The 118,032-nt window shown below is 33.3% G+C and overlaps 1 protein-coding gene across 4 annotated transcripts; it reads right to left on the bottom strand.

Annotated features, from left to right (window-relative positions):
• Positions 1-22,937: 22,937 nt before the first annotated feature.
• LOC132723989 (mitofusin-2-like) lies at positions 22,938-106,824 on the bottom strand. 4 transcript variants are annotated; one of them, XM_060708797.1, is made up of 18 exons: positions 106,691-106,824; positions 99,893-99,984; positions 97,998-98,171; positions 88,413-88,539; positions 87,015-87,180; positions 84,513-84,634; positions 80,562-80,670; positions 79,889-80,144; positions 72,331-72,398; positions 67,582-67,703; positions 60,118-60,244; positions 57,014-57,118; positions 52,872-52,974; positions 43,408-43,634; positions 37,855-37,998; positions 35,815-36,011; positions 30,844-30,978; positions 22,938-27,529 (listed from the first exon to the last, which is right to left on the bottom strand). In XM_060708797.1, the coding sequence occupies exons 2-18, from the start codon at positions 99,939-99,941 to the stop codon at positions 27,463-27,465; spliced, it is 2,298 nt and encodes a 765-aa protein (XP_060564780.1). In that variant the 5' UTR covers positions 99,942-99,984; positions 106,691-106,824; the 3' UTR covers positions 22,938-27,462. The 4 variants fall into 4 exon arrangements, with proteins under 4 accessions (XP_060564780.1, XP_060564777.1, XP_060564778.1 ...); XM_060708794.1 differs by lacking the exon at positions 52,872-52,974 and adding an exon at positions 48,804-48,906 and having other exon boundaries at positions 106,691-106,823; XM_060708795.1 differs by lacking the exon at positions 52,872-52,974 and adding an exon at positions 48,804-48,906 and having other exon boundaries at positions 106,686-106,737.
• Positions 106,825-118,032: the final 11,208 nt, after the last annotated feature.

The raw sequence follows: 118,032 nt of genomic DNA, 5'->3' as shown, positions 1-118,032 counted from the left end.
AATTTATATTATTAAAGACCCCTGAAAGAAAACCATTTATTCTAATTTAGGGTTTGTAACGCGCTAACTGTTGTTTAACACAGATGTAAATAATCATGGAGCTTACGTATAAGCATGTATATATATAAAGAATAAAACAATCATTAAAAAATCTTTTCGACCATTCGGGAATTTTTATTTTGCTTGAAAAACAGCTTAATACGCTACTGTCATTTGACCATCTTTACACGCAAGTGATTCTCCCCCTAGGAATTTTTCGGCGTTAGTGTACATATAAAAGGAAGTAACCGCTTCAAAAAAAGCGGACTACTTTCGGCCATTTGCAATTAACAGCATTAGAGTCTGAATTTCGCTACCATTATTGTGTTTGGTCTGACAACCCCAAACAAATAAAAATCAAGATTCTGCGTACACAGTTAATTATTTGTTATTGATTCTTAGCCTACAATTCTACAAAGCAGTCTAAGTTCATAATAGGATCAAAATGGACAACGCTGGCGAAAAAAAAAAATAAAATAATAAAAAAGATAATTAAAATAAAATAATAAGATTCAAATCCTGTGATAAATAATGCTCCCTTAAAATGTTTAAAATATACATCCTAAAAAAGGTTTGAGTTTTAATATTTTTCATTAAATTTGTTTACTCATTTATGTAACACTCTAGACAAAAATAATAAGTTTTCATTCATAACTTACACTGGCTGCCGGTACAGACCGGAATATCTAGCTCGAGGGTAAACTGTTTTCAAGGCGGTAACGAGGCTCTGTCGAGTTTCCGCTAAACAGTTACCAGAGAGCTAGATATTTCCGCCTGCACTGGCAGCCGGTGTTTGATTCTTTTTCTTGCATATTACATATCAATTATTTACAGAACAAAAATTACGAAAAAACCGATATTCTCATAACGCACCTTTTTTCTCAACTTCATTCATAACGGTTAAGTGACGTCATCCTAAGAACGCAATTCATTCATAAAAGGCTCGCGTCAATGAGCTGTTATTTAAAACACGCGACTTGTCTTACATGGGGGATGTAAGATAGAGTTTCCTAGCACCGGTGTAAACGGTAGATAATCCCTGTCTGGTTTCAAGGTTTCAAGGGTTTATTTGAATACGTCAGGGCCCATATGGGCATGTGACAACATAAAACAGTACATACAACAAAATAATACAAAATGGCAAATAATATGTAAAAACAAATCTACACAAATGGCAAATTATAAATGGTCATACAACTCCATGAGTAATAAAAATTACTGTAATAATTGACTGATAATGGAGGATGAGAGAGAAAAATCAAAAATCAAATTGCGAGAAAAAAACAAAGAGAAAATACATAATCTAATAAGCTAACATTATTTAAATAATAACATAATATTTTTGCAAAATATGGCAAGTTTCAAAAAGGATATCTTTATTACTATGGTTCATTAATTTTTCAAATTTTAAAGCACTTGGACGTTCATAGAAATATTTATCAAGATACAGCTTTCTTGTATTGACTAAATGTGAACATTCAAAAAGATAATGGAATTCGTCGCCTAAAGAGTTACTGGTACATAGGTTACAAGTTCTAAGTTCTCTTGGAATATCATCAAACTTCCTTTTTCAATAGGAAGTTTGTGATTCATACTTCTAAATTTAAAGAGAATTAAAGCTAAATTTCATAGGTAACTTGCTGAGGTATGGCTTCAAAAACAAAATCCTGTTTATAAATCCTGTAATTTAGACATTTTACTGGAATTATTAATTGTACTTCTCCAATTTTGCATAAAATGATCACGCAATCTTAAGTTGACAGTATTCTTGAATGAAGCAGGAGATTCCACATTTTTGATTTATCCAAAAATGCGACAATCCAAGATCATTTAAATTATTTCGAACAAAACAGACCCAATCTGATTTAATATTATTCAGAGTATATAAATTATGAGTTGTTCTATATAGAATGCTGACTATCTTATCATGTTTAGAATTAACTTTTTTTACCCCCAGTAATTGAGAACTCTACTTTTAATTTGTGTTGAAAGTGGGGTAATACCCAACTCCCCATAAATCATAGCATTTGGAGTACTCTGTTTCAACTGTAGAATTATCTTTAGGTATTTTAATTGAAATTTATCCACAACACTCACATCTTCAACACCCCAAAACTTCACACCCATACAACAAAATGGGTGCTATCAAACAAGTGTAATTGCATATCTATTGGTAAATTGAGTATCCTAGATTTCCTAATTACAGAAAACATGGCTTTACGGGCTTGATCAATAAGGAATGTTTTAGTTCTGCTGAATTTACCATTAAATGAAAATTGGACACCTAAATATGAGAAATGCTCAAACAATTTCAAGGACAGTCCCCTCATAGTGAAAGTTAGGCATATTACGCAAAACCTCTCTTGGGTTTTTCCAAAATATAATAACTTTGGTTTTATTTGTATTTACTTCAAGATTCCAAAGCTGCAGTAGTCAGACATAGCGTTTAATGCTAACTGAAGCTGCTGAGAGCTCTCTGACAATATTACAGTGTCATCCGCATACAATAGTAATACAGTTTAAGATAAACTTCCATTTCATCATCACTTAACATATATCATTTATATGTTCTTTTAGAAACTGCAAACCTTCATATTTATCAGACATAAAATTAGTTAGATCATTCAAGAAAGATCTAGAAAACAATATTGGAGATAAGTTTTCACCTTGTCTTACTCCAGTATGACTAGTGAAAAAATCTGAAATTGTATTATTCGAACTAACACATGACTTAGCTTTGTCATACATATTGTGTATTATTTTAAAGCGTTTCCCATCAATATTGTAACTTAATAATTTATGCCACATGGCAGTGCGATTTACAGAATCAAAGGCCTTGCGATAATCTACAAATGCACAATACAATTTTTTTCCATGTGCTAGATATACCTGCTTGTTCTTCACATAGAATGTTGTTTGATTCCAAGAAGTCATTTAACCTGTTATTAAGTACCGAAGTGAAAAGTTTTCCAAAGCAACTGAGTATTGTTATGCCCCTGTAATTATCCGGATCATTAACATCCCCTTTACTTTTATACAATGGTAAGATAACTCCCTTGCTCCACACATCCGGAAAGATACCAGAGTCTAATATAATGTTAAAAAATAGCGTAAGTACAGCCAGCAGATAATCAGGAGCATTTTTGAGATACTCATTAATAATATTATCAAATATAGATGGACTTTTATTATTCTTAAGCGCCTTTATAGCCTTATCTATTTCTTGCTCAGTAAATTGCGAATTCAGTGCCTCATTAAACATTGGTAAGTTGTTAACATTAAAAATATCTACGTCATTTTCATTTCTTAAAATATCTGCATTCAAATTACTGAAATGCTCATGGAAAACCTCATTAGTTATTTTATTTATTATCACTTTTTTATCAGAAGAATATTTATTTAATAAACTCCAATAAGATTTAGGATCACTATGCTTTAATCCTCTCAGTTTTTTTATGACATTGTCATTGAAACGGTTAAACTTTTTATTTAATTCTTTTTTATATCTTTTACTGATATGCAAGAAAAAGTTTTCTAGCACCGGTGTAAACGGTAGATAATCCTGTCTGATATGCAAGGAAAAAGCGAAGTTCAGGTTTAAAGTATACGTGTACCATGGATCACATATCAAATTCACAAAGCACATATAATTAAATTATCAGTGTGTGACTTTCATAAGTCATCATTATCAAAATGCTCTGTTATTCAACTTGCATATACAATTATAATCATTCAAATATAATATTCTCCATAAAGACCTGCTAAGAGATTGTCATAACATCTCCTTAATAGTATAATCTTCAAGACTGGCCGTTACAAATGGTTCTATTTAATTAGTCATGATGAAAGCAACTTGAACAAGAACCAGTGTAATATATTTCCTCTAAATTCAAAAGGAATTCATAAATTTGCACGCCATACGTTTTTAAAAGAAAAAAAACATGTATGTTAAGTCATCAGAATATGATTTTCTAATTGATATTTTTTCATATGATTTAATATTTACTGTGATTTTACTGTTATTGTACGAATAATGATTGATAAGAACGAGTTGTTACGCGTGATCTACGTGCATGTGTTAAATCAAATTGAAACTGTAAAAGTGTTACTTAATACTTATATAGAGTAGGTCATTTGAATGGTAAATAACAGCTTTATTTGTATTTACTTTTGTCTTTTTTCAGATTGTGATTTTTGAATCTTCAGCCGATTGCCAAAACATTGAAATAAATATGTTTAAACTAAAACATTTTTAATTTCTTTCTTATTTCTTTTAGAAGCACTTTGTTTGGCTATTCTTTATAATAGTTGTTGCAGCTGCCTGTATGATCTAGTATAATATCGGATCGCTGCTTACAAAAAAAAAATCAATTATAGAACCTCGTGAAAAACTGCATGTTTTCTCCAATGCTTATTTTATAACTGTTGATGTTAAAGACCCGTTTTGGGCGAAAGAGTTGCTTTAACGGTCAGTTCATTCCTTCAGGATTGTTCACATTTTTTTTTCAATTACGTAATGGATACAGTAAGAGGTTTTCTTCGAAAGTGTCTTCTTACAAACGTAGACAGTTTGCTAGGATAAACAACAAATTATTCGAGGCGAAGCCGTTGATAAATTGCTTTTCTAAGCAAACCGCCTTCTTCATGTCTGTAAAGACACTTTTGAAGAAAAAGGAACCGCGACTTATAAATACGACGATTTAGTGTAAAGAACAGATAAATTAATAAATACATTAACTGATAACTATATTTCAATCGGACAAAATGGACTTTCATTCATTAACAAACAATGTTAAATGGATGTATTCAAAAGAGAGTCATATTTACTAAACTTGATTATGTCGTTTTGCGTCAATTTATATGGATAAATGTTGTGGACACCAAGTTGTTAAGTTTTCTTTTTTACATTCTTAACACAATGGCCGTTGACGTTTTATATCTATTTTTCAGTGGTGGGGCGGGGGGTGGGGACAGCAAATGTCATATCATTGTTGTTTTATCCTGATAGAATAACAGACGGTTAACAAGCTTCATTTACATATAAATATGATAGAAAATACATGTTTACTGTAAATAAATTGTTTTTTGATCACTTTTATGGGAGAAATGTAAAATATTTGAAAGAATATCATGGAAAATGTATTAAAAATGACCTAAAAATTAAATTTGATATAAATTTTCATTTCCATGACAACACATTTCAATTTTTATTTCCATATTATACTTTTGTGCAAGAGTACAACTTCAACTCTTATCATTTTTGTCAATTTTAATGTTTATGGACACTTCTCCTATGGACGTATTATGATTTTAAACGGGTGGGGTATAATTAAATTCAGCTAAAATTTACATCTCTAAAATTGCGCCTATTTCTGATAATTTATTTTCCAATTTTTTGTACTTGTTGTGTTGTTGACTGACTTGTTTTTTCTGAAATACATATAATAGAAAGTGTGATGTTAGCAAATATTGAAATTTTTATCAGTTTTCATGGTTACCATGGTAACATTTTACAAAAAGATAACATTTTATAGAAATATATGAAGTCCCCACCACTTTTACCTTCAACAAACCACCAGGGCGGGTTTGATTTACCCTTGTCTGTCAACCTCCCGTTCTCCATGTTGTGTCGCATATAGCTCAAAACATATTTGACCTAGAGGAAATGGTATCTGACCTTGAGTCATGTAACTTTACAGGAATGTTAGTCAGCATATGTAGTTTGTGAACGTTTGGATTTATTCAGTATCTGTAGAGTAATTGTCCTTGACTTAGTAAAAAATTTGCAATTCTCAACTTGTGTCGCACGCAGCTTAAAAAAGTGTTTTGACCAAGAGTCATGAAACTTTACAGGAATGTTGGTCAGCATGATTGTGTAATTGTGCTTGTGGATGTATTCAGTTTTGTTAGAGTTTTGTTTCGCCCTTGACTTAGTAAAAGCTTGCAATTTCAACTTGTGTCGCACAAAGCTCAAAAAATATTTGACCTAGAGTCATGAACTCTCAGCAGTTATTGCCATTGACATAGTACAAATTGCATTTTTCAATTTGTGTTGAGCGTAGCTCAAAATGTATTTAACATAGAGTCATGAAACTAAATAGAAATGTTGCTCAGCATGTGTAGTAACTGTTGTGTGTACATTGTACCTGGGGGTTTGATTGTGGATTTATTCAATATTTTAAGAGAATAGCTAAATTGCCTGCTTGACCATTCATTATGTTGGTCTTATGTGTTTCCTGAGTGCTCAAGTTAGAATCAACCACATTAACATGATAAAATGATCACAACATCACTGTGAAGCTGTACACCCTGGGATTTGCATGTGGATTATTTTAGTTTTGTTAGTTTATTTGCCCTAATTTGTAATTTACAAGAATGTTGGTCAGCCATGTGTACGTATGCAACTTATTTCAGTATTTGTAAAGTTCTTGACCTTAACAAAGTAAAAGATTTTTGTTTTCAATGTGTGCCATGTGCACTCTCAAAAAATATTTGACATAGAGTCATGAGATTGACAAGGCAGTAGAGTGTGGGGGCACCCTAACAGGACACATTTTTTAGTTTTCGTTCTGATAATATATGTCCAGAATGTGTGAACCTTGCCACATATCATGTGGGTTATGATAAGAAACATATATTTGAAGTATATACATTTACAAATAAAGAGGATACACAAAAAACTTTTTCATGAAAATTCTACATTCAGGGAGGTAATTCTGAAAATTAAGGCGCTAGAGTTGTGAACCTTGTAAGGCGCTAGAGTTGTGAACCTTGTCACATATCATGTGGTTGATGATCAGGAACATATGAAATTTTTAAGTAGATACCTTAAGAAATAGAAAAGTTATGATGAAAAAGATTTTACTGAATAAAAACTTTAAATCACAAATCTAAACTCAATCACCAAATGCAGGGTGGATAGGGCAGCTCTCAACATACTCTGTATAGTCAAGCATAATCTCCATACTGCCATCTATCCATATTTTCAAGTTTCAGTATATTTTCAATTCTTTTCAGAGTTATCATAAATCCTATTATATTTGCCATATTTCAAGTCTATTAGTTGTAATAGCTACCAAATTGTTCAACATAGGAAAACTAATAGCAAGAGGGCCATCATGACACTAATATCACTCCTATGATTATAAATGCTCTTAACAACAAGGAACAAGTAATATTGTAAACAATAAATGAAAAGCAGATAAGAATTTAAATCTTAAACTGAATATTACAAAGTTCATTTTTATGTAACTGAAAATAGTGCACTTGTAAAAACATTACTCGATTGCAATTGCCAAGGGGAAACAATAGTTCCTAAGGAGTCACTGGTTGCTAATACAAAATCATTGTTTTCCTTGGAAGTCAGTATTGCTATGAAATTCAATAGTAGAATCATTGGTTGTTATGGAAAGTTAATATTTGCTATGAAGTAACTGGCTGCTTTGTAAAAAGTCAACATTTGCTATTAAATTTAATTTGTGCTCAGGTGAGCTAAAATATATATTTTATGGAAAAATCTAAGTTATTTTTCTGGAAATATTGGTGATAGCCACATATGTATGAAGTTTGGAGTAGACCCTTTTAAAACAAGAGCCATGTCAACATGGCCATCCCCCGTCAAATGTGTTTGCTCATTGTAAGAATGTATATGTAGTAGTGCAGAATAATTCAATTTTAAGAGGACTTTTGTAATGAGAACTGATGGCTGAAGTGATTACAGATTTGAAACCTATGTGAATACTGATGGCTGAAAATAACAAAGGGCAATAACTGAAAAATAATGCAGAGTAGGTTATCATTCTTGTGTGCTGCACCCTTCCTCAGTAAAATCTATCCACCTATGAAGTTTCAAGTTGATATCTCAAATACTATTGTTCTCTCTAGCCACACAAAAGAAAATAGCCACATAAAAGCATTACGGAATGAATGACATCAAAGAGAAAGAACAGTTACCTATTGTCCCTTTGGCCACATAATTACTGTCCTGTGAGTGCCGACGGACGGACAGACAGATGGACAAACAGACAAGGTGGCGACTATATGCTCTCCCTTCGGGGAGCATAATAACAAAGGGCAAATACTCAAAAATTATAAAAGGTATAGTTATCATTCTTACGTACAGCATTCGATCCTCCTCAATAAGATAAATCCACGTATGAAGTTTCATGATGACATCTCAAACACTTATTATGTTATGCTCCTCTCAGGTGAAAAATTAAGTATGAAAAATAACAAAGGGCAATAACTCAAAAATTATGAAAGGTAAAGTTATCATTCTTGTGCGCTGCAAACCTCCTGATTGAGATCTATCCACCTATGAAGTTTCATGTTAATATCTCAAAGACTTTTTTAGTTATGCTCTGGACAAATATTAAGTATGAAAAATAACATAGGGCAATAACTGAAAACCAATGCAGGGTAGGTTATCAGTCTTGTGCGATGCACTCCTCTTCAATGAGATCTATCCACCTATGAAGTTTCAAGTTGATACCTCTAACACTTTTGAAACAAGAGCCATGTCAACATGGCCACCCCCCGCCGAATGTGTTTGCTCATTAGAAGAATGTATATGTAGTAGAGCAGAATAATTCAACGTTAAGAGGTCTTTGGTAATGAAAACTGATGGCTGAAGTGATTACAGATTTGAAACCTATGTGAATACTGATGGCTGAAAATAACAAAGGGCAATAACTGAAAAATAATGCAGGGTAGGTTATCATTCTTGTGTGTTGCATCCCTCCTCAGTAAAATCTATCCACCTATGAAGTTTAAAGTTGATATCTCAAATACTTTTTGAGATAAGCTCTGCACAAAATAGTATGAAAAAGAACAATGGGCAATAACTCAAAAATTATAAAGGGAAGAGTTATCATTCTTGTGCACAGCATTCCTCCTCAATAAGATCTAACCACCTATGACATTTCATGTCGACATCTCAAACACTTTTGAGTTATGCTCCACTCTGGTGAAAAATTATGTATGAAAAGTAACAAAGGGCAATAACTCAAAAATTAGGAAAGGTAGAGTTATCATTCTTGTGCACTGCACTCCTCCTCAATGAGATCATCCACCTATGAAGTTTCAAGTTGATATCTCAAATACTTTTGAGATAAGCTCCGGACAAAATAGTATGAAAAAGAACAATGAAAAGAACAAAGTGCAATTACTCAAAAATTGTATAGGGAAGAGTTATCATTCTTGTGCACAGCATTCCTCCTCAATAAGATCTATCCAACTATGACATTTCATGTTGACATCTGAAACACTTTTGAGTTATGCTCCACTCAGGTGAAAAATTAAATATGAAAAATAACAAAGGGCAATCACTCAAAAATTATGAAAGGTAGAGTTATCATTCTTGTGCACTGCACACCTCCTGAGTGAGATCTATGCACCTATGAAGTTTCATGTTGATATATCAAAGTCTTTTTGAATTATGCTCCGGACAAAAATTAATTTTGAAAAACAACAAAGGGCAATAACTCAAAAATTATGCAAGGTAGAGTAATCATTCTTGTGCACTGCACTCCTCCTCAATGAGGACTATCCACCTATGAAGTTTCAAGTTGATACCTCAAATACTTTTAGAGATATGCTCCGGACAAAAATGTCGGACGGAAGGATGGAAGGAGACTATTTTTATATCCCCCGCCGCCTTTTCGGCGGGGAATAATAAGCTCCGGACAAAAAAAATGAAAAAGAACAAAGGGCAATAACTCAAAAATATATAGGGAAGAGTTATAATACTTGAGCACAACATTCCTCCTCAATAAGATCTATCCACGTATGATGTTTCATGTTGACATCTCAAACACTTTTTAAGTTATGCTCAACTCAGGTGAAAAATTAGGTATGAAAAATAGCAAGGAAAATAACTCAAAAATTATGAAAGATAGAGTTATCATTCTTGTGCACTGCACACCTCCAGTGTGAGATCTATCCACCTATGGAGTTTCATGTTGATATCTCAAAGGCTTTTTGAGTAATGCTCTGAACAAAAATTAATTTTGAACAAGAACGTGTTTGTTAAACACAAATGCCCCCGGCTCCGATTCAGTAGCAATATTTCAAATCAAAGGGCTGCAGCTCTATGGTATTTTCTGATCTTTGCAATCTAAATCATACTGACTATCTGTATGTACTTTCCTGTATAAGTTTATTTTTATATACTATTATTCATCTTACGCAGCGACAGCGTTTTGATTTTCTTCTATAACAGTTTGAGATTTACATATGGAATTTTGCATGAAAAAAATAGAATTGCCTCGACTAGAATTTGAACCATAGGCCTCTCACACCCTCAACGAGACCGCTTACCTCTGCACCACGGCGAAGTTATACATATGAACCTTGAATAAAAACGAATACATTATGTAATTCTAAATTGAGAATTTCCATTTCGTGTTTGTAATCCTTATTAATTTCGAGGTATTTTGTTCACGATAAACGTGTTGTTTAACACTGATGAAAATAATTTATCGAAAATCTTCTCGCCAAAACAGTCCGACATGTATATATTCCACTACTCGACAGTCAGATTTATTTGTGTACTACACTCTGGAGTATTCGGTAATCGGCATAGCTAAAAATAGCATTTTCATTGATTAAAATGATATTCATGATAATCCGAAGCTTTACGGAAATAGCCGAACATTTTTCATTGGGTAAAAAAGATATTCATCCGCGAAATTTGTGATTGTAACCTCATATTTCTATTGACTAATCTAAACTTTTAATGCACTGTAATTCGTTAAATGCCTACATTAAAAATTATTCTTTCTTTTAAATTGCTGGTTTTTAAGCAGTTTTGAGTGAGAACTACTTTGCGTTGTTAGGACTGTTAGGAAATTTTGTGTTAGACCGTGGATGTTAGCTATGTATTTACTGATCTTACGATCAGAAAATACAAAAATGTTCACCCATTCACTCAGTTATGGACAGAAACATTGCCAAAAAATTGTAAACACAAGTTATATAGCTTGACAGAGTCATGGCATTTTGTAATTGTGAAATATATAAGTTGCCAAGTCATTGCTATGACTTGTGAAGTGATAAATATTCAACTTTATCAAATATATATAAATGTAAGAAATCTATACTTGGCACCCTTGACCTTGACCCACTGACACCTATAGAATATCATGCAAGTTATCTTCCTACCAAATATGAAATACACAAGGCTGTATGGGCAAAAATGTTAAAATCTATTTTGAGCATTGATGACCTTAATCAAACTGACCCCTAACTCCATCCAAAGGAAGAATACCATGCAAGTTATCTTCCAACCAAATATGAAATAAATCTGTCAATAAATAAAGGCTGTATGGGCAAAAGTGTAAAAATCTATTTTTTGCACTTGTGACCTTGACCCAACTGACCCCTAACTCCATCCAAAGTAAGAATAACATGCAAGTTATCTTCCTACCAAATATGAAATATATCTGTCAATAAATAAAGGCTGTATGGGCAAAAATGTAAAAATCTATTTTTAGCACTAGTGACCTTTACACACTGATCCCTAACTCAATCAAAAGGAAGAATACCATGCAAGTTATCGTCCTACCAAATATGAAATATATCTGTCAATAAATAAAGGCTGTATGGGCAAAAGTGTAAAAATCTATTTTAGCACTGGTGACATTAACCGCTTGATCCCTACCCCAATCAAAAGGATGAATACCATGCAAGTTATCTTCCTACCAAATATGAAATATATCTGTCAATAAATAAAGGCTGTATAAGCAAAAGTGTAAAAATCTATTTTTAGCACTGGTGACCTTGACTCAACTGACCACTAACTCCATCAAAGTTTATGTTTCTATCAATTATAAATAACATCTGTCTATAGAATAAGGTGAATACACCTGTAAAAATCTATTTTTAACATTGGTGACCTTGACCCACTGATCCCTACCCCAGTCAAAAGGATGAATATACCATGCAAGTTATCTTCCTACCAAATATGCAATATATCTGTCAATAAATAAAGGCTGTATTAGCAAAAGTGTAAAAATCTATTTTTAGCACTGGTGACCTTGACCCAACTGACCACTAACTCCATCAAAGTTTATGTTCCTATCAATTATAAATGACATCTGTCTATAGAATATGGTTAATACAACTGTAAAAATGTATTTTTAACATTAGTGACCTTGACATTGGTGACATTGACCTTGACCCAAATGACCCCTTACTATACCCAAAGAAGAAGGACCCCCCTTGGCATGTTTGTATTAAACATGAAAGACATCAACCAAAAAATAAAGGCTGTATGAGCAAAAATGTTTAAATTTATTTTCTAAACCAGTGACCTTGACCCTAGAGACCACTTACTCTACAAAAAATTAGAGGACCATTAAAGGTATCCACCTACCAAATATGCAAGATATCATTAAATAAATTCAGCAATTAAGAGAAATTTACGATAAATCCAACTTGCCGGAATAGGTTAACCAGACAAGGCCCTATTTTCAAAGTGAAAAAGGGAAATAACTGGGAAATATGGATGACACAGTTATATAACTTGGCAATATCATGTACTTTGTATTGATAAGTAAGTGTGGAAATTATGAAGCCATTAGTATAGATAGAAATTAAGATATTTCCAACTTGCCGTTTTAGGTTAACCATTATTCATTTTCTAAGTGCTGAAAAGGGCAATAACTTGGTAAATATGGAAGCCCCGTTTTAGGTTAACCATTATTCATTTTCTAAGTGCTGAAAAGGGCAATAACTTGGTAAATATGGAAAGCATAGTTATGTAACTTGACCAGATCATGTACTTTGTATTGATTAGTAAGTGTGTAAACTAAGAAGCCATTGGTACTGGTAGAACTTAAGAAAAATCCAACTTGCCGTTCTAGGTTAACCTCGTACGGACAGACGGACGGACGGAAGGTTCAATTACTAAAAATAACAAAGGGCGATAACTCACAAATTATGCAGGGTAGAGTTATCATTCTTGTGCACTGCACTCTTCCTCAATGAGATCTATCCACCTATGAAGTTTCAAGTTGATACCTCAAATACTTTTTGAGACAAAAATGTTGGACGGAAGGACAGACAGATGAAGAATATTTCAATATTTCAGATAAAAAAACAAGAGCTGTGGGTAGGACAGCAACGCTTGACTATTCTTAGTGCTTGATAGTAAAAGAGTCTTGATAATGTGAAATTTTCTAAGTTAACAAAAAGGCAAAATTTTTATTTAAATTCATGTTACAGTTATAGGCTTTGGAGAGGATCCTATTATGCTCTCAAAGAAGACTATAAAATTTCAACTCGTTTCAGGCCCATTATGTCAATGGACTTTGAAAATATTTAAGGTATTACAAAACTTTAACGAAAATTCTATTTCAACTAGAAATGTGTCCATAGGACACGGGTGCCCCCACCGCGCCACTGTTCTGTCAATCTTATGACGCTAGGTCAAATATTTTTTGAAAACTAAAAATCTTTTACTAAGTAGAGGGCAAGAACTTTACAAATACTGAATAAATCAACAAGCAAACCCCAAGGTGCATAAGTACACATGCTGACCAACATTCTTGTAAACTTTCAGGCCTACAAGTGAAGTACTTTTTAAGCAGCATGAACAAGTTGTAAATTGCAAATTTATACTATTGTAAGTCAAGGGCAATAACTCTAACAAAACTGAAAAAAATCCACATGCAAAGTCCCAAGTGCATAGCTTCACAGTGATGTGAATCATTATTCCTGTAATTTAGTGATGTTGATCATTATTCCTGTAAAGTTGGTTGATTCTAACTCAAGCACACAAGGAACAACATAATAACATTACTAAGTCAAGGGAAATAACTCTACAAATACTGGATAAATCCACAAGCGAAACCCCAGGTGCACAATTACATATGCTGAGCAACCTTCCCGTAAGGTTTAATGACTCTATGTCAAATACTTTTTGAGTTACATGTGACACAAGTTGAATTTTACTAAGTCAAGGGCAATAACTCTAAAAATACTAAATAAATCCACACAAAATACCCAGGTGCACAACTACACATGCTGATCAACATTCCTGTTAAGTTTCATGACTCAAGGTCAAATACTTTTTTGAGTTACATGCGATACAAGTTGAAAACTGCAAAATTTTACTAAGTCAATGGCAATAACTCTAAAAATACTAAATAAATCCAGACGAAAATACCCAGGTGCACAACTACACATGCTGATCAACATTCCTGTAAAGTTTCATGACTCTAGGTCAAATACTTTTTGAGTTACATGCAACACAAGTTGAAAATTGCAAGGGCAATAACTCTATAAATAGTAAATAAATCCAGATGAAAATACCCAGGTGCACAACTACACATGCTGATCAACATTCCCGTAAAGTTTCATGACTCTAGGTCAAATACTTTTTGAGTTACATGTGACACAAGTTGAAAATTGCAAAATTTTACTAAGTCAAGGGCAATAACTCTAAAAATACTAAATAAATCTAGACGAAAATACTCCGGTGCACAACTACACATGCTGATCAACATTCCTGTAAAGTTTCATGACTCTAGGTCAAATACTTTTTGAGCTACGTGCAACACAAAATGATAATGGATGGACGGATGGACGGACAAGGGTAAATCTAAATCCCCCCAAGTCGATTTTCAGCTCATGTGACCTAATAATAAATAATAATAATAATAATATCTTTATTTAAAGAAGGTTACACATTAAGAACATACAATAACAATTATATATATCTTATTTCCAATGTGGCCTTCTGAAATAGAAAACAACAACAACAGGACATGCATAGGTAGAAAAATGAATGTATAATATGTAATTTTTAGAATAATACAACTCATATACTTTCGACAGACACTCAACAATTTGTTTAAACATATACGTATATTGCATCATTCGTTCGTTCATTCGTTCATATATTTATTCATTCATTCACTCACTCACTCATCATTCATATGAACATCAAGATTTGCTTTGTATTTTTCTTTAAAACATTTAAGGTTATTAACATTACGAATATTTAAAGGTATATTGTTCCAAATGTTCATGCCATAATAAGAAAATGTGTCTTTAATATAATTTGTTTTAGGTCTTGTCCATAATACAATATCTTTTCGTGACCTAGATCTTAAGTTATATATTTTGTTGTCGGATAAAGTCATCAGTTTTGTCATATAAGTCGGTGCCATGTTATTTAAAGTTTTAAAAACAAGCACCGCCGTGTGGTATTTACATCTGTCAAGGAACGGTAACCAATTAAGAGTTTCGAATAGATTTATTGACGGAGATCTTTGAGGTATGATTTTAGCAATTCGTTTTTGTAACTTACAAACATTATTTATGTAGTTTGTGTTTCCTTTACCCCATATAATACAACAATAGTCAATAATGGGCAATATATATGCATTGTAAAACAATAATTTCATATCAAAGTGCAAACAAGAAAAGCATTGATGCAAAGCATCAAAGGGCGTCCAAACAAGAAATGCAGCAGGTGCAGATGAACTAGTAGATATATGATGACAAGATATTCTTATAAACTGTTCAATGGTTCATTGGTTTTTACCAGAATTGTATATCACTTATGAATGAACGAACGAAAGACATTGTTCATTATTTATAACTTTGATTGGCATGCTAGAAATTAGAATATGACTTGTTATTTCTTTATGATCATGGTTATTAATAGCAACGGATATACATGTATACAATCATTTATAATCCATATGAGTATAACGCATAATCAACACCACACTTGTGTAATTGTCCCTTATTATGTTATCGCTATTAGCGAAGACCCCCACACTTAGTAACAATATGACACTAGTTATATTACCATGTTGATCATGTTGAGCATAAATGTTTATTATACACTAATTGTAATATATTTTTTTATAAAAAAAAATACAGATTTTATGAATATTGTTTTATTTTCATTTTTGTGTTTTATGCACTATCTTAATACTGAGTTTTTACGTTTACTATTATTTTAAGAATTCAATTGTCATAATGACCGACGATTATAAGTCAAAACTTAACTGGAAAAAGTCAGTAAATTATGGTTAATCTTTCAATATATAATAGTGTTAATTCTTAAACCATATACATGTACATTTGTATTTTTCTTTATCATTTTTTAAATTATCAATCAATTGAATAATTCATAAAATCTGATTTGTAACTTTGAATAATTCCTCGGCATCTTTACTAAACACGAAAAACAAATTAAATAAATTGTTTCAAAGTTGATAGTGTCATATTAATGCCATAAAAATGTACATTTTTCTCAAATTATTGTACACATTATTGTTTTTATCTCATATAGATAAAATAAAACATGCGATTTGTGTTGTTGGTTTTATTTTTCGAATTGTATGTTTATGTATAATAATAATAATCAATAAATTTGAGAGTTGATCAGTGTTTATTAATCATTGTAACCAAACTAAGTGACAAACATTTATTTTGAAAAAAGCTTATTTATCTGTAAAATATTAATAATTTGTTCTGTTCTGTAACGATATCAAACATCTACTCCAAAACCGGGAGAGACCGGACAATAAACGTGTGGTACTATTCGCCGGTCGACAAAATAGACCAGGAGAGACCGGGAATTACCGACAGGAGTACATCCCTCTATAAATAGATTTTCGGAATATTTAGGTCATCAACTCATCATTCTATTTACAGCTTTCGGAATAACATACCATAATTACCCACTGTGTACTACAAAATGATAAATAAAAATACCCCGAATAGCGCGATTTATTGACGGAAAAGGTTATTTAATTTGAAAATGTTTGCATTGCGAAATTCTCCAGTTCGCTATTCATTATACATATCGCGACTAATTAATAATCAAGCACCCTCATACCGATCGGAATGATCGGCTTTTATTATGAACAACTATAGAAGGCTCGAGAAGTTGCTGTCGCCCTTTCACAAAATCTGATTTCATTACATAAAAGGCGCCGCGCTTCGGCGCGGACGCCAAAAATACGATATTTTTGTCAATAAGGCAATTTTTCCGTTTTTTTAGTTTTTTACAAACATTGTCAATTTGCAAGTGCCATTTTAAGTTGTTATCTATGCAAATACCCAATACTTTTTGATCAGTTACATTTTCAAGAGCTATTTCATTTATCTTAAGAATTAATTTTCTCATAATATTTACTTTTTGTCTTGTTCCTATTAGACATTTCTATCTTAAACGGACTTCGTAAACGTACTTCTTAATACGGAATAATTAGGGGATTTTCTCAAAACATAAATGTTCGAAAATTAGATAAAATGAGCAGTACGCTAAAACTGTAATGCTGCGATTTCAACATATCAAAATATTAAAGATGGACAATACCAGTTTCTTAATTCATAGACTTTATTGTAGTGCTAATTCAACCAAAAACTAAAATGACATTAAGTTTTTAGTGTGTGAAAGCAGGGCTGAAGGTAAATGTCGTTATTGCTGTCACTGCTGACGCCAAGTTCACAGAGAAGTTTTGGATTTTTTTTTATGGTGGTGGGGGCTATACATATGCTATACCGGCTAACATTAAACCATAGGTCCTCAAAAGTTGCCGATTTTCTTACAATAATACCTTTGAGTAGGAAACCCTGTCCATTGCTATTATACGTGTGTCGTTATAATTGTTGTTATGTTAGACAACAATTGTGCTACTTTTTGCTGCAACACTGTACTGTTTGCATTGTATTTTGATTTTCAGAATGAACACTAGCAGGCTAAGGCTACTTTTAGCATCACTTCCTGCCTTAGTTCAATCCCCGAAATATACTTTAGAATATATCAGCCTAATAAGCCCTTGCTCGGTCATGTTTAGTTGCTGTAATGATGCCATCTCAAGACTCTGTACAAGATATTCGCAACCGTTTCAAATGATTCGATTATATATTCCGAAAGAAACCTTTTTTTCAAATTTTTTTAGAAAAGATTACAATTTCTATAATCTTACTTGAAACGCATCAGAAACATTAATAGATATGTTACATATCATACACATAGAAATTACAGTCGCCACAAACTGTCTCCAGTAAATATAATTTTATTGTTTGTGATCTGGATACATTGTTACCCAACCCTTAATTGTAACACTTGCTACCTTATTCAATGTGTGCAACGTGTATGTACATGTTGAAATTCGCACATTTATACGTGCATTCTACACAACATTTGTGAATTACATCACTCGGCCAATCATAGATCAATGGTTTATTCTAACACTATCGAAAAGAAAAATTTTCTATATACACAAAGAAGGCCAGAAGCGTGCATTATTCTACAACAATGCACTCGCCGTTTTTATTATCTCCCTGTGTATTTTCACATTGAGGGCGCCATTTTGTTTGAAAAATCTGATAAATAAAAAAAAAATTTTTTTTGTCGAATTTTGTTGTGAAAACTATCTTGAATGAAATAAAATGGTCTTACTAAGAAAATGAATCCGAACACCAATATCTTTAATTTAGTCTCCATCTTAAATGTGTTGATTGTTGATAGAAATACTATAACTAGCATATACATATCAAAACCGAATATATTACAGTTTTATTGATCTTTTCATAATTTATGTTTTGAGAAAATCCCCCAGTTTATTACTTATTACGAAGTCCGTTTACGAAGTCCGTTGAAGATAGAAAGGTCTATTACCATACATTTTGATTTATCTGGATTTAAGGCCATATTATTTATTTTGCACCATTTGTCAATGTTATTTAAATGATCTTGAAGTTTTATTTCTACTTTTGATATATTTTCTCCGGACTCATAAAGAGTAGAATCGTCTGCGTATAAATCAATTTTTATATCATTACCAATGAAAGCTATGTCATTTATGTATATTAGAAATAATAAAGGTCCTAATATTGAGCCTTGTGGAACACCGGAAATTATTTTCATTGTCTGAGATTGAAGATTACCTATCTTAACCAGTTGTATTCTGTTAGAAAGATATGACTTAACAAGAGCTGTCGGTAGGACAGCAACGCTCGACTATTCTTAGTGCTTGATTGTAAAAAATAATGCTTGATACAGTTACCTCCTCCTGTTTACAGGTTGGGGTAATGATGGTGAACAAGTGTGCAAAGTTTCAAGGCCATATGTCAATGGACTTTGAAAATATTTGAGGTATTACAAAAACTTTAACATAAATTCTAAGTCCAAAAAGGGGAATAATTCTGTCAAAATGCTTGATACAGTTACCTCCTCCTGTTTTACAGGTTGGGGTAATGATGGTGAACAAGTGTGCAAAGTTTCAAAAGCCATATGTCAATGGACTTTGAAAATATTTGAGGTATTACAAAAACTTTAGCATAAATTGTAAGTCGAAAAAAGGGGCATAATTCTGTCAAAATGATTGATACAGTTACCTCCTCCTGTTTACGGGTTAGGGTAATGATGGTGAACAAGTGTGCAAAGTTTCAAAGCCATAGGTCAATGGACTTTGAAAATATTTGAACTATTACAAAAACTTTAACGTAAATTCTAAGTCAAAACAGGGGCATAATTCTGTCAAAATGCTTGATACAGTTACCTCCTCCTGTTTACAGGTTGGGGTAATGATGGTGAACAAGTGTGCAAAGTTTCAAAGCCATATGTCAATGGACTTTGAAAATATTTGAACTATTACAAAAACTTTAACGTAAATTCTAAGTCAAAAAAGGGGCATAATTCTGTCAAAATGCTTGATACAGTTACCTCCTCCTGTTTACAGGTTGGGGTAATGATGGTGAACAAGTGTGCAAAGTTTCAAAGCCATATGTCGATGGACTTTGAAAATATTTAAACTATTACAAAAACTTTAACATAAGTGGTTACGCCGACGCCGACGCTCGGGGTACTACAATAGCTCTACTTATTCTTATCGAATAGTCGAGCTAAAAAACTTAACGGCATTTTCAGAAAAATGATTAAGTTTATGCAAAAGTATTTCATGGTCAACCAAATCAAAGGCTTTCTTTAAGTCTAAGAATACAGTCCCGATAATTTTTCCACTGTCAACATCTTTTAACCAAGTATCTATTAAACTAATGAGTGCAGTATTACATGAATGATTTTTACGAAATCCTGATTGTTTATTATGAATTATGTTCGGTTTTTTCAAAGAATGAGTGTATTTGTTTGGCAATATGGCGCTCAAATATTTTGGATATAGTTGACAAAATTGATATCATTGATAGTTATTTGCTTCATTCTTATCCCCCGATTTAAAAATAGGTACAACTCGAGCTCTTTTTAAATCATCTGGGAAAATATTAGATTTAATACTATTATTGATAATTGATGCAATTATTGGTGTAATATAATCTCCACAATATTTGATGATGTTTGGTCCAATTCCATCTAATCCTGTAGATTTTTTAATATTCAGTTTTTCAATAATAAGTTTTACTTCAAACGGTGTAATTAATTCAATATTAAATTCATGATATATTAGCTTTTGGTCTAAAGTTTCTTTCAATTTTGAAAAATTTGTATTTGAAAACTTTGTTTTATGTATGACATTCCAGATATTGACAAAATACTTGTTTAATTCATTTATAATATTTACAGTTCCGTAAATTTCTTTATTACCTGTCACTAGTCTGTCTGGCATTGTAATACAACCTTTTTTATTTAGATTTGAAACGTCCTTTAAATTTTTCCATAAAAATGCCGGATCTTTGTTATTTTTAATAGCATTGTTAAAGAAATCTCTTTTACTTTTTTAATCATTGATGTTATTTTATTTCTGAGCAATTTGTATTGTTCATTGTATTGTTTGCATGTTTCCCTACTTTATGATAGTAATTGCGTTCATGTATAAGATATTTTATCTCATCAGTTAACCATTCCGGGCGGTGTTCACGTTTGATACGTTTTTCTTTTATTGGTGCATGCTTTTTCAAGATAGTATTTAAAATGGAGTAAAATAAGCTAAGGGATTCATTCGGATTAATTATGTGCTCGACTAATTCAAGATCGGATAAAGCAAGTTTTTAAAACATCTATATTTAATCGAATTATGTTCATTAATCAATCGGGTACATGCTTTCGTTGATCTTGAAATACCTATCGGATAATGAGGTATCAGAAACAAACGATTCAATAATATATCTGCTACTGTTTGTATAAACATGATCTATAATTTTTTGGGTACGTTTTGTTATCCTAGTAGGATCTGTGATAAGTTGTTTCAAACCATATTTCGTTATCAAATCACCCCATTTTGTATTGTCATATTTTTTCTTTTTATTCATAAGATAAAAGTTTATATTGACATCTCCTAGAATATGATATTCTATATTTGATATATCTATTATACTTAGTTGTTTTTCATAATCATCAATCCAAGATTGATGTACATTTGGTGGGTGATATATAAAATTTAAAAGAAAAGGTTTGCAATTTGGGTAAATAATTTCCAACCAAACATATTCTAATTCGTCCGTTTCTATATCGTAACGGCGCCGATATGGCACCTTGTCAGCAATATATATTACAACTCCCCCGCCTTTGTGACAACTTTTATGGTCCTTTCTTTCGTGTGTGAAATTGTTAATATTTAATTCATCGTCTGTTGTATCATCACCAAGAAATGTCTCAGTAAAGCCGAAAATATCTGGCGAATTTAATTTGTTTAATAGATTGTATTTTATTTCGTCTATTTTAGGCATTAAGTGATTAACGTTAAGGTGTGCAATATGTAAACCTCGTTTTTCAAACTTAGAATTGAACAATTTATTATCTGGAAAATTTGATTTATGGAGCGTAACATTATTTAGTACTTTGCAATTATATTCATCATTTCCGTATTTATTGTATGGCACTGATTGTTTAAAAGTAACAATTTGATTACCAGATGCAATAGTGTCTATAAATTTTCGTTCTTTTACTATCAAATGATCAAATCGATAATTTTTCGCGTATTTAAACATGTGTAAAATATCAATTGTGGAATACAACATAAAATCGTAACATACATTATAAATTGATATATTAGTTTGAAAATCGCTATAAAGATCTTGTTTTAATATAGATTTATAAGTAGTTACCTCATTATGAATACAATTGTATGTTTCAAATTGTTGATTTTCAAAATTTGAGTGCCTGTCGGATATTTCCTAATTCCTATTTATTCTGACGCTATTCTGTCCATAATAACAATTTTCACTTTTGGGTCTTCTGTCATTCGCAAATACACTTCCGGTTCTGGTGTGGCGATCAGTATTATTAAGTGAAGTCTCACTCCATGAAGTTTGGTCATAGAACCTAGGTCTAAAAAAGTTGTGAACCTTTTCATGTCTGTTTAAATTATAGTGTCTGTATCTCGGACTGCCTGCACCTGAGTTTTCTTTTCCATTGTATCTCGGCCGCATTTCTCCATTAGCATGATTCAATTTCCTTTTTACGATGTATACGCACCGATTTATTGCTGCCACAAGTGTTTTGGATCCATATTTATTGTGATGTATCCCATCTCTAGCTAATAGTGCTTAATACCTACTTATGTATCAGACAGTAACCATTTATACAAGTTTGTTCTGGACCACCTAAGGTCCTGTATAGTTTGGTCATACATTCATCTAGTGGTTCTGGACCACCTAAGGTCCTGTATAGTTTGGTCATACATTCATCTAGTGGTTCTGGACCACCTAAGGTCCTGTATAGTTTGGTCATACATTCATCTAGTGGTTCTGGAGGAGATGTTATTTAGATGTTGTGGATAACAACAGACCATGGACACAATGCCATCACAAAAGCACAGGTGAGGTAAAATAACATGAAGGAAAATTCTAATTTCAAAGGGACTTCATTCTGGAGATACTGCTTCTAGAGTTATGAACCTAGTAATATATGATGTGGTTGATGATCAGGAACATATTATTAAAGTTAAAATAAGAAATAAAGAATAAAAATATTTTACTGAACAAATAACTTTATTCAGAAATTTTAGAAATTTGGATGTGGACACAGACACAAAGCCAGAATGAACAAATACATAGCTCCCCATATATTTTGAAGAGCTAACTATGATATGGCAAATAAAATTACCAAGCATTTGTATAAATAAGTGTTATAGTATGCATTCATTAGTGCAACAAGTACTTAAAAGATAAGAATCAGGTCTATGGAAGCACACAGACATTAAACATTCAATTATTATATACATGTACACATGAATGTATGTTTACATGTAAAATATATGTTGAATCATATCTTTAGACTATAGTTATAACATAAAATTATAATATTACAACAACTACATTTTATTCTCAAATGCTGAATTTCATTAAAAAAAATTTAAACATTGTCTTATGTTATACTTGTTATACAAGTGCAGTTTATAATAATTAAAGTGACATAATGCCCAATTACATGGTGGGTGTACAGTTCAAAAATGAAATTTTGCCCTAATTGTCTTCAATTTCATGTATAAACAATAATCCATGTGACTTGCAGAAATTTCCATAAATATCCTTCAGTACGTATCCTATATTTAATTGATAAAAAGAGCAGCCTTTAAATAAAGGCAGTTATATATTTTTAACATTTTTCATAATTTCAATTTTTGGTCAATGACCAATATATAAGTTAATCATTTTTTAAGATACAGCCAATTCAGTTTAACCCAACAACAAAAATGAGCATAATATCACTTTAAACAATGTTATCAACAACATGTTGAACAAGAGGGCCATGATGGCCCTGAAATCGCTCACCGGTATATAGGCCCCCAGGGCAGGACCAATTTTAACCCAAGGGCTTTTATTTGAACAAACTTGGTAGACAACCATTAGAAGATGTTTCATGATAAATATCTAAGCTCTAGCTCTTTGGGATTTTTAAAAGAAGATTTTTTAAGTTTTTACTATACACATATAGGAAAAAAGTATCAATTTTTGACCTTTAAGTGTGACCTTGATCTTAAGCCGGCAAAAAGGTGACATGGGTTCTGCACATAACCTTGTTGAGGTGAACATTTGCGCCAAGATTGAAAAAGATCTTTCAATTAGTATAGGACATACAGAGCAGACACAACATACTGTCTAATATTTGATTGTTTGACCTTCATTTGTGACCTTGACCTTGAGCTGACACATGGGCAACATGGGTTCTGCACATCCCCTTGTTGAGGTGAACATTTGAGTCAAGTTTGAAGAAAATCTTTGAATTAGTGTAAGACATACAGAGCGGACACGACATACTGTCTGATATTTGATTGTTTGATATTTGACCTTTAATTGTGACATTGACCTTGAGCTGACACATGGGCAACATGGGTTCTGCACATTCCCTTGTTGAGGTGAACATTTGAGCCAAGTTTAATGTAAATCTTTCCATTAGTGTAGGACTAACAGAGCGGACATGGCATACTGTCTAATATTTGATTGTTTGATATTTGACCTTCAATTGTGACCTTGACCTTGAGCTGACACATGGGCAACATGGGTTCTGCACATCCCCTTGTTGAGGTGAACATTTGAGCCAAGTTTGAAGAAAATCCTTCAATTGGTATAGGATTTTTAGAGCGGACACGAAAATGGAGACGGACCGACTGACCGACCAACGGACGCGACAAAGCGAATCCATTATAGCCCCCCCCCCCCACATTTTGTGGTGTTGGTATAATAAAGCAAGAAAATTAACAAAGGGCAAAAACTCAAAAAATAAGAAATGCAGAGTACCATTTCTTATGCACTGCACTTCTTCTTAATGAGACCTATTATCCTATGAAGTTTCATGTCCATAGCTTTTATACTTTAGGAGAAGTGGCCTGGACAAAAATTAAGTATGTAAATTAACAAAGTGCAATAACTCAAAAAATAAGAAATGCAGAGTACCAGTTCTTGCGCACTGCACTTCTTCCTAATGAGATCTATCATCCTATGTAGTTTCATGTTTATAGCTTTTATACTTAAGGAGAAATGGCAAGGGAAAAAAAAAGTATGAAAATTAACAAAGTGCAATAACTCAAAAAATAAGAAATGCAGAGTACGGGTTCTTGTGCACTGCACTTCTTCTTAATGAGATCTATCATCCTATGAAGTTTCATGTTTATAGCTTTTATACTTGAGGAGAAATGGCCTGGACAAAAAAAAGTATGAAAATTAACAAAGTGCAATAACTCAAAAAATAAGAAATGCAGAGTACTGGTTCTTGTGCACTGCACTTCTTCTTAATGAGATCTATCATCCTATGAAGTTTCAAGTCCATAGCTTTTTATACTTTAGGAGAAATGATCCCCCGGGCGGGGCCAATTTTGATCCTGGGGCATTTATTTGAACAAACTTGGTAGACACTGACTGACAATGTTTCATGCCGAAGATTTAAGCTCTTTAGATTTTTTAAAAGAAGATTTTTCTGCATGGAATTAAATTCTTAAAAATTTTTTAAGTTGAGTACCAAAAGTACATTCCTGGGAAGTTGGGATGAAACTGGCTGAGATGTCGTTTAAAGTAAAAGTTTACTGGAATGGAATAAGGGGCCATTTCTTTTGTTTTTTTCTTGTGTTAAATAGAGGCCGGATGGCCCCTTACTCCATTGTTACGGAATGAACTCTATTGTTCTCTTTTGTTCTGTTAACAGTTAGATAGCCCCATATCCCTATTCAGTAGTGCTGACGGACGCCGGACGAAAAGCGATCACAAAAGCTCACCATGTCACTTTGTGACAGGTGAGCTAAAAAGTAAATCCATTTTTAAATCATCTTTCAAATAGCATCATTTCACTGCTGTCACCCACTACAAACAAGAGCACCACCAAGGCGGGGTTATATACACTCGAATGTATATTTGTATGAGTAATCAAATTGGTAGAGACGCAATAAAGAAACTTATTTGAATTGTTTTATCTTAATTATCCCTTTGATACTATATGACCCCCAAGGTTGAGGCATTTTTAACCCTGATTCATGAAACATTTATAAAGGACTACTACATAACGCCATATGCCAAATATAGAGGCATAGTATTTGTCTATAAAAAGGTAAGATGTGTCTCGTGACAGGGCCAATTTTGACTTGAGGGTCATGATAAATATAACTTTTGTAGAAATCCACAAACTGATGCTATATATCTAAGCTTTGTAGTTTCACACCAGTTTCACACAATTAGACATAAATGTGTTTTCCTATTATCAAGTGACCACAGGGTAGGCCAATTTTGATCTCAGGGACATGATTAACATCAAAATTGCTATAAAACTATAAACTTCAATACTTGGCACAAATGTTGACTGGACCATTGCCTTTGTAACAACATGCTCAGTCTTAAATTTCCTGTTGCCATGGCAACAAGAAGACATCTCAACATGGCCAAAAATCACTATTTTGCGTAGATTTTTTTCCATCAAAATTGATTTCAAAGTGCTGCAACTTCTCAATGGATTCAGATAGAGTCAAAGGCTTTTAAGCGTTGGTTACACATTACCTTATGATTGACCTGGGGTCATTTTTAGCCTCTCACAAGTCCAAAATTTTCTTGGCGATGAGGGGGACTGCTGCCCCCCTTCCAAACCCCAAAAACAGAAGGAGGTACATTCCCCTTCTAGCAACCCCCTGATGCATCTTTTTTATGGGGGGCGGTGCCGAAAAAGTGATCACTTTTTTTATCAACATTTCTCCAACGAAAACATGTTTTTGGGGCCCAAACAGGACATTTTTTTCACTATATGAGGCCTAAAAGAGGGGGGTGGAGGGGAGGGGTCGAAAGTGTGTTGTTTCGCGTATATATGAGGTAAAGGGTTAAACTGAAATGTGTTTTCTCATACAAGCTATATTGACTAAGTGGCCCGAGTGGAGGAATCAACATCGACCCAAGGGGCATAATTAATATCTCTTTTGTTGAGGCCAACAAGGCAATGTTACATGTTCAATATCTAAAGTCTGTGCATTGCAGTTTCATCAAAACAAGAGTTGAATGTGTTTTCCTACAAAAAAAAAAAAATTGAACCAAGTTACCACCAGGGCACGGGCAAAACTGACCCAAGGATCATGATTAATACCACTTATTCTGTGGTCCACAAAGTGATGTTACATGCTAAATATCTGGGCATGGTGGTTTCTAAAAGTTAGTCTCAGATGTGTTCTTTTTATAAAAGTCTATATATAATCATGTGACCGCTATTATACCAAAGAGCATGATTCATGTTTTGTAAAGGTAAATAAAAATATTCAAGCTCTAGAGATTGTAGTTTCATACATTGAGAAGTCAAACCTGCGCTCTGCACAACTTTTCTTTATGGTTAACATTTCTGCCAAGTAGTTTCAATCCGTTCTATCAGTTCAAAAGATACAAATCATTCACAAAATCTGCTAACAGACTTTCAGACGCATAACATTATATGCCAACATTTTTCACTTGTATAATTAAATGTTTCATAAAACAAATTCATCTGTTCTACATTTAACATTTGAACTTGATCATTCCAATACTCTCATCACATTAAGTTACTGTTAAAAAAGATTCTTTGAATGTGTCAAGAGCTTTATCCAACCAGTCTGCCTTATTCCTGAAAAAATAATTTTAAAAAGTATAAAAATTCTTGGTGTAAAACTTCAATTTATACAAAACTGAAACTTTTTCATCAATTTCCAGGGTATTTTGACCAAAACAATAGCCTCTACAGTGTTAATATTAATAATAAAGATTTTTTTATTAGGGCAGTGTGACCTTGTTTTTGACTCCTGATGACCCATATTTCAACTTGACCTAGAAATCATCAAAGCAACATTTCTGGCCAATTTCTAGCATATCCGGTCCAAAACAGTTGCCACTAGTGTGTTAACAAGATTTTTTTATTTTTGGCTCCCGTGACCTAGTTTGTCATCGGAGATGGCCTATGTTTGAACACGTCCAAACAATTACTGAAACAAACATCTTGACCAAGTTTTGTGATGTGACAATTGAGGCAAATATAAAATGACCACTTGAGTATTTACAAACTAAATGTGGACAGACGACGGACACTCAATGATTTTCAGGTGAGCTTATAATAAAATGTTATAAATTTTGACCAACGTTAGTTTCTGGATGGCAACGGGAACAGGAACGTCTAGCAATAGTGCATTTTTTTTTTTTTATAAAATTGTTGAGCTAAATATATCATATGTTAGTCAATGATAACTGAGTGGCATCTATTGCAGAGTTACAGTTGACCCCAGTATTTTCCTACTATTCATGTAACTTTTGTAGAGGACCAATAGGCAATATAGCATGCCAAATATCTAAGCTCTAGGCATTACAGTTTGACAAGACGAGTATATTTTTAATTCTTGAGACCTACTTACACATCAGCAGTCTTCACGAAAAACTTTAAAAAGCAAAGGACATTCGGGCCAGTAAAATTTTTAATCTTACTTAATCTTACCTAGTGATTTTTAGCCGGACCAAATACATAGATAGATAATAAATTGATGGGTAAAGGAAAGCACTATATCATGTTTCCCTTGATAATTTTGAAAGAAGCATATTACTTCTTGTATTCTGGGCCATTATGTTGACAGCTTTGGAAAATCTATAAGGACCAAATGTTTAGGTATAACTGACTAGAAATAAACATTAACAATGCTGAATCATATTTTATGTAAAGTTTCACAAGTTCGTTTTCTCTCTCTCCTTTTTAGACATTTTGAAGACAAGTTGTATTGTGAGCAAAACAAAATAAAAGCTTAGATATTTTTTGATTCTATGAAAGATATCTAGAATTACGAAAATGCATAATTACTAAAGGTGATAAAAACATAACAGGTTTTGATAAAAGTAATTCTTACATAAATATGTAAGCCTACTAGGTCATAAATGTTTGTGTCCCTTTACTATTAATTGTAAACAATTTATTTAATACACAGCAAGTTTAATGGTGAAATAGTAATATATGACACAATTTGCTTCAAACAAATGACTTTCACTAATAACTCAATTATCACAAAATAGTAGCTAAATAAAGATCATGATAACAAATGGCTAAATTTTCGTAATTGTACGGTGCGGTACAGAAAATATCCAAGAAAAAATGGCGGCCTCCATTACTAAATACAATTTAGACTTCTCTCGCTGTGTTTTGTATATTAAGGACTGAAATTGGTGGGTTTTATTTGCAAAAAGGCAAAAGATCAATCTTTATAAGAACCCTGCCACATTATTTTGATGAATTTTTTCTTACAGTACTTTTTCATGACCAAAAATCTACTGGCCCGTCAGACCACCAACAGGCTGTCCAGCACCCTCTGACAAAAAATTAGGGCAAACTTTAGGGCAATTTTTAAGAAATTTGAGGGCTAAAATTAGGAATTTTAGGGTAAATAAAAGAAATTTTAGGGCTAAAATTTGGAATTTTATTACTAAATTATGGCCTCAAAAGACCATGATATGGGCTCAACTTTGCATATTTGACAAAAAAGTAACTCACAAATAATGCTCTAGTTCGGTTATAGCAAAGGTGTTACCAGTGTTCTATAGTCATAAATGAATACATGGATTCACTGGTCAACTGCCTTTAAAAAGAGCTGAAAAACTACATTAAAACATAGTCAAAGTTATAAGTATTCCTGAACAACCAATATTCAATTAGTTAAGCTATGATTAGCCAATAATAAATGGAAGGGGAAATTATGCTTTAAATTTATTTTAGCTATAAATGCATTTCTTTTCAACATTTATTCATTTTAAGGTTGGTACATTTTCAACAAGTCTTGATCTTTCTTAAAAAACAAAATAAACGATATGACCCACTCAAGTCATTCCTGGGAATATTTAAACTTAAATTTAAACAGCAGGGTATACACTTATGAAGAATTTGTTCAAGATAAATCAGGCTACTAAAATTTGTAGAAAATTTCACAACAGTGTCAGTTTTTTCAATGATTTTCAACAGTTTTTTTTTCCAATTTTAAAAAACTTACACTATAATTTATAACATATGTTCAGTACATGTTAATATGTACAAAAAGGGCAGCTGAAGGTGCCACTTCTTAGTACCCTAATTGGGTAGCAAAATGGTTAAAGCATCCAATCATTACTGCCAGTTTACCTTACCCACTTTATAATTAGCAAATATGGATTTTGCAAGCTGGTATCACTTACAAAAGATCTGTTCTACAGTCATCACTTGAAAGTAAGTTGATTATAAATTAAGATTTTATTAATAAGGACCCCTACATACAGTCTGATGAAATTTAGTGGTTCATCATGTAAATAGTTGCTTTAAATGCACCTAAGACTGTGGTAAATGGTAAAACTCTGTAGCCAATAAAAATGTAACAATTTTAAACAGGTGACTATTTTGATATAGTCAAAGTCGTACAATTTTCATTGTTCCATTTAAAACAAAAAGTTTCTTATTATTTTTCTGATAACATCTGACAGTCAAGTATAGCATTTCTGCAGGAGTTGAAGTAAATACAACATGTGACTTTATGCAATTTATCACAAAAGATAAAAAAATAGGAATTTAAGTGAAAAAATAGGGCATTTTTAGGAATTCCCTTTGAATTTTTCATTTTTTTAGGAATTTTAGCCAAAGTAAAAAAAATTAGGATTTTTTAGGAATTTTAGGGATGCTGGACAGCCTGCACCAACCTTGCAATAATCACCAGACCAATGCTAAATTTAGTGGCCTCGGGCCGGCGCTTATTTCGAAGACTGCATCAGACTGGAAATATTTAAGTTTTGTATAGGAAACTGTTATGATCATTCCTGTAAAATTTAGTCAAAATCAACCATGTGGTTATGGTGGTGTGGTGTTTGAAGAAATTTTGGATATTGATGGACAAATTACTATAAAAAAAGCTTGAAAGCAAATAAATGATTAAGTTTAATGTTTACCTATATGTTTTAGATTTTGAAGCTGTTATCCCAAGCTGGGATATTATAACATCTTTCTGTTTGATCTCATCTTCTAGTTTAGATTTTGTAATGTCTGCCTGATTACACAACCTGGCAAATGTTGATGTTAATTCCCTGAAAAAAAGAAGAAAACAACTTCTTCACTGACATTGAGGAATGGATCCATTTATAAAACTTTTGTGGGAAATATTCTTTAAAGACATTGTAGATTATGGTGCACATCATCCTTTGAGCCTTTTTTACTTAACACGTCTCTGTAAAATAAGTGACAGTAAGGGTGGGGCCATTACTAACCTAACTTTGGTAGAGGTTTACTAGGCAATGCTGCATGCCAAAATACCAAAGATGCATAATTTAAGAAATATTAAAAAAATTTGTCTGCTACAAAATGCTTAATGAGAAACACCTAAGCCCTAAGTGTTTGTAGTTTCACAAAAGAATACTTATATGTATTTCTTATACAAGTCTATATAAACTAAGTGACCCTGAGATAAGGCAAATTTTGACAAACAGACTTTAGTAGGAGACCACAAAATATTTGAAGGGAAAGGCAATGTTAGAAATAAGAATAAAAACTTGATATCAGAAATAGAATACTATTAATAGTAAATCTGCAAATTTTCTGCCTTCAAATAATAATATTTAATGCTTGATAACAAAATTTAAATCACAAATTTCTACAAATCAGTATGGGTGCTGCCATGTTTGTGTATTGGTCGTATAAAAACAGGTGCGTGTGATGTCATTACCCCACATCTTTAGATTTAAGATAAATAATTGCCGAATTGTTGCGAAATATAAAGATATTTTAAAGTATTGAACAGATAAATTAACTTTAACAGGAAGAAATTTTGTTGATTCAAAATGCGTTATCAATATAAAAAAATAAAGAAACAAATAAAAAAATCAACGGTCTACTTGAGCACCAGTGGCACCACTCCTGTTACTCAAAACAATGCTATGTTCATAAAAGTCTCATCTTAATGTATTTCAACAATATTTCACAGATTTAATAAATACATGTGTTATTATTTAACAAAGTTTCAGAATCAAATAATGCAATTAAATAAACAAAGGCTCCAGCGAATAATTGGCTGTGAACAGTGATAATTATCATTATTATTATCATCATCATAAAAATCCTACTTAAATTTGTTCTTAATAGTAATTTAATTTTTGCAGTTTGATTCTGAATTTCAAAATTAGTATTTTAAGACAATACTTTTTACTTGAGAAAAAGGTGTGAATATAGATTATAATTGAAGTACACATTTCAACAATATAAGCCACTCTTTTGGAAAGTAAATTGTAAACAGGTCTGTCGATCAGAGGTCAACGTATGTTGCTGCATGGTATATATTTACATCATAATCAATGGATTTTATAATAATGTTTCTTAAAACTGTTTCATATATTTTTGACAAAAGTTATGCATAAGATATATATTATTGGATTTAGTTGAGATTATACGCTGAAAAAAGAAACATGACCGGGGACGTACCCGATTCACACATACAAAGAACAGCTTGTCTAGCGAAAATTAAGACTTAGTACAAAATAAAAGGATTTATCATCAATTTAAAGAAGTTTCTCTGTCATTTTACTTACAGTACCCAAATTAAATTGACCAAATAAATTAAATGGTTTATCTTTGAAAATTAAGCAGTCATTGCTTAAATCATGTGGTCAGTGATCATCGGGCAAATGTTAATTAATGTTGAGGCGAATTCAATAAATTAATTAAAGCATTTTAGTTCAATACGATGTTTTCATTAACTTTGTTGATTTAAAAAAAAACTTGAATTGAAGATAGTGATAATTATTAAGTTAACGTAACAACCATCCATTATCGGAGAAAAAATTCAATTTGACAAAGCATCCATTTTATGTCTGAAACATGCAATAATTTCAATATCGGTATCTACATTATACTTCTTATTTATACTGTTGTCAGCGCATTTTTGTAAAATCATTTTAATACATGCATGTATGTGAATATAACATACGTAATTAGATTAATAAGTATATTTCTGTTGTACATCTTCTGTGTAATACGTCATAATCTCGGTCTTGTCTGTTTCACATGAACTTATTTCTCAAGTAAAAAGTATTGTCTTAAAATACTAATTTCTCAGTTATACGGTTGATTTCAACAGAAAAACTATCATGGTACGTCTTTTTAAATGATAAATATTTATATAAGACAGACATTAATCTATCTGTTCCTATTCCTTTAAGCCCTATGCATTGTGATTTCTAAAGAGGCCTTTTAAGATATTTTTATAAATTAAGTGGCTCCAAGGGAGGACTAATTTTGATCCCATGGCCATGATTTATATAACTTTTGTAAAGGTCCACCTTGCAATACTACGTACCAAATATCAAAACTCTGGGCATCGAGTTTTAAAACGCATTCTTCTATATAAGCCTATGTAAACTTAGTGACCCCTAGAACTAGGTCATTTTTGACCCCAGGGATATGATTTAAAAATAAAGGCTGTATAAGCAAAACTGTAAAAAAAATAATTTTTTTACACTAGTTGCCTTGACCTTGACCCTAGTGACCCCTAACCCCACAAAAAATAATAGGAACATTAAAGGCATCCATCCACAAAATATGACAGACATCAATAATTAAATGAAGTTATTAGGAGAAATGTAAGAAGAATCCAACTTGCCAAAATAGGTAAACCATACCAGGCCACATTTCAAAGTGATAAAAAAGGGAAATAACCAGGAAAAATGGATGGCACAGTTATATCACTTGGCATTATCATAGACTTTGTATTGATAAGAAAGTGTGGAAATTATGAAGCCATAAAAACCGATAGAACTATATATATAACCAACTTGCCAGTTTAGTTAACCATATGTGCTGAGAAGGGCACATATAAAATAGCCATATAAAGATGTTATGGTAGAAATGACATCAAAGATAAAGTACAGTTACATCTATTGTTCCCCTAGCCGATGTAAGCTCGGATGGACAGACAGACAGTTGAATTACTCTATGCCCAGGAGCATAAACACAATTCTTTTCCCCGAAAAAGAACTTTTACTTCATGTCTAGAGAGGTCTGCTCTCCTGTAAGAAAGTAATTCTAAGGGTAGGTCTGCTTCTTATTTGAAGAGTTCTTCTTATATAAGAAGAGGTCCACTTTCCAGTAACAAAGCAAGTCTCAGAAAATATCCCTTTCCAGTTGTGCTGCAAATCTAAGAAGTGAAGCAAGTCCATAAGGGCAACAATTCTAGCAAGTCCAAAAGCGCAGCAAGTTTAGTAGCACAAAAAGTCCAAAAGCCCAGCGAGTTTTATAACACAGAAAGTTTAGTAGTGCAGAAAGTTTAGAAGTGCAGCAAGTCCAAAAGCGCAGCAAGTTTAGTAGCGAGAAAGTCCAAAAGCGCAGCAACTTTAGTAGCGCAGGAAGTCCAAAAGTGCAGCAAATTACGCAGTGCAGAAAGTTTAGTAGTACCGAAAGTTTGGAAGTGCAATAAGTCCAAAAGCTCAGCAAGTTTAATAACACAAAAGTTCAGTAGTGCAGAAAGTTTATAAGTGTAGCAAGACAAAATGCCCAGCAAGCTTAGTAGCGCAGAAAGTTAAGTAGTGCAGCAAGTCCAAAAGTGCAGCAAATTAAGTAGCATTAAAAGTCCAAAAGCCCAGCAAGTTTAATAACACAGAAAGTTTAGAAGTGCAGCAATTCCAGTAGTGCAGCAAGTCCAAAAGTGCAAGAAGTGCATTAGTTCCTTTTCAAAGTTAATGAGAACTAGAACTATCGCTGAATGCGATTCATACCCCCACCAATGTCCATGACAGAATATGACTTGGAAAGGTGGTTAAGGGAATAACTTTAGTGGCACAAATACATATAGCATAATTATGTCAAAATGTAATTAAGAGTGGAAAAACTTTGCATACTAAAAGGGGCATAACTTGTGTCATAATTAAATGGATTGTAAAATTTTCGTCATCTGAGCTTGCTTGTAACCATTCATATAAATTTTAAGTTTCAAGTAAATATCTGTTCTGGTTTAAGAAATATTATAGTAAATAAATTTAAAGACATAAAAATGGACTTAACTTTGTCAAAATACAATACAAAGTTATCCCCCACCCCCCAACTTTTTTTAGTTATGAAACTTGACCTGCATATTTTATTTGCGGCACTGCATTTATATTTGAAGTTTCAAATGATTATCTGTTCTAGTTTTAGAAATATTCAAGTACATGTTAAAATATAAGAACATTTTCCAAGTCATTTTTTGACCTTCAATTGTGGCCTTGACCTTAAGCCAGCACAAAGGTAACATGGGTTCTGCACATTGCCCAGTTGGGGTGAACATTTGAGTCAAGTTTGAAGAAAATTCTTCCATAAGAATAGGATTCATAGAGCGGACACGACATATTGTCTAATATTTTATTGTATGTAAATTTGAAGACTTAAAAAGGGGTATAACTTTGTTAAAATGCAATACAGAGTTATTAAACTTGACCTGCATATCTTAATTGTGACACTTCATATATATTTTAAGTTTCAAGCAAATACCTTTTCTAGATTCAGAAGTATTCAAATACATGTTAAAATTTAAGAATATTTTCTAAGTCAATTTTTGACCTTCAAGTATGACCTTGACCTTAAGCCGGCAAAAGGGTAGCATGGGTTCTGCACATGACCTTGTTAAGGTGAACATTTGAGCCAAGTTTGAAGAAAATCCTTCAATTTGTATAGGATTTATAGAGCGGACATGATAATGGAGATGGACAGACGGACTGACGCAACAAAGCGAATCCATTATAGCCCCCCCCCCACACACACACATTTTGTGGTGGGGATATAATTAATGTTAGGACCCACACAGACTGACCCACAAAGACTAACATTTGACAATGTCTACTAGACAATGTTTCATGCTTAATACCTAAACTTTATTTGTAGTTTTAGAGAAATGAACTTACTGCTGAACTTGGTGACTACAGTTAGAACTGGTGAGGTCCACTATGAGTCTCAGTTTACTGCTAGCATAGTCAACATACTGTGATTTGAATGCCCTTTCCTTAGCTTTGTTAGTCCAAGTTAAGCGTTCATAGCAATATACAGCTGTATACATTCCTCCTACAACAGCTAGGACCTTCCATCCAACTGCTTTATATATCTGTAAAAAATATATATATATATATAGATTATGACTTAGTAATTAACAATTATGATCCCAAACACACTTCACAATCAGCTATAACTCAGTCAAAATACATGCCAAGGTAAACGTTATAGATATAGTTATCAACAATTATGAAGCTTCAAAAGAATACCATATGTACTCTGAAGTTTGATCTTGTATCCATGCCAAAAAAACATGAGTTATAAGCCTAGTACAGTGATCTCTCATTGGTATCTTGTGAAGTAAAATAAAAGCTATTAATACACTTGTTTCTATATATAGCCCTCTGGGTCATTGTTCATTTTGCGGGCCAATTATCACCTTCCGGACCTACTGTGCCGTATATTAATCTCTTAATATTCTAAATGATGATAAGGGATGAAGAAGACTACAAAAACTAAATCTAAGAGCTACATCTCCCCAGGAAGGTATCTTGGAATAATTAAGCTAAAAGAGATTTGTTAAGGATGTTTACCTTACATTGTATTTATTCTGACAGGTTTTAGAATTCCAAGAGACCAAATGGAGACTACACTAATTAATAGTCCTCTCCAAACAAAGGGAAATAACTGAAATATTCGGATTGCACAGTTATTTAACTTGACAATATCATATACTTTGCATTGGTAAGACTTGGTAGGTGTGGAAATTATGAAGCCATTAGTATAGAAAGAACTTAAGATATATCCAACTTGCTGGTTTAGGTTAACCATATCCATTTTCAAAGTGCTTAAAAGGGCAGAAATCTAGAAATGTGTCCATAGAAAACTTCCCAAAAAAATGTCCCAACTTCATTTGCTATGATATCTCACTGCAATATGTACATACTTATGCATATTTTATAACATGAAGCTTCATCATCAAATTGTCAGCATTTTGTAATTGGAGCATTTTTGGGGGAATTATGGCCTTTCGATTTCACATGTATAATAAATATTAAGATGAATATTAATTTGTATCTTATGCTAATTGTACTAAATGATAAGATACTAATTGCACTTAATTAAATGCATTTAACTACAAACAACAAATTTATTTTATTCATAATACTAATCTATTCATTAGATTATAGAAGTTTATTATGTTGCTTGGTCACTTTGTTTGATTTGTACATTTACTAGTTTATTATTTACTATTTTGGGACTTTGACCTAACTCTGCACTAATGTGTAGCATGATGAGACAGTGTTATGGGCAAGACCGTGACCCTTAGCTCAGAGGTCAATGTTAGACTAAGAGATCAAAGGTCAGCAGTTACAAAATCTTGTTCAGCCAATAACTTTCATGCATTATGGAGTTTTGAAATCACTTAGAGCACAAGTGTAGCATGATGGGACGATTTGTCATGCACAAGAGGCCCAAGGTCAGCAGGTAGATTTCTTGTTCAGCCCATAACTCTGTCATGCATCTAGGGATTTTAAAAAATTTGGCACAAATTTTAAACATGATCAGACGGTGTGATGTGCATAATAAATTTTAAGGCACAGCTACACTCTGATGGTCATTTGGCTGCTTTCAAGCTTTACTGGTGGCAGAAGACTTCTGACAGGTGCCCCACAATGCATTATTTCAGGCTCAAGCAGGCACCTGTATAGAACCAAGCTTGATAGCTTCTTCACTAGGAAGAGTCCCTGTTGGGATCAGAACCAACAACAGCGAGGGGCAAGTGATTTGAATTGATGACCTTAACCAATGGACAACAGAAGCTCGTAGATTTCTAATGAGTTATGAAATACATGATTTGAATGTTTTAAAATTCAATACCATCTATTAAAGATCAAATTTATGAACATATTACTAAAATTGCATATACTCATGTTAATATTTTATATACATACCACTCCTCCAATAACAAGTACTGCTATTGCTGATCTCTGACCTATATTTTTACCAACTGTGAGCAATGCAAATAAGGCATCATTATCTTGCTGGGGTGGAAAATTACGTGGTTCCTGAGGTGTCATTGGTATGCTCCGTGGTATCTAAAACAATCACAAATAAAAAAAATTAAAGGTAAAATGCTAAGTCAAAGTCAAGTTTAACAAGAAGTTCAAAATGGCATCTATTGCTCAATTGAGTAAATCCAAAAAAACAAAAAACAAGAATCTATGTTTGAAAAACAGATATGCACCTAGCATTGATTCTTGTCAGTAAAATTTTGTCAAACAGAATTGGCCTTCCTCACTTATGTTTACTTAATCTATAAAGACTTATATTGGAAAATACTTAAGTCTTCTTTTGTGAAACTACAATGACCAAGGGTTAATTGTCCACCATGTAGCAAGCAATGCCTTAGGTACATAAGTGTATAGGTGATTCCTGTAGGGTCAAAAACGGTGTGTAAGCACCAGGTTCTGAGAAACATCTGGATATATTGCTTACTTTCATTTGGAGTGATAAAATAGAGTGATCAAATAAAGTTTGTTTCCCAAAAAAGTAATTATATTGAGGGGTTGTTTGTTTGATTGGGTTTTACGTCACACCAACACAGTATAGGTCATTTGGCGACGTTCCAGCTTTACTGATGGAGGAAGACCTCAGGTGCCCTTCTGTGAATTATTTCAGGCACAAACGGCACCTAAGGGGTTGCATTGACAGATTATTCCCTACATGTTGCAGCTACTTTGTAGCATGTTGTAGGTACTGTGTTGCATGAGATGCAAAAGCATTAACAGGCCAAAACACTTTCTTCTAACTTGGCCAAAATCTAAACCAGAAACCTGTCGAGCAAGCGCAAGAACTTAAGGTATCATCAATCATGTAAAGTTTCAGATTGCACAAGGACAGCTAAATCCCCTTCAGCAGCTGACATGAATGTGTACTTCTTGACCTTTAACAGACCATGACCTTAATGCATGTACATTGTATTTATGCTTAAGATAATAATGTTAGATGTAAATTTATTATGTACAAAATATAGAATAAAATATTATTTAACTATGACCTTGATGTTGTGCCATGCATATCATAAGGACATTTGCTAATCACAAAAGTCTGTTTCAGTTCAAAATGACCAATTATCTTCCATATTTAGAAGGTAGTTACCTTTCTAGATTCTCTTGTTTTGTTTGAATTATAGGTCAAGGTCTTGGTAACCATGTGTTATTTTAAACTTCATATATAGACAAGTTTCTTAAATATTTGATTTTGACCTTTGCCCTAGAGACCCAAAAAATAATTGGGGTCATCTACTGGTAGTTATGATCAATCAGTATGTGGAATATGAAGACTTTGTGATAAATAGTCTCCAAGATAATGAGCAGAAACCATTCTGACATTTAAGGATCCTGTGACCTTTGACCTAGTGACCCAAAATCAAAAGGGGTAGGTAATCTACTAGTGATGACCAATCATGTGAAATATGAAGACTTTGTGTGTGATAAACAGTTTCTAAGATAATGAGTGGAAACCTTTCGAACATTTAAGGATCCTGTGACCTTGACCTTTGACCTAGTTACCACAAAACAATAAGGGTCATCTACTAGTTATGACCAATCAGTATGGGAAATATGAAGACTTTGTGATAACTAGTATTTAAGATAATAAGCAGAAACCATGTGGTCTACAAACGGACAGACCGACCAACCTACTGATTGACATTAGCATCTTCAAAGGGCCCGGGGGGGCATAAAAATGCTGTGATTACTCACCTGATTATAAAAGTTTTTAAGGACAAATAATATTGTAAACCATCAATTTAAAGCAGCATGCCTCCAGATTTATGCTAATGTTCAAGAAAATTTTGAAAATGTATTTGAAAGGAAAATACTGTGAAAAGACCAAAGAAAATAATTCACACATTGCAAACGGCACTTATAATCCATGTAAAATTACCAAAAAGAGGTCAAAATATACATAAATACCTCTTACTAACGCAGTAGAATTATAGTGATTGATACTGCAAAATCAGTCATAAATCACAGAACACATGTGAATAATTAATAAAATATTGAATCTTTTTACTTTTCTTAAGATCTTAATACATTTTTCTAAAGTTTAAATTTTTTGAAATATTTTGGCTCATCTGGAGGCATGCAGCTTTAAAGCAGATATAAAGTCTAAATCTTAAATTTAAAAGGTTCATATTTGCTCTTAAAATATTGATGTAGAAATGTTACTGGTTGCTATTGGTAAGAGAGATCAAGAGTTACTACAGAAGTCACTGGTTACTGTACAAAATTAATATTTTCTGTGGAAGTCATTGCTTGCTATGAAGATTCACTTCTATGAAGTTTGCTATTGATGTCACTGTTAACTGTGTAAAATCATTGTTTGCTACGAAAGTCACTCGTTGCTATAGAAATTTACTGAAAAAAGGCAACAATATGCTCATCTCCTCTCGGTATTGATGGTTTCCATAAAGTTCAATTGAATTCCTGCTAGTAGTTGCAGAGAAATAGCATGGAAACGATTATTGCTATATATGCATACTGCATAACTAATCAAGGGCCATAACTCTGTGTTTAAGGGTCCGACCGAACAAGGCAACCTAATATGCACATTTCATCTTGGTATAGATGGTTCCCATAAAGTTTCATAGAAATTAAGCCAGTAGTTGCAAAGTTGCACGGAAACGATTATTGCTATATATGCATACTGCATAACTAATCAAGGGCCATAACTCTGTGTTTAAGGGTCCGACCGAACAAGGCAACCTAATATGCACATTTCATCTTGGTATAGATGGTTCCCATAAAGTTTCATAGAAATTAAGCCAGTAGTTGCAAAGTTGCACGGAAACGATTATTACTCTATATGCATACTGCATAACTAATCAAGGTCCATAACTCTGTGCTGAAGGGTCGGACCGTAACAAGGCTAAGATATATGCATCTCCTCTTAGTATTGATGGTTCTCATAAAGTTTTGTTGCATTATATATAGCCATATAAGAATTTGTAACAGATTTACCAACGTCCCCCTGCCTAAGGGAAGTTTTACATGAATCACTAAATTGTGCAATTGAAAAAAATTGAAGTAAAGATCTGGACTTTTAGTGCAAAATCTTGATCAATGCTAGACAATGAATAAATTGATTAAACAAGAGGGCCAAGATGGCCCTAGATTGCTCCCCTGACCCATCAACCACATCTGAGCAATGTCTGCATCCTGACCAAGTTTGATGACAAATGAGTCAAAAATGTGACCTCTAGTGTCTTAACAAGGTTTTTCCTTATTTAGGCAGTGTGACCTAGCTTTTGACCCCAGGTGATCCATATTCAAACTTGACCTTGAAGTCATCATAACAACCTGATCAATATCCAGGATATTTGGATCAACACAACAGCAACTGGAGTGTTAACAAAGATTTTTTCTATTTTTAGTACCTGTAACCTAGTTTTTGACCAGAGATGACCCATATTCAAACTTGACCTAGAAATCATCAAAACAACCTTCCTGACAAATTTCCAAATATTTGGATAAAAATTGCAGCCACTAGAGTGTTAACAATATTTTTGTATTACTACCTCCTGTGACCTAGTTTTTGACTGAAGATGACCCATATTCAAACTTGACCTAGAAATCATCAAAACAACCTTCCTGAATAATTTCAAGGATATTTGGATAAAAACTGCAGCCTCCAGAGTGTTACAAGCTTTTTCTTTTTTAGCTTGTGACCTAGTTTTTGACCCAATATGACCCATCTTCGAACTTGACCTAGAAATTAGAAATCAACCTTCCTGAACAAATTCCAGAATATTTGGATCAAAACTGCAGCCACTAGAGTGTTAACAATCTTTTTCTATTTTTAGCTCCTGTGACCTAGTTTTTGACCCAATATGACCCATCTTCGAACTTGACCTGTATTTTACTGAGACAAACATTCTGACATAATTTGATGATAATTCAATCAAAACTGTGACTGCTAGAGAGTTAACAACGCAATTGTTGACAATGAATGACGCACAATGACGGATGTAGCCCCATCACTATACCTCACCTTGACCACTTTTTGGTCAGGTGAGCTAATAAAAAATCCCTACAACAGACCATGTTAAGTTTTGACCCCAGAATGTAATCTTGACCTTGAAGGTAGGTGTCTGGTATTGGGCATGACACATCATCCCAATATTGTGAACATTTGTGTCAAGTAATTTCAAAATCCTACCATGTTAAGCTTTGACCTGTCATCTTCAAGTGTGACCTTGACCTTTGCATCTAGGTGTTGAGCACAACACATCGTCTCATTATTGTGAACATTTGTGCAAAGTATTTTCAAAATCCATTGATGGATGAGAAAGTTATGGACTGGACACAATATACATCCTCCAATAGACAATAATGACCTTTAATCACCAAGTTTGACTTTGACCTTAGAGGTAGGGATGTCATGCAGGACACATCATCTTATTTTAATAAAAGTTAGTGTCAAGTAATTTCAAATCCCTTTCATGAATGGCTTAGTTATGGATTGGACATACAGACAAACAGAGGGACAGAGCCTATATCTATATCCCTTTTTTTTCCAAGTAGACAGGGGATAATAAATGTCAACCTGGATATACTGGTCACCTGTCTATAGTGGTCATTTAAGCTCAGTCCCCTTGTTGACCACTAAAGGCAGGTTACTCTGGAAAATCTATGACCCCCCTGGAGCTGGGCTAATTTTGACCCAAGCACTGTAAATCTGAAATTTTTTTGTAGATGTACACTAGACAAAATATCATGCATAAAAAGTGACCCCTGTTCGAACTTATCCGAGCAATTACCTAGACAAGCATCCTGACCAAGTTGGATGATAATTGAGTAAAAAATGTGACCACTAGAGTGTTAACAAGGTTTTTCCATATTTGGGCGGTGTGACCTAGTTTTTCATCCGAGATGACCCAAATGCGAACTTGACCTAGAAATCATCAAAATAAACTTTCAGACCAATTTACAGGATATTTTGATCAAAACAGTAGCAACTAGAGTGTTAATAAGATTTTTTTATTTTTAGCTCCCGTGACCTAGTTTTTCATTTGAGATGGTCCATGTTCGAACTCATCCGAGCTATCACCTAGACAAGCATCCTGTCAAAGTTTGATGATGATTGAGGCAAAAATGTGACCGCTGGAGTGTTCACGATAAGTATGGACGAACGACAGACGACGGACATTCAACGTTCCTAAAAGCTCACCCTGAGCTAGCTCAGGTGAGCTAAAAAGTCGTTGAAAAAAAGTTGATGATGGATACACTGGAGGATGCTTGACAAATTGTGATCACAAAAGCATCTTAAGCACAATGTAAAGCTTATAATGACCAACAACATTACTGTTACAATAGGTTGAATTATTTCTTTGAAAAAGTTGTGCTTATTAAAGAAAAGGTGCTTATGAACTGCTTTATTAACATCTTTACTTCTTTATTTTAATTTCAAAAAGACAAATGAAAAGAAAGATTAACACTTACAGCATCATAGTGATATGGCTGCCTTGCAATACCAAACTTATTACTTCCCATCAGTTTACGAAAGAGATTCATTGGTCCTAGAGTAAAATGGAAGGAGATATCTTCCTGGAACTCTGAACAGAGATTACGGCAGTCAAGTCTGTAAGCAATTTCAAATTCATCTCTTTTAGGAAGCACAGTATGAACCTGTTGCTGGGCCTCCTCTGGTAACAATGCTGACAATCTCTCTAAAAGGAAAGTTACATCATAACACATTATTGAAGCAATTTCAAAGCAATACCAGCTACAAGAAACATGGCAATGCCACGAAACCCAGTTGTCAATTAACCCATTGTAGAAAGATATGTTGTAGTTGAAATACATGTACAAGCAAAATACAATATAACTATGCGCAATGTAAATCAAAAATAATAAATTTTCGATTTTTAGAAACACTAACCTTGACCCTAGGGGGCCCAAAAGCCATCCCAAGTGAGGTCTTAATAAAAATTTGATTTACATCAAATTTCATAAAAATATCTTATTTCAAACCGGACACTGACTTTTTATTTTTAGTAACAGTGACCTTAAACTTGACCTTACCAGGCCCAAAAGCAATCAAAAGAAAGATGTTTACATAAGCTTGCTATGCACAGTTTAATTGAAATATTTCATTGCATACTCTAGTTATTGACTGGAACGGGTTCACTATTTTTAGCAACAGGCTTGACTCTACAGGACTCAAAAGCATGCAGATGAGCTGGCAGGCGTGCAACATTAACTAGAAAGATTCTGTTCAATAACTATATAAAGTTTGGTTAAATGTTGTAGTTATTTCATGGAAAAAAAAATAAATGGCCATAATTAGGTAAACAATTATCCAATAACAAAACCCCGACAAAATGCATCAGGGCACTTGATGACAAAGCTTCTGTGAAAGTTTGGTCAAAATCCCTTGAGAAATGTAGGAGGGGTTGTTCACATAAGACATTGTTCACAATATATTCTATATAAGAAAAAAACAAAGGGTCATATTTAGGTAAAAAATAATCCGATCACAAAACTCGGACAATAAGCACCAGGGCACTTGATGACAAAGCTCCTGTGAAAGTTTAATTAAAATCCCTTGAGAATTGTAGGTGTTGTGCACATAAGAAATTGTCCACTATATATTCTAAGGAAAAATAAGAATCTGTCTGTTAAACACAAATTCACACGACTTAGATTCTTGTCAGTAACAATATTTCAATCAAGAGGGCCAAAATGGCCCTAAATCGCTCAACTGACCCATCTAACTCATCCGAGCAATTACCTAGACAAGCATCCTGACCAAGTTTCATGACAGGTGAGTCAAAAATATGACCACTATCTAGAGTATTAACAAGGATTTTCCAGTGTGATCTAATTTTTGAACCCAGGTGACCCATATTCAAACTTGACCTACAAATCAACAAAACAAACTTTCTGACTAATTTCCAGGATATTTGGATCAAAACAGAAGCCACAATTGTTAACAAAATTTTTCTATTTTCAGCTCCTGTGACCTAGTTTTTCATCCAAGATGACCCATGTTCAAACTCATCCGAGACATTATCTAGACAAGCATCCTGACCAAGTTTGATGATAATTGAGTCAAAAATGTGACCACTAGAGGTTTTTCCATATTTAGGCGGTGTGAACTAGTTTTTGAACCCAGGTGACACATATTCGAACTTGACCTAGAAATTATCAAAACAAACTTTCAGACCAATTTCCAGGATATTTGGATCATAACAGTAGCCACTAGAGTGTTAACAAGATTTTTCTATTTTTAGCTCCTGTGACCTAGTTTTTTACCGAAGATGACCCATATTAAACTTGTCCTAGAAAGCATCAAAACAACCTTCCTGACCAATTTCCAGAATATTTTCATTAAAACTGCAGCCACTAGTGTGTTAACAAGATTTTTTTTATTTTTAGCTCCTGTGACCTCATTTTTGACCGGATTACCCATATTCAAACATGACCTAGAAATTATCAAAGCAACCTTCCTGATCAATTTCCAGGATATTTGGATCAAAACTGCAGCCACTAGAGTGTTAACAAGATATTTCTATTTTTAGCTCCTGTGACCTAGTTTTTGACCTGAGATAACCAATTTTATGTCAGTAGCTTGACCTCTGAAAGCTGGACAAGATTTTTCTATTTATAGCTCTGGCGGCCATTAAGTGTGGCGAAGCAGAACATGCCAGCCATATGCACAATAAGAGATGGTACTGATCACTCCTGGGAAGTTTGGTTGAAATCCCACCAGTTGTTTGACCTGTGAAAGCCTGACAAGATAATTCTATTTTAAACTGTGGCGCACATTTTTTGCAGCAAAGCAGAAAATGCCTGCAATATATATGCACAACTAGGGATGGCACTGATAACTCCTGTGAAGTTTGGTTTAAATCCCACTAGAAGTTTGACCTGTGATAGCAGGACTAAATTTTTCTACAGCGGGACAAGATTTTTCTATTTTTAGCTCTGGTGGCCATTTTGTGCAGCGAGGCAGAACTTGCGGGTGATGCGCATAACAAGGGATGGTACTGATCACTCCTGTAAGGTTTGGTTAAAATCCCACCAGTAGTTAACCTGTGAAGGCCTGACAAGATTTTTCTATTTTTTAGCTCTGGTGGCCATTTTGTGAAGCAAAGCAGAACATGCCTGTGATGTGCACATCTAGGCATGGTACTTATCACTCCAGTTAAGTTTGGTTGAAATCGCACCAGTAGTTTGACCTGTGAAAGCTGAACAAGATTTTTCAATTTTTAACTCTGGCGCCATTTTGTGCAGCAAAAGAAATGTGCTGCGATATGGTTGAAATCCCACCAGCAGTTTAACCTGTGAAAGCCGGACAAGATTTTTCTATTTTTAGCTCTGGAGGCCATTTTGTGCAGAATAGGGGAACATGCTGGCGATGTGCACAACTAGGAATGGTACTGATTACTCCTGTAAAGTTTGGTTGAAATCCCACCAGTAGTTTGACCTGTGAAGGCCCGGTAAGCTTAATGCAGACGGATGGACAACTGGATGGACAGACAGACGGTGAGGGCAAAAACAATACTCCCAAAATTTTGGGAGACATAACAAAAATTTTTGAAGACAAAATAATTTGATATTGGCATTAAAGGTCTAGGTCATACAAAATACTTAAGCAAATAGGTTTTCTCACCTGTGTTATTTTGCCCAAGTATAAATGACATTTGCAAATAAACAACAAAGTAATGATAATCTAATCTGAATTCCAAATTTGACCTTGATGGTCAAGGTCATTTACAACACATGTAAATTTAAAGGTCATGGTTAAATATGAATGACTTAACATGGCTGTTATATTATAAGTGCTTTTTTTGTCTAAGTAAAAATTAAACCCAAACATAAAAAAAGAAATGGCCAATTGTAGAAAAATTTACTAATTTGACCTTTAGTATTAAGAACAGAATAAGGTCAAAGTCAAATTCAAACAAATCTTTTCCAATGTCTTTAGCCAAAGATTATTGTGTTAAGGTATGAAGATGATCTATTGATTTCCGACAATATTATAGCCATTTATTGCAAAATATTGTGAAATTTACAATAGTTTGACCTTCAAGGTCAAGATCATTTATAATGTTTTGAACATATTGTCTTTAAGGTAGTTGTGCTCAAATAAAAAAGATAGTCCATTTATAAATAACAAAGTAATAGCAAATTAAGGTACAGTCGAGACTGCCTAAGCGACCCCCTGATTTAAACGACTCCCTGTCTTATCCGACCTTGTTTCAGTACTCCCAACGTATTTTCCTATATAAATGGTCTGAATTAAACGACTCCCTGTCATATGTGACAAGCAACCCTAATTGTCTGGTCCCAATGCAATGTTTTGTCTGATTTAAACGACTTTCACACCTTTTAATTATCCGTTAATCAGATAAAGATTACCTATTATAACACCCAGAGGGCCAAATTAATTAAGTCCAATTATAATCCAGCACTGTAGCAAACAAAGTCTACACACCTCTATCTCAAATACACAGTATACATGCAGGTACCAAGTGACGTAGCGTTGGTTCATGGAAATCATGATGCAATCATGTGTGTGTAATGTTCTACCTGAGTAAACTGGGTTAAGACTTGTGTTCAAAAAAGATTTTTCTTTTTAATTATAGAGTGCCCATGGGAGATTTTTTAGGCAGCATTTTTTTAAATTTACCTTTCTATGGCTGCATAATTAATACGGAAAAAATATTGATACCAAACCAGAAAAAAACTTGGGATATGGATATGTTTACAGTAAAGATCCTGTAACACAATTTTTTCACGGTTTTATTTCATAAATATGATGCTCAAATTAAGATTTGTCAATATTGTAAGTTCAAATAAGCATAATTTAGAAAGATATCACCCAATTTAACATTTCATGTAAATAAAGGCCATTAAAGGGAGGTAATTAGAACTTTATTTTCTATAAATTCTAAGTCAAATTTTCCGATAAGAAATCAGTGCATGTAGTTTATTGATTTAATAAAATGTGCACAAATATTTGCAATAAACATTTTACATATTCTTTGATGTTTGAAAATGGTTTTATTTGCATAATTATATCCGTATATATTTTTTTGTAAGATACGTGATCACAGTAACAATATCAATGTTCTTTAAGTCACATTGGTACATAGACAGATAGATGATATTGAGACTGTATTTAGAGACTCCCTGTCATATGCGACCTTTTTCTGAAGGTCCCTTGGAAAGTCACATATGACAGTCTCGACTGTATTTTCCAAAGGATTGTTTTGTCCAAGTATAAAGACAATCCAAACATAAATAACAAAGCTGTAGCATATTTTAGTAAAAATCAAGCAAAATTCAAACATTTAACCTTATGGTTGAGGTCATTTATGAGTCAATGACAAATTTAGCCTGATTTGCAAACAATATACTTGTGTGACAAATATTTAATGATTGTTTTTTAAAGGTTACGCACAGGATTCACTATCAAAATTTTATTCCATTTCATTGCTATTTTTCTTATCTGTGATATGACAAACACCATATTTAATTTCCTGCTATGTCCTTGATATTTGAAATCTGAGCTTGTATGATCATAATGAGCCAATATGAAAATTCAATCATAAATATTTTGTTATGTGGTGGTTAGTTTATGGAAGTTTATTTTAGTTCTAATTGTGTTGGAAGCTGTAAGCTTATTGAAACACTCTTGAATCTGTTCCTGGAACCAACCAATACTAAGCTATGAATGTAAAGTTTCTTGCTCAAGGAAACAATGGCTTGAACCTACGGGGTCAGCAAGCGTGGTGGGGGTTTACTCTAACCTTATTATGTCAATACCTATAAGGTAAAGACAATTGTACTTTACAGAAATTTACTGCTGCATTTCAAAAGATAGTTACCAGTCATTTCCCTTTGTGTTATTTCTAATGCTGACATTAGTGTCGCAGAGCATTTAGCTTGTACATTCCTACCAAGACCCTGTTCTATGTGTACATGCAGCTCCTGACAAAAATAAAAACAACAAAAAGGAACATCAACTCATTAACAAAGCACACAATGAAGCATGATATATTGACCAATCAAAGCCAATCAAAAATAGGTAAACCATTAGTGAAAGACTAGGTAGGTAATAATAAAACTAAAACAACATCACTATGATACAACAAAATGGTAAAATAATGTCAGCAAAGCAGCAACCTAAAATGAATGAGAGATCAATATATTATTAGTAAATGGAGCAATAACTACCACCAAATACATCATATTGTGGGAAGGTTTAATCGTAAATGATATTATAACCTCAAATAGAACATTTTTGGACATTCTGTAACAAAACAAGCCTGCACTTGTGAATAAGGGGGCAATAATGGCCTGGAATTGCTCATCTTTATGGTAATGGTCAATTAAAGGTCAAAGTCATATCAGAATAAATTGTCATATGTGGTCTTTTGTCCAAGAATTATTAAATCTGTAAGTAAATAACAATGTTATGACAAAATAGACAAATTTCAATAATTTGACCTTGATGATCAATGTAAATTTAAGGTCAAGGATTTATTTGAATTATTCAACATACTGATTTTGTTATAAGGGTTCTTTTGTCTAAGTATAAATCAAATCCAGAAATAAACTAGAACTGTGTCCAAAGGACACGGATGCCCCCACTGACAACATATATATGCTATATAGTGTAAAAATCAACAAAGGGTCATAATTCTGTTAAATTTGGTCGCAGCAAAATCTGCCATCCGGTTTAAGAGGAGTTGCGTTCACAAGATTTCGGGCTGTACGGACAGACGTACGGACGGATGGACAAGTGCAACGATATATGCTCCCCACTTTGTGGGGGCATAATAACATCTTAAGGTTATGGCCAATTGTAGCAAAATTCATTTATTTGACCATCAATGTCAAGGTCAAGTAAAGTTAAAGTTACAGCCAATTATAGCAAAAATCAAACAAAATGCAAACATCCAACCTTAAAGGCTGAAATCATTTATGAGAAAAGGTCAAATTCAGTCTGGTTTACTTGATGCTTTTTCACTCACAGATCAAAGTGTTCTTGTGTCTTAGTATGAAGACAATTAAGAAATTAAAAATTAAAAGCCAGGTGGAGGCAACACTACTTTTTTTCACTTTTCTAAAAGCAAAAATTTAATTTAATATGTATATTTAGTCACACCTGTTGTTTTATCTAAGTTTGAATCATTTCCATATATGAAGACAGGACAAAACCTTCTAAAAGTTTGAACTGAAAGAATTTAATTAATTTGATGATTCAGGTCACTTAGAGGTCAAGGTCACATCTAAATTATTCAAAATGTTTATTTGGTAGTATGTTTTGTTATAAACTATATGCCAAATTCAATTACCTGATATTGATGGTCATTTAAAGGACAAGGTCATTTCTAAGCTATTCAACATCTCTGTTTGGTCACAAGTATTGTTTTGTCCACTTATTAATCAAATCAATAAATAAATAACAAAATTATGACAACTTAACCAAAATTCAATAATTTGACCTTAACAGTCTAGGTCAATTGAAGCAAAAGGTCAAAGTCAGTTCAACCTTTTAGAAGGTCTTGTCCAAAAGGTTGTTTTGTCCAAGTATAAAGATAATTCATTGTTTAATCCAAGTTACAGTCAATTAAAGCAACAAGAAGGCCATGATGGTCTGAAATCGCTCACCTGGTTATAGGCCCCTGGGCCAATTTTAAACCAGGGGCTTTTATTTGAACAAACTCAGTAGACACCCATTAGAAGATGTTTTATGATAAATATCTAAGCTCTAGCTCTTTGGGGTATAATAAGAGTTTTAAAGTTTTAACTATATACATATAGGGAAAAACAATGACCCCCCCCTCAGAGGGGCCAATTTTGACCCCAGGGCTTTTATTTGAACAAACTTGGTAGACACTCACTAGAAGATATTTCATGCTTAGTATCTAAACTCTAGCTCTTTGGGTTTTTTATAAGAAGATTTTTTAAGTTTTTACTATACACATATAAGGAAAATCAATGACCCCTGGGGCGGGGCCAATTTTAACCCAAGGGCCCTTATTTGAACAAACTTGGTAGAAACCCATTAGAAGATGTTTCATGCTAAATATCTTAGCTCTAGCTCTTTGGGGTTTTTAAAAGAAGATTTTTTAAGTTTTTACTATATACATATAGGGAAATAGGGACAATGACCCCCTGGGGCGGGGCCAATTTTAACCCTAGGGCTTTTATTTGAACAAACTTGGTACACACCTACTTGAAGATGTTTCATGCTTAATATCTAAGCTCTAGCTATTTGGATTTTTTTTAAAGAAGATTTTTTAAGTTTTCATTATATACATATAGGGAAAACAATGACACCCTTGGGCGAGGCCAATTTTGACCCTAAGGCTTTTATTTGAACAAACTTGGAAGACACCCACCAGAAGATGTTTCAAAAATCTAAGCTATAGCTATTTGAATTTTTTAAAAGAAGATTTTTTAAGTTTTTACTATATACAAATAAGGAAAATCAATTACCCCCCCCCCCCCCCCCCAGCCAAATTTGACCAAGGGCTTTTATTTGAACAGACTTGGGAGATTCTGACCTAGATGATATTTCATGCCAAATATTTAAGCTCTAGCTCTTTCGGTTTTTTTTAAAGAAGATTTGTTTAAGTTTTTTCTTTGAGATGCCATGGCAACCAGAGTTCTGCATAGAATTAAATTCTTTGAACAATTTTAAAAGTTCACTTCCAAAGAAACATTCCTTTGAAGTTAGGATGAAATTGGCTTTGCCGTTTATGAGGAGATGTCATTTAAAGTAAAGTTTACAGACGGACGCCGGACGAAAAGCAATCACAAAAGCTCACCATGTCACTTTGTGACAGGTGAGCTAAAAACACAAAATGGTAAACATATTTACAGTACACACACACTATCGATATAGCTTTACACCTGGACAACTACACAGATCTGAAAGTGGGCCTGTTGACACATTGTAAATTAAGAAAGTAGCATTGATAACGTCAGATTGTAGGCAAGATCAAAGGTGTCAACTGAAAGCAGGATCTGGGGAAATTTTGGGAGGAAAATTAGAGAGAGCTTGCGGTGTAGATCAAAGGTATCATGGGTTGACAGGGTGATGATGTGTTTGTGGATTTTTTTACACTGTTTGAAGAGATTTCTTTTTTTTTAATCTTTTTTTTTTTATCTTTATTAAAAATGTTACGCTCCCGGGGGCGTTAAATCGGGATTTTACAGTAAGTCCAGAGCAATCACTCTACAAATATTGAATAAATCCACAGTGACAATGATACCCACAGATGCACAACTATATATTTTGATCAACATTGCTGTGAAGTTTCACGACTCTGTTGTGCCCCAAACTACCATTATTATAACTTTAGTAAAGGATCACCTAAGGACCATTTTTGTTATGTCTAATCAAAATCCATGTCTTAGGAGATGTTGCTTAAAGAAATTAAGGATAGCAACAAACAACAGAAAAACATGCTATCACAAAAAGTTTGTGCTCATGGGAGCGAAAAAATTTCTTTAAACAAATAATGTGCTTGACTTACTGTATAAGTGGATATTTTCATGTGTTGAAAAGTTAGTGAATCTAAAATTCCAGACATTTCGTGAAAGAAAATTTTAGCGAATCATGCAAGGGTAGAAAGAAATGACAGGTTGATTGATATCTAAGCTAAATGAAACTTTTTTTCGTCAATTACCAAAATTCACCAATATTTCCACATTACTAATCTAACCACTTATACAGTAAGTTTATTGAGATAATCTATCATTTAAACACTGTTTTAGCATTAAAATACTGTTATGACACATACTTGTAGTCATCATTTCATAACCTAGCTCCAAAATACTGGTTTATAATTAGTTGACTTCTTTAAATTAAGTTGCTACACAGTGTTTATGTTATGATATACTATAATTATACAAGTTATGAAATTGGACATGTGATGTACCAATCATATAGTCATCTGTCTGGTCCTTATGTCTACGAATTTCACCAGAGCAACGACCAACCAAGTTCCGGCATATACACTGCTCTAAATACAAATGCAATTCCTGTAACAAACATTGAAAATACATACAAACAATGCAGTAACATATATATTTTATATACCTGTAAATAGTTTTCTATATTTAATGCATGTATAACATGCACAATTATGATAGGACAAACAAAGACTGTTGTATGCCCCTTTCTAAGCAGGGTAAAGTAGATGAACTATGACCTTTGCATCAAAGGCATGCAAAGTGTTATAAGATTTTAAAATAAACAAATACTTTTTCATGTACTCAGAATTATGACCAAACATAACCATCGATGTGCATCTTTGACATTCAAGTATAACCTTCACCTTTCTTAATGAGACACAAAAGTATGCCTAGTGATTTCAAAATCCATTCATGAATGACAGAATTGATTATAAACCTTAAAAGTTCTACTTTTGCCTTGATCTTTAACATTACAAATTGTTTTCAAGTACCATTAATTAAAATCAAATAATAACAAAATCTGTTACTGAATGACAAAAAGATATGGACTGGACATGACTATCAATGCACTATCATATCATGATTTTTCACATTCAAGTATGAACTTGACCTTTGGGCTGCTGAACTAAATTTTGTTCAGTACATGTCATCTTTATAAGCAGCATATTTATGCACATTTATGTTACATTCCATCCATGCATAACAAAGCTATACACAAAAGATGACCATCTATTCAGAGTCATCACATCTGACATACAAGTGTGACCTTGACATTTGAACTGGAGACCTGACCCTATATGAGACATATCATCATCCTGTATAACACATTAATGTCCAATCAATTAAACATCCAGCTAGGAATGACAGAATTGTTGACTGGACACAACCTTAAATGCACTTTTATTAAAATTCAAATCAATAGTTTTTAATCTAAGTGTGACCTTGACCTTTCAGCTAGAGACCTAATACATGTGTGCAACTCATCATTATTATGTCCAACACATTTATGTATAATAAATTTTTAATCCATCCTGGAATTAAAGAATTGTTGACCAGACAGGAACATCAGTGTACTTTTATAAAAATTCATACCAGGATTTTTGATCTACTAGTGTTACATTGACTTTTGAGTTGGAAACCTGATACTTATGTCCTACACATCATCAGTATTTTTAAATCCATCCAGGAATGACAGAATTGTTGATTGGATCGAACATCAGTGCACTTTTATAACAAGAGCTGTCAATAGGACAGAATGCTCGACTATTCTCAGTGCATGTTAATGTAATAAAGAGCCTTGATAATGTAAGAATTAACAAAGAGGAAGATTTCATTCATACAAAATAATGTACATGACATAATAACGAGTCTAAGATATTGACCAAAGAATTTTGTTCACAAAAGGGCTTATTTCATTCAAAATCCATGCCAGAGTTATGATTCTTGGACAGTGACCATGAATTGTAATTCAAAAAGCATGAATTAAGTTACAAGTGAATATAATCAGTAGTTTTATGAAATATTAATGTTGCAAGCAAAACTTAATCAAAAATTTTCTTAATTCACAAAAGGTCAATTCAGTCAAAATCCATGTTAGAGTTATGGACCTTGGATAGTGACCTCAAATTATGATTCCAAAGTTTCATGTGAATACTTTCAATAATTATAAAGGTGATTGGATTGGTGCACCAAAAACTTAAACTAAGTTAAAAAGAGGAAATATTCAGAGAGTTATGGGCCTTTGATAGTAACCTTCAAATATGATCCCAGAAACATGTATAAAATTTTCAAATGAATATCTTTAATTGTTTAGAAGATTTGATGTTACATGCAAAACTTAAACCAAGTATTTCAAAGAAGTTCAAAAAGGGCCATAATTCAGTCAAAATCCATGTCAGTTAGTTTATACTAATTTCTTTTAGATCAATTGTGCTGGAAGCTATAAGCTTATTGAAAAACTCTTGAATCTGTTCCTTGAACCAACCAATACTTAGCAATGAGTGTAGTTTCTTGCTCACAGAAACAATGGCTTGCCTCATATGGGTTTGAATCCATACAGCCAGCAATCCTTAGATAAAAAGTCTGGCATGTTAACCACTTGGCTATGCCACCACTCAAACACACTATTTTATAAAACAAGAGGGTCATGATGGCCCTGAAATCGCTCACCTGTATATAGAAACTCTCCATGACAAGGAAAAAGTAATATTGTAAACTATAAACAAAAGCAGATATAAAATGTAAATCCTATAATTATATCACAAAGTTCATATTTGTAACTGAAATAGTGCATTTGTAAAAACTTAATATATACATGTAAAGAAATCAATGACCCTCCACCCGGGACGGGGCCAATTTTAACCCCAGGGCTTTTATTTGAACAAACTTAGTAGACACCCATTAGAAGATGTTTTATGCTAAATATCTAAGCTCTAGCTCTTTGTTTTGTTTTTTTAAAGAAGATTTTTCAAGTCTTTACTATATACATACACTGTAGCCTCGATAACTCGCTCTTCATTATAACGCTAATCTCAGTATAGCGCTCATAGACCGGCTCCCAAAAAAAAAAAAAAATTTTTTTTAAGTAGACTTGGATTTATAGCGCGCTATAACGCTTGCTCAATTTGACAGTCAAGTACAATAAACAATTGTTATAAGGACATTTATGAGCGCAAAAGGTGTGAAAAACATGTACAGGTAAGCGTTTATCCGCTCTTTTGTTGTTTTACCTGTCTTCAAATTGTTTCCAAAATCTCAAATTCATATCATAACTGTGACATTGGCAACCGGTGGTGAGTATAAATAAACTAAAATTCACACACATATCTTTGACATGTAAACCTCGCTGAATTAAATAACCCACAAGCCCAAAATCAATTTAAAATCCTGCAATGTAAATAGAGCGGCCATGACAGGAAGTAATTGGCGTTTGATTTACTAGGGGACACAACTAAAGCTGGACTGTAAATTACAGTGTTATTTACAGTCCAGCTTTAGTTGTGTCCCCTAGTTAATCAAACGTCATTACAGTAATGGCTGTTTACACTACATTCATGATTTATAATTTTCTTTCCAAAGTTTTTCGTTTCTTTTAAATATAATTAGTATTATTTGTGAATATAATATATGTTTACATCATTGAATGGTTTTAGAAAAAGACAATGTCGATATTCATTGAGTAAGTAAAAAACATCAGCGTTATATTTATACATGTGGTGGGTGGGGTAATGCGGTAATTTCGCAATGAGCATTCTAATGAGAGCCTCGTTAGAACGCGGTGTTGAGACATTGGACCCCAACATGAGCGTTTTAATGAGGCTGAAGTGTATAGGGAAAACAACGATCCCCCAGGCAGGGCCAATTTTAACCCCATGGCCCTTATTTGAACAAACTTGGTAGACACCCATAAGAAGATGTTTCATGATAAATATCTAAGCTCCAGCTCTTTGGGTTTATTAAAAGAAGATTTTTTAAGTTTTAACTTTATACATATATGGAAAAACAATGACTCCCTGGGGCGAGGCCAAGTTTGACCCCAGGGCTTTTATTTGAACACACTTGGTTGATACTCACTAGAAATGCTTCATGCCAAATATCTAAGCAATAGCTCTTTGGGTTTTTTAAAAGAAGATTTTTTTAAATTTTTACTATATACATATATGGAAAAACATTGACCCTCTGGGGCCGGGCCAATTTTGACCCCAGGTCTTTTACTTAATCAAACAAGGTAGACATTCACTAGAAGATGTTTCATGACAAATATCTAAGCTCTAGCTCTTTTGGCTTTTCCAAAAAGATTTTTTAAGTTTTTTCTTTTGGTTGCCATGGCAACCAGGGTTCTGCATGGAATAAAATTCTTTGAACAATTTTTAAAGGTCACAACCAAAAGGAACATTCCGGTGAAGTTTGAATGAAATTGGCTCAGCAGTTTATGAGGAGATGTCATTTAAAGTAAAAGTTTAAGGATGCCGGACTAAAAGCGATTACAAAAGCTCACCATGTTACTCTGTGACAGGTGAGCTAAAAAAATAATTTCATGATGTGAATGGGGGCAATTTTCACTTAAACTTATGTTAAGATTGATATTATATGTTAAACAAATTACCTTTTTATAAATATTGAGTGAAGTTTGATCTGAATGAAAAGGTCTTTCAAACTCATCAACAAGTATAGCTAGTCTTTTTATCTCATCATTTAGAGTGCTAGCAACCTGAAATATAAATATTTTTGCAAGTTGCAATGCAAAGAAGTTGCAAAACATATAAGCCCATGTATACACGATTATAACATAATAGAAAAGTAACTGCACAAAACAAATGATACACACGAGGGATGTCCAGAATATACACAGACTTCAAAATTGTCTGATGTACACAAATAAAATGTGGAAGTTGGTGATTAAAACATTTTACTGCTGTACAAACCACTACATACCAGTTTCTACTGTTATTGTAAAACTTAACAAGATTATATAGAGGATATTTGTTTAGTTCAGTGTACAGGCTGTCCAGCACCTTCCGACATAAAATTAGGGCAAATTTTAGGGCAATATTTTAGAAATTTTAGGGCTAAAATTAGGAATTTTAGGGTACGTAACAGAAATTTTAGGGCTAAAATTTGGAATTTTATAACTAAACTATGGCCCCAAAAGACCACGATGTGGGCTAACCTTTGCATATTTGATACAAAAGTAACTCACAAATAATGCTCTAGTTTAGTAAGAGCAAAGGTGTCTACCAGTGTGGACTCACTGGTCAACTGCCTCCCCTGCGGAAATGGTCATAGTCAAACCATGTTCAAACCATATTTGAAATAAGGTTTTTCAATGGCTGAACATGTCAAAATAACATGTTCTACCTATGTTTTGGGAATGTTATAACCATGAGTGTCTAAAAGGAATTCTTATACAGTGAAATTCATGCACAATGCAGCTTTTGAATATGGACAAATGAAATTTTTGTACAAGTAGGAAGTAAAAAGGCATTAGCCTTAGTACAGTCATTTGAATAAATGGGAAGCATCTATAATCAACACACAGAATTGCACATCAAAAAAGTTCATCACACAGACCATTCAATTGCAGTTTATCTAGATCATATAATTGCAAAATGTGTGTACACGGTTAGAATTAATTTTGCAAAGTCTATGTTAACACATTTAGTACTTTACAATGTTGTTTTGAAATTATGCAAATTTAAATAAAAAGAGTTGTGAGTAAACAAATTGTACATTAATTTTTGATAACTATTTATACATGTTTTTAATTAAGATTGTGTTACAACAGCTTCATAATGATCATTTTCAAATATGATATGATATAAATGGACCACTTCAGCCATTTGGAAAAAAAGAACAAACATAAAATTCAAGATATCTGGAGTTGGCAAAACGGTATCAAAATATTCCAGAATAAGTCGACCTCTTATGGATATGATTTAAGTTTTAGGACCATGATATGGTAGTGTTTTTGCTGTTAACTGACAACATGATTATAAACAACTGCTTTGATTATGAAATAGTACTGTTACGGATATAGTCAAAGTAACTTTTAGTTGGGAACGAAACCATTTCAATGTCACCAATTTTGAGTTTGCAAATCATGGCAAAATCATTTTTGACCACGTTCAAAACATGGTCCACTTTATGTTCAAGATCATTTTTCGCAGTGTTACAAGTTATAAGTATGTTTATAACAAAAGATAATTTTTTTTAGGAATTTCAGTGAAAATATAGGGCATTTTTAGGAATTCCTTTTGAATTTTTCACTTTTTTAGGAATTTTAGCCAAAGTGAAAAAAATTAGGATTTTTTAGGAATTTTAGGGACGCTGGACAGCCTGAGTGTAAGATCGAAATATATTTCACCAAGTGAGCACTAAAAAGGTATATTTCACGAGTGGGCGCAGCCACGAGTGAAATATGAACTTTTGGTGTTCAGGAGGTGAAATTTATTTCTATCTTACACTAAACTTAACAGATATTCTTTTTATTATATGCAAAATAATGTTTTAACGACATTTTAACGTAATGCTAAATGAAAAGTGCACCAAATAATAATACAACGTGACGTCATTTACGACATCACGCAGTATGTTGGTTTCCAGTACTGTTCACGCTGGTATTTCACTGAAACAACATAACAGGCTTAAATTCAAAACAGTGAAAATTATCAAATTGATAATTTCACAGTTTCAAACAGTGAAATAACAAGTTTTTTATTTCACTGATATATTTCTATAAACTAATGAAAAGCATGTAATAAATTACTGTTCAGACTGTTTCCTTAGAACAGATGTCATAATATTAACAACTTTAAATATGGAGCCTTTAGAATTCCTTTGCTTATTTGAATAACAACAGTCTAAAGCCATGACATTACTAAATGATGATGTTTCATATCCCATATTTTTCTCAGTAGGAAGGCATATTGTTTACATTCACTAGCACTGTTGTATAACACACAAATTTGGGTCCTAAGTCTCAAACCCCAATATAAACAGCGTTCTGATATATAACCCTGACTTTGATCTTGTAGGTAGAAATTCATGGTATAACCCAACCAACAACAGTGACATTTTATTGGTTCAAAAGATACAGGGCGGACATGAAACTTTGAAATTCATACATTATGACTAAGTGTGATCCTCACCTGAGCAAGGTCAAAGCCGTGCTCTTCTTCTCATTATGGTTTCTGCCAATTAGTTTTAATTTCCTGCCATTGGTTCAAAAGATCAAAAATCGAACACAAAACAACCAGGTGTAAAACAATATGTGCCAAAAAAAATTCAGGCGTGTAAAAATAGCAACATAATATTTTGAGAACATTTTACTCTGATTACCTTCATTCAATTTACAGAGATATTCAATGTTACATCTCTTAAAAGAATTGACCCTTACATTATGTAAACAACATAACTTTATTGTTCATTAATTTCATAAAAATTGTAAAAAGCTGTTATAGTAATACATGTCTATACAAGAAACCATTTAAGATATGCAAACTAGCATTATCTCTATATTCAGATCTTTAGGTTAGCAATATAGTAACATTAGTCAGGAAGCCAATTTTAACTCCCACTGGATGAAGACAGTTGTTCATAGCTATTTGTATAAAGATAATCTTACCAATATTTCTAATGTGACTGCTGTTTTCAAGTGTCACTTTAAGTTGAGACATATTAAAGGAGAATTTATGTTAATTTTATGCCTACCTTTCTCTCAATATCTTCTACTATGCTTTTTATTTTATCTTTGATCTCTGCAGTAAGTAACATTAGTTGCTTTTCCATGTAGTCTAGCTCATCTGCCATTTCTCTACGTGTCTTCTTGGTATCACCCCTGTTTGAAATTAAACCAACAACGTGTTTAGTAAACACAAATGTCCACTGCTCAGATTATTGTCAGAAACAAAATTTTCAATAAGAGCACAACAAAACCAGGGCAATAAACTATGTTTAAAAAATAAAAAATAATTTTTCAACAAGGGGAAAAAACCCAATCAAAAAATTGACTAAATGACCTCTAGGGTGGGGGTATTTTTTACTATTGGTGCAGAATTCATAATTTTTTTTAAAGAAGTCTAGTAGGCAATGCTATGTGCCAAATATAGCAGCTCTGAGAATTATAGTATATATTATATATCCACAAAAAGATATTTTCCGAAACATAAGTCTAAAGAAAGTGACTTAAGTATCAGGGCCAATTTTGACCTTAGGGTCATGACTAATAAAACAAGTCCCCTCGTACATCAAAGACACGAATGATTTTTTGCTAAAACTTAATAACTTAGGAAAAATACCCCCTGATTCAATATTAGTAACTATTGACGTAAGCGCCCTATACACATCTATCCCTCACCACGAAGGTATTAAAGCTCTAAAGATAGCCTTAGACCAACGCCCAACACAAGAACCAAGAACTTGGATCATTCTTAGACTTATGCTTTTTGTACTGAAAAAAACTGGTTTTAAATTCAATGATAAATTTTATGAACAGATATCAGGTACTACAATGGGTACGAAATGCGCGCCAAGTTACGCCATACTATTTATTGTCCTACCTAGAAACAAGATTTCCTCGCAACCCAAAAATATAAACCATTGGAATGGTGGCGGTTCATTGACGACATTTTTATGATATGGGCCCACCCTCGACAGGAATTGTATTCCTTCCTGGAGGCTATAAACAGCTTTCACAAGTCAATCAAGTTCACTTACGAAGTCGACACAGAAACGGCTCACTTTTTGGATGTTACAATCACAAAAGACTCTAACGGGTACTTAAACACAACGGTATACACGAAACCCACCGACGCTCACCTTTACCTCCATTATTCATCATATCATCCAGATCACCAGAAAAATAGCATACCGTACAGCCAAGCTGTCAGGATTAGACGCATCTGCAGCGACCAAATAGCATATGAAGAATGCACAAGGAAACTGGAAACCAACCTAAACAGCCAGAGGATATCCGTTACAGTTAATTAAAAAAAGCTATCAAAAAGGCCTCTGCACTAAATCGAGACGAGCTACTTCTTCGTCAAAACAAACCTATTATAAGAAAAACAATTCCATTCACGTACACATTTAATCCTAAAAATCCACCAGTTAGCAAATTGATAAACACGCTCAAAAATATTCTATACGAAAACGATACGACTAAATTTATTAAAGATACAGCAATTTTAGCAGTCCAAAGACGGACAACTAATATAAAATCGATTCTTGTTAGATCAGCATTACAGGTACCCTCAAAAATCAGCGGCAGCTACCCGTGCGGCGAAAAATGTTACGCATGCCCATTTATGGCCAAATGTAAGGAATTCAAAAGCTCGCAAACGAATAAAACCTACGAGATCAAAGGCAACTATACTTGCAAAAGTACGAGTATTATATATTTAATTACATGTAAGAAATGCAATATTCAATATGTAGGTCAATCTGGTAACTCATTTAGAGACAGGCTCTATGGACATTCAGCTGATATATGCGCTAAAAAACAACGTGAAAAACCGGTTTCCCGCCACTTTTTGACGCACGACGTCACGAACATGAACATCGTCATAATACAAACAACAACAAAAAACACGAACGTCGGACTTAGAACTGAAGAAGTTTGGATACGTCTTTTGAAAACCAAACAACCAGAAGGTTTAAATATCATTCAGTAAATCAAATATGGAAGTATATACAGCTAGAAAAGCTACGACAGATGACATAAATGCGGAAATCAATGAAGAGCCAGCAGTATGGGACAGAATATCACGTAAGAAACAGAAGAGAACAAGTACAGCCAACTTCATGAGATTATGTGACATATGTGGATATATCTCAACAACATCCTCCATGTTTTACAAACACAAGAAGAAACATGATCAAACTGAAAAAGAAAGAACAGAATACGAGTGTAGTTGGTGCCTAAAAACATTTTCCAGTAAATCCAACCTCAAACGGCATGCAAGAAAATCGATGCATATGACGGAAGTGGAGCTACAACAACCAAAGAGAGCAAATAGAACACCAAAACCAACAGTGGAGAAGTATGATCCGAAATTGAATTATAAAGTGACCCCTAGATTTAGGATCATTGAAGGAAAGAATCCAAGAACAGAAACAAAACAACCCAAACAAGAAGACGTTGAGGACTGTAAAATCCAGGTACTAGACCTTATTACACCCATAGTTTCACCAAATAAAACTCTCCATGATACAACTCTCTGTAGAGACGAATATGGACAAAATAGCGAAAGCAACGAACTAATCATTAACATTGGCAACATCTACGGAATTTTTCAGAAGATCGACAAATGCACGTGTAAACTGTTTTATCAATAAACTAACCAAGGACTTGGCACAGTGCCAATTACCAGAACCTTCATGTTACTATATATAGTAACATACGTCATTTACATATCCGATCATTTTGTATACTTTAGCTATATATTTTCAATGTAAAATTGTCCTGAAGAAGGTCTATAGTAAGACCGAAACCGGTAGACCATCATTAAAAGCAGTTAAACCTACCCTGGTGTTGGTCGTTTTGCATCTCCTATATCCCGCTTTTTCTGTGTTTTAATACATCGGAGTTGCACGCATTCCGTTGGGGATCCGCCCACACCGGGTTACCGAAGAGTCATCAAGAGCAGTGTTGGTAGACTTATAGTCATCCACCTACTACCCCGTATCCAGTAGTGGATCCACTGCAACAGGCATCTTTGAGCCCTTGGAGAGGGAATCCTGCCAACAAATGAATCTCGACCGCAGTGAGGACGAAACGTACGTAGAGACATCTGCATTAACACCGTCAGCCTCCTTGACAACACTTCCGGTAATTGCGGTACAGACTAATTCAAACCCAAAGAAACGGAAAATTGAATCCGATCAACCACGGAAAATAGAAGAAACGAATATCACGAGATTTAAAGTACTCAAAAAACTACACATACAAAATACACGTACTCAACACCACATTGAATATCTACAAAAGTGTATTGATAACAAATCAACCCCTAAATCCTTACGCGTTAATCTTACCCCACAAGTACCGGTAATCAACTCCAAATTACACATTGAGTGGGAAGAAGCTCATTTAGAATTTGGCCAAAAATTGTGCAAAATCCTTCTTCAATACTGGCAAAATAGACAGAACTCCCTCTTAGAAGAAATTTCAAGCATTGATAACGATTTAAAGAGCATAACTAGTCAAGAACAAATCGACATAATAACGGATATTATATCTGGAATCAAACTAAGCGTAGAAAAAGAAATTTCAACTAAGAATATATCACCACAAAATAGAAATCCCAACACAAAGAATGCCCAATAGAAGATTTAGACCTAAGGCTAAGCACAATCAACAAAAACTATTAAGCAACTGCAACAAATGGGTAATTAATCTTTCAAATATAACTCTTACGCTGCATGAAAAATCAATATTATGTAAAGGTTTATCATTTTGCCCAACACCAGCATTGTATGACCAAATTGAGTTTGAAAAGAATACACTACTTTTCAACAGGCGAGTTCGATTGGCACATTTTTTTCAAGATCAACCTGACAACAACCAGATAACTTCTCCCTTCAAAGAAAGCTCAGGATGGACACCACCATCAGGCAAATCTCCGAACCTAGACGCATTCCTTATGGCCCTTACAGTAAAATTATCAAAATGGAAACAGAAAAACAAGACGGCATCCAATACCAAGCTTGAGGAATGGCAAGCTTTAAAATCGTTAAGGAGCAACCCCAAGATAGTCATAAAACCCGCTGACAAGGGTGGTGCCATTGTCATTCTCAACAAATCTGATTATATAAATGAAGGTTTAAAACAACTAGGAAACGCATCATTTTATCGCGAAATACTCAATGACATCACATACAAGAGTACACAGGAAATAAACAATTTCTTAAACTACCTCAAGAAACATCACCTTTTACCAGATGAACACGTAAAATACATGCAACCTAAACATCCTCAGACCCCCATATTTTATATGCTCCCCAAAATACATAAAAAAGATAACCCCGGGAGACCAATAGTCTCAGCATGCGAAGGCCCTACTGAAAAAATCTCTTCATACATTGATCACTTTATCAAACCATTAGCCCAACAAGTCCCCTCGTACATCAAAGACACGAATGATTTTTTGCTAAAACTTAATAACTTAGGAAAAATACCCCCTGATTCAATATTAGTAACTATTGACGTAAGCGCCCTATACACATCTATCCCTCACCACGAAGGTATTAAAGCTCTAAAGATAGCCTTAGACCAACGCCCAACACAAGAACCAAGAACTTGGATCATTCTTAGACTTATGCTTTTTGTACTGAAAAAAACTGGTTTTAAATTCAATGATAAATTTTATGAACAGATATCAGGTACTACAATGGGTACGAAATGCGCGCCAAGTTACGCCATACTATTTATGTCCTACCTAGAAACAAGATTTCTCGCAACCCAAAAATATAAACCATTGGAATGGTGGCGGTTCATTGACGACATTTTTATGATATGGGCCCACCCTCGACAGGAATTGTATTCCTTCCTGGAGGCTATAAACAGCTTTCACAAGTCAATCAAGTTCACTTACGAAGTCGACACAGAAACGGCTCACTTTTTGGATGTTACAATCACAAAAGACTCTAACGGGTACTTAAACACAACGGTATACACGAAACCCACCGACGCTCACCTTTACCTCCATTATTCATCATATCATCCAGATCACCAGAAAAATAGCATACCGTACAGCCAAGCTGTCAGGATTAGACGCATCTGCAGCGACCAAATAGCATATGAAGAATGCACAAGGAAACTGGAAACCAACCTAACAGCCAGAGGATATCCGTTACAGTTAATTAAAAAAGCTATCAAAAAGGCCTCTGCACTAAATCGAGACGAGCTACTTCTTCGTCAAAACAAACCTATTATAAGAAAAACAATTCCATTCACGTACACATTTAATCCTAAAAATCCACCAGTTAGCAAATTGATAAACACGCTCAAAAATATTCTATACGAAAACGATACGACTAAATTTATTAAAGATACAGCAATTTTAGCAGTCCAAAGACGGACAACTAATATAAAATCGATTCTTGTTAGATCAGCATTACAGGTACCCTCAAAAATCAGCGGCAGCTACCCGTGCGGCGAAAAATGTTACGCATGCCCATTTATGGCCAAATGTAAGGAATTCAAAAGCTCGCAAACGAATAAAACCTACGAGATCAAAGGCAACTATACTTGCAAAAGTACGAGTATTATATATTTAATTACATGTAAGAAATGCAATATTCAATATGTAGGTCAATCTGGTAACTCATTTAGAGACAGGCTCTATGGACATTCAGCTGATATATGCGCTAAAAACAACGTGAAACCGGTTTCCCGCCACTTTTTGACGCACGACGTCACGAACATGAACATCGTCATAATACAAACAACAACAAAAAACACGAACGTCAGACTTAGAACTGAAGAAGTTTGGATACGTCTTTTGAAAACCAAACAACCAGAAGGTTTAAATATCATTCAGTAAATCAAATATGGAAGTATATACAGCTAGAAAAGCTACGACAGATGACATAAATGCGGAAATCAATGAAGAGCCAGCAGTATGGGACAGAATATCACGTAAGAAACAAAAGAGGACAAGTACAGCCAACTTCATGAGACTATGTGACATATGTGGATATATCTCGACAACATCCTCCATGTTTTACAAACACAAGAAGAAACATGATCAAACTGAAAAAGAAAAAACAGAATACGAGTGTAGTTGGTGCCTAAAAACATTTTCCAGTAAATCCAACCTCAAACGGCATGCAAGAAAATCGATGCATATGACGGAAGTGGAGCTACAACAACCAAAGAGAACAAATAGAACACCAAAACCAACAGTGGAGAAGTATGATCCGGAATTGAATTATAAAGTGACCCCTAGATTTAGGATCATTGAAGGAAAGAATCCAAGAACAGAAACAAAACAACCCAAACAAGAAGACGTTGAGAACTGTAAAATCCAGGTACTAGACCTTATTACACCCATAGTTTCACCAAATAAAACTCTCCATGATACAACTCTCTGTAGAGACGAATATGGACAAAATAGCGAAAGCAACGAACTAATCATTAACATTGGCAACATCTACGGAATTTTTCAGAAGAACGACAAATGCACGTGTAAACTGTTTTATCAATAAACTAACCAAGGACCTGGCACAGTGCCAATTACCAGAACGTTCATGTTACTATATATAGTAACATACGTCATTTACATATCCGATCATTTTGTGTACTTTAGCTATATATTTTCAATGTAAAATTGTCCTGAAGAAGGTCTATAGTAAGACCGAAACCGGTAGACCATCATTAAAAGCAGTTAAACCTACCCTGGTGTTGGTCGTTTTGCATCTCCTATATCCCGCTTTTTCTGTGTAATAAAACTTTTGTAGAAACTACAAATTGATGCTGCATGCCAAATATCAATAAGACTTAAATGTGTTTTCCAAAATAAGTTCATATAAATTAAGTGGCCCCAGGGCTGGCCAATATTTGTAGAGATTCACAACGTTATGCTACATTCTAAATATCTAAACTCTGGGCATTATAGTTTCATACAATAGGATTTAAATGTTTTATTTCTACATAAGTATATATAAATTAAGTTGTCCCCAGGTCAGTCCAAATATTGACTCACAGGGCATGATTCATATTAGTTCTGTGGTGGTCCACAAGGCCAATTTTGATTTATATCAATTTTGTAGAGGTCAACAAGGCAATGCTACATAACAAATATTTAAACTCTAAGCATTGCAGTTTCACTCAATAAGACTTAATTGTATTTTCTCATACTAGACTTAGACGGACGGACATTCCAATTCAATGGACTAAGGGGCCATTTCTTTTGTTATTTTCTTTTGTTTAATAGAGGGCCATGGCCCCTTATTCTATTGTAACGGAATAAACTCTATTGTTCTCTTTTGTTCTGTTTACAGTTTGATGGCTCCCTACTTTTCTTTAATAGCACAGACAGACGGAGGTTGTTCCTATAATCCCCTTTTTGCTACGCGGAAGGGGATTAATTAGTCAAGCTAAAAACCAGACAAGGAAGCTGTTGTAAGTAGGGAACCTCTCCATATACTTTAAATAGTCATGCTAAATCTTACATTTGTTCCTGACTTTTCTTTAATAAATCTTCCATCAGTTTTCTTAAATCTGTTATAATACTTTTTCCTCTGTTTGTATGCTGCTCAAACTTGGTACGCACTGCAGACTTAGATATACACTCCTGTAATAAATTGTAATAATTTGATTTTAATATACCATTTTTTAAGATCATTTCTATAACACATCAAAGTTAAGGAATGACCATCTTAATGCATTACCTTTGCTATAGGCTAGAACTACTGTTTAATATATTGAAACTTATGGCCATTGGTTTGAACCCCTGAAGGCTCAACTTTTTTTTTCTTCTAACATAATATATGTATCTCTCATATCCCTTTTGGGAAAAAAAAAAGTTTTAAATTTTAATTATTTACCTAATATAGGTATTCACTGGCTAAAAAATGCTAAATTTAGTACCTGTGATTTTCAAAGTGCAATAAAATCAAAACAGACAGTAAAAGTATCTAATATTTTACAAGATCAACCAATATACTTTTGAGAAAATTTAAGGAAACTCATTTTAGGGATTTCTTAATTAGGTTCTCTAAGTAGGAAACACGTGTTAAAAATGGGTATCGGTAGGGTAACATTTTTATACATATTTCAAAAAATGGGTGGGGTAGGGTAACATTTTTATACATATTTCAAACAAGAGGGCCATGATGGCCCTGAGGTCGCTCACCTGTATATAGCCCCCCCCCACCCCCGGGCCAATTTTTACCCAAGGGCTTTTATTTGTTTATTTGAACAGACTTGGAAGACACCCATAAGAAGATGTTTCATGCTAAACATCTAAGTTCTAACTCATTGGCTTTGTTAAAAGAAGATTCTTAAAGTTTTTACTGTACACATATAGTTAAAAACAATGACACCCCTGGGGCAGGGCCAGTTTTGACCCCCAGGCGTTTATTTTAACAAACTTTGTGGATATTTACTTAAAGATGTTTCATGCTTAATATCTAAACTCTAGCTATTTGGGTTTTTCCAAAGAAGATTTTTAAGTTTTTACTATACACATATAAGGAAAATCAATGACCCCCCCCCCCGGGCGGGGCCAGTTTTGACCCCAGGGCTTTTATTTGAACATACTTGGTAGACACCCTTTAGAACATGTTTCATGCTTAATATCTTAGCTCTAGCTCTTTTAGTTCTTTAAAAGAAGATTTTTAAGTTTTTACTATATGCATATAGGGAAAATCAATGACCCCCTGGGGCGGGGCCAATTTTGACCCCAGGGCTTTTATTTGAAGAAACTTGGTAGACATTCACTAGAAGATGTTTCATGCCAAATATCTAAGCTCTAGCTCTTATGGTTCTTTAAAAGAAGATTTTTTAAGTTTTTACTATATGCATATAGGGAAAATCAATGACCCCCAGGGGCGGGGCCAATTTTGACCCCAGGAATTTTATTTGAACAAACTTGGTAGACACCCATTATAACATGTTTCATGCTAAATATCTTAGCTCTAGCTCTTTGGGTTCTTTAAAAGAAGATTTTTTAAGTTTTTACTATATGCATATAGGGAAAATCAATGACCCCCCCCGGGCGGGGCCAATTTTGACCCCAGGGCTTTTATTTGAACAAACTTTGTAGACACTCATTAGAAGATGTTTCATGCTAAATATCTTAGCTCTAGCTCTTTGGGTTCTTTAATAGAAGATTTTTTAAGTTTTTACTATATGCATATAGGGAAAATCTATGACCCCCTGGGGCAGGGTCAATTTTGACCCCAGGGCTTTTATTTGAACCAACTTGGTAGACATTCACTAGAAGATGCTTCATGCTAAATATCTAAGCTCTAGCTCTTATGGTTCTTTAAAAGAAGATTTTTAAGTTTTTACTATATGCATATAGGGAAAATCAATGACCCCCTGGGGCGGGGCCAATTTTGACCCCAGGGCTTTTATTTGAAGAAACTTGGTAGACATTCACTAGAAGATGTTTCATGCCAAATATCTAAGCTCTAGCTCTTATGGTTCTTTAAAAGAAGATTTTTTAAGTTTTTACTATATGCATATAGGGAAAATCAATGACCCCCAGGGGCGGGGCCAATTTTGACCCCAGGGATTTTATTTGAACAAACTTGGTAGACACCCATTATAACATGTTTCATGCTAAATATCTTAGCTCTAGCTCTTTGGGTTCTTTAAAAGAAGATTTTTTAAGTTTTTACTATATGCATATAGGGAAAATCAATGACCCCCCCAGGCGGGGCCAATTTTGACCCCAGGGCTTTTATTTGAACAAACTTGGTAGACACTTACTAGAAGATGTTTCATGCCAAATATCTAAGCTCTAGCTCTTATGGTTTTTTAAAAGAAGATATTTAAAGTTTTTTCTTTTGGTTGCCATGGCAACCAGAGTTCTGCATGGAATTAAATTCTTTGAACAATTTTTAAAGGTGACCACCAAAGGAACATTCCTGTGAAGTTTGGATGAAATTGGCTCAGTGGTTTATGAGGAGATGTCATTTAAAGCAAAAGTTTACGGACGGACGGACGGACGCCGGACGAAAAGCGATCACAAAAGCTCACCCTGTCACTTTGTGACAGGTGAGCTAAAAATGGGTGGGGTAGGGTAACATTTATATACATATTTCATAAACTTTGAGTAGAAACAATCATTTTGTTTATGTGGATTGTTAGCTGAATGTTACATTTTGTTTCTTACCAAAAATTAATGGGGAAAACATATTTCATAAGGATGATATTGTAGAATATTTGAAGGTTCCTTATTTCTGTAAAAGTGCCCTTCTAACAGCCAAGATTAAATTCAGAAAAGTGGCAATAACTTGTTTCTGTATGATAAAGTTTGTTTAAATTTTGCATACAAGTGTCCTTTAAAGTATATAGTGCCCGTTAGGGTCGTCATACCTTAAAGATCCTGTAACTCAATTTTTTTTATGGTTTTATATCATAAATCTGATGCTCAAATGAAGATTTATCAATATTGTAAGTTCAAAAAAGCATAAGTTGTAAAAATTTACATTTTACTTTTCATGTAAATAAAGGGGAGTAATTAGAAATCTATATACGATAAAGTCTAAGTCAAATTTTTCAATAAGAAATCAATGCGGATAAATATTTGCAGTACATATTAAACATATTCTTGGATGTTTGGAAATTTTTAAATGTTTTAATAGAATAATTATTTACATATATAAAATATTCAAGTGTTGTTACATCCTTAATTACAACATACAAGATTTTGTCACAGGATTGACAAATACCCCTATGCCGTGTTGAGACAAGATTCTATTAACTTTTTTTAAAGATCAATTTTTACTATGTGCATATAGGAGAAACCCATGACCCCCAGGGCAAGGCAAATTTTGACCGCAGGGACGTAACTTGAACAATCTTGGTACAGATTTATTACATTTTGTTTCATGCAAAACTTCTTAGCTCTAGTTGTTGGGCTATCAGAGAGCATAGAGAAAAGTGATAACTGTTCTTTGAATTTGGTGAATACAGAATGAAACTCTAAACCAAATGCTTTGTCTAGCACAACTCATTGAACTCAGCCAAATATCATTCAACAGGAAAACACATCTCATATGCACAAGGACTTGAGATGTCGAACATTTCTGTAAAGTGTCATTCAAATTAGCAAACAGGACGTTTCGGCCCCAAACCAAATCGGCCCCTTTGCAAAAATCGGCCCCTAGACGTTTCGGCCCTTTTCCGCGAGACGTTTTGGCCCTTTTTTATTACAGTTTTATTCAAGTATAAAAGGAATTTTTATACTTAAAATCCTTAAAATTGTGGTATATTGATTGATGGCACACAAACAATTATGACATTTTAATTTTTAATTGATAATCCATTATAGATCTATCAATAGCTATTTAGATAAATGATTTTTTCAAGGTGTAACAATAAATATACCTTAATAAAGACACTTAATATTTAATTGACAAATGCAAAAACTTTTTGATTAACAAAATTAATCACAAATATACTTCAAAAATCATTATCTTTTGATCTCTTTTAATAATTTAGCTAACACTTTAGATATATGTTTTTTTTCAAGGTTTAACAAATTAGTTATTTATAGCGTATTGCTTATAAGCCGATCGTGATATCAAAGATTTTTTTTAACTTTTGATTTGATATAATTTCTTGATAATATATGCTCTGATTGAAAATCTATCACTTATTGTAGAAACTGTTTGTTTTTTATATACAAAAATGTTTGTTTACATAGTATTGTTTGTTTTATGTTATAATTTTTTAACTGTTATTCGTTGTATTGTATTGCTAAAAGTCGTCACTTACTATTAAATTAATAGTTGTTGATAATAAATGTTTGTATTGTTCTGTGTCTTGCTTTTTAATCGTTCAAGTTAAAAAAATAAAAATATTTAGGGGCCATAACTCAAAATCATTGAATTGGAAAATGCCGACTATATGCACAACTAGACTTGGTACAAATCATTCCTGTAAAGTTTGGATGGAATTGCACTAGGAGTTTTTGAGGTGTAGAAGGAGACTTCATCAAAATTAATAGCAAATGAAGGTTTGTAATTGACAGACAGACCGATCAACAGACGACGGGGAAATGATCCCTATGTCACCACTACTTTGTAGCACAAAAATCATACTGTTACATACTTGGCATGTGAGAAAACTATTTTCTGTTCAGTAAAATTACTTTTATAAGCTAAGTTTATGATGCCCAAAAATGGATTTATATATTATGTAAACATGATTAGGCAAATACATAACTACAGTTTAAAATGAAGTACCTCAAATACTCTTTCAAAATTTGCAAATGTGAATAACCTCTCTTGAAAGCCTTCTTGCATGACACCAGCTGAAATAAATTATGAGTTATTGACAATACATACCATCATTGTTTTAAGACACAAGCTAAAATAAATTACAACAACATCTTCAGTGAAGACAGCATGGTCAACCAATCAAATAGTATACTGGTCAATGTAAAGGAAGACAAGAGTGCCATTATGGCCCTTTATAACTCACCTGAGTAGAAATGAACATGACTGCATTATTAAGACATTGGTAAAAACATCAATTTTACAAATTTCAGTGTGCAGGGGTTGGTGTGTTAAAAGAACAAACTTGTTGAATTGATACATTTCATATTATTAATAAGTAATAGACTAAATACTAAGTACTGGTTGGAGACCACCAAAACCGGACAACCATCAAACCCGGACGACCCCAAAAATGCTTAATTTAGTTTTTTTCTTTGTTCAGTGGTTTTCGATCTATCAGTCACTTTATTATCAGCATGCATGTTTCTTCTATGATTAATAAAATTTATTTCAACTTACGTAAATGGTAATATTTTATTGTATATTTCAAGAATGTTAATGCTGAAAATTGGGGCATCAAGAGTACAATACCTGACCTCATTTACCATCTATAATCATTTGCAGAGTAAACAAAAGAATATCCAAAACTTCAGCATTTGCTGCTGATACATTGTAACATTATGTTAAAAATAAAAAAATAAAACATCCAAGCTTTTATCTAAATTAAATCAAGTTGTTTACATAACCGTCCGGACACATGGTACTGTAGCGTGGACAATTTAGGTAATTTTGATACCCTCGACGACAGGCCTCAGATGTAAGTGTCAATATAATCAGAAATAAACAAAATAGTTTGTTAGTTAGGAGAAGAACCTAGCTGTACTTTGTCAAATTTTCAGGTCTCTAGGTAAGAAATTATGAAATCTGTATAGAAAAATGTTCAAAAAGTGTCCGGTTGATGGTCCCCAACCAGTATATTTACACTGAACAAAACTTTTAGATGGTGACTAGAATTTTAAAAAGTTTTTATTTTTAGCTCCGGCAGCAATCTATTAGCAAACCTGAACTATTTGAGAAATTTTAAGAACCATTTCTGTATACAGTTAAAACTGTCTTAAGCAGCCAGCCAAGGGATGCAGTCATTTTGGCTGCTTAAGACAGGTGGCTGCTGAATGGAGGGTCCAGTTTTTATCCAAATAAATTATTGATTTCTTTGTAAAATAAATCTAATTTAAGTATAAATAAACCAGTCTGATTCATCATCATCAGTTTTTAACCATTTACAAACGTATGCCATCAAATTGACCAAATAAACTCAGTTCTTATGATATCACTGGTTCTATGATATCACGATAATTACATTTTCTGCCACTGCTAGTAAAAGCAACACATATAGATGCTACTATTTATACAACTGTTGCACTAAATTGCATAGCATCTGCAAATAAATTTAATCTTGTGTACAATGAATGCATTTGTAGTAAGAAAACCAATATAACAAGAACCAATTGAACCGGGTGATGCTCCCCGAGAAGGTTTTGGACACAGGAAAGTATAAAAAAATAACAAAGGGCAAAAACTCCAAAATTAGGTAAGGCAGAGTTATGGTTTTTTTTGCACTACACTTCTATACAATGAGCTCTAATTATCTATAAAGTTTCGTGATGATATCTCTTATAGTTTCAGAGTTATGTCCAGGGTAAAATTCAAAGAGTAACAAGGAACATCGCAATGCGATGCAACCAGGTTTTCAGCAAAATATTTCACAGAAGCTTTGTCATGAAGGGGCATTTGTTTTTAATTGAATTTTTAGGAGGAATTATGGCTTTTTTAATATTCCTCAAACAAAAATGATTGAGAAATTTTATTTTGTCTATTCGCCTTTTTCCCCCAAATGTTTTAGAAAGGTAAACAGTACTTTATTTTTGCTTAATTTTTGAAGTTGCGCACTGTAGAAATTGTTCACTATATATTCTGTATAAGGAAAAAATATACAAAGGGCCATAATTCGGTCAAATATTATCCAATCACAAAACCCCGACAATATGTGCCAGGCACTTGATAACAAAGCTTCTAAGAAAGTTTGGTCAAAATCCGTTGAGAAATGTAGGAGGAGTTGCGCACAGAAGAAATTGTTCACTATATATTCTGTATAAGGAAACAAGATTGCATTTGAGAAAAATGCTATGCCACCGCATTAATACAACACTAAATAGTAGTGTAGGAACATATTTTTTTTGTTTCTATACAATTATTGAAGATTGTCAAAATGCATAGATCCCTGACCTATCTAATTCTTATTATCAGATTAGTGATTAAATCTATTGTTAATCAAATAAAAGATCAGAGCAGGAATATATCAATGCACTTGAGTCTAGTGAATTTGGTGGTGAAGGTCATATTTCACACAGCCTAAATTTCATGACTACATCAAAGGACAACACAGTAAGACACTTTGTCAAAATCTAGGTAAGCTGATATCAAAAGTCCACTTTACATCTTAATCTGTGCACATGGTTCAAATTTCATAGCTGTAGATCAAAGCACAAGAAAGTAGGTCACATTATCAAAATCTAGGTCACCTGATATCAAAGTTCAATTTTACAACTAAAACTATGCACATGATCAAAATTTCATTGCTGTACATCAAAGGACAAGAAAGTAGGTCACTGTCCCCTTGGTCAAGGCAAAATTTTGACCCAAGGGTTTAATTCAAAACAATCTTGATACAGGTCCACCAAACAACATTTCAAGTCAAATATCTAAGCTGAAGCTTTCTCCAATTCAGAAAACATTTGTTTATATTTTCTGTTTTTACTATGTGTACATAATGAGAATCATGCCCCCGGGCAGGGCCAGTTTTGACACCAGGGGAAAAATTTGAATAACTTTGGTAGAGGACCTATAGATGATATTATATAGCAAACATGAAAGCTCTATGCCTTGTACCTTCAGACAAAAATGTTTTTTATTTTTTTACTAGATGTCCATAATGTAAATCAATGACCCCCGGGGCAGAACCAATTTTGACCCCAGGGCTAAAATTTGAACAATCGTGGTAGAGGTTCACTTCGCAAAGTCTCATGCCATATATTTAAACTCTAGCCTTTATCAATTCAGAGAAGAAGATTTTTCAAGTTTTTACTTAATACATATAAGGAAATCTAGCGCCTCTGGGGCAGGGCAATTTCAACACTAGGGGCATAATTAAAACAACTTAATAGAGGACCCAAAGATGATATAATATACCAAATATCAAAGCTTTAAGCCTTGTACCTTCAGATAAGAAGATTTTTTAATTTTTTACTCTATGTTCATAGTGAAAATCAATGACCCCTAGGGGTGGGGCCAATTTTGACCCCAGGGCTATAATTTAAACAATCTTGCTAGAGCTTCACTACACAATGTTTCATGCAAAATATCTTACCTCTAGCATTTGTCAATTACTAGAAGATTTTTTTTAAAGTTTTTACTGTAAGTTTTTACTATATACATATAAGGATAACCAATGACCCCCGGGGCGGGGTCGATTTTGACCCCAGGGCTATAATTTGAACAATCTGGGTAGAGGTCTACCAGACAATGCCTTATGCAAAATATCTAAGCTCTAGGCCTTTTGGGTCCTTATAAGAAGATATTTTAAGTTTTAACTATATGTACATATAGTGAAAATCAATGACCCCTGGGGCGGGGCCGATTTTGACCCCCGGGCTATAATTTGAACAATCTTGGTAAGGGTCTACCAGACAATGCCTTATGCAAAATATCTAAGCTCTAGCCTTTATTTTAAGTTTTTACTATATGTACATACAGTGAAAATCAATGACCCCCGGGGCGGGGCCCATTTTGACCCCAGGGCTATAATTTGAACAATCTGGGTAGAGGTTTACCAGACAATGCCTTATGCATAATATCTAAGCTCTAGGCCTTTTGGGTCTTTACAAGAAGGTATTTTTAGTTTTTACTATATGTACATATAGTGGAAATCAATGACCCCTGGGGCGGGGCCGATTTTGACCCCAGGGCTATAATTTGAACAATCTTGGTAGAGGTCTACCAGACAATGCCTTATGCAAAATATCTAAGCTCTAGGCCTTTTGGGTCTTTACAAGAAGATTTTTTAAATTTATTCTTATAATTCCTTTTGGTTGCCATGGCAACCAGATTTCTGCATGGAATGAAATTCTTTGAACAACTTTGGAAGCCCTTCACCTAAGGATCAATCCTGCCAAGTTTGGTTGAAATTGGACTAGTGGTTTTTCACAAGAAGATTTTTTAAGTTCACTATATAATCTATATAACACACACACACACAAACAAACACACACACACACAGGTGAATCGCTATATGCCACCGCATCGCAGATGCTGCGGTGGCATAAAAATATACAAAGGGCCATAATTCGGTCAAATATTATCCAATCACAAAACCCCGACAATATGTGCCAGGCACTTGATAACAAAGCTTCTAAGAAAGTTTGGTCAAAATCCGTTGAGAAATGTAGGAGGAGTTGCGCACAGAAGAAATTGTTCACTATATATTCTATATAAGGAAAAAAAACAAAGGGCCATAATTAGGTCAAATATATACCAATTGCAAAACCCTGGCAATATGTGTCAGGGCACTTGATGACAAAGCTTCTGAGAAAGTTTGGTCAAAATCTGTTGAGAAATGTAGGAGGAGTTGCGCACAGAAGAAATTGTTCACTATATATTCTATATAAGGAAAAAAAACAAAGGGCCATAATTAGGTCAAATATACACCAATTGCAAAACCCTGGCGATATGTGTCAGGGCACTTGATGACAAAGCTTCTGTGAAAGTTTGGTCAAAATCTGTTGAGAAATGTAGGAGGAGTTGCGCACAGAAGAAATTGTTCACTATATATTTTATATAAGGAAAAAAAACAAAGGGTCATAATTAGGTCAAATATTATCTAATCGCAAAACCCCGACAATATGCGCCAGGGCACTTGATGACAAAGCTTCTGTGAAAGTTTGGTCAAAATCCGTTGAGAAATGTAGGAGGAGTTGCGCACAGAAGAAATTGTTTACGCCCGCCCGCCCGTCCGCCCGTCCGCCCGCCCGCCGACATACCTCAATCTAATAACCAGTTTTTTCCTTCGGAAAACCTGGTTAAAAATGAACAAAGGGCAATAACTCCAAAATTAGACAAGGCTGTGTTTAGGTTCTTTAGCATTGCAGTTCTATCCAATGAGATCTATCTACCTACAAAGTTTCATGTTGATATCTCTAATGGTTTTAGAGTTATGTTCCGGACAAAAGTCATAAAGTAAAAATAAGCAAAGGGCAATAACTTCAAAATAAGGCAAGGCAGAGTTATGGTTCTTAAGCACTGCACTTCTACCCAATGCAACCTATCTACCTACAAAGTTTCATGTTGATATCTGTTATAATTTTAGAGTAAAGTCCCGGACAAAGTTCAGTGTCAAAATGAACATAGGGCAATAACTCCATAATTAGGCAAGACAGAGTTATGGTTCTTTAACAATGCACTTCTACTCAATGAGATCTATCTACCTACAAATTTTCATGTTGATATCTCTTAAACTTTTAGAGTTATGTCCAGGACAAGTTCAAAGTGTAAAAAATAAACAAAGGCCAATAATTCAAAAATTAGGCATGCAGAGTTACTGTTCTTGTGCACTTCAAACCTATTCAATGAGATCTATCTATCTGCAAAGTTTCATGTTGATACCTCTTATAGTTTTAGAGTTATGTCCCAGACAAAGTTCAAAGTGTAAAAATATACAAAGGGCAATAATTATAAAATTAGGCAAGGCAGAGTTACGGTTCTTGTGCACTGCATGCCTACTCAATTAGATCTGTCTACCTACAAAGTTTCATGTTGATACCTCTTGAAGTTTCAAAGTTTTGTCCCAGACAAGAAAAGCGTTCGTACAAAGCCAGAGGTACATGTGTGACTTTGAGAACAATAGGTAACAGTAAATTCTCTTTGATCTTGTTCATAATGTTTAACTTATGTGTCTTTTTTAAGTCTTGTGTGACTAAAAATGGCTAGCAAGAGGGCCAAGATGGCCTTAGATCGCTCACCTGACCCATCGAACTCATCCAAACAATTACCTAAACAAGCATTCTGACCACGTTTCATGACAGGCGAGTCAAAAATGTGACCACTAGAGTGTTAACAAGGATTACCCATATTTGAGCAGTGTGACCTAGATTTTGACCCCAGGTGACCCATATTCAAACTTTTGTACACTTTTTGCACTTCCTCATGCTAATCTCTATCACTGTGTACAGTTTGAGTCAAATTGCTTCAATATTTCTCAAGTTATTCTTTGAACAAGCATTTTTAAATATTATGAAGGGAGATAATTCAAAAACTAAGTAAATGTAAAGTTATGGTTCTTGATATTGCACTTCCTATTTCAGGTCTTTACAACTGTATTTAGTTCAAATAGATATCATTGATAGTTTGGAAATAAAACTCAAGACAAGCAGTTTTAACTTAAGGGAGGTAATATAAAAAATAAAGTAAGGTAGAATAAAGATTCTTGGACATTGCACTTCCTCCCAATGCTACTATCACTGTGTGAAGTTTAAATAGAATTGCTACTCTTTAATAGGATATCTTTTGTACAACAAAGTACCAACTAAATGTCATATCTTGTCATAAAGTAACAGTAATTGTTTAAAATTTATGAGTTCTTTTTGTATGGCTGGTTAAACGTTTAACAAGGTTATTAGGTTTCCATTTAAACGGTTAGCATTTTTTCTAACCTTCACACCCCTACCCTACAGAAATGTTACAGAAGTGCACATAAGTGTACAAAAGGCATTATAAGTTTTATGTTCATATGCGTATTATATGATGCCAAAATATTGAACATTTGAGTGTTTTCTTAATACTGATATACAGAAATATATTTATATCATAATTGATTATTTTTTCATAGTTTTGTCTTTTTTTCTACTACAGACAATCTTTAATTAGACAAGCAATGTTAAAATTGTTGCTCTTGTCAAAAAGGGCAAATATGAATATGTGATGGACCTCACCAGAAAACTATTTACATGCATGTCATAGAACAATTGATTCAACCTGTTTACTTAAATTTTCAACTTGCAAAACCCATCATTCCCTGAAATGGTTATTTTAAGCTTGTGACGCACCTACATCAAGTACATCCCAAATGCAGTGCTCTGAAATTCTCGCTCATTCAAATAAGATCATGAGTCACTTTCCTTACTTTTAGGGAACTCAGTGAACTACCTTTGTAATACTCCCAGAAAATTGAAACAAATGTTAAGACACATTGACCATGTATATTTTTGAGAATTATATCCAGCTGTACCTGTTATTTTTCAGTCATTGAAGCAAAATTTCTATATAAATGGCGATAATTCTATGTGTATTATTTACAGGCTTGACTTTTCAGTTTTATCACTTTAATTCAGAATGTGACACAGACATAAATGCCCAGTGAGCAGGATAGCTCTCCCTTTTACATAAATAAATAATAATCAAGTTAACAACTTACTTGGTGTTGGTGTTCCACTCTCTTTCAGTCTTGCTGCTAAAGCCTCCCGAGAGGAAACAAAGAATACTCTCTCAAGTCCCTCTTTATGGTCCATCAAGGATAATTCCTCACACAAAAACTCTAGGTTACGATCTAAATGTTGCTGTTTTACTTCATCAACATCATCTTCAAATGCAGATATATCCCAGCGATTTTGCAGAATAAATAAATTTGGCTTCGACAATTTTGCACTGACTTTGTGAAAAAAATTCTTTTCCTGTTTAATATAAAACGAAACATGTTGTTGGAAACAAACAAAGGGCCCCAAGCAGGGCTCAATGAATGAACAATGTCCTTATTATTTGTTTCTTAACAATAATCAATAGGAAAACATTTTTTATAACAATGGTACTATAGATTAAGGAATACAGACTGGTTACAACACAGAAGGCAAACAGTCAGACAGATCAGAGACAGCCAGGCAGGATAACAGACAGAAAGAAAACAGACAGTCATGCAGAAGGAAAAAGGACAGAAGGAAAACAGACAAAAGGACAGAAGAAAATTAGACAAAAGAAAATCAGACAGAAAGAAAACAGACAGAAGGATAAAAGAAAGATGGCAGACAGCAAGACAGAAGGACAGCAGTCAGAAATAGGGTGTAAGATATGATCACTACTATAAATCTACTCACCGTCTGCATCAAAGTAGATTCAGCATTAGAGACAAGAACAAAAACATCAGCATCAAGACAGAACTTGTCAATCCAAAGATCTAAATCTGGAGTTACATCAATCCCAGGGCTGTAAGAAAAGAACAAAAGCAAGAGCTGTCAGTAAAACAGTGTACTTGGCTATTCTCAGTGCTTGATAGTAAATAATGAAGGAATAACAAACAAAAACAAGAATGTGTTTTGTTCAACACAAATGCACAAGGCTCAGATTCTTGTCAGTAACTATATTTCAACAAGAGCACCGCTAGGCGGAGCATTATATGCCCGAAAGTGTTTTTTTTTATAGTAAGGATGAAGCATTTGTAAGACATAGGAATTCGCTGTTCATCCTATAAAATTTTACAGCTGTAGGTTGATTAATACTTAAGTTATTAATAATGACCTTAACCTTTGACCATGTGACCCCAAAATCAATAGGGGTCTTCTACCTTATATGGACAATCATCCTAAGAAGTTTGAATATTGTGGGCCAATTGGAACTTTAATTATGCTCTAGAAACTGTTTTCAGTATTATGGTAAAAGTGACTTTGACCTTGTGACCCCAAAATCAATAGGGGTCTTCTACCCAATATGGACAATCATTCTATGAAGTTTGAATATTGTGGGCCAAATGGAACTTACCTTATGCTTAGGAAACTGTTTTTGGTTTTAAGGTAATTGTAACCTTGACCTTTGACCTAGTGACCCCAAAATCAATAGGGGTCTTTTGCCCAATATGGACAATCATCCTATGAAGTTTGAATATTGTGGGCCAAATGGAACTTAAGTTATGCTCCAGAAACTGTTTTCAGTTTTAAGGATATAGTGACCTTGACCCTTGACCTTTTGACCCCAAAATCAATAGGGGTCTTCTACCCAATATGGACAATCATCCTATGAAGTTTAAACACTGTGGGCCAAATGGAACTTAAGTTATGCTCCGGAAACTGTTTCCAGTATCAAGGTAATAGTGACCTTGACCTTTGACCTTGTGACCCCAAAATCAATAGGGGTGTTCTACCCAATATGGACAATCATCCTATGAAGTTTGAACATTGTGGGTCAATTGTAACTTCAGTTATGCTCCGGAAACTGTTTTCAGTTTTAAGGTCATAGTGACTTTGACCTTTTGACCCCAAAATCAATAGGGGTCTTCTACCAAATATGGACAATCATCCTATGAAGTTTGAACATTGTGGGTCAATTGGAACTTAAGTTATGCTCCGGAAACTGTTTTCAGTATCAAGGAAATAGTAACTTTGACTTTGACATTGTGACCCCAAAATCAATACGGGTCTTTTACCCAATATGGACAATCATCCTATGAAGTTTGAACATTGTGGGTCGAATGGAACTTAAGTTATGCTCCAGAAACTGTTTTCAGTTTTAAGGTCATAGTGGCCTTGACCTTTGACCTTTTGACCCCAAAATCAATAGGGGTCTTCTACCTAATATGGACAATCATCCTATGAAGTTTGAACATTGTGGGTCAATTGGAACTTAAGTTATGCTCCGGAAACTGTTTTCAGTTTTAAGGTCATAGTGACCTTGACCTTTGACCTTTTGACCCCAAAATCAATAGGGGTCTTCTACCCAATATGGGCAATCATCCTATGAAGTTTGAACATTGTGGGCCAAATGGAACTTAAGTTATGCTCCGGAAACCAAATTGTTAACCGACGGACGTACGGACGGACAGACAGACGGACGCCAGGGGGTATAACATAATATGCCCTTTCGGGCATATAAAAAATGTTTACCCATTCACTCAGTTATGGAAAAAAAAAATAAAATAATTGTAAACACAGTTAATAACTTGATAGAGTCATGGCATTTTGTAAGTGTGAAAAATATAAGTTGGCAAGTCATTGCTATGACTTATGATAAGTTGAAAAATATTCAACTTTATCAAATATATATGAAAGCAAGACTTTACGTTGAACCCAGTTAACTCAATCCAAAGAATGCAAGTTATCATTCTTTCAAATATGAAAAACATCAGTCAAAAATAAAGGCTGTTTAAGCAAATGTGTAGAAATCTATTATTGGCACCCTTGACCACTAACATCTAACTCAACCAAAACGAAGAATACCATGCAAGTTATCTTCCTACCAAATATGAAAGACAACTGTCCATAGATAAAGGCTATTTTTAGCAATAATGACCTTGACCAAACTGACCCCTAACTCTATCCAAAGAAAGAAGACCAAGTTATCTTGCTACCAGATATAAAATGCATTTGTTAATAAATAAAGGCTATAAGGGCTAAAGTGTAAAAAAATTCTATTTTTAGCACCAGTGACCTTGACACACTGACCCTTACCTCAATCAGAAGGAAGAATACCATGCAAGTTATTTTCCTATCAAATATAAAAGACATCTGTCCATAAATAACATTGCATGAACAAATGTGAAAAAGTCAAGGGCCATAACCCTACAAATACTAAAAACATCCACACGAAAATACCAGGGTGCACAACTACACATGCTGAGCAACATTCCTGTAAAGTTTCATGACTCTAGGTCAAACACTTTTTAAGCTTAGTGCGACACAAGTTGAATTGCAAATTTTTACTAAGTCAAGGGCAATAACATCCACAAGAAAATACTCAGGAGCACAACTTCACATACTGAGGAACATTCCTGTAAAGTTTCATGACTCTAGGTCAAATACTTTTTAAGCTACGTGCGACACAAAATGAGAACAGACGGACCAGGATAAATCTGAATGCCCCCCCCCCCATAGTGGGGGGCACAAAAAGTCAAAATATATTTTTGACCTTGACCCAAATGACCCCTAACTAAACCCAAAGGAAGAGGACCACTGTTAGCAGTTTGTATTAAACATGAATGACATCAACTAAAAAATAGGCTGTATGAACAAAATGTTTAAATTTGTTTTTTTACACCAGTGAGCTTGGCCCTAGAGACCCCTTACTCAATGAAAAATAAGAGGACCATTTAAGGTATCCACCAACCCAATATGAAAGATATCATTAAATAAATGAAGTAATTAGGAGAAATTAAGATACATCCAACTTGCCAGAAAAGGTTAACCATACAAGGCCCTATTTTTAAAGTGATATATAACTTGACAATATCATGTACTTTGTATTGATAAGTAAGGGTGGAAATTATGAAGCCATTAGTATAGATAGAACTTAAGATATATCCAACTTGCCATTTTATGTTAACCAAATATTCATTTTCTAAGTGATGAAAAGGGCAATAACTTGGTAAAAATGAAAGCCATAGTACAGATTATGTACTTTGTGTTGTTTAGTTAATGTGTAAAGTATGAAGCCATTGGTATAGGTAGAACTTGAGAAAAATCCAACTTGCCATTTTAGGTTAACCTTGTATGGACAAACGGACAGACAGACGGACGGTTCAATTACTATATGCCTGGGGCATAAAAATTTGATAGCCATTGCCTTTTACATGCCTATTGTAAGAGAATAGAATAAACATATGTTTAACTATATTGAGGGGTAAAGTTATTTCCCTGACATCATTTGGTTATTTCAAGTGATGTGTCAAATGTTATATGATGTATTATCATTGTTTTATACCATGAACATATTGGGTGATAATGCACACAACAACACTGTCTCTTTAATAGATGAAGGGTAAGAAGCATATTAGAATGTAAGATATGTTTTTTAATGTCAACAAAACAGATGCAATTAATATAATGTGTATTACTGTTATTTACACTTCGAATCAGACTAAAGGGAAATACTGAATGTTGGGCAGACTGAAACAAGGTCAGGTAAGACAGTTATCAACTTCAGGGGGTTGCTCTGGCAGATCAGAGTGTATGTTGTATTCTGATCATAAAGAGTATCAATTGGATTTATTTCTAAAAATTCTACAACACTCATGAATATTCTTGTTCATATTATACATTAAATCAAGAATATATATATACCTGTCTACTAGTACAACATCCTCCCTCAGCAATCGACATTTGTTTTTTGGCCATAATATTCTGATCAATGAATTTTCCTTCAATTTGACATTGCTCAGAGCACTGGCCAACTGTTTGATTGACTGAAATTTTGACAAACATGAAAACATTAATACTATCATTCAATAAATGCACCATTTGTGGATAAACACTTACCTTTATTTCAAGATTACACAAAAATTAATTTGATGCAGAAATCATTGTCATTGTCATAGCTGAGTTTTATAAAGTTTCATGTTGATACAGTATGTTGTATTGATGATGGTCTGGCGAAAAATAAAAGATTAACAAGAATCTGCACATCTGTCAATGTATTCAATGCATATAAGTCAATCAAGGCTGTAAGAGCAATTTTTGCACCAGTGACTCAATACTTCACCCAAAGTTGGGGAACAACCCAAGGTGGGGGCATTCATTGCCAAGAGGTTAAGGTCACTGACTTCAAACCACTATCCTGTCATCACTGTGGGTTTGAATCCAGACAGGGACTTGGGATTCTTTCATGTGAGGAAGCTATCCAGCTATATAACGGATCATCAGTGGTCTTAAGGTCTTCTTCCACCAATAAAAACAAGAGGGCCATTATGGCCCTGAAATCGCTCACCTGTATATAGGCCCTTGGGGCGGGGCTAATTTAACCCAGGGGCTTTTTCTAACCAACTTGGTAGACACCCATTTGAAGATGTTTCATGATAAATATCTCAGCTCTAGCTCTTTGGGGTTTTTAAAAGAAGATTTTTAATGTTTTTACTATAGACATAAAGGAAACTCAGACCCCCCGGGGCGGGACAAATTTAACCCTGGGGCTTTTATTTGAACAAATTTGGTAGACAAAGAAGATGTTTCATGAAAAATTTCTAAGCTCTAGCTCTATGGGTTATTTAAAAGAAGATTTTTTAAGTTTTTGCTGTAGACATATAAGGAAAATCAGTACCCCCAGGGCGGGGTCAATTTTGATCCCAGGGTTTTTATTTTAATAAACATGGTAGACACTCACCAGAATATGTTTCATGCTTAATATCTTAGCCCTAACTCTTTGGGGTTTTTAAAAGAAGATCTTTTAATTTTTTACTATATACATATAAGGAAAATCAATGACCCCCTGGGGTGGGCTAATTTTGACCCCAGGGCTCTTATTTGAACAAACTTGATAGACATTCACTAGAATATGTTTCATGCCAAATATTTAAGCTCTAGCTCTTTCGGTTTTTCAAAAAAAAGATATTTAAAGTTTTTACTATATACCGGTACATATCAGGAAAATCAATGACCCCCAGGGCGGGGCCAATTTTGACCCCAGGGATTTTATTTGAACAAACTTGGTAGACACTCATCAGACAATGTTTCATGCCAAATATTTTAGCTCTAGCTCTTTCACTTTTTGAAAAGAAGATTTTTAAGTTTTTACTATATACAAATAAGGAAAAGCAATGACCCTCGGGCGGGGCTAATTTTGACCCCTGGGATTTTATTTGAACAAACTTGGTAGACACTTATCAGACAATGTTTCATGCCAAATATTTTAGCTCTAGCTTTTTTGGTTTTTTTAAAGAAGATTTGTTAAGTTTTTACTATATACAAATAAGGAAAAGCAATGACCCCCTGGGGCGGGGCCAATTTTGACCCGAGGGCTTTTATTTGAACAAACTTGATAGACACTCACAAGAATATATATAGTATAACTTCTCGCGTGTTAACCCCTCACCCACAGACTTTATTGAAAAAAAATTTAAAGTACCTCCCTTTATTTTCATGAAATGTAAGTTTGGTAATATCTTTACAAATAATGCTTTTTGGAACTTTAAATCTTCATTTGAGCATCATATTTATGATATAAAACCATAAAAAATTTGAGTTACAGGATCTTTAAACAGACATCCCTGAAGCAATATAGAAGTTATAGAAAAAATAAGGAAAATTTACAGAAAGATAATTCAGAAAATATTGATGCTAGAGTTATGAACCATGTCATATATTTATTAAATGGGAGTTGATATTAAATTTAAATTTATAGCAAATCCTTTGAAAAATAAAGAAGTTAAAGCAAAATTAACAATTTCTTATAAATTTATAAAAAAAAAATCCAAGTTCAAGGGGAGAATAATTCTGAAAATATTCATGCTAAAATTATGAATATTGTCACACATGATAAAGAAAGCAAAAAATATTTCACTGCACCAAAACTTTAATCTGAAATCTGGATGTGTAAATGGACATTGATGCCGGGTGAGTAGGACAGCTCTCCATATACATTTGTACTTTGTATAGTCAAGCTAAAAATGGTCTCTTGGAATTAAAATTGTGGAATTCTGCAAATCTGTGGATAATTGGCAGCACTGTTGAAGTGAATAGCTTTGATAATTCCAGAGAAAATAGTCCAAATCAGCATCTAACAACCACATCAACAAGAGGCTCCATTTTTTTTTCTTCAAAAGGTAGTGATTTAAACAAGATTAAACATACCTGTACACTTTTTGGTTTATCTGGCTCTTCCTCAGTAAGGAGGTAACCCTCATGAGAATCTGAACCCTCCACTTGCAGGAAACAGTTAGTTGTATGTCCTATTCCTGTTGGCAATATTTTTTCACGCAGCATAGCATTTATTGTTGTACTTTTCCCATTTGATGTTCTATAAAATGATAAAATTGTTGGATATCACCATAATGCCAATTTTAGTTAACTCCTGTTAATTTGAAAAGTAATCACTAAGGTGATAACACATTCATATTTCAGCAGTTAAAGATTTATGCTATCAACAAACAGTATATGTTTCACTTTGTATCTAAAGGTGTCCATATCAATAGGAGGGTGAGCAAGGTCATTTATGAGTGAAGGTCAAGGTCTGTCTGTTTAATTTGAAGGTCTATCCTAAAATATTGTTGCGTTCAAGTTTGAAGACAATCCATTCAAAAATAATAAAGTTATAGCACTAATAGCAAAATCAGCAAAAATCAAGAAAAATTTAGACATTAGACCTTGAAGGTCAAGGTCATTTATAAATAACGGTCAAGGTTAGTCTGGTCTTCTTGAAGGGTTTGTCCCAAGGATTTATGTGGCCTGTTATGTATACAACATATTACATGTATATAATTTATATCTGACCAGTTGGTATTTCCAATATTATCATTGTTCTATTTTAAGAACATAAACTACATGTATGTACTAGAACTTTCTTAACTGTTGTAGAAAACTCATGCATTATATTTAGATAGAAATTTCCGAAATGATCTTTATTGTTGAAGTTGCTAGATTATGATTTCTGTAGAAAATGGAAGTCTATTCTAGAAACTTCTTAGCTTAATATATATAGGAGAAATTTTTCTTTCGTATGACCTTTTAAGTCATCAGTGATCTTTTAAGTCATCAGTTACCTTTTTAGTCATCAATATATTTAGAGTATTTTTCAACTTGGATATTAAGTGATTTATTGGAGCTTGGATTATTTTAAAATAGTTAAAATTATTCTTGTGGATTTTATTGTGGGAATTTATTCTAAAGTGTTCTTGGATTTTACTTGGATTTAAGTGTGCTATTCAAAAAAGGATCATTCCAGGGTCAGACTAGACATTTAAGATTTCATTTTTATTTGGATTTCAGGTATTTGTAAACGTAATTTGTTATTTTATTTTTCTTTGATAATTTTTCTGTAATAAATTTGTTATTGTTACAAGTTTGTTGCTGGCTTTTCTTTCTCGTTACGCCTGGCTCGTAACAGGCCAAGTATGAAGACAATACACTACAAACTTAAAAGGTTATGATCAATGTTAAAGTTTGGGTGATGGCAACCAGAACCCCGACATGACTGTAACAACCTCTATTTTTTCCTTCGAAGAAAAGTCAAGCTACTAAAACCAGACATACCTTCCAAAGAAGACAACTTTCATATGATCCCTGGATAACACCTCCATTATACTGCAGACCCTTTCTCTACACTGTTTTACATGTTCCTGGCACTGCACACCTTCCAAATACCTAGATGTTTCTATACCTGTAATACAAATAATGGAATATTGTTGACTTGAATACTAATACAACATTAAAACAAGACCTGTCTGTGGACAGAGAGCTCCACTTTTCTTTGCTGGATAGTAAACATAGAAAAGGGGACATAGCTCTGCAGACAGGCTAATCAGACTTACTTGTCCTTGACAATCAACAAATATTTCAAGTTTGAAGTAAAAACCATCAACAGTTTTTGAGAAAAAGGCAAAAAGTCTGAGTAAAACAAGGAAAATAATAAAACAAAAAGGCTTTAAGGATTATCTCTCTCCTACAAATGCATTTAAAATTTTATAGTAAAAAATAAATCTTTAGTTTAAAGAAAAGTTTGATACTTTTGAAATATGTACCTTAACAAAAAAGTTAACCAAGATATTCAGTCAGAAGGGAGCATAACTAAAAAAAAGTTATTTGCCCTTTACATTCCAATTAAAAAACTGAAAAAGTATTCCAAGTCCCATAATTTTGGAGAAATTGACCTAAGAAGGAAAACAATAATGCATAAAGTATTTGTAAAAACCACATTAATACATTAATAAATAGTAGGTACAGAAATATATTTGTTTTGTTTCTATACAATCAAACTTTGCCATAATGCAGTAGTGTCTAGTTAATTTTGAGTCAAGGTCATAATTATTTGAAAGACAAAGTGCAGATGTGTCTAATGTTCAAATACAAAGGCCATAATAACAAGATATGTTTGTAAAACATGTATGCCCCCTATCGGCAGCCAATTTGTCATGATTGTGATCAGGTTATTATGCATGACTTCTGACCCAGTGAACAAGCAATTAATAAGGGTTATCTAGTATCTACTGGTCATGACTAGTCACAAGGTAATAATTATTGTGACCCCATAGGTTGTGTGCAGCAATTTAAGTTATTAAAAATCTTACCAAATAATATATACATAAATTTTATGAATCACATAGGCCTCATTAATGACAGCCAAGTTGTAATATTACATAAGACCTTCAAATGTGTATACCAAAAGCACATAAAAATATCAACCAAGGCAACTTGAGTTGTTGAGTTATTGGTTAGAAACGGTCATTAAGTACAAGGTCACTATGACATTGACCCCTTGACCCCAAAATCAATAGGGGTCATCTACTGGTCATGACCAATCATCATACCAAGTTTGAAGTTCCTACGCCTAAGGGTTCTTTAGTTATTGACCGGAAACTGTTTTTACCTAAAAGGTAAATGTGACCCTTGACCTTTGACCCCTTGACCCCAAAATCAATAGGGGTCATCTGCTGGTCATGACCAATCATCATACCAAGTTTGAAGTACCTAGGCCTAAGCCTTTTTTGTTATTGATCTGAAACTGTTTTTACCTAAAAGGTCAATGTGACCTTGACCTTTGACCCCAAAATCAATAGGGGTCATATGCTGGTCATGACCAATCACCATACCAAGTTTGAAGTTCCTAGGCCTAAGCGTTCTTTAGTTATTGATCGGAAACCGTTTTTACCTACAAGGTCAATGTGACCTTGACCTTTGACCCCTTGACCCCAAAATCAATAGGGGTCATCTGCTGGTCATGCCCAATCACCATACCGAGTTTGAAGTTCCTAGGCCTAAGCGTTCTTTAGTTATTGATCGAAAAACCGTTTTAACATACAAGGTCAATGTGACCTTGACCTTTGACCCCTTGACCCCAAAATCAATAGGGGTCATCTACTGGTCATGACCAATCACCATACCAAGTTTGAAGTTCCTAGGCCTAAGGGTTCTTTAGTTATCACTCGGAAACCATTTGGTCTACGGACCGACGGACCGACAAGTGCAAAGCAATATACCCCCTCTTCTTCGAAGTGGGGGCATAATTATTGATTTAAAAATAAAAGTATTCTAGGTACTGTATTTACTGTATTATACAGCTGTAATACAGTTACTGTTATATTTCTTTAATATTATATTTTCAATTAAGCATTACTTATTTCTGAAAACATAAACAAGAGGACCATGATAGCCCATATATTGCTCACCTGAATATAAATACTCAATGACAATAACAAATAATATTGTTAACTACAAACAAAAGCAAATATAAAATATAAATCTTATGATATCACAAAGTTCATATTTGTAACAGAAATAGTGCATGTGTAAAAACATTACTGGTTGCTATTCCTAAGGGAAAACAATACTGCAAAATCATTATTATTTGTGGAGCACTAATTTTCATGTGTTGGTCAATCAACAAATTTAGGATCCAACCAAATTTTATCCAAATAATTATGTCTTACAATGTCCTATTTCTGATCTTGAGTCTATATACACGTATTACAAACATGCATCAGCGTATTTTCAGCTGATTATTGTGTTATGAAGGTATACGGATAATCAGGTAAGAAACAATTTAAATCAATAAATAGTTCTTACATTTACAATATTTAAAAAACTTGATACTTCAATTTGTAAGTGTGTAACGGTAAGATATATCGTAACCGTTTTCCACATAGTATTATTCACAATATGACAAAACACCCTTATTGTACGGCATGGTTCGTCTTTTTAAACAATTTTCAAGGCAAGTAATTATTTCAGTAAAAACTGCAGAAGATGAAAATAAATCTGCTTTAGTTAGTTTTAAGTCCAAAATATGGAAGCATTTCTGATTTCAGGTGGAAAAAAGGCTGGAATAAGTTTTCTTTTATGTGCTGGTTTTGTTTTTCTGACATCTTGTTCTTTTTTAGGGGTTAAGTAAGAACTCAGCATTGGCTGAAATGGCCTTTTTGGAAACTATTTTTTGGCCAGTTGAAATTTGTGAAAAAATACTAGATCTAAACTGGACACTTTTGCAAATAAAACTAAATTAAAAATAAATATTGTGTAGAGTTAAGGCTGCCGCTATTTTTGATATTTTCAACACTGCTCCACACTGTCTACAGAAATTTAATTGTTGGTAGATAAATAGGACCATTTTTTATTATGTGTGATAATTGAATAAAGTAAGGTAATTTTTTTTGGCCAGCTTATAATATTGATCATGACTTGTGTTCAGCAAACTGTGTCAATGATAACTAAATAACTAATGACATTTACCATTATCAATGATTTATGTATCCAAATAGTTATCACCTTACATAATATTATGACCTTTTTATTAAACATGTGATGTTACTTGTCCATGCATATTTAATGGTAACTTTTCATTCTAGATATTTTTTCACAGTATTAGAAAATCATAATGCTATAATCAAAATGTCCATAAAAAACTAAAAACATTGGTCAGGTCATTGACTATATAAGACCATACTGCATTATTTAATGAAAAGGACTGACATTTGATTAATACTTGGTAGTTAATATTGTGGAAATGATGGTACTATTGTTGTTTCAACTTTAAATTAACTTTAATTATTACAAACTATTACTTTGTGAAGTTATAAAGTTATGAAGTTATAATAATTGTCATAGACAATTTCCCTTAGACAAAATATATTGTGATATGTATTGTATCATGGACCCTGTACTTCGATAGGTTTTGTATTGTGAGGTGAGCATATCATTACACCTTATCTGAATTCGCTCTCACAAATGTTGGAAAACAATGTTGCATCCACATATAGACATAACAGGGACTACTTGTGTGCTACTTTGTTTTTTTTAGCCAGAACACTTAACTTAATCAAGTAAATATGAGGATGAAAATATATTGGCGTTCTTTTTAATCAAACAAATATACATGTAGTTGTAAAAATCTCTGTCATTTCTTTATCCTATTAAAGAAAAACTTGTATCTTGATAGAGATGAAATGGTAGAGGTACCATGTATCAGTAACTAATTACTTGTGCCGTTCTGTATACATGTATATCAGATAAACACCTTTATTTACAAATAAAACTAGAAACAACACATAACAAGTTTCAAACTTTAATATTTCCCTATGAATTATCATGTAAGTATTCAGTATTACTATCACATAATAATCATACAGTTAAACATTTAACATATAAACCAATAATCAGAACATTGCACATGAGTCACAACTATGTACTTTAATTTCAAATATCTGGACATTAAGAAGCACGTTTGTTTTCATTATTGCTTTGTTTCACAGTCCAACATTTCTAAAATTTTAATATTTCAATATGAATTATCATTTAAATAAGTGAAAATACATGATGTATACACATATAAACTGATCATCAAAACATTAAATGTGAGTCATAACTGTTTGTACTTTTGTTTTCTTAATTGGTTTGTTAAATTCACAGTCCAACCTTTCTAAAACCCGCCTTTATAAGATCTGGACACAACGTCATCTTATTGTGTGTTGATAGGCACAATTTTGAGTGTCACCATCCAAAGATCAACATTCACAACTGCCATTGGATAGCACATGTTAGAAGTTCAATCAAATGAGGACTCTGGTATGCTTTAAATACCTCAAACAGAGCGATTGCATACTGGTCACATTAAGAAATGGTAATGTATCCTGGATGTTGTTTACATATAGCATGATCACTTTTTCTACATAACATGGCATAATGTCTTCCTTACTCCAGTGCGATTCTGTGAACCTAATATCCCAGTCATTTGAAAATCGAACATCTTTAGGGGGACATCAGCAGACCTGCCAGCGTAATTCACTTGACGCGGTAAAAATGTACCATCTTTAGGAGCAGCAATAAAGACAGTGATCTGGCGCTTGTTTTCAAGACCAGCTACGGTGACCTGGGTAGAGCCATGTCCCTCCATTGTCCATTCACACACAGGAACTATCTGGCATTCTGTCCGGTCCCAGTTGATAAAAAGAGAATCTGGCACTTTGTGTTCTCTCACAATCTTGTTGACCTCACCCATGAATTCCTCCTAAATTAGCCTTAAAATCATTAGTTGAAGATTGGTAGCCCTGTTTCCCTTCCTTTTCACATTACCCATGCCTCTAATATCCAGCCTGAGAATTTTTCCTCATGATTCCCTTTGCTGCTACACAGGTCTGACATTTACAACACCATCCTTTAACCAAACCAGCCTGATGTACCTCTGTACTGCTTCGTCATGCTCGCTCAAAGTGGTTGGTGCCCCCAGTGGAGATTTTGCAAGAGTTGGTGAATCAGCCCCTATCTTTTTCTTTAATTTAACATACAGATCACGCATGCTACATTTCTCTGACCTTCCGACCCAGTTTAGTGGTAAAGCCCGTTATCAATGGCATACAGTGCAATCTTTGCCCGTGTTTCCTCAGAATAATTACCATATTCACCACATGTTCTCTTCCTAGATTCAAGTAGAATGATTTCTATGGCGTCATTGGCAGTCTGAAGTTTAGAACCAAAATAATTTTGATTATGAATGCAATTTGATGATGAATGCGCAATATATTAAAAATAATATTAAATTAAAACAGAAGAAAATATATAAATAATCAATATTCAGATTAAAATTAAATTGTTTATACACGATTTAAGCATGGACTGATATTTATATCACAGAAAACAAATATATTTGAATATTTTGATTGAAAAATACAAAATTTATTTTCTTTTCACAAGCTGTTTTGTAAACTAATAACTGACAACAATGTTCATCAAATGTACTTTTAATTATTTCTTTTCGTAAGTCTATAATTCAGACAATTATCAACATCATTTTTTAACAATTAAAAAAACACACACAAAAACGAGGTGTTTTAAATTTTATGTTCTTTGTAAATAATCAGTATATTATAAGCATTTTTATTATAAATATTTTGTAATGAATGCAAAATTAATATTATAGTATCTTGATTCTACAAAGTAGGGAAGAAATTGTGAAAATATTCAGAACATGCTTACTGTTTGTTTAAAATTTGTCATGAGTAAAACATGTAAAATCAGCCCTTAACATTCAACACCAAGTTAATTACTAAGTATAGAATTTTTCAACATGACAAAACAATGGTGCATTTTGTGTAATTAATTTAATTTAAATGAGTAAATACCTGAATAGCAATAGCGTCTGAAGCTGTTAAAGCTTCAACAGGCTCTGGAAGTCCTGCAACACTCAGAGAATGTGTTTGAACCATGCCCGGTGCTTAACCATTGTGTAAGTGTTATGTTTTAGTAACAGTAACTTACATGTAATATCAATAATTTAAACAATCTGTTTGTTTTGAATACTTTGAAGAAAGTAATTTATGAAAAAATTATGTGTTTTTATATTAACAACAAGCAATTATCATAGTATTGCAAGCAATCCATAAGTCCCCTACCGGTTAGAACCCCAGCAACATTCTGATGGGCCATTGGCCATTCAATTTTACCAGTGAATGAATGACATGAATGAACTTAAATCTTTTGAGTTCTAAGTTTGTTTATATCACAGTAATGTGTTAAGTTTCCCTGCCTAGTAAGGAAATTATGTTTATACAACCTTGTCATATTATTACGATGTGGGATTTTAAAGTAAATCCTATAAGGAATGAAGAAGTTGGAGTGAAAAATACCAATTTCTCAAAAAAAAATCTAAGTTCAAGGGGGACAAATTCTGGAAATAGTCTTGCTAGAGTATTTAACCTTCTCAAAAATGTTGAGTGATAATAAGAAACATATATATGAAGTTGGAAGTAGATACATTAGGAAATAAAGAAGTTATTTAAAAAAGACAACATTTTTTTTCATAGTTCAAGGGAGGTAATACTGATAATTTTTGTGCTAGAATTGTAAACCTTGTCACATATGATGTGGTTGATGACCAGAAACTTATATTTAAAGTTTGAAGTAAACACCTTAAGAAATAAAGAACTTAAAGTGAAAATCCTGAAAAATTTAAATCAGAAATCTTGAAATTCAGACTATTTGTTGCCATAGCAACCAGAATTTTCAACATAGGAAGAAAAGAAAAAGATGTGCATAATCTCCAGACTGCCATCTACCCATATTTCAAGTTTCATAAAAATATTTTCAGTACTTTTTGCGTTAATGCGGGATCCAGTTTTGTGGACGGACGGACTGACGGACGGAAGTTCTCACAGGACAGTAATTATGCGGCTACTCTATTGTTCTCTCTATTGTTCTTTTTAGCCACGCAAAAGAAAATAGCCACATAAAAGCATTACGGAATGAATGACATCAAAGAGAAAGAACAGTTACCTATTGTCCCTCTAGCCACATAATTACTCTCCTGTGAGTGCGGACGGACAGACAGACAGACGGAGGGTAAACCTAAAGTCCCCTCCGGTTAAACCAGTAGGGGACTAATTATAAGGGACCCTGTGCATTAATTGGCGCCGATAAAAGTTCTCAGTTTGCTCTAATTACTTGTCAATCTTATTGACATGTAAATTATCTTTTGTATAAAGGGGGGCGTGTTATGGACACCACAGGGGGCACTCCTAATTAGCCACATAATAAACGGAGTATCTAGTAGTGGAAATATGCACATCAATCGTAAATTGACACCCATATTGCCTGATGTAAGATTTCCATGTGCAAGGAAATATTGTTTTTAGAAAATGAAAATCAATGAATTTAAGAATTCACGAAAATGCCCTTTTTAATAAAACCAAGAAATTTTGTGGCCAAGAATTTAAGTGAATTTACAGTAGTTACTAAAGAAGTCACTGGTTGCTATACAAAATCTAGTTTCCTAGGAAGTCACTACCTGCCATGAAATTCAATGGTAGATTCACTCGTTGCTATGGAAAGCTAATGTTTACTATGGAAGTCACTAATTACTAATTACTATGGGTGTGATCTGTTCATCTGTATGTCACATGTGTTCTGCGCCTTGATTGGTCACTACCCCCCCCCCCCCTTTTTACCCACTCTACAACCCTCCTACCTCTCCAGAACAATGTAAACTGCATCATTTTCTCTTTTGGAACATGTTTAAATATTTGATATATATGCTTTAAATTCAATTTCCTTCATTTCCTGCAAAAAAAATATACAATGATACATATATATTTAGTAAATGGTATGCTACTTGCCGCACTTTTTTCAGCACTCATCTTAATGTGTACTCCGTAACTCCAACATTTTTTCACCAAACTTCACTATTAAGTATCAAATAGTAGGTTATTGATTACAATGATTTCAAATTATAAGAAAATATGTAATCTCAAAGTCACCGCAAGTATAAGTCGACAGTGATGTGACCACTGGGTTTTTGTGAATATTACCTTATGAGAAAGAGGATATAAGAAAAGATGCTAACAATTATTTTTGAAATAGCTAAATACTTGATTTATTTACATTATGTCGTTACTTTCGGCAGCCTTAGATTATGCTTGTACGGTCCGCTTTCTTACATATTTATTTGAGAAAATTGCGGAATTTACAACTTGATGATCTCATTTAACTTACTGATGACTTTAGATAATACCAATCAGATGGTAATATTTTTGACTTCAAATTTCTTTCAAAATCTGTTCAACGATTAATTTTATCAAACTGCAGCAAAGACAATTTGATTTGGTTCACTTCATTAAAAGAGTACTGTGAAACACTGCAGGGCGTAAGTCTATTGTGTACTGTCAAAGTCTCCCAGCATTATCTAATGTAATGGTACCTGACTAACAGCTTAGGGTGTATCATTTCTTGTCTTTAATTGGCTAATTGGCAAGTGAAAAATATCAGCGTTTTTTTTTTAAGCACTATATGAATTGTAAGCGCATCAGATTTTCTATTCTGAAATAAAAGTAGATTGGTGCCGATGTACTAAAAGCGTCTGGGGAACTTCCTGCATACAACAATGTCCTTATTATGTGATCAAATCAACTCATAAATATCTCTGAAAAAGCAAACATCTCTCTTACTAGAGGTCATGACCTTTAGACTCACACCCAGCTATTGAATCTTTTTTTTTTAAATTGTATAACATGTACACATGTTCATTAGTAACATGTACACAATCATGTTCATAAGACATGCCAATATGAGTTGTTTTCCTTTTAGTTATTTAACTAAGATTGAAGAAAAGCCATGACCTCCTAGGAAGGGCCAATTTTGACCCAAAAGCTATAGTTTGAATAATATTAATAGAGGATCACTAGACAATGTTTCATGCTAAATATCTGAGCTCTAGCCTTTGTAGTTTTGAAGAAGAAGATTTTTTAAAATTTAACTATATGAGAAAAACAAATTTCCCTTGGGACGGGCCAATTTTGACGCCAAAGACTTGTACAAGTTTCAGGAGAATACCTACAGTAGTTTTTTATAAAAATTTACCAAGAATTTTCTTTAAGCTAAAAAAAAGTCCATAATTCTGTCAAAAACCATGCTACATTTGTTTGCCTTGGACAGTGGCAAGTAAAGTTACAAGTAAATATCATAAGTGGTTGATAAGATATGATAATGCATGCAAAACTTTAACAGGTTGAGTACAGTAACCAGTACTTTGAAAATGGAAGTTATTTGGTTTTAAAGGTGTGAAGTTGAATGGGAAAGGATTCAATAGTGCAACATGAACAACTAACTTAAAATCATTAAAACTTTTTCATGTCTTACCTTCTACAAATGTTTCTGCTTCACTCAGAAAATCAAGTACATCTTTGTATATTTCATTTATATTCTTCTTTGCTTGGCCAAACAGTTTGAGTGGTGATGAGGGTGACATTCTACCATTCCCATTACGTCCATTACCCATACTTCTATGTCCAGAAACACCAGCATCTCCAGAACCTTAATTAAAATACATAATATAATCTTAGCTTGGCTTCTAACCAAATATTCTTATTCAAAATATTTGTCGCTATTCATATATGAATGGCTGCAATCAGCAATCAAAGGAATGTTTCTGGTCATCAATATAGAAGTCAGAAGATTGTCTTAGAACATTCTATGAAGCTCAGCCTAATTTCTATTTGAAGTCTTTTCAGTCATGATCAGGTGGCCCTGTATTGTTCACCTTACTTTATAATGATATAGACATGATAACAAGGGACAGATAATTTTGATCTAACTATCAAATAACTAGAGATTATCAAAGTATTGCAAGCATTATATACAAAGTCTCCTACCGGTTAGAATCCCACAAGAATAAGTAACATCCCTAATAAATGGGTCCAAATTTAATATACAAATGTATTGCACATTTCTTGTTGAGTATTTCCAAGTTACTTTAATCCTATCACACATAGAACTGTACTGTTTATGTGAATGAATGTTAATCTTAATTAGTAGAAAGAACAAGACTTCACCCAAAGTGATGATGCCACCTAAAAAGGATTCTTAAGCAGCATGCGTATTATGTAAGAAAAGCAGAAATCAAAAAATCTTAATTGCCAATATTGTCTATTGAATAATTGTTACCCGTAAACTCTAATTGTGATAAAGTGAACTTCAAAATGGCAGTGTGACCTTGACTTTTGAGGTAGGTACATGATCATTGGATGCACACATCGTCTTGATGTGGTAGACATTTATGCCAAGTTATTCTAAAATCCTATGATGCATGACAAAGTTACAGCCCAGACACGATTGTGTGTACCTATTAATTCTAATTGTGTTAATGTGAAACTTCAAAATGTTAGTGTGACCTTGACCTTTGAGGTAGGGACGTAATTCTTGAACGCGACACAATGTCTTGATGTGGTCGACATTTATGCCTAATTATTTTAAAATCATTCGATGCATGACAAAGTTATAGTCCAGACACGAGTGTGTGTACCATTTTATCTTATTGCGATAATGAAAAACTTCAAAATGATAGTGTGACCTTGACCTTTGAGGTAGGGACGTGGTTCTTGGATGCGACACATCGTCTTGATGTAGTAGACATTTGTGCAAAGTCATTTCAAAATCCCTCCATGTATGACAAAGTTACAGCCCAGACACGAATGAAGTGGGGACGCACAGACGGACGGACGAACACACAGACGGTGCGATTTTAATATGTCTCCCTTCGGAGGCATAAAAAGAAGAAAGAAAAAAAAGTTGCCCCTTCTGGGGTTTGAACCCACGCCCCTTTCAGTTCAATGCAGTTGACAGTGATTCAAGCCTATTTGAATACTCTTCAAGGTGGAGGTAATGCATTAGGGGTGGTCTACCTTAATAGCTTTGATAGTTTTATAATCATCCTACACTGCAACCCCCTGAAAGCTATCAGCATTTTAGTTTCTGAGAAGAGTTTTAAGAGATGTCATTTTTAAAGTCATAAGATGTACTTATGTATCTGTGACTCAGTGGTACCAATTATACAACCTTGGTTGAGGGCCACCACACTATTATACAACCTTGGTTGAGGGCCACCATACATATTATACAACATTGGTTGAGGGCCACCACACTATTATACAACCTTGGTTGAGGGCCACCACACTATCATTCCTGTAAAGTTTGGTTCCGATGTCCTCTCAAATGTGGCAGTTAAACAGAATAAAAGAATATTATTGATTGTTTACCTCTTGGGTCTGGGGTATCCATTGTCTGGTAATTAAACACTCCTGACATTCTCTAGTTTACAATTTAACTTCACTGAACATCTTTGTCATACCTATAAATATAAACAAGAGCTGTTTGATAGACTATTTCCAGTGCTATGTTGTATGATAGTAAAATAAGAGCCTGGATAATGTAAGAATTAATTTTTGGATCATCTAATAGACTCAGTCTGCAGACCACTAAAACTCTGCAGTGACATCATTTATGACTGGTGTGCAACAATCTCTATGTTACCAAATACTAAGAAGACAAAAGCAATGACAATCTCACCATCAAATTTTGTTTACAACACAATTAAATCAAGCAATCAAAACATTTTGAAAATGCAGACAAATGACATTGAAATTACTAAAACAAATTGGAATTTAGATTATAAATTATCATGGAATTGTCAAATAGAATGTCTCATTAAACAAGAGCCGTGAGTGCCAGAGGAGACATCCAAGCTAGACTAATTAAATACTGGACACAGTAAAGGAGACAAACCTACGAAAAAATATCAATTACGATATAAATATATTTCTGAATCAGTATCAAGAAAGCATATCTTTGCACCACATAATATGCATGTTACCATGTCAATAAAAGTTAAAAGGACACCCCTGAATCAATAAAGAAGTTACAGAAAAATAATGAAAATGCACCACATAATATGCATGTTACCATGTCAATAAAAGTTAAAAGGACACCCCTGAATCAATAAAGATGTTACAGAAAAATAATGAAAATTCTAAGTTTTACGGGAAGATTATTTGGAAAATATTGACGTTAGGAGTTATGAAATATTATATATAATTGTAAACATAGTCAGGATGGGAAAAATAAATACAATTCTTATACAGTTTTCTGAGTTTATAACAAGTTTTTCTGCAACAACAGTGTTTAGTGACTTAATAATATTGGATTTAAATACGTACAAACTTGTAAGTTTGGATACCAATGACGTTTTAAGATATTTATTGAATTTGAACTTTGGCAGTTTTAAAACCTTAATTATACTACATGGAGGTCAAGACCGAAGCGACAACATTGGTTGGATTCCAACTTTTAAATATACTGAAACAAAAAAGAAACTTTCTCCAAGTTTGAATGTAGATATGTTAGTACAGTTTTTCAATCCTTTTGAAACTCGATTTTTACGTTGAATAAACATATCGGGCTTTTATACGGGGATTAGCTGACCGATTTTGCAAACAAAACGAGTTTTACAAGCTCCTACATGTATATAAGTGTGTACATCTAAGTGGTACCCTTGAACAACTTGCACATACTCTCGAAAGTTTCTTTTTTGTTTCAGTTCAGTATATATATATACATATATATATATAGACACAAACACACACACATACACATTTAAAACATATATATTTAAAGTTTGAAGATGATCCATTAATACATGTAAGAAGAGTAAAATAAATTTTTTTAAGGAAAATAATACCGGTAAGTTAAAAATCTGTGATGTGTCATATGATGTGGTTGATGATAAGGAACATATATTTGAAGTCGAAAACCAATTTTTGTACATTCATTGTTTACTCAAATGATTCAAGCTGTATATAATCAGGGTTTTCATATTTGAAAATCAGTTTCTATCGAGCAACTCTTTCCAATTCAATGCCAAAATTATTTTGTGATAAGTTAAAGTACAATTTGAAGTGTCCAAGTTTTGCATTAATTTTTTGAATAGCTATAAATTAAGGTAAATTAAGGAAGCAATTATAAGTGATCAAATGTGTCAGCCTGGTTCTGTCGGCGCTCCGGGCTAAATTGTCCTCTAGGTGATGAAATGTTTTATCAAAACAACATTTTTTGAGTGATAAGCACAAAGGAATCGACTAATTTCTTGCATTGTTATTCGGTGTTTGTGAGAAATACACTGCACGAATTTTGGAAACGAAATTTAATAGGTACCATACATATTAATAAAAATACACGCGGTTAGCATCGTAGTAAGTGTTTCCAAATGTTTTGTTTAAATTCAATGATAGCGATAGGTAGATACATGTATATTTATATACATTTATATCTAAATAAACACAAACTTTTTTGTGCAAAGAGTTCCACCCATTATGTTCTCTTCAAAGAGGATGTATGCGGACAATGTCTGATTTCTCAATTTGTTCTGTCCCGGTTATAACGAGGAACCACGCGAAGTCCCAACGATCTCGTTGTAATCCAGAGTGCACTGTACTACTGCTTTATCAAAATGACAACGCTTGCATTTCCTTCGTATATTTTTTTGACAAAATGCCAAACCATCTTTATTAAAGTAAATATAGCCCAGGGTTCTAAGATATCAAGGTACTAAAAGTTTATTAGAAAATATTCAAATATAAATATCAAATTAAATTTATATGAATGAGATTTTTCTTCTATCTAATAAGTGCACCTTTTCCAGAACTGTTTGTCAAAAATTATTTCAAAAGATCCAATTAAAATGACATTTTTTAAACAATTTCCAATGTCTGCCAATTTGGGTAACTTCAGAGAAGGTTACTATGGACTTGGTATCACGGAATTCCCCCAAAATGCAAGTATGGAAGGATAGATGGGTCAAAATGACTAACTAATGTACAAGTTAAGTTGTGAAAAACTTCGTACAGTTATTAAACTTGCTTTAAAATCCAAACTATAAGAACAGACGATATGTCAGTATATGACTTACCCTAAAATTCCTATTAAACGCCCCCAAGGCCAAACATTTTCCAAAAGGGGGACTATTATTACAACACAGCTTTTCCAAAATCCAAAAATCACTGTAAATACATTTAGTGTTAGCAAGTGTTGGTAGCAACATTAAAAAGTGTTAAGGTTTTAAAGCTCATATTATACATATTTGTGTTTAATTTTACTATAAAATAAAATGGATTCTGAATGATTTGAATAAAATTATGGCTTTTATTATGAGTTAAGCACTGATGAGTAGATTGTTTTCCTTATATCAAAAGGCCTAGGGGGTCTTTATTAGGTGAGGGGCCTTTATTAGGAATTTTACGGTATGTGATTATAAAATATTCTAATTGACTGTGTAAAAACAATTAAAGAAAATAGTAGTCAAATATGAAGATTTTATAAATAATTTTCTTGCCATGAATACATTCATTATTAACAAAATTAAATTTATTCAAATTATTGACAGAAGAAAATGAATTTAGTGTGCCAGTTATAAAAATATCAGCATCATCGTGTGTTGCTTTAACTTAGCAGTCACAGAAAATGTTAATACTGTGTTATCAAAGAATCTGTGATATCATAGGAACCCTGTATACAAGGAGAAATGCAAGTTCTTGGTTAAAATCCCCATTTTAAAGACACAAAATAACATATGCATTTTTGACTTTTATCAGTTTTTATATAATTTAGAAAGTGCTGTTAGGCTAGGCAATACAGTGTGTCCTGGCTAGCATAAATATATAACTTACGTAATTATTTCAACAGATAAATGCACTATTTCAGAAATAAATCTTATTTTCGTAGCCGCGATCTTATTTTCGCGAAAATAGCTTATTTTGCATGTAAATTTTGCATGTAAAGGGAGTTGATAAAGCAGTGACAGAGTTTCTGTAGCCCGTATATTTGCAGGTATTTTTTGCCGGAGGGACGAAATATGTTGTTTTGGGTCTCGGACCACTATGGATTTTTAGCTTTTGCGGAATGAATTGGAATTTTTTAAACTGCCTGACTATTGCACATGGGATGATTTCATTACAGATTTGCAATGTTATGACATATATGTTCTTAACTAAATGTATTTTCGTTTTCCAGGTTGTGTAGTTTGGGATCAGATTTATCAGACATATTGATTGTAGGACATTGACGGCAGAAACTTGAAATTTAGTGTGGAGTGCTACCTAAACATACATACATGTATACTCGAACCCCATGATACCGGTGACTCCACGGTTCCGGTATATTCACAAATCTCGTGATATTATTGTCAACGCCACCTACCGAGTGTTTATATTGACATGCTCCCAGTAAAATTGGCTATTTCAAAGTTTTTAAACATTTTCATGAGTTTTTGAAGGAAATATTTCACATATCCTATATAATTCACCTTATTTTTATTTTACTATCCTATTTCTCCATTGCATAAATTGGTCTCTCTACAAAACACTTTTTTTTCCAAAAAAGTAAAAAATGACAGGTGCTGACGTCATTCAACCTCCATTACATGTCACTTGACCTTTTGACATCATTTTTTGCGGGAAAAAATTAATCTATGGAAAGCCATTAGTGCATATAAAATAGTTTGTGAAAATTAAAGTCAGTTTCATTCAGTCTTTTAAGGGAGCCTGTGTAAAGTGCCATATTGATATTTAGTCTTCATCATATAGAAATAAAATTGATTCAATGATATAAAAGGACCAGAAAATCACAACAACACTCAGGGCCTTTTTACCCTCTATTATAGGGGCCGGTATAGGGCTGCTTCCCCAAAGAAAATTTCTTTAAAATCATGCAGTTTTCCCCAAATATTGAATTTACATCAAGTTTTTTCTTCCCCTTTTGCAAATATACCATGTAATTTTTCCCCAAAATTAAGGGCTGGGCTGCTTCCCCAACTTGTGAAAAAATGCCCTGAACACTAAAATTAAGTGACTCCACGGTTCGGGTATATTCACAAATCTCGTGATATTATTGTCAACGCCACCTACCGAGTGTTTATATTGACATGCTCCCAGTAAATTGAGTAATATTGGCTATTTCAAAGTTTTTAAACATTTTCATGAGTTTTTGAAGGAAATATTTCACATATCCTATATAATTCACCTTATTTTTATTTTACTATCCTATTTCTCCATTGCATAAATTGGTCTCTCTACAAAACACTTTTTTTTCCAAAAAAGTAAAAAATGACAGGTGCTGACGTCATTCAACCTCCATTACATGTCACTTGACCTTTTGACATCATTTTTGGCGGGAAAAAATTAATCTATGGAAAGCCATTAGTGCATATAAAATAGTTTGTGAAAATTAAAGTCAGTTTCATTCAGTCTTTTAAGGGAGCCTGTGTAAAGTGCCATATTGATATTTAATCTTCATCATATAGAAATAAAATTGATTCAATGATATAAAAGGACCAGAAAATCACAACAACACTAAAATTAAGTGAAGGGAATTTTTGAATCCAGCCACATGGTATAATATACACCTGTAATTGGGAGGAAAAGGTTCTAAAACAGAGATCCCTTGGGAGTCATAAAAGATGAACAGTAAATTATTGAAACACACGTTTTTATGTTGTTTTAAAGTATTTTTTTTTCAGATTCTGATATGAATACAAGAATGCTAAAATGATATATTTGCTATTAAAACTGCAATGGCTTTCCATATAAATAACATTTTAACCAGTGCACCGGTAGCATGAAGTGGGCAGCACGAAATACCCAAATATACCCAAATACACCCAAATATGCCTAAATATACCCAAATATTGCCCAATTATTCTTAAAATAAATGTTTTATCCTAAAAAAAGAGCTGTTTTATCATGAATACAATATACATTTTCACTAAGATATAATCAACCATACCCAAATATACATTTCCCTATCATTGTGTTTTGAACCAAAATACAGTCTATATGTACACCATTAAAGCTATTTTTTTAAATAACATGGACACTTGTATATGATATGAAATTTCAACAAAATTACACCTTAAAAATGTAAGTGTAGACAACAAATATCATATCATAAGATAAGCAAATGTCACAACTTTATTTTCTTACAACATCGTAACTGTCCATTTCAACGGAATGAATGAAAATTATAGCAGGCTAAGTCATATTATATTTAATAAATATTTATTTATTTCTTATTATAATCTATATTTTATACAAACAAAAATAAATATTGCTATATTTGGGTATATTTGGGTATATTTGGGTATTTCGTGCCGCCGCATGAAGTCTGTTTAACTACGTCATACAAAATGGTCGACCATTGTTTACATTCGCAATGAGCGAGAATTTCAGAGTAACAGATCTCTGTAATGTATTTTTAAGAGGATTACATGTTAATGAAGTTGTTTATTCCTTCTTTTTTTTCAAGTCAGTAAAATTTTATCTGAAAAATACCTTGTATAAAATATGTACACCGGTATCGTGGAGACCCGGGCTACAAGGATTGGCACCTTAAACTGTTAAAAGAAAAAAGGGCAATAAAAAATGCGAAACTCGATTATACTATCGGCAGACAATCGATTGTGGTGTTCCGATTATCGATAGTAATTGTTTAGTCCGATAGGCGATACCCAACACCATTTTTAATTTTAACGACACACTAAATAATCATAGGCACTTGGTTTTCGGGATAAAATAACCCTTTGAGAGGTTTGTAGAACTCAAATATAAATTTATTATAATTGAATGTTACAATTTTTTTAACGTAGATGTCTCTTTTCTAAAACAGTCATTTTTCCGATATTACTAAATGTTTTTTTAGTAATATCGGAAAAATGACGGTTTTAGGAAAGAGACATCTACGTTAAAAAAATCATTACATTCAATCAAATTTGAGTTCTACAAACCTCTAAAAGGCTTTTTATCCCGAAACCCAGTGCCTATGGAAATAATCGAATTCGAAAATTATTCGAAGGTCATACAAGCCTGGTACAGTTTATCGGCAATGCATTAGATGTAAACGGGTAACACACCTAAAAGAACGTCTATTGTTCCGTTTAGAATACTATTTTATCAAATGACTTTACGATACAGAGCATATTAAACATTATAAAGAAAAAAAAAATACCGTGCCTCGCAATAACAATCGCAACTTCTCGGGTTAGGCCAAGTATTCCGAATGTAGGGGGTCTCCTCTCGATATTTCCCGGTCTCTCCCGGTCTATTTCGACCGCCGTCAATAGGTACCTGACAGATGCACTCCCAGTTTGCCTTCCCCTTCTTATTTGCGGTGGCTACTAAATATGTATGCAAGTCGATTTTTGTGATAATAAAATTTTGATACACAGGAGGTCAATGAGACCATTATATGCATCATGGACGAAAATAAAATAGGTGATGAGCTTGACTGACTGATAAGATTATGCAACTCGGACTGATACCTGACACATATTTTTCGTATGCATGACCGACATGCACGAGCATTCTTTTCAGACAATATGAAGTTGGCTCATATGACTGTGTGTGTACCACACTTGCAAAAATTTATATATGTATATAATTATGCACATAAAACAATCTTCAAACATCGAAGAATATGTAAAATGTGTACTGCAAATATTTGTGCACATTATATTTAATCAATAAATCATATGCATTCATTTTTTATTGGAAAATTTGACTTAGAATTTATAGAAAATAAATTTCTAATTACCTCCCTTTATTTACATGAAATGTTAAATTCGTAAATATCTTTATAAATAATGCTTATTGGAACTTACAATATTGACAAATCTTAATTTGAGCATCATATTTATGAAATAATACCATGAAAAAATTGTGTTACAGGATCTTTAAACATGCATGATTTTTACATGCATTACAGTATATCTTTTTTTTTATATCTATCTGTTTACCGACCCGCTGTCTCATCTTTTAGGGAAAATGAAAAATAAAAATCTGAAAAAAATGTATACTGTATGGGGGGATTATAAAACATCGACACGAATAAGTGGTAAGTGTTCCAGCCTTAAAGATCACATTCTCTGCAATTATAAAGAACGAGTGTTTCAGTTCCTCTTGGGTTAAGCGATCTTGAAAGACTCCAACAGACTGGAGTTCTTGCTTTTATTCTTTAAATGTTAATAACGCATGCACTAATTTTCCGAAAATTTTCATTGATTTTTTTTTACATAAGATTGCTCTATTTAAGGAAATTAGACTAAATTCAAACAGAACTTTGGGATTAAACTTTTCTAGAATTAATACAAAGGCGAGAGAAAGCATATGCATAGTATCGAAAAAGTCGTAGTTAGTCTGACAAGATATTGTTCAGTTAACTCCACAATGAAGTTCAACGGTCTATAAAATTGGTAAAATCTGAATACAAGTACTTGAAAGGGAACATATTAAATAATAAGTACAATAATAAGAAACTTCGGCAGAATATCGAATCCCTTGGTTACAGTAACAATAGAAAGTCCAAATATTGTTCTGTCTATCGATGGTGAAACTTATCATGATCTTTGTATTTAAGTGCAAGTCATTTTAATAACTCTTTACAAATATTGCATCTAATTAAGTACAGAAACTCCCGACAGCAAAATCTGTTTAGTGTGGCATCTGATATCATTAAGCATTTTTCATCTTCACCATGTTAGTGAGGAGTTTGTATATAAACTTATAAAGAATTGTGTAAGCGTGTGTAAACATTGATTAATGGTGATCTTGGAATGATTGACGTTGAAGAATTATATATTTACTCTTTAAAGATATCTTGGATAAGACGAATTTTAATCAATAATGATAAATGGATAAGTTTAGTATGCTCAATTTTAGAGAAATTGATTATTTGTGGTCTTGGTTATATAGAAATAAAGTTTAGTGAAATAAAAAATGGTTTCTGGAAGGGCACCTTGACTGCATATTATATGTTCTGTAAACTTCTAGAAGCAAATGAAAATGAGTTATTTTCTTATCTAATTTTCTACAACCCTTTGATAACTATTGGAAATCAACCAGCGTTCTTTAAAACCTGGTTTAATGCAGGTGAACATGTCATAGGTGATCTTTTGAAACCGGAGGGACACTTTTATGGTTTAAATGAATTTAATGACAAATATAACATAAATTCTAACTTTGTGAATTATCTTGTATTGTAAATATAGTGTATCCAGTTTCCTTTCAACTTATGGCAGAGCATCAACGCCCTTCAAACACCTTTTATACCACCGTTCTAAAATCTACTAAGGGCACCCATCCTATGTACGAACCAAGATACATTGTAAAACCTACTTTATTGGTTTAAATCGTTCTTGTCAAGACGGTATCAAAATGTAAGTATCGGTAAAGATGTTTCAGACTCAATTCCTATTACATGTGGGGAAATATTTTGAGTCCTCTTCTATTTCTCTGCTACGCAAACAAAAAATTTGTTTGAACTAATCAAACTTGAATCGAGAAATTTGCCACTACAAACAACAAACAGTGAGTGATTAAGGGAAAGTATCTTATATTCGGGCAAAACAACCCCGCCCACGTCATCAAAAGCAATGGTCGAACACTGTTGTTGTACATTTCGATCGTTGAAATGTCATTTTTGTTAACTTTTTAAATAACATAATTTATACGATTGTGTCTATATTTGCATTGTATTTCTGACATTAAAACAACATAAATTACTTATTAGATGCTAAACAGATAGATGGTCATATTAGTATATCATAGTGATTGACACAATAAGAAAGGGCACCTGAGGTCTTCCTCCACCAGTAAAGCTGGAACGTCACCAAATGACCTGTGCTAACGGTGTGACGTAAAATGAGAATTACAGACGTCTTTGAATGAAATTAAAATTTAACAAAATACGTACCTTCATTCTATATGTTTATATTTTACATGTTGTCTATCCATGTGATATTAATTGAGCTATTCAATTGTTTTGGCAAAAACAAAGTAGAGAGATTATTGCCTAAACAATATTGTCTCAGAATTGAATTTTAACCTAAATAAAACGTATCCCAGAATCTGTCGCATTTGCCTTTGGCTGTATCAGTCTGGTCTTTTTAGCAAACATCATCAAGTAAATAACCTTATCCATGTAAGTTTCTTTAGTGGACTATTGGCGAAAGCAACATTTTTGACATTGTTAGTAGCAAGTATGCTACACAAACCAGTACTGTCGTACATGTAATTAAATATAAAATGAAATATGTGATAAATCTACTTCACATTTTTATTTAATAAACATTCCTACAAAGAAAATTGTTAAAAACGTATACATGTACGATATTTAATTGAACATTTTGATACATTTTGCATGCGTTATAGCGTTTTCTAGAGAGCATATATTGTTTAGCGTATATCATTTTGCGTGTGTCGGCTTTTTTCAAATGTGTATGTTAATTAAAGTGTGCGTTCAAAGCAAGCGTTTTCAGAGTAATCTGGAACGTTCACGTACAGGGGGTCGAACGTATAGCGGTGCGATACTCCTTTAAGCGAGATGAATTCATGCGATACGCCCTAATGGCGGACGGGAGCGAAAACGAAAGTAGGTATGAGCATGTTTTTTTCCAAGTATTTGTTGTCTATTGTAATTTTTTGAAGAATAGCATTGTGCATGCTGATCAGAACTTATAATTGTGCATGAATACCAAAATAAAATACTAAATTTTATAGAATTGAGGAAGTTATTGAGGTATTTGTTGCTGAAAATTCAACCGTCAACCCGATATGCACATGCAAACGAATGTTTCAGTCGTTATAAAACGAGATATTCGATTAGTTTAAGTCCTGACATGTTTATTTTTGAAAACAAAACGATATACAAGAGTAGTTTTCCATATCTATCCGAAAATATATAAAATATTTCCAGTTTTCTTACTGTACGCCTAATATTTGGTCCGATAAACTAACTGTACGCACAAATGTTGGTGTGTTTTTCTGTAGCAACTTCCACATTACAGTACATTCTTATTCAATATTGATGAAATATCAAGTTTTGAGTTTGTATGTTAATCATATGTAAATCACAGTGTCGATTAATTTAAAATAAACAACAGTGTGAATTAATGTATTATACTATGATATAGTTAATTTAAATATTCTTTTCTCACAAAGGTTAATCATTAAAATAAGATAAGTTATTGCACAGAAATTTGAAATTCTATCAAATAATCAATAGTCACGATTATATTCCTTTTGTTCCTTCCATTTATTCAGTAATGGTTTTATCATTTAATAATATGTTTTTCTATCATTAATTACATATTTATGTTGTCAGAAAAAATAACTTTAATTAAAAAAGCAACATATGAGAAATGGATCTACTATCGTATTACTTGGACTGGTCGAAAAACGCTCCCATCCATTCTTATTTTCATTCAATACCTTGAGAAGTACATGTAATAAATTGTATGTTTTTTGTTTGTTTGTTTTTTGGGGGTTTTTGTTGTTTTTTTGCTTTTTTTTGCAATGGAACTTGAAATTTATAAAAAAAAAAATAATACTGGTTTGATTTCCTCTATGGATTGGGTGTTATATATTATATACAGAGCACATCATTGTATTTCAGTTATTCTGATGTTTGTCAGTTGCTCTGTCGCTTCGAATATATAACTATACTACTCCATAACCAGTGTATACCAAACAGCTTTGTGTATTTGCTTATAAAAGCATTCATACTTTTAGTGATTTAACATATCTGCCAGAAGTTTTACTTTTAAAACTAGGCTTTCTCTGCAACATTTAATGTATAGCATTACCCCTCACTTTTTGTAAATATTCATTTCCACTGGGAGTTACTCTTACTGTTAAAGCAAGTGCACCATGTGACTAAGAGAATTGTACTCAGTACTTTTTAACAGTATAAAATCTGGGCAAGTGTTTTTTTATGTAAATAAAAGTATTATAGATTACAGTATCTGTTCGGGAAATAAAATAAATAACACACAAGCGTTTGTGAGTAACAGTAAAAATATCAACCTTCCTAAAAATACTGTTTCCCTCGGCTAACACCTTGGCTAACAGTATTTTCCTTGGGATGATATTTTAACTGTAGCCCACAAACCCATGTGTTATTTATATACTACTCCATAACCAGTGTGACTCAATCTAATAATTTATACTCAATAGCTTTTTGTTTATTTGCACATGTGTCAGCATTTGTACTTGTGGTACTTTACCTCAGGGCTGGGAATCAAAACTGCGTCGTATCCTACAAAATGTAAACAAACGCCGCCATCTTGGAACGAAAAACGTATGTTTTTGTTTATAACTTTTTTTGTTGGAAATGACCAGAAATAAAACCAGATATATGTATTAACACGCTACACTATTTTCCGCTTCATTCGGTATATGTTGCTTGCACAACTGTTTTGTAAAACAAAAGTTATAGCGAACTTGCAACTCGAAGCGGGGCAGAATTATTATGAAAATGTGTGGATACGACGCAGTTCATATTGCTTTATCTATCGTTTTTCCCTTCAAATCAATTATATATTTGTTTCAGAGTTCACCATAAACTTCAAAACATAATTTTGCACCATTTTACTAAAATTTCATTAAAAAGAGATGTTTATTTTTAAAGAAAATAATGATTTTTATGAAATGATACGACGCAGTTGAAAATAAAATATGATACGACGCAGTTGTATTTTTGGCAGTCTTTTCAACAGGGATAATTTTGGCAGTATTTTTCTATTTTATGGAATAATCACTTGCGCTAGATAAAAAACCCAAATCATTTGAGGTGTATAGCAATGTTCTGTTGCTTTTGATTATTTAGAATACATTGTGTCATGTCCAATACAACATTTAATTTGAAAGTTTACATTGCGGAAGCTACTTTTCATTTAAACATGAACATGTTACCTAATTGATCATAATATCTGAAATAATTTCTTATATTTTCATGTATGTTCAATATTATCCCTAATTTTTTTTCGCAAAAAAAATGTAGAAATCTATTAACTTGAATTCATTTTGGCTAGCTACGCTCTAAGTTAACTGTGGTTCTGCATGTTCTGGGTAATGACTGTTTTTTTTTTAGTTTGTTTTCTTTCACTCTACACATTAGCTTTAATAGGGGCGAGGACCTCAGGTGCGCCTTTGTTCACTATTTCAGGAAAAATGTTGCAGCTGCAGAGAACCATCGGCATTTTGAAACTAGCTTGATATAGGTTTTCCACACGAAAAAATAAAAAGTCCCTGGTGGTTTTCGAATTCATAGCAGTTCAGTTCAAGTGATTTGAATTCAGTAAACATAAACAGCTCGGCCCCTCGGTCGGACACACCTGTCGGATTTGTTTTTTGTTTGTTTTTTTTTTTCAACAAAATTTGTTAACGTCACCCTAGTCCTCAAATAACACTTTAATCATACTTTCCTGGGTATTTTTAATGATGTAAATATTGTATTTAATATACCAAAACATAACTCAATTAATTTCTATATCAAAGTTGTGTTATGCACTTAGTCAGGAATTTGTCATTTGTAATACAGGGGGATAAAGTCCTATAAAATGAAGAGTTTGGATGAAAACATTTTTGTTTTAATTTTCAGGGGAGACATAATCAAATAGAAATATACACTTAGCTTTTTGAGGTATTTAAGTCCTTGCTCAATGTCTGTTAAAAAATTATCGATGCAAGCTAATAATTGAAATAAATATTTATTGTGAAAGTCAATTTTATTGTTTTTCCCTAAAAATTAAGTTAGAGAATATTAAATTTTGAATTTAATTCATAAAAGATGTTTATAAGAATAATATTTTTTGAATAACATTAAATAAATATAGACAGCTGCATTTAAAGAATTTGAATCATATTGGCTAGAAAAACAACAAGGAAGAAATAAAAAAATGTGTATTCATCCTTATTAAAGTTCAAATATTTTCATATAGTTACACACAGTTGTAGTATGAAGGTAATGGGACCGTCTTTACGGAGGACTGCGGACTCGATACAGTTTAACAAAGTCCCTGGTTAAAGGTAGGATAAATAATATTTAATTCTATTTCGTGACTGCAAAATTTCATGAAACAGGGTATCTCTGCAGTCATTATCTGAAACTTTTGTTATTTCACATCATTTAAATACAATCACACTTTAGTATTGAAGGTATGTTAAGATGCCATGTCTCTAGTCTGTTGAAAATTCGATGCGCTAATCTGACATAAATTTTCTGTTCAATATTGTGAAAACTTCTTCAATACTGTTGAAAGATCATGTCTGCCTATATCTGTATCAAATTTATCGGTGCAAAGCGTAAAATACCTTTGCAAAACGGACACCTTCTTTACAGTTGTATCATATGTAACTCGATTTTGAAAATTTAAAGTTTTTTAATGGAGAAGAATGATACTTAAGCGCAAATATAGAAAATACATTCCGTAGACCTGTTCTCATCGGCGATAAAGAAATGCAATACGACAAAAATCAGCGGTAAAGTTCCGCGGGGCTGAACATAAAATGACTAAACGGAAGGCATAACGTACTTGCAAAAATATATTGTAGCTTAACCATTTATAATATAATTTTAAAAATTTAATGTTCAGTTTCAAATAATAAAGCTCATCTGTTCTCATCGATAATTAGGAAAATGAATATAATAAAATCGGCACGTAAAAGACATAATTAATAACGGCATTGACGGAAATTATTGCTAATTACAAGTAACAAAGGAGCTCTCTTCCGATAGCAAAAAAAAGAGACCTTTTCAAAATTTGTAATTCTTTCTCCTTTTTTTTTAAAAAAAGGGTCGTTCCTGATTAATACAGGGTCCAAGAGAGGTTACACTGGAATATTGAATTTTGTATCAAAAATAGTCATCACTCCCATTTCGAACTCACGGGAACAATTTAAGGAGCATGCTAAGGCAACACTGGAACACGTTGTCATATGGGTGTGCGATCACGTGTTTCAATGTATATTGCATTTGATACAGCTTTTCGGAATCTGTAGATGCTTATGATAGGTACGTAAATGCGACCGAAAAATGCAGCCTTAATAGAATTGTATTACATTTCCATTTTTATGGAACCAATGAGTGACCTCTGCTTTTGACTTAAGTTATAAACAAGAACTGTTGTTGGACGTTATTAGCAAACCTAGTACATAATTTAAATAGTTTAACCAATATGCAGCCTGCAATGATAATACAACTGCGTTGTATCATATTTTATTTTCAACTGCGTCGTATCATTTCGTTAAAAACATTTTTTCTTGGAAAATAAACATCTCTTTTTAATGAAAGTTTAGTAAATGATGCAAAATTATGTTTTGAAGTTTATGGTGAACTCTGAAAACGAGTGTATAATTAATTTGAAGGAAAAAACGATACATAAAGCAATATGAACTGCGTCGTATCCACATAATTTCATAAAAATTCTGCCCCGCTTCGAGTTGCAAGTTCGCTATAACTTTTGTTTTACAAAATAGTTGCGCAAAGCAACTTAATTATACCGAACGAAGCGGAAAATAGTGTAGCGTGTTAATACATATATCTGGTTTTCAGTCATTTCCAACAAAAAATGTTATAAACAAAAACATACGTTTTTCGTTCCAAGATGGCGGAGTTTGTTTACATTTTGTAGGATACGACGCAGTTTTGATTCCCAGCCCTGACTTTACCTATCTGGCAGTAGTTTTGTTTGTTAATCAAGTTGTAATGTTTTAATTGCTCTGCAACATCTACAACTGTGTATTTGCACATCAGCTGTTCTTAAGAAAGACACTGAGCTGTTTGGTGTCTAATGACTGACTGAAGTTTGAAATTGAAGTTTTGTGTTTTTTCCTGACAGGCCACAATTATGTGCACTACAAAAATAGCCTGTTCTAAGCAACATTTTAGAAAAGAATTTTACCACCTAAAGATTTTTGCCACCTGGTTCTCAGTCTCTATCTCTAGAACAGCAGCGAAATGTACTTTCACTGTATTTTATAGGTTGTTTGAAATATTCAATTCTATTTATAATATGAAAAAAATATCAGTTTGAAAGCAGCATGTACAAAAGATCTTAGAACCTCATGAAGTAAAACAGCCTTTATATCACATATAAACTGCTATTTTTCTGAAATGTTCTGCTTTGAAAGTGAGTTAATTTATACAAGATTTCTTAATTGGTTTTTTAAATTCATTCTTACATATTTTGGTCAAATTCCTACATTTTATCTAAGATCTTAGAGTAAAGGTTACTTTTTTCCAACTCCTAATTATCACAGGATAATTATTATCAATTATTCAAATTAAGTTCAAACACTTATATAGATGGTTATACAAAACTTTTATTTCAAGTAAATCTTTAAGGAAAGAAGAAGATTTCAGAATTCCAGAAACGGGCACATACATGTATATGGTAGCTATCTTAGTATAAGCATAGGAAAACATGTACAACAGATGTGATAATGAAAAATATCGAACCTTTAAGAGCGTACAGTTATTTTATCGCACCAAAATCCAGCGTACACTTAAATATTTTGACCAGTAAGCGTCTATGTATATCGGAGCACAAAGGTACTTGCTATGCAACTTAATTATGATTACTCTTATAGAATAAAGAAGAAAAAGAAATTAACTATATTAATATAAGCTTGCATTAAGCGATTTTATTCACCGACCCAAAATTAGTTGCCGTCAGTTTACCTTCAATAACTTTTTTAATTATGAATTTAGGCCTCTGTAATTTTGATGAAATGTGTGTCGGTCCTATTTTCACATCCTCAATACAAAATATGCAATTGTAATCGAAGATTGATGAAATACGAGTACTTAAGGTGACAACGGAGTCAATAACCACTGAAAATACCTAAAATGAGATTTTTTGCTTAGTAGATTTATCAACCTTTTCTGAACACATTCGTGATTTAATTTTGGAAGCAGTTAGTCCAAAAAATGTGTTTTTAAACGTTTTAAAACGGTACCTGTACAAATACCGTACATCTTTTTAATGAATATCGTCTACCTTTTATTTGGCATTTTTTTTATAAAATAAGAAATTGTCGGCCAATGTACGTAACATAATGTATGGAACATAAATAATTAAGCATAGCGGCAAATCGCACGACCATTGGGGTGATTAAAAATATAGTTGCTAAAATATCCATAATGTGTGAAAATAATTTGTCTGTCCCGTTAATCTGATAGATATTACATTGAGTTTATGGACTTTAGTACGGATTCAACGGCTTGCTTTACATTCCGACCTCCGTTTTCTAACAATGTCAAGTAAAACAACAACAAAAACAGACATTTTTTATGTGAACGCCTATATGACTTGTGGTAAGGTGTCCCTGGCAAATTTCTAAACCATTTTAGATTGTTTTAAGGATGACTATTACTCTATGAATCAATAAAAAAAGATATTCATATATATTATCAATGAATGCTTTGAAAAAAATTGTTCGCCAGTAAATCGAACACAGTTCTAATAAATCTGGGACAAAGTATGGAATTTATTGTATATCCCAGTAGAAACTGGATATCTATACCGGGCATAGATGAATTTTCATGATAATAGAAGTCAAGAAGATCAGATCATAATGATCGAGTGATACCTTTTTATTTCTATTAAAATATGTGAAGCATTTGTATCAATTTGGAGGAAAAAATAAATAATATCCTGTTCTTATTTGTACATCTACCGTGGCCTTTAAAATACCGTCAGAAGCTCAGTTTTTTGTTATTTTAATTTATATTTTTGACGGAATTTCATATACACGAATACACAGACAGAGTGACACTGGTATAATATAATAATAATGCTGATGAAACTTCAAAAGTGAAACAATAAATACCCCGCTAGCGGTGCGCAAATACGTTCCATTTCCCCCCACCGAGTGCCTCAAATTTTACCCAAAGTCACGTGACATGTGCGAACGAATACCAGACGGACGGTAAATCACGTTAAGATTTGAAGCAATTTCTGTTATAAAACTGATATTAATCAGCAACTTTTTAATTGGTCAGATGTCACTGGGTCATAAAAGTGTTGTTAGAGTATGTTACCGCAAGCTGTGACCCTCTCTGGTGCGATATTTTGGATTATCCCAATTTTAATTTAGGTGAAAGGGTAGGGTCCGAGAGAGAAAGCCGAATTATGACACTTGTTTGAGGGCGGGTCGGCCCTAATTTAAATGGGCAAAATTTTTTTAAATAATAAAATTAACATGGGGGTTTTAAAAGGCACATAAAAGGGAATTCATTTAGGGGGAGGGAACCGTGTCAAGGGAAAATTTTTTGTTTGTTTCTTTTCAGCGATTTAAATTATTTTAAATTACGAAAATTTTTGGGTAAAAAATGATAAATTTTTTAAACCGTTACGAAATTTATTTTTTTGGGGGAAAAGATAAAAAAAATTTGGACACGGGTTCCCCAGATTTTAAAATAAGTATGTTTATTTTCCAAAAGGTTAAATTAAAAAAAAATAAAAAATGATTTGGACGTTTTAAAAAATTTTTTATGATTTTTTAAATTAAAATCA

This window comes from Ruditapes philippinarum, unplaced genomic scaffold (assembly GCF_026571515.1).
Source record: "Ruditapes philippinarum isolate M1 unplaced genomic scaffold, ASM2657151v2 ctg1596_1_1_1_1, whole genome shotgun sequence".
Taxonomy (NCBI): Eukaryota; Metazoa; Mollusca; class Bivalvia; order Venerida; family Veneridae; genus Ruditapes; species Ruditapes philippinarum.
This window is presented reverse-complemented; position numbering and strand designations above follow the sequence as displayed.

What these genes read in the sequence shown, in the direction of transcription:
- LOC132723989 (XM_060708797.1), bottom strand. Translation starts at nt 99,941, where the DNA reads ATGTCAGGAGTGTTTAATTACCAGACAATGGATACCCCAGACCCAAGA. An exon ending in GGATACCCCAGACCCAAGAG is followed by an intron (nt 98,172 to 99,892) that starts GTAAACAATCAA and finishes ATTTTAATTAAG; the next exon opens with GTTCTGGAGATGCTGGTGTT. An exon ending in GACAGATGACTATATGATTG is followed by an intron (nt 43,635 to 52,871) that starts GTACATCACATG and finishes CTTTCCTTTTAG; the next exon opens with AGAGATTGTCAGCATTGTTA.